The sequence below is a fragment of the Semicossyphus pulcher genome, unplaced genomic scaffold, assembly GCF_022749685.1.
Source record: "Semicossyphus pulcher isolate SPU_LCO1_2020_fin unplaced genomic scaffold, fSemPul1.0.p SCAF_16, whole genome shotgun sequence".
Lineage (NCBI taxonomy): Eukaryota > Metazoa > Chordata > Actinopteri > Labriformes > Labridae > Semicossyphus > Semicossyphus pulcher.
In genome coordinates, this window is record NW_027211670.1 from 8,596,072 (window position 1) to 8,732,968 (window position 136,897).

The 136,897-nt window shown below is 42.3% G+C and overlaps 4 protein-coding genes across 6 annotated transcripts; 3 read left to right on the plus strand and 1 right to left on the minus strand.

Moving 5' to 3' along the window:
- Positions 1–13,571: 13,571 nt before the first annotated feature.
- ercc4 (excision repair cross-complementation group 4) lies at positions 13,572–19,432 on the plus strand. Its single transcript, XM_069664887.1, has 10 exons — positions 13,572–13,748; positions 14,431–14,611; positions 14,847–15,042; positions 15,160–15,367; positions 15,639–15,819; positions 16,030–16,158; positions 16,295–16,399; positions 17,516–18,176; positions 18,270–18,382; positions 18,526–19,432. Exons 1-10 carry the CDS (start codon positions 13,572–13,574, stop codon positions 19,263–19,265), a joined length of 2,691 nt encoding a protein of 896 aa, XP_069520988.1. The 3' UTR covers positions 19,266–19,432.
- A 10,826-nt stretch (positions 19,433–30,258) lies between these two features.
- On the plus strand, positions 30,259–49,907 carry mrtfba (myocardin related transcription factor Ba). 3 transcript variants are annotated; one of them, XM_069664077.1, is made up of 15 exons: positions 30,259–30,340; positions 36,984–37,049; positions 37,211–37,266; positions 37,367–37,442; positions 37,696–37,857; positions 37,966–38,147; positions 38,242–38,382; positions 38,463–38,710; positions 38,856–39,015; positions 40,338–41,348; positions 42,434–42,556; positions 43,425–43,574; positions 43,711–43,845; positions 44,027–44,087; positions 45,248–49,907. In XM_069664077.1, exons 1-15 carry the CDS (start codon positions 30,280–30,282, stop codon positions 45,760–45,762), a joined length of 3,147 nt encoding a protein of 1,048 aa, XP_069520178.1. In that variant the 5' UTR covers positions 30,259–30,279; the 3' UTR covers positions 45,763–49,907. The 3 variants fall into 3 exon arrangements, with proteins under 3 accessions (XP_069520178.1, XP_069520179.1, XP_069520180.1); XM_069664078.1 differs by having other exon boundaries at positions 43,726–43,845; XM_069664079.1 differs by having other exon boundaries at positions 30,332–30,340; positions 37,966–38,162.
- Positions 49,908–69,918: 20,011 nt separating this feature from the next.
- On the minus strand, positions 69,919–94,378 carry ubald1a (UBA-like domain containing 1a). Its single transcript, XM_069665020.1, has 3 exons — positions 94,111–94,378; positions 93,482–93,541; positions 69,919–72,576 (listed from the first exon to the last, which is right to left on the minus strand). The coding sequence occupies exons 1-3, from the start codon at positions 94,216–94,218 to the stop codon at positions 72,253–72,255; spliced, it is 492 nt and encodes a 163-aa protein (XP_069521121.1). The 5' UTR covers positions 94,219–94,378; the 3' UTR covers positions 69,919–72,252.
- Positions 94,379–99,886: 5,508 nt separating this feature from the next.
- Positions 99,887–102,173, plus strand: foxj1b (forkhead box J1b). The gene is made up of 2 exons (XM_069665115.1): positions 99,887–100,474; positions 101,307–102,173. The coding sequence occupies exons 1-2, from the start codon at positions 99,887–99,889 to the stop codon at positions 102,171–102,173; spliced, it is 1,455 nt and encodes a 484-aa protein (XP_069521216.1).
- The last annotated feature ends 34,724 nt before the right edge of the window (positions 102,174–136,897 follow it).

A 136,897-nucleotide genomic window follows, 5' to 3' on the forward strand; every position in this document is an offset into this window, starting at 1 on the left:
CAAGTATAATGACGCAGTAGGATGACACATCAGGACAACAGGTATAATGACGCAGTAAGTTGACACATCAGGACAACAAGTATAATGAAGCAGTAAGATGACAGCCAGGACGACAGGTATAATGACGCAGAATGATGACACATCAGGAAAACAGGTATAATGATGCAGTAAGATGACAGCCAGGATGACAGGTATAATGACGCAGTAGGATGACAGATCAGGACGACAAGTATAATGACGCAGTAGGATGACACATCAGGACAACAGGTATAATGACGCAGTAAGTTGACACATCAGGACAACAAGTATAATGAATCAGTAAGATGACAGCCAGGACGACAGGTATAATGACACAGTAGGATGACACATCAGGACAAAAGGTTTAATGACGCAGTAATATGACAGCCAGGACTACAAGCATAATGACGCAATAGGATGACAGCCAGGACAACAGGTATAATGACGCAGTTAGATGACAGCCAGGACGACAGGTATAATGACGCAGTAGGATGACATATCAGGACAACAGGTATAATGACGCAGTAAGATGACAGCCAGGACGACAGGTATAATGACGCAGTAAGATGACACATCAGGACAAAAGGTATAATGACGCAGTAGGATGACACATCAGGACGACAGGTATAATAACGCAGGAAGTTGACACATCAGGACAAAGAGTATAATGACACAGTAAGATGACACATCTGGACAACAGGTATAATGACGCAGTAAGATGACAGCTAGGACGACAGGTATAATGACGCAGTAAGATGACAGCTAGGACGACAGGTATAATGACGCAGTAGGATGACATCCAGGACGACAGGTATAATGACGCAGTAAAATGACAGCCAGGACGACAGGTATAATGACGCAGTAGGATGACACTTTGGGACAACAGTTATAATGACGCAGTAAGATGACAGCCGGGACGACAGGTATAATGACGCAGTAGGATGACACATAAGGACAACAGGTATAATGACGCAGAAGGATGACACATCAGGACAACAGGTATAATGACGCAGTAAGATGACAGCCAAGACGACAGGTATAATGACGCAGTGAGTTGACACATCAGGACAACAGGCATGATGACACAGTAAGATGACAGCTAGGACGACAGGTATAATGACGCAGTAGGATGACACATCAGGACAACAGGTATAATGACGCAGTCACATGACAGCCAAGACGACAGGTATAATGACGCAGTAAGATGACAGCCAAGACGACAGGTATAATGACGCAGTAGGATGACAGCCAGGACAACAGGTATAATGACGCAGTAGGATGACACATCAGGACAACAGGTATAATGACGCAGTAAGTTGACACATCAGGACAACAGGTATAATGCCGCAGTAAGATGACATCCAAGACGACAGGTATAATGACGCAGAATGATGACAGCCAGGACGACAGGTATAATGACGCAGTAAAATGACAGCCAGGACGACAGGTATAATGACGCAGTAGGATGACACTTCGGGACAACAGGTATAATGATGCATTAAGTTGACACATCAGGACAACAGGTATAATGACGCACTAAGATGACAGCCAGGACAACAGGTATAATGACGCAGTAGGATGACACATCAGGACAACAGGTATAATGACGCAGTAAGTTGACAGCCAAGACGACAGGTATAATGACGCAGTAGGATGACACATCAGGACAACAGGTATAATGACGCAGTAAGATGACAACCAAGACGACAGGTATAATGACGCAGTAAGATGACAGCCAGGACGACAGGTATAATGACGCAGTCGGATGACATATCAGGACGATAGGTATAATGACACAGAATGATGACAGCCAGGACGACAGGTATGATGACGCAGTAAGTTGACACATCAGGACAACAGGTATAATGACGCAGTAAGATGACAGCCAGGACGACAGGTATAATGACGCAGTAGGATGACACATCAGGACAACAGGTATAATGACGCATTAAGATGACAGCCATGACGACAAGTATAATGACGCAGTAGGATGACAGCCAGGACAACAGGTATAATGACGCAGTAGGATGACACATCAGGACAACAGGTATAATGACGCAGTAAGTTGACACATCAGGACAACAGGTATAATGACACAGTAAGATGACATCCAGGACGACAGGTATAATGACGCAGTAGGATGACATCCAGGACGACAGGTATAATGACGCAGTAAAATGACAGCCAGGACGACAGGTATAATGACGCAATAGGATGACACTTTGGGACAACAGGTATAATGACGCAGTAAGATGACAGCCAGGACGACTGGTATAATGACGCAGTAAGTTGACACATTAGGACAACAGGTATAATGACGCAGTAGGATGACATATCAGTGCGACAGGTATAATGACGCAGTAGGATGACACATCAGGACAACAGGTATAATGACGCAGTAGGATGACACATCAGGACAAAAGGTATAATGACGCAGTAAGTTGACACATCAGGACAACAAGTATAATGAAGCAGTAAGATGACAGCCAGGACGACAGGTATAATGACACAGTAGGATGACACATCAGGACAAAAGGTATAATGACGCAGTAAGATGACAGCCAGGACGACAAGCATAATGACGCAATAGGATGACAGCCAGGACAACAGGTATAATGACGCAGTTAGATGACAGCCAGGACGACAGGTATAATGACGCAGTGAATTGACAGCCAGGACGACAGGTATAATGACGCAGGAAGTTGACACATCAGGACAACAGGTATAATGACACAGTAAGATGACAGCTAGGACGACAGGTATAATGACGCAGTAGGATGACACATCTGGACAACAGGTATAATGACGCAGTAAGATGACAGCTAGGACGACAGGTATAATGACGCAGTAGGATGACACATCTGGACAACAGGTATAATGACGCTGTAAGATGACAACCAAGACGACAGGTATAATGACGCAGTAGGATGACACATCAGGACAACAGGTATAATAACGCAGTAAGATGACAGCCAGGACGACAGGTATAATGACGCAGAATGATGACACATCAGGACAACAGGTATAATGATGCAGTAAGATGACAGCCAAGACGACAGGTATAATGACGCAGTGAATTGACAGCCAGGACGACAGGTATAATGACGCAGGAAGTTTACACATCAGGACAACGAGTATAATGACACAGTAAGATGACACATCTGGACAACAGGTATAATGACGCAGTAAGATGACAGCTAGGACGACAGGTATAATGACGCAGTAGGATGACACATCAGGACAACAGCTATAATGACACCTGTAAGATGACAGCTAGGACGACAGGTATAATGACGCAGTAAGTTGACACATCAGGAAAACAGGTATAATGACGCAGTAGGATGACACATCAGGACAACAGCTATAATGACACCTGTAAGATGACAGCTAGGACGACAGGTATAATGACGCAGTAAGTTGACACATCAGGAAAACAGGTATAATGACGCAGTAGGATGACACTTCGGGACAACAGGTATAATGACGCATTAAGTTGACACATCAGGACAACAAGTATAATGACGCACTAAGATGACAGCCAGGACAACAGGTATAATGACGCAGTAAGTTGACACATCAGGACAACACGTATAATGACGCAGTAGGATGACACATCTGGACAACGGGTATAATGACGCAGTAAGATGACAGCCAAGACGACAGGTATAATGACGCAGTAGGATGACACATCAGGGCAACAGGTATAATGACACAGTAAAATGACAGCTAGGACGACAGGTATAATGACGCAGAAGGATGACACATCAGGACAACAGGTATAATGACGCAGTAAGATGAAAGCCAAGACGACAGGTATAATGACGCAGTGAGTTGACACATCAGGAGAACAGGTATAATGACGCAGTAAGATGACACATCAGGACAACAGGTATAATGACGCAGTATGTTGACACATCAGGACAACAGGCATGATGACACAGTAAGATGACAGCTAGGACGACAGGTATAATGACGCAGTAGGATGACACATCAGGACAACAGGTATAATGACGCAGTAACATGACAGCCAAGACGACAGGTATAATGACGCAGTAAGATGACATCCAGGACGACAGGTATAATGACGCAGAATGATGACAGCCAGGACGACAGGTATAATGACGCAGTGAGTTGACACATCAGGAGAAAAGGTATAATGACGCAGTAAGATGACACATCAGGACAACAGGTATAATGACGCAGTATGTTGACACATCAGGACAACAGGCATGATGACACAGTAAGATGACAGCTAGGACGACAGGTATAATAACGCAGTAGTATGACATATCAGTATGACAGGTATAATGACGCAGTAGGATGACACATCTGGACAACAGGTATAATGACGCAGTAAGATGACAGCCAAGACGACAGGTATAATGACGCAGTAGGATGACACATCAGGGCAACAGGTATAATGACACAGTAAGATGACAGCTAGGACGACAGGTATAATGACGCAGAAGGATGACACATCAGGACAACAGGTATAATGACGCAGTAAGATGACAGCCAAGACGACAGGTATAATGACGCAGTGAGTTGACACATCAGGAGAACAGGTATAATGACGCAGTAAGATGACACATCAGGACAACAGGTATAATGACGCAGCATGTTGACACATCAGGACAACAGGCATGATGACACAGTAAGATGACAGCTAGGACGACAGGTATAATGACGCAGTAGGATGACACATCAGGACAACAGGTATAATGACGCAGTAACATGACAGCCAAGACGACAGGTATAATGACGCAGTAAGATGACAGCCAAGACGACAGGTATAATGACGCAGTAGGATGACAGCCAGGACAACAGGTATAATGACGCAGTAGGATGACACATCAGGACAACAGGTATAATGACGCAGTAAGTTGACACATCAGGACAACAGGTATAATGACGCAGTAAGATGACATCCAGGACGACAGGTATAATGACGCAGAATGATGACAGCCAGGACGACAGGTATAAAGACGCAATAAGATGACAGTCAGGACGACAGGTATAATGACGCAGAATGATGACACATCAGGACAACAGGTATAATGATGCAGTAAGATGACAGCCAGGACGACAGGTATAATGACGCAGTAAATTGACAGCCAGGACGACAGGTATAATGACGCACGAAGTTGACACATCAGGACAACAGGTATAATGACGCAGTAGGATGACACATCAGGACAACAGGTATAATGACGCAGTAACATGACAGCCAAGACAACAGGTATAATGACGCAGTAGGATGACACATCAGGACAACAGGTATAATGATGGAGTAAAATGACAGCCTAGACAACAGGTATAATGACGCAGTAAGATGAAAGCCAAGACGACAGGTATAATGACGCAGTAGGATGACACATAAGGGCAACAGGTTTAATGACACAGTAAGATGACAGCTAGGACGACAGGTATAATGACGCAGAAGGATGACACATCAGGACAACAGGTATAATGACGCAGTAAGATGACAGCCAAGACGACAGGTATAATGACGCAGTGAGTTGACACATCAGGAGAACAGGTATAATGACGCAGTAAGATGACACATCAGGACAACAGGTATAATGACGCAGTAAGTTGACTCATCAGGACAACAGGCATAATGACACAGTAAGATGACAGCTAGGACGACAGGTATAATGACGCAGTAAGTTGACACATCAGGACAACACGTATAATGACGCCGTAGGATGACACATCTGGACAACAGGTATAATGACGCAGTAAGATGACAGCCAAGACGACAGGTATAATGACGCAGTAAGATGACAGCCAAGACGACAGGTATAATGACGCAGTGAGTTGACACATCAGGAGAACAGGTATAATGACGCAGTAAGATGACACATCAGGACAACAGGTATGATGACGCAGTAAGATGACAGCCGGGACGACAGGAATAATGACGCAGTAAGTTGACACATCAGGACAACAGGTATAATGACGCAGTAAGATGACACATCAGGACAACAGGTATAATGACGCAATAGGATGACACATCAGGACAACAGGTTTAATGACGCAGTAAGATGACAGCCAGGACGACAGGTATAATGACGCAATAGGATGACACGTATGGACAACAGGTATAATGATGCAGTAAGATGACAGCCAAGACGACAGGTATAATGAAGCAGTAAGTTGACACATCAGGACAACACGTATAATGACACAGTAAGTTGACAGCCAGGACGACAGGTATAATGACGCTGCAAGTTGACACATCAGGACAACAAGTATAATGACACAGTAAGATGACACATCAGGACAGCAAGTATAATGAAGCAGTAAGATGACAGCCAGCACGACAGGTATAATGACACAGTAGGATGACACATCAGGACAAAAGGTATAATGACGCAGTAAGATGACAGCCAGGACGACAAGCATAATGACGCAATAGGATGACAGCCAGGACAGCAGGTATAATGACGCAGTTAGATGACAGCCAGGACGACAGGTATAATGACGCAGTAGGATGACATATCAGGACAACAGGTATAATGACGCAGTAAGCTGACACATCAGGACAAAAGGTATAATGACGCAGTAGTATGACACATCAGGACGACAGGTATAATAACGCAGTAAGATGACAGCCAGGACGACAGGTATAATGACGCAGAATGATGACACATCAGGACAACAGGTATAATGATGCAGTAAGATGACACATCAGGACAACAGCTATAATGACGCAGTAAGATGACAGCTAGGACGACAGGTATAATGACGCAGTAGGATGACACATCAGGACAACAGGTATGATGACGCAGTAAGATGACAGCCAAGACGACAGGTTTAATGACGCAGTAGGATGACACATCTGGACAACAGGTATAATGACGCAGTAAGATGACAGCCAAGACGACAGGTATAATGACGCAGTAGGATGACACATCAGGACAACAGCTATATTGAGACAGTAAGATGACAGCTAGGACGACAGGTATAATGACGCAGAATGATGACACATCAGGAAAACAGGAATAATGACGCAGTAAGATGACAGCCAGGACGACAGGTATAATGACGCAGTAGGATGACACATCAGGACGACAAGTATAATGACGCAGTAGGATGACACATCAGGACAACAGGTATAATGACGCAGTAGGATGACACATCAGGACAAAAGGTATAATGACGCAGTAAGTTGACACATCAGGACAACAAGTATAATGAAGCAGTAAGATGACAGCCAGGACGACAGGTATAATGACACAGTAGGATGACACATCAGGACAAAAGGTATTGTGACGCAGTAAGATGACAGCCAGGACAACAAGCATAATGACGCAATAGGATGACAGCCAGGACAACAGGTATAATGACGCAGTTAGATGACAGCCAGGACGACAGGTATAATGACGCAGTAGGATGACATATCAGGACAACAGGTATAATGACGCAGTAGGATGACACATCAGGACGACAAGTATAATGACGCAGTAGGATGACACATCAGGACAACAGGTATAATGACGCAGTAGGATGACACATCAGGACAAAAGGTATAATTACGCAGTAAGATGACAGCCAGGACGACAAGCATAATGACGCAATAGGATGACAGCCAGGACAACAGGTATAATGACGCAGTTAGATGACAGCCAGGACGACAGGTATAATGACGCAGTAGGATGACATATCAGGACAACAGGTATAATGACGCAGTAGGATGACACATCAGGACAAAAGGTATAATGACGCAGTAAGTTGACACATCAGGAAAACAAGTATAATGAAGCAGTAAGATGACAGCCAGGACGACAGGTATAATGACGGAGTGGGATGACACATCAGGACAAGAGGTATAATGACGCAGTAAGATGACAGCCAGGACGACAGGTATAATGACACAGGAAGATGACAGCCAGGACGACTGGTATAATGACGGAGTAGGATGACACATGAGGACAAGAGGAATAATGACGCAGTAAGATGACAGCCAGGACGACTGGTATAATGACGCAGTAAGTTGACACATTAGGACAACAGGTATAATGATGCAGTAGGATGACATATCAGGGCGACAGGTATAATGACGCAGTAGGATGACACATCAGGACAACAGGTATAATGACGCAGTAGGATGACAAATCAGGACAACAGGTATAATGACGCAGTAAGTTGACACATCAGGACAACAGGTATAATGACGCAGTAAGATGACAGCTAGGACGACAGGTATAATGATGCAGTAGGATGACACATCAGGACAACAGGTATAATGACGCAGTAAGTTGACACAACAGGACAACAGGTATAATGACGCAGTAGGATGACACATCAGGACAACAGGTATAATGATGAAGTAGGATGACGCATCAGGACAACAGGTATAATGATGCAGTAAGTTGACACATCAGGACAACAGGTATAATGATGAAGTAGGATGACGCATCAGGACGACCGGTATAATGACGCAGAATGATGACACATCAGAACAGGTATAACGACCCAGTAGGATGACAGCATTATACCTGTTGTCCTGATGTGTCATCCTACTGCGTCATTATACCTGTTGTCCTGATGTGTCATCCTACTGCGTCATTATACCTGTTGTCCTGATGTGTCATCCTACTGCGTCATTATACCTGTTGTCCTGATGTGTCATCCTGCTGCGTCATTATACCTGTTATCCTGATGTGTCGCCTTCCTGCGTCATTATAACTGTTGTCCTGATGTGTCATCCTACTTCGTCATTATATCTGTCATCCTAGCTGTCATCTTACTACATCATTATACCTGTTGTCCTGATGTGTCATCCTACTGCTTCATTATACCTGTCATCCTGATGTGTCTACTTACTGCGTCATTATACATGTCGTCCTGATGTGTCGTCTTACTGCGTCATTATACCTGTCATCCTGTTGTGTCGAATTACTATGTCATTATACCTGTCATCCTGATGTGTCATCTTACTGGGTCATTATATCTGTGGTCTTCCGTCCTGCCTTGACCTACAGCCAGATCATCCTGGGTCCTGTCTTGGTTTTTGACCGACAGCGGGCATCCACCTACATCAGCGACCTTCAGTCCATCTCCTATACCTCCACCCGTCAGGTCATCATCATGTCGGTCTTACCAAACATGTATCATTTACACTCTCTTACTGATAACACCAAAGGGGGAGACCATTGACAATCCAATACCACCCAAATATCAATTCATTCATTGTCAATAATTGCAATTTAGCTAAAGTACACAACACATAAATCAGCTGCCTGTTTTCAGTGCTAAAATTAGGACATATTGGAAATAAATAGCAAAAACTTGCCATCGTGTTCAAAGGAATAGTTTGACATTTTGGGAAATACACTTCTTTACACTCTTGCTGTGAGTTAGATGAGAATATTGATTTCACTTTGATGTCAGTACAGTAAATATGAAGGTACTCCCAGCGGCCAGTTGGCTTCGACTGCCAACAGGGGGTAACAGCAAGCCTGACTCTACCCACAGGTAACACAATCCAGCACCTCTACAGCTCTGAGCACATTAAAAAGTATCCCATTGTTTTTAATCCATAAAAAGTCTGAATCTAAAAACAACATGTTGTGGTTTTATGGTGAATAACCTGCAATGCTAACTTCTTGACTGGTTTACAAGTGTACAGACCAGCAATAAACTCCTTATAAAAATTAAACAGGTCAAGTTTACAAAGGTAAGTATTAAACTTTATAATTAACAGAGCCAGGCAAGCTGTTTCTTACTGCCTCCGGTCTGTGTACGCTCGGCTTACTAGCTGCTGGCTCTAGCTTCATATTAAACACACCAGCAGAGCGTTAATTAGTGAGCTTTACAGGTTTTGGTAGCTGATTTGTAACTTTTGGGCAGAGCCAGGCAAGATGTTTCCCCTTGTTTCCAGCCTTTTGCTAAGCTAACCGGCTGCTGGCTTGCTAGTTTAATATTTAACCTCAATCTTGTTCTCCAGTTTCACAAATGTTAATTAGTAAGCTTTGTAGGTTCTAGTAGCTGATTTGTTACGTTTAGGCAGAACCAGGCAGGATGTTTTCTCCTTGTTTCCAGTCTTTGTGCTAAATTAGCTAGCTGCTAGCTCAAGCGCCCTATTAAACATATAAACATGGAATTGACCTCAGCCTTTTTCTTTGAATTTTGGAAATGTTAATTAATGTGCTTTATAGGCTCTGGTATGTGGATTTGTTACCTTTGGGCAGAGCCAGGCAAACCGTTTCCCCTTGTTTAAAGGCTTTGTGCTAAGCTAACCGGCTGCTGGCTTGTTATCAGTCTCAGAGATATTAATTAGTGAGCTTTAAATTTTCTGATAGCTGATTTGTTACCTTTGGGCAGAGCATGGCAAGATGTTTCATCCTGCTTCCAGCCTTTTTATGCTAAGCTAACTAGCTGCTAGCTCCCTATTTAACACACAAACATGAGAGTGGCCTCAATCTTCTTATAAACTCAGCAGGAAAGCCAAAGAAGAGTGTTCCCCCAAACTGTCGAGCTAGTCCTTTAAAGAGTGTGTGAGTTAACCTCCAGAGGCGTCGAGTTTGGCCCTTAGAGCCTCGTTGGCTCTGAGGCTTAGCCCTCCATTTACAACAAAACCCTGGTGCTTCTCTCTCTTCCTAATGAGGGCTGGAGGGATGTATCGGGCCTTTAGCTATTTTCTCTTCTCTCTCTGTTTTTCTTTCTCTCTCTCTCTCTCTCTCTTTTCCCTCCTACACTGCAGTCAGGCAGGCAGTGTTAAATATCTCATCATATTTTATCCTCCAGCCTGCCATCAATTTCAAGCTGTTCTCCTCTCATTTACAATGGTGCATCACCATCCGTGATATCAGGATGCACATCGGCTGCCAAATGTACACTTTTACTCATCTCACTCAGTGCAATGAGGAGTGGATGAACAGTTTCCGCCCTCAGTGGTGACATGCTGCGTCCTCCCAGCATTTATGCATCATTCGATTCAATTTCATGAACCATAAAACTGTAATAATAGCAGAATCAATTATGAAGCTGCTTTTTTACCCTTTTCTTTCTCTCTTGTCGGTCTTAATGGTGTCGTGTTACAGCTCCATCCCAGCAGCCTGCTTCATGTTTTCATCCTGACATGAAGCTGCTGATTGTCTCCCAGAAGAGGCCGGATGAACAGGGACGCTCTCACACACCAGAGGTAGACTCACTAAAGGAAGATGTGTGGGAACAAAGCGCTCCACTGCTCTCTATAGGCTTGTCCGTGACAGTGCGTTACTTTAATCCTGCAGGAGTTATTTTTGGGTCTGTGCGCTGTGCTGTCCAACAGTTTGTTTGCTTTTCAGAGTGACACTGCAATGTGAAGCCTTTTCTTTTCACTTATGCGCATCTTTACATTCTGTTTATTCAGAGTTAAAAATAGACCTTTAAGTCAGAGAAGGCTTATTAAGGTTTAATTAAAAATCCAAATATTTAATGCCAAGGAAGGATCTTGTTTTTCTTTCTGTGCTTCGTTTCCTATCTCAAGCCTCCCTTCACTTCCAACAAGTTGTCAGCATCTGTTCCAGGCACCTGTAAACCACAGTAGCATTACACTTAGGCGAGGCAGTGTGGGCCTGACGCTGTGTCTCCTGCCACCTTCAGGGTCACCTTTTGATGTTGGCTGGAGTGTTGGATCACTTTTAAAAAATGTATGTTCATCTCTCTCACCGCATCTCTATGGTGTGCGAGCCGGCAGTTTGAAAGACTGCGGGACTACAGGCCCAGGAATGTTGTACTTTGACACCTGAACATTACAGCTATAAGTTATTACTGAACAGCTTATTCCAAGACTATTGGAACTACTGTAGTCAAGATTGTTAAAAAACATCCTTAACGTAGGTAAAAGTACTTGTGCAACAGTGTGAAAATGATACATTACAAGTAAAATCCTGCCTCAAAATCCTCTTTAAGAAAAAAAAGTAGTGTTATTTTATTATAATAACCTCTTGGGCCTTGTCCTCATCAGAAGCAAAGAGCTGAAGGAAATGCAGCCAAAGATATAAAAGTAAATGGACAGGAAAGTCCACATATTATAATCTGCTGTATAAGACTCACCATATTAGTCTTCCTTCACTTGTTGACAGCGTTAATGAAATTCATTAGTGATGGAAGAGTCACTGAAATATGAGTTTTAATTAATAAACTTAATTTTGGTAACAGTCCTTCACCCCTCATTTATTCAAATTCAGGATATTAAAGTGTGTGCGCACACACACACACTTTGATTTTCCAGTGTCACTTCAAGGGTAACTTGAACTAACTTTGCAGCATAGGACAGGGTGTGAAGAAAGAGAGAGAGCATACTGTCCAGATAATTCATGATAACGAGTCCCACTCAAGGGTCCATGTGTTGTTTTATAAAATCCGGCTCCACACAGAACACCACAGTAAATGAGTGGCAGATGTAAACATCAAAGTCTCCAAACTGATGAGTCATGTCCGTGCTTCAGTGTGACAAAACCCCTGTGACTTTGATTGTTTGTTTGTGTGTGTGTGGTGTGTTGTGTTCAGGGTTTTGGTGTTGGACTCAGCATCATCCCACAGACCTTTCGTGGTCCCCTCAGCCCCCCTCTCTCACGGTGTAGAAATGTGGGCTGACACAACAGAGTTTTACAAAGCCCAGCTGGCAGGCTTTGTTATGCAACATATTACAGCTTTGTTCCTGTCAGTGCGATACAGGAATAATCCACTCCAAAACACATTAAAACTGTCACTAATGAAGCTACTGGCACCGTAGTCTGCCTTTCTGTGCTCGTTTTATTGTTTGATGGTGAATTTCTTATTGCTGCAGTTTATTAAAGTGGTTTATTGTTTGAGTGGTGGGAGTTTTTTGCAGGTCTGTTACTGATATCATTACAGTAGTGCATCCAAAATCCAGATATTTTTACAGGCCACAAGTGTTTATTATAGTAATCAACTTTAAATGTGTTTTTTTTTTTCGCAAAAACATCACAAGATTACATTTTTCTTAAAGCAATTTAACCACATTTTTCATATTTTTTTAATTTTGTAGGGAATGAATGCCACTTAAATAGAAGTGCTTTTCAGCCAACTTGACAACATGACATGAGCATTTTTTCATTGTTATTCTGTTTGAATAACTTTGAAAGCAGAGGTATATTTTTACTATAAAAACTGATGAATTCACAAGAAAACAACAATGGATTTGGGATTGCTCTGCAGTCAGCTGTCAAATCTAAGGAACAATATCAAGAAATTCTCAAAAAGGTCATTACATTATTGCAAAAAATGTGTGTTTAACAACAGAACACAGTCCATAAAGAAATGCTTCATACTATGAATTTAAAATACCTGCTTAAAGCCTCCATGCCACTAGGTGGAGCTGTTGCTCTTAAATATAACTCTCGCCTGCACGCTCTTGTTTGTTTTGTAGTGTCATGTGACCGGAAGTGCAACTTCAAAACACTGAACAACAGATGTGTTCAGCCTGTCAGTGGCTGTCTAATGATGTTTTCTCTCGCTTTCAGCTAACGTTTATGGTCCGGAGTGAGATAGAATTAGTTTATTTTCGCAGTTGGAGGCCAGTGTTGTGGTCCAACATGGCGGGACCGCTGCTCGAGTTTGAGACTGAGATGTTTCTGAGTCTGTTCGGCTCTGACGGGCTGCTGGTGGCGGCGGAGGGGATGGGGATAGACCGCATCCTGCTGCAATTCATGCGGGTCTACTCGGAGCCTGGAAGCCTGGTCCTTCTGCTCAACACAACCACACCTGAACAGGTGAGGGGAAGATAGCCACAGGCTAGGTTGTATGTGTCTAGCGAGCGGTCCATACATTGCCTGTTGCTAAGAAACGCTGAGCTAGGTGGCGAATTGTGACTTTTTTGTTGCTTATCGATAAAACCACATAATCTGTGACTCAAAATGTAAAGGTCTGAGCTTTGTAGGTATATTTTATTTATTTATAATATGAAATACGTAACATAGGGGCTTTGCAAAGCTCAGGTATAATTACGAATATTAATGAAGGCTGCATTCCATTTAGGTTAGCCGTTTCCAGGGCTCTGGTATTGTACATGCTCACCTTCTATTTTTGCTTAATAGATAGGACGCTTAAAGGAATGGAGCCACCATATTTTCTTTGTCTTTCCTTTTTAATACAATTTTATTGGTATGTGTGTGCAATGAAAACAGCAACCTGTTATTCTGTCAAACATTCTAAGTATTCACTAACTACAGTACTTTGATACATCTCACTACTTTGGCTGAGGGAGCAGCCAATGACCCATTGTACTGCATAGTATCAACATATTTTCATATTAGTGTATGACTCCTTTTTCAAAAGGTTATACAGCTACCTTTGTCTCTGTGTTAAGTAGCCAATTTTGACAGCACTAGTGTTAAGGTACTTGGAGCAGGTAAAAAAAACAACAATGCTTTGTTTCTCATCCTCTCTTCTCAGGAGTATTTCACTGAGCAGTTGCGAGTGGAGGGTGTCACCCACCTGCCCAGAACTGTCACCAGCGACGTGCAGAGCACCGAGCGCTACAATGTTTACACTGAGGGAGGGGTGCTGTTTGTTACCAGCAGAATCCTGGTGGTCGACTTCCTCACTGACCGCATCCCCGCTCATCTTATATCAGGTGAAATGACTCATTGTATACAGCATCTGTAAACAATAGATTGGTTTAAATACACTTCAAAATAAGCATTTAATGTCTTGTTTTAAAGTATAAAATCACAAAAAGAGTTGTGGACATATTATTAATAACTCTTTAAGTGGTATATAGCATAATTTTTTCTGGTCAATAATTTAGTCTCAGTACTGAATAAAAACCTAGTCTAACGTGTACACTTTCTTTCTGTACCACCCCGCAGGTATCCTGGTGTATCGTGCTCATAAAATCATTGAGTCGTGTCAGGAAGCCTTCATCCTCCGTCTGTTCAGACAGAAGAACAAGACGGGCTTCATCAAAGCCTTCACCGACAAAGCTACATCCTTCTCCTTCGGCTTCTGCCAGGTGGAGCGTGTGATGAGGAGCCTCTTTGTCAAGAAGCTCTACCTCTGGCCCAGGTGTGATGGAAAGAAATAGACCCTCTTCACTTCACTTCATTAATAACATTCCCCAAGACTGCTTTCTTCCGTCATCCTTCTTAACCTTTTGCTCTCTTAACCTGCTACAATCAACAGGTTTCAAGCGTCTGTGAACACAGCACTGGACAGGCACAAGCCAGACGTGGTGGAGCTCCATGTGTCGTTGACGCCGTCTATGAGGGCCATCCAGAGCTCCATCCTGGATATCATGAGTGCCTGTCTGAAGGAGCTGAAACGCTACAACCCCACCCTGGAGGCTGAGGACTTGTCTTTGGAGAACACACTGGGCAACGCCTTTGAAAAGGTCTGTTGACTTTTGCAATCATTACAAATAACAAGACAAGGACATTAAAGTTTTAGACTTTAATTAAGTGTAGTCCATCTTCTATGTTGGAGATGGTGAACGCCTGCCATCTGAAAATTAATAATTTAGAGTCACAAAATTCTTTGCTATCGATATTACATAATAGCACAGCTTTTTTGTCTAAATACTGTAGCATGGTAGCCTTCTTTGTAACCCATTAGTGAGTTGAATTTGAAGTCTTACGGCTGTTTTTTGCCTTACTCCCATCCAGACCATCCGTCACTACCTGGACCCCCTGTGGCATCAGCTGGGAGCTAAGACCAAAGCCCTGGTCCAGGACCTAAAGGTGCTGAGGGTTCTCCTGCTCTACCTCACCCAGTACGACTGTGTCACCTTCCTCAATCTGCTCGAGTCTCTGCGATCCAGCCAAAAGATCTTTGGATCCAACTCAGGTAAACTGGCTGTACCCTAGCTGCTGGGAGTAGAAATAATGATAGTAAATATAATATATTCTATTTATAGAGGGGTTTTAAGGATACTCAAGGACATTTTACAAAGTGGAGATGGAAATAATCACATGTTAAAAATACTTTAATAACTTATTTTTTATTATTGACCTTTATCGATGTTTGATAGCATGTGTGTGTTGTTGTTACCATCAGGGTGGCTGTTCCTCGACTCCAGTACCTCCATGTTTGTGAATGCCAGAGGTCGAGTTTACCACATCCCAGAGAACAAGAAGAAACTCAAAGTGGGAGCAGAGGCAGAGAAACAAAAGTCCTCTACCTCTGGTAACCGACCGATGATCATCTCTTGAACAAAATGTTCTTCAGATTTCATATTGGCAACATCTACTTGTGCGTTAACTCATTTTGAAGTTGCTGCAGACTCAGTGTGTGTGTGTGTGTGTGTGTGTGTGTGTTCCAGAGGTGAAGCGGGAGCTGGTGCTGGAGAAGAGCCCAAAGTGGGCGGCTCTGACCGAGGTACTGCAGGAGATTGAGAGGGAGAACAAGAGCTCTCAGCATGAACCAGGTTAGAGCACAGTTCTGTTAAAGCGTTACAAGGGTTCATGTCAACAGTGTGTGTCGTCTCTATTGCACAGATTTGGATATTTGTGCTATATGATCACAATTTCATACAAACTACCTTTTATTTTCCAAAGGTGTTTTTTTTGTCCATTAATTGACAAGAAAAGTTTGCTCAATACATACAACTAACAAGGAAAAGGATAACAAGAAATAAAAAGAGAGATAAAGCAGAGGAAATCCCCAATTTAATGACATTATTTTAAATTATATTTAGAGGTAGCATTGAGGCGGGTGTAAACACAGCATCCTCTGCATGTGCTGCTGTATTGTGGTTTACGACCTTGTGATAAAGCCGCGTAAACTGCATCCTACACACGTTACAAACCCAACTGTACTTGTTGTATAAATTGTGAAGGTAAACTAGTCCCTCTGTATTTGGAGCAAATAATTAAAAAAAAAATAGTGTTCCTGCCTGTAGACATTTTAACATGATGTTGCAGGAAAAGCCGGAGTGTGACTAATAACTTTTAGTTTAAACACCAGCCGGACTCTTTCGCACATAAACCATGAGCACAGCAGTTTCATCCTGTTCCTTCCCACATATTTAATTGCCATTTTATAAAAAATGATATAATAAGTTGATGTCGCCTTTTTTATTATGAAAGCTTCTGTCGTGTTTTGAGTCAGGAGCTCCTCCGATAAGGGGGCATGAAGCATTAGACGCTTCTTTTTTGATAAACAGCAACAAACTGTTGGTATACATCCATTATTATACATTTACTGACCAAAGTTCATCATATCACTCTGTCGAAATATATGGAGGTGTTGATAAAGGGGATATGAGTTTATCTGGCAGGGCTGAACCCCCTGTATGACTCACAGAATCGCTGCAGTAAGCCATGCAAGTGAGCAAACATAACATCAGAGGCTGGACCTGGAGCATTAATGTTATGAGTAACACTGTGTTTGATGAGACTGATCAAACACCACTATCAACAACGTGTATTGCCATGTTTATTATATTTACTCACTGCTATTTGATAGGTGGAAGTACATACTCGCCTAACCCTGCTGTGCATGTGTATTTGTCTAACTGACTAACATTACATGTCACCCTCAGGTCGCGTGCTGATCTGTGCCAGTGACGACAGGACTTGTGCCCAGCTGCAGCAGTACATCAAGCACGGCTCAGACTGGCTGCTTAACCGACTGTACACCCGCACGGTCGGCAAACGGGACTCTGCTGCCGCCGCTGCCCTTGAGCTTGACTCGCACAAAAAGGAAAAAGGCTGGCCTAAAAGAGGAGGCAAGGGAAAGGAGCCTGCACAGAAAAAAAAGTCCGCAAAAAGTAAAACAAGGCCTTCACTGACTCTGACCCAGATGGTCGGCAAAGAGGAGACAGATGAAGCAGCAGCGATGGGCAGCAGCGGGGATGAGGATGAACTGATGGAGGAGGATGAAGGGGAGGAAGAACAGCTGAAGCTGGATCTGTCATCAGATGCCTACTATGGCCTCCTGAAGGAGCCGCTGACTGTCATCCACCCACTGAAAGGCCTCACTGACCCGCACAGCCTGACGCGGGTGCTGCACGAGGTGGAGCCCAACTTTGTGGTGCTGTACGACGCTGAGCTCAGTTTCGTACGCCAGCTGGAGATCTACAAAGCTAGCCGGCCTGGGAAGCATCTCAGGGTATATTTCCTCATCTATGGAGGCTCGACAGAGGAACAGAAGTACCTGACAACGCTGTCTAAGGAAAAAGGAGCCTTTGAACACCTCATCAGGTCAGAGATATTTCCCTCTCCTAGTGCAGGTTGATGAGTGTTTTATTGAGGCCCTGGCTTCTCATTGGCGTTTGTTTGTGTGTTTCTCTGCAGGGAAAAGGCCACTATGGTCATCCCAGAGGAGAGAGAGGGGCGAGAAGACACCAATCTGGACCTTGCTAGAAATTTAGAGCCTGCCAATGCCACCACCAACTCCCGCAAAGCAGGCATGTCTATTTTAGTCATTTTTGCTTCTTTTTTGGATATCTTTGAACTTGCTGGAAAGTCTCTTTTGTCTTCCCTTATAATACTCTCAAATTTTTTGACGTGTCAAATTATTTTGTATATCCGTTTCCTATCCATCTACCAGGAGGTCAGGATCAGCCCGAAGAGCCCTCTCGAGTCATCGTGGACATGCGTGAGTTCCGCAGTGAGCTGCCGTCTCTGCTGCACCGGCGGGGGCTGGACATCGAGCCCATCACCCTAGAAGTCGGCGACTACATCCTGACCCCAGATACATGTGTCGAGCGCAAGAGTGTCAGCGATCTGATTGGCTCGCTGCAGAGCGGCCGCCTCTACACCCAGTGTCTCTCCATGACCCGCTACTACAGGAAACCAGTGCTGCTCATTGAGTTTGACCCGGCGAAACCGTTCTCCTTAACGGCCCGATCAGATTTCCGTCATGAGATATCCGCTAATGATATTACTTCAAAACTCACCCTACTCACCCTGCACTTCCCCCGGCTCCGAATCCTCTGGTGCCCCTCGCCGCACGCCACAGCCGACCTCTTCCTGGAGCTAAAGCAAGGTTGCTCTGAACCCGACGCTGCAGCCGCTCAGGCAGTCACAGCTGAGTCAGACATGGTGGCTGAATCAGCAGAACTCTACAACCCTGGACCTTATGACTTCCTACTGAAGATGCCTGGGGTCAATACAAAAAACTTTAGAGCTATTATCAAACATGCAGACAGCCTGGCTGATTTAACCAAACTCAGCCAGGAAAAGCTGGCAGAGATACTCAGCAATGCTAACAACGCTAAGTTGCTATATGAGTTTCTGCATAATAACGCTGATGTGCCTGCTCCTGTGCAGAAGGCCAAACAGAAATGATTGACAGTTAAGTATCTGACTATTTATTGAATATGTTTTCATGGCATCAGGGATAGTTTTGTATTGTATATCTGTATCAATAGGATGTCAATGTTTAACAATGCAGTATGAGTCAACAAAAGTGAATTGTGTTATATTTTAATGTACAGAATGAACTGAATGAAATAATGCCGTTTTGTAAGACTAATACAAACATTAGATTTTTTAAAAATATTTGCAAAAAAATCCTAAAAAAAGAAAAAAAAACATTTTAATAATATTTTGTATTGCATTTGTTTCAAAATAAAGTTTTCTAAAAAGAAAACCTAAAGTGTACAGCACACTCTTACATTTAACGTCATTTATTTTGAAGGGACGCGCGATATTAGTGGCACGTTATCGATATCTCTGCCCTACAAAGGCTAACCGGAGTAACTACGAAGACACTGAAACTGAGAAAAATGGCTTCAAAGTTTTTCGAATGTCCAGCCAAATGTCTTCTTGTTAGAAAAGTAATGATGCATTTATTAGATAAGTATTCGTAGAGTACTTCTTATGCCTAAAAAACATGATCAATGATTTGATCTAAGACTCCAAAAATGCACAAAAATTGTACTTACTGCACTCTGCCTTTGTATTGCCTTAAATAGCTATATAGATAATGCAAGGCAAAGAGCAGTAACTATAATTTTAGTGTCATTTTTTAGTATGAGAAAAAATGTTTTAATTTCTTGAAATGGTCACTGCATCAGGTTTCAAAATAAAGATTACTTCATTAGCATCATCGTAATACCCATGTTCATCATTTCACACAATGAATGAATGAATGCCTGTGCACTGACTTGTATTAAGAAAGATTTTAAATTAAGACTGCATATTTGAAAGTCACATCAACTGCATCAAGAAAAACTGAATGATGAGGAAAGTGACACAAAATTTATAGAAATGTAGTTATATTTAGTTTTTAACAGGGTAATACTGTAGGATATTTTTCACAGTCCCTAGGTGGGGAAGACCTCAATTTTACTTCAAAGCAAAAAGAGGATGAACGAGGATAGCAGATTTTTCTCTCCTTATGGACGTCTATCATCTTCACTGTGGCTGTTATGTAAGAATGTCAGAGCACGTGTGAGAACAGAAGCCAAATGTGGTTTCTTAAAAGAAAAGGTGTTTTGAGAAATTTTGAGATGAGTGTGGTTTGTGATGTGGTACAGTAGAAACCCGGTCAAACTCATGGTTGGTTCATTGCCGAAATGCTGACCGGTGAAGAGGACGGCGCTCCCTGCCCTGCACCACGCCCCCCAACTGTTCCTGTCCAGCGTCATGACGTCACTCTGCATCCTAGACCAGTCGCAGCCATTTTACTCCGAGGAATAAACTTCAATCTCGCAGCTAGAGGAAAAAAACAACACAGAAGATAGCTCCGCTGACATTAATGGATATCTAGTTTTGAACCAGAGCGAGGACAGATTCAGCTTCCAAGTCTCTGCAATTCGGTAAGACCACAAAGCCGGGGCGGCGCTGTCTTGTTTTTAGCATGTTAGCCTGTGTAAGCTAAACCGAGCTAACAAGCGAAACTGTGAGGAGGTTGTTGTTGAGGTGCGTCTGTGATATGCGGACTGAGACAGCAGACGAGGCTCGGTAAGACTACAAAGCAAGGCATGCGCTTCGTGTTATAAACTGTAACGTATCTTGAGACATGTTTTTATGGACATTTAATATAATAATTGCCACGGAAGCGCTTCTTCGTCCTTAGTGGTTGGCACTGTCTGCACGCGCTCACCTGTCAGATTTAAAGTAACTAGCCGACGTTAGCTCATCCCACACCCACCCGCCTCCACCTCTGCGATAAAAGTAGCAGCCATGTCAGCGATTAATACTTCCCCAGGAAATGTATATTCTTGCTGTTTAAAGCACGTAGTTGTCAATTTTCTTTTTTTCCTCTTTATTTGATTCCTTTCCTCCTGAACCAGGATGTTCTCTGAATGCTGGTGAATGACATGCAGTGTCTTTGTAAGTTGGCAGCCCTGTTACTCAAGTAATGAAAGCCACGCACGCTTTGTAATCCGCTGTGTAATGAGGCCCCCTCTGGCTTACATAAACCCGATGATGTTATCTTATTGCCCTCCAATCGATGGAGGAAAGTGAGGTAGTGCTGCAGCAAATCCAAACAGGTTTCGGGTCTGTGTGAGTCATACAGGCGGACAGGATGCGGTCGGCCCTATTCAGTCAAAGTCTGTCACAAGAGTGTGACTTGTTAGAAGTAACAAACTAGAGATGCACGTTATCGGTATCTGCAGATTATGGCTAGACATATCTAAATGACACATCTTCATCGGCAGATATGTCATTTTCCTGCCGATATTTCCTGCCGATAAAACGCTTTAATTATGCCTTAATACTTGAAGGTTTCCTTAAAATAAGAAAAAATGTTACAAACAAATAAATATGGAATTTGTGCATGAGTTTAAGTAGTTTTCTGAATGTGTACACTTTAAAAACACTGTATTATGTTATTTCTGCATCTGCCAGTGGGAAACTACAATAATACCTCTTTCCCACCAAAATTAGCGCGTTGACAGGTTTTTCAGACCCGGGAAGACCTGCTAATAAATGCAGATCGTCTCTTTTCCCATTGCTAGTGAAGTATACTCCTTTCGGTCCCTTTTATGCTGTAACTTTGTAGCTGAGATGACAAGGAGTCGCAGAAGTTACTGATGGAGCATAGCATGACGCCGGAAATGGGGCGGAGGTTAGCGTGTCGATACGGCTTTTGAGTTTCCAACAATGGCGATCGGAGCCGAGGCGGTAATTACCCGGGTCTACTGCGAAGTTCCTACTAAGCAAAAAAGCTGGGTGTTAGCAGGTTTTTTGACCAGTGGGAAAAGGGCTTAAGAGTAGGCATGAAATTAATTCCATATCATATCGTGCCTAAAATATCGGTATCGAAATTGGCAATCGGCAAAAAGGGTTGGAAAATATCTGCAAAAAAAACCAGTATCATGCATCCCTATAACAAACACTTATGCAAGTGCCTGGATGGCAGAGTAATTATCCCAAAGCTGTGAGCCATATATCCCTGTGTGTTTTGCCTATTTCAACCTCCTAGTGCAGTATTAGCTTTCAGGAAGCCTGTCTGCTAACACCACTTCAGTGTAGGGTTTCCACGCCTCTCCCTGAGGTAAATGAAATGAAAATGTAACTGAATACAACCGTGTGCGCAGCTGTGTTTGCATTTAATAGGACTTGAGTTTTGTCCACATTTAGGGAAAGTTAAGAATATTTAATATTTGACTGGCAAAGCAGGCTCTACTGTGTTACAAGGGTTATCAGTACTGACATGCTAGACTCATCATATCACAGAGAAGAGTGCCACCCTGGCAGCTCATTCAGGTTTTATTGTCTGCGAAGCTTCTTTATATAACCAGCCTACATTACGCTTCATTGCAGGCGGCACTTTCTCATCTCCCCTGTTCTTTCACATTAAGGCTGTTGAAGTTAAGTTAAGTGGCTGCTGTAATCGTCTTTTCTTATGTGAGACAAAACCATAGTGTTTTTCTCCCAGCGGCGGAGACCTTCTGTTTCTGTCAACTCCTTTTGTGCAGTTCTTTAGAAGATCTTTTCAGCCTAAAGTCCACAAAGGCAGCCAGGAAGGAAACGACACCGCACGTGTGTCTGTGGGAACAGAGCAGAACAGAGACTCTGGTGAATGAGCCACGGCGATGACATCATTTCTGTCTTATCTCTGGATAAAAGAAGACATTTTTGTTGGACGAGACGTGCGCTATTTCGGGCCCAGAAAACTGCAGACTCAAAGTGTAGTTTGGCACCGTGTGGTTCTCATGCTGTGTGTTCCTGCATGTTTGTTAGGTCTACATTTTTTGGCATCTCTTACATTATGGCTTATATAGCATGGTGATATGAGCATGATATTAATTCCTTGCCTGAGAAGAGCCCCAATTACACAGGGCGTATGATATTTAGTTTTCAGACAAAGCTTGGCTAGATTGTTGATCTATTTCCTTACTTTACAGTTGTGCTATGTCAATGTGCTCCTATTTTATACAGTTGTCAGTGGTATGTTTATGTCCTGTAACAGAAGCCAGACCTCCTCGGCAGTTCATGGTTTAGTAGCTCTTAAACAAGGCGTCAGATTCCAGTTATCTCATGCTGTCAGTTGAGTGAATGTGTGTGCTTGTGTGTGTGTGTTTGTGAGTGCTTCATCACTGGAAGACTTCACAGCCAGTCCTATTTGTAGTAAAGTTGACCCCTGACCTCTTCTCGTCAGTATGCAGAAACTTTGAAGTGGTTGCTTCCCTGTGTTTGTTACTGTTGGCGGGTACGTTTCTCGGTGTTTGGTATTATTCATAATTCTTTGAAGGATTGCAAAAATGATGATTGTGAATCCTGATAGTTCTTTGAGCACACCGCGTCAGTGGAGGTTGTTTTTGTCGGCCTCAATCAGGAAGATGTTTTCAGAAGAACGTCATGAAGCCTCTCACCTGCACTGCACACATAAAGGCCTTTATAAGGCTGTGAGAGGAAAAACACCCTCAGGCGACAGACACACCCACATACAGCCATCATAATACCCTCGTACTGCCAAACTGTCGTCTCAAATGATAACCTAGTTAAACTCTGATCTTGTAGCGCTTTAGATATTAAAACCGGTGAAACCTCCAGCTAGTTTTTGCTTTCAGTTGATCATAAAATCTACCTGGTTATTTTAGCTTCAAACCAGCCTCAAACTGAAGTCTGTTAGGTAGTGATGTGTTAGCCTCCCATGAGTAAAATATCTCATTTAGAAGTCTCAAAACGAGGATGTATTTTTAGCTCTTCCAGTGACAGCACAGGGATCAGACGATTGCATTGTCAGTGAGTTTGTTGGCTGTTTTGCACGGGTGTCGTGCAGCTCTCTTCAACTTTTAAGGCCTTCAGAGGCCGTCCAGTTTTAAGTTTTAGTAACTGTCTAAATAAGCAAAACCTCAGGCTGGTCATGCCATGTTTTTCGTGGAATTTGCACAGACCCCCAAGAGCTCCATAATCCTTTCCCTGTGTTTCTCACTCGCTGCACAAATACTGATTACAAATTAACTTAAGTTGTCTCTGACAATCATTGTCTGTGTGGTCTCCTACCCGAAGCTGTTCAAAGAGTAATACTCTGCTAAATTAGGGCTGCTACTAATATTATTTTTGTTATCAATTACTGTGCTTAATATTTTTGTGATTAATTGAGAAACAATTACATTAAAAAATTGCTTCTTTAGTCTGACTATCTGTCCAAAATAACAAGACTACAAACTACAAGCAGCAATTCCTTACTTTAAGTAGGGCTGCAACTAACAACTATTTTGACAGTTGACTTGTCATCGATTATTGAAACGATTAATCGACTAGTCGGATAATTAATTGCACAGTAAATTAATGGCTCTTTTTTAGCTCTCAGCCTTTAAATTTGGTTGGCGGTTCTTTTAAGCATGTGTTTAATAACAATAAAGAGAGTAAATATGAGGTCTTCATTTAGAAATGTCTTTCAATAAACTTTTTGGCTGATTTGGCTCCTATTAAAACAAAAGATGAATAAAAGGAGGAAGAACAAGAGATGAGAAGGAGAAAAAATGTGCGTTCTACGAGATGGTTTTAAGGTGAGAGACTGAAAATGTATATGAGAGAACAATCACACCATGGCGTGGTTAAGTTGAATGTCACAGTTAATGATAAAAACGAATACAACTCTGTCTACAGATAGCTTACGTTAGCTAGTCGAAAAAGCTAATTATCTCATCTGTACGAGTCTGCATCATCCACAAGTCCAACCTGCCTTCTCTTCAAATGTCACTACCGACGTGCTCCCACGTGACTAAGGTCCGCTTTACAGATCTCACATGTGATCCTTTTCCTTGCAGCATTGAGGGTGAAAAACTCCCAGACTTTAAGAAGTTTTAGGACGCGATGGTGTGGCATCTGCTGCCGCTATGTTTTGTTTACCTGTCGCTTCCCGGTCGCTGTTATGCATGCGCAACTCTCAGCAGAGATAATAAGGATGCGAGATGGCTCACCCCCAAACTCAGCTCTGGAAAACAATGTTATGTCCACAAACAGGATGAAAAACACGTGTGATGACGTAACTGACTATTTTCGACAATTAAATTCATTGTTGCCAACAACATTGACAAATTGCTGCACCCCCACGTTTAAGTAGCGTGAGCCCGCAGATGTTTGACATTTTTGCTTGTAAACAGCAGAAATTGTTCATTGATTTGGTTTAAGTTGGCAATTTTATTTCTATTAACTAATCATTGCAGCTTAACTTAAGCAATAAAGGGTTGTAATGCTAAAGGTGTTCTCTTTGTTGATGAGCTTTCTCACTTGTTGTTGCAAACATGTTGAGCAAGTCTGCCGGTTGTGTGCTGACAGTGACGGGGTGGGAACAGTCCTTAAAATCACGATGATTGCACTGTACAATGTAAATGATTGACATAAGCATGAACCAGCTTTGAAATACTAAGCACAGCAGTGGTATAATCAGACAGCCCTGCCTGGCAGCAGGATAAAATCATACAGCTCCGACTGGTCATGTGACGTATCAGTGAACAAGTCTTACCTTTTTATATCTGCGACCAATCATTGTTGAAAAGTTATACATTTTACCCTCTACCGTCTATCCCACCTTTGTCTCTGTTGGTGTGTTTATGTGTGCACACAGTACGCCTGCATTGCCCTTTGATGAAACACATGGTCCTTGTGCCATTTAAAGACCAGTGCAGGGCAGAGCGACACGCAGCGCCTGCCATCTGGATCTGCTCTTTGATTCTGCCGGGGCAGCGGCGATGTTTATCCCACAACGCCTCGTCAGCCGTGACAGCCGTTTGTTCCTTCTTCTCCCACTCGCTTGTACGCCCAGCCGCGTTTCTGCCTTTCATTTTGCCCCCCAACTCATAAACAAACACAGCGTGTCGTGGTCCTTTTGCCATCGCCTCTGTTTTTCTCCTTTTCCTCTTTTAGTTTTCTACAATTCATGATATTTTTATGTGAGTTATGTGATTAGTTTTCTACTTCTGGGCCACAAACCTGCAAGGAATGAGCATTTACCTTCCCATCGGGGTTTATCACTGCCAAAAGAGCACGACTGATATATTTGAGACCGATACAGATGCCGAATTTATAAAGGTTAAAAAAGTACAGATTAAGGATACTGTAAATGACACAATTTCTACATCACCCTAAGCAATGTTTTTTTTAATTTATTTTATGTTTTGTATAACAGTAAATATCGGCAGATATTCAAAGATATGGACACAAATACCAATATATGCTGATATCAGACAGGCGGTTGTTGAAATTACTGTATAACTAGTTAATATGTTCTAAAACTGCTTCAGAAAATCAGTCAAATATCAGACCATTATCTGCCCATAGTGTCCGATAGATCAATCAAACCCTGATTGAGTTATCTAGTTTGTTACCACACACACATCCTGAAGAGTCCCCGAAGCCTCTGTGTGTGCCGTTAAAGGATCTTAATCCTGAGAGTCTCCCCCTCAGACTGCAGTGTGATGCTACATTAAAGCACTGCAGAGTTTCTATTGTCCCTGCATGGAGGATCCACGTCCATCGTCATAGAAACTGCTGCAGGTTTTCCTAGCAACCCGTGGACATTCATTCTCAGGCCTTGATGCAGCCTCGAGTGTCGTCTAGTTCCATTCAGGCCTCTTTAAGTGGCACTTGTCTCCTGTTTTTTATTCTACACTTCATTTCAGACAAGTCTATTTAAGAAGTGTCAGTGTTTGGTTCAGCTCTGGTTGGGTATCTGAAATTTTTTAATTTACAGTTTATTTAATGGATATTAATTTGTTTGGGTAAAAATATATTCATTTCATTCTTTTCCCTTTAAAATATAATAATTTTGTTGTGTTTTTGCTCTGATACTTTGTGAGAAAACGTCCAAGCTTAGGTGTTTTACTTTTTATTTTTTACTTTATTGCTTAGAAATCATCTCTTTCAATTTTTGTTCTTTTTCTTCTCCCCACAGGTTTGACTCCATGGCTTAGCGTGACTTTTGACAGCAACTTGCCCAGACATCTCTTTCCTCCTTCCCCTGCTGTCCTCTGCTACTACAGGTAGGCATGAACTCGGCATTATAAAATGCAATTCTCTTTTGGTTATTGTTGAAAACAATATTTACAAACTTACCTTTGAAGATCTGGAATTAGACTTTGGATCAGTTATCTTATCAAATGGAGATGCCCAAGACAATTTTGTAGATCTCCAAATCAAATCTCACAGATGTATTGCTGGAATTCACATCCGAGCTGTCGCTGTTTTTCCCGTCTTGATGGTCCAAGAAAATCAAACTTGTTTAATGTTATCTTGACTGGTGCAAATACGTACGTCCAATAATGTGAACAATGTTAACATTAAATGGGTGCACTTTATCCAGCGCAAACAGGGAGCAGAGAAAGTGGCAGATATTAAACACACAGAAGAATCTGGAGGTTTAAGCCACTGCACACAAAAGGGAGGACAGGACAGTTGGGCGCTCTCTTGCTGTGAAAATGCCGTGACAGTGTAATCTCTATTTACAGATTCTACATAGAAATTTAGAATCTGTAGGCAGAGGCGTCGATTTCAGGGATGGCAAGTGTTCTGGTTTCCATTTGTAGTGCGCTTGTAGTCCGAGTAATACTGACCAATCGTGTATAAGCAGGCTGAGGCGTATGCAGGGAAAGCAGTCCCTTTGGAGAGCAACAGCATAAGCATCATCTGACGATTTAGTTTCTTATTAATCTCTATGAACAGACATCTGCATGCTAACAGCTAACAATCTGCTCTGGATCTAAGATTCAACTTGAGAAATATTCCCTGACGCTGTGTCACGAAAGCCACTCAGCATTTAGATTTCCCAACTTCCCCGAATGCATCAGAAATGATCGATCCGACCTCCCGTTCAGCAAACGAGCATTTTAAAAGTTCTCCTCTTGAGGACAGACCTGATAAAGCTTCATTTTTGACTTTTGACTTTTTGCATCTTGATGTTTCTATTTCAGCAAACTTAAAGTAAAAGATTAAAGTTAATCACAACAAAACAGTTTCTCTTCCTGTAAACAATGCAGCACGCGGAAAAGGAAGTCTCGACTGGAAGTCATTAATGCTAACCGCTGGCTACACGCCCGGCATGTTCACCATTGTCCCCAGAGGCTATATCGTCATCAGACTATAGATGATGGGATCCAAGATTGGTTCCAGTGAAACTTTATAGTCAGTGGGAGGAAGAAAATGCCTCAATAGCAGAATGTTAGCTCATAAAGCTAACCCGGCTAATATTACAGCCTCAATCACAGCAGATAAATTAGATACACTGTACACACAAGGGCAGGTTTGACCTAAAGCTGCTCCTGTTTCTGCTCCATTGTTTGTTTATCTCATTGATAACTTCCCCATTGAGCTGAATGATAATAATCTCAACAGGAATGTAGTTGAAGTCTTGTAAATAGTGCCCCTGCAAGATACACAGTCTTTGTAAAATCTTAACGTCTGTGACTAAAAAGGAACAGATTGTGGGAGACGACTTTTAAACATCTTCTTCTGACCAGCTGATGTTAATTATCAATGCCAAATGACCTCCAACTCCCACTGAAAGACAACCTGAGAGAGATGAATTGCAATCGACCAGAGTTAATCAGTGTGCTTTTCCTTTGACAACTCAAAACAAAAGTCTTCACAGCAAACTCTGATTGTAATCTGCGGTACTTACATGCTTAACATAAACATTAAAGATGCCGTTACTTGAGATCTGTCACTGCAGATCTGTGGCATGAAAAAAACTTTGAGGTTAAGCTGTTAAACATCAAGCCCTGGCCAGCGTCTGTAGCTTGGTGTTTTAGTGGCACTACATCATCATTAAGGGCCCAGAAAGTGGCTGCAGGTCAGGAGCCAAGTTTTAGAGTGTGGGGTAATTTTGCAGTGGTCTCCAGATTCAACATGCACCAGTTCAGACTGCCAGTAAATGGCAAGTGAACAGAGACTGACTCCTTGGAGCTGAATGTTACACACATATAGCAGGTAGAAGTTACTGCATTGTACGTGCACATCAGGAAGTCTTGCAGACAGAAGCTAGACCAGGAGCAACCTAAACGTCATATCTAGCAGGAGAATGTTCTATATGAGACAGCGTTGGTATGTTCTCTTGCAGGCTGCAGCAACAGACTTTAGGGTCTTTTGTGATTGGATACGTGAATGGCGTCATCATTGAGACGTGTTGAAACCACATGAGTCTGAGTACATTTGGGTCCCACAGCCTCCCCGAGCCGTCTCATGCCTCTGGCTCTTTAGAGGCCCTTCAGGGAGAAATAAAAGCAGCCATAAGAACACGGAGCTTCTCAGCCAAAAGCAACACATCAGGACGGTTGGTATAGAGCGCGCAGGTCCTGGAATGGATAGATGTGTGGTGATGCTGGAGAGCGATAAATAGCACACATGTAGAGACCCAGCAGTCTGTCATCTGCTGGTTAAGAGGCTGCAGGGAAGCCATGGATACTAAACTGTTTGTTTTGCTCCCCGAGATGTTTCCGTTCCCTCCGTTTGAAACCGCCACAGCGACGTCATATTCCTGATCATGAAGCCTGTCTGAACAGAGGGAACATTCATGAACACGCTGTTTCTCATGAGCAGCGGTTTGAAGTGATTATTCAGTATAATGACCAGCCCGGCTCTTTAATGAATAATTTCAGCTGAGCTCTTCCAGATGGCTGAAATGAAATGCCACCCTAAGCATTTCACCAGTTGGGTAAAGCAGTCATACCAACAGGATGATGGTTAGAATGACTACTTTTCCCTCTAACTCATTCTCTCTTTGTGTTTCTTGTATCCACGCAGGTAGCAGCGAGGCGTAACAGAAGGGACGGCGATCCAAACCCCTGTCCCCTCCTGAGGCAGCATGGAGCCCCAGGCCTCTCAGGGGCCGTTCGGAGCAGAGGGGGATTTTGGGATGAGTTTTCTGTTGCCCAGTCCCCAAAGCGAGGCGGTGACCCACGAGATGGAGGAGCTGTCGCTGCAGCCAACACAGAATCTGCCTCCTCTCAATGAACGCAAAAACGGTGAGGACGTGCTGCTTAAGGCATGTGATGGCATGCTGGGACAGAGGGCTACTGAGATGAAAGAGTGACTACAAATGATTCACCTCTTCCTTCTGCTTAAAACCTGCATGATTGACACTTTAAACAGGCATACAAAATAGAACCCAAATATCATCCCCTTGTTACACATTGGCTCCTGTACCTGCTCAATGACAAACACCAATGAGTCAGCATGTTAAAAACAAATCACAGACACTGTCTTGTGGTTATTGCAAAATAGCTTCTTCTTCTCACGTCCTCTGACCTCACATCCTCTCGCTGTGCTTCTTACTCTGCTCCTGAATAATCTGAATGATCACTTGTTGGCACAAAATATATCTAATGTTTTTCAGAGTTACTGTCGTCAGAATCCCTCCGAACAAAGTGTCTCACCATTATGAAACTGTGATATAACTTCATATGAGAAAAAGATGTCATTTAAATTCAAGCCAAACCCGGAAACACACTTGCTGCTGCCTGCATACTGGTACAAAGGTTAAGAAAAGAAAGAAAAAAGACACAGCAGAATTTTCCACAGAAGAATATCAGAAAAGCAGTAGTAATATAAGTTTAGTGTTAAGAGAATTAAGCAATATCACATGAGAGGGAGTGATTATCTGTGGCCTACGACTGAATCACAGCCGTGCTGATATTCAGTATAACATCACGACCTCGAGTGTGATACTGCTTTTATACAACATTTTACACAAGCCACAAAAAGTAGTAAAGAGTAGTAATGAACAAAACATTATTTTTTGCTTCACCAACTCAACTAGTTCCACAACTTAACTGAAACTGGACTTTTGTTGCCAGGCAACCCAAACATTCTCCTGCACTCTTTAGCTGTGTCCCAATCCATGCGCCATTCAGCGCTTGTGTAGACCGATAAAGCCGGACTGAAATGAGACGGTCTGGTCTATGGAGGATTTTCGGTTTGCATCACCAGCTGTTCCCACCCTTACTCTTGGTCACAAAGCACCGCTCATGTCGCCTAGCAACAGGTAGCAAGCTGGCTAACTAGCTAACATAACTAACATCCAAAACTTAACCTCTTATTTAAAGATAATAAAAAGTTTAAAGGCCCCTTTCAGTTTGTTTTGTTTATTTGTATCGCTAACTATTCAATTGAGTTGAAATAAGAAACACATTTCACATTTAAAGTGTATTTTTCTGCCGCTTAAGAGTTCGCCATCTCATTATAATTGGGGCGCAATGAATCTCGGGATACGTTGGGCCACGAAGGATGCACCCGATGGGTCCTTCTTGGCCCTTGAAAAGGAGGACGCATTTGTCGGCCGCATCTGAAGCAATCGGTCTTTAAATACGTCCTTTGAAGGATGCAGCCCCTGAATTGGGACACAGCTAATGTCTCACCATCATGGAACTGTGACATATATATATATATGAGGAAAAGATGCAATTTAAAATCAAGCCAAACATGCATGCCGTTGAAGGACACTTTATGTCTTAATTTTCCAAAGAAGAACATCAGAAATTTGAAATGTAATTAAAAAGAAGAAAATAATTAAACAGTGATAAACTGGTCAAAGAAGACCAAAGAAAATTAATGAAATGTGTTAAAAATGTGAGACTATCTTCCTGAATACAATCACCAAAACTCCTCCAACATGGTAGCTTTAAAACCCTTCATGTACACATGCACACAGGCACGTACTCCCTGAATCTACTAATAATCTAAAAACAAACCATAATTGTGAGTTCTCAGCCCTGAAACTTCCATCAGCTGCTCAGCTGTGCAGCAGAGGAACCAGCCTGCACGTTAGCTTCTCCTCGCCCTCACGATGTCGGCGTTGTTTTGGCCGCCACATGAGACTGACTCAGACACTGATGGATGGGTACGCGATTATAAGGCTTTACGAGCGGGTTAGATTCACTGCTGCTGTTGCCAGTTCCTAATCACGGCTTAGATGGCGAAGAGAGATCAGTCCAGTGCAATCACTGCAATATTGATCACCATGCTTAGAGAAATCTAATTTGTCAGACACAGTCAACAATCACAGGGTGTTCAGCCAGAGCCGCTCCAGACTGGATTAAACGTGTTTTGGATGAATGTGGGATTTCGTGCTCTGCGGCTGCTGTCTGCAGGAGAGCGCAGTAAAACCTCTCGACGGTGGAACATTTTGTGGAATGTCAACAGTAGTAGCACCCACTCATCATGTCGGCTTGTGTCATTTCCCCTGCAGTGAGAACACAACACCTCATACTTTCCACCCTCTAAAGCCGTCCTCAGCACTTTGCCAGCCGCAGGATCTTCCTCTCTTATATTGGCTTTAACATGCAGGTGTTAATCTGACTACCATCCTGACAGGTCTCAGCGGTAAGACGGCTTCATCTGTGTGTAGTTTAGATTCAGAGAGGAGGAGAAGTGGATGGCTGCAAGACTCAGGCCAGTGAGTTTATTGTGACGTATCATTTGAAATCAATGAGGTGATTAATGACAGCAAAAATATGATAAAAGAGCACAGTTAGAACCACATCTAGTCAGATATAGTCAAGTTCTATTAATCAATTTGGTTAATGAATGCATAATTTAATGTCATTCACTTGTGATCACTATGTTCATATTAGGGATGCACGATATTATCGGCACATTATCGGTATCGGCCGATATCGGCTTAAAAATGATCGGATCGGATATAGGCCAACACGCTGATATCCGCCGACCTAATTAACCGATAAAATAATGGGCTGCTGCATACTTGATTAAATGCCAGACCTCGGCCCAATGTCCCCGGTGCGAAGAAGACCTGCGCGGCGCGGCGCGGCGCAGTGTGATGACGTCACGTGTGTCTACCTGCAGCATGAGAGGGTTAGAAGCCAAAATGTCCGTGGTGTGGAAGTTTTTCAAAGTGTCCGAAATAGATAGCAAAACTGCTATTTGCAATGACTGCTCAGCTTCGGTGATGCGAGGAGGAGCCAAGGCGAAGAGTATCACCATTATACTGTACGCTAATTCCAATACAGAGAGAGTTGATGATGTCTGCAATTAGGTGTGCAGGAAAAAAATATCGGTATCGGTATCGGTAATCGGCTAAATGAGTTGTAAAATATCGGCATATCTGCAAAAAATCTAATATCGTGCATCCCTAGTTCATATTGCTAACTTTTAGATTGAAATAGGACTTTTAAATGTAAATATGCTACATCCAAAAGTAGTGTACAAATAAACATTGCCAAAATGTTCGATACTTTTCCATACAACGTGTTTTAAAACGATACAATCGAAAGGTACCGAAGCTTTAAACAAACAAAGAACAGATCTACAGTCAGATTTCGAACCCAAAGCTGCCGCAAGCAAAAGAGAGTGAGCGGCGTTAATGTAAGTAAAGCAGTGAAACAGATAAATAAGACATTATATTCTGGTTGTTTCACAGCGGTTACGCTCTAAACAACAAATTAATACGCCTACACCTCCGTACAACCCCGCAAGAAGGTACAGGATGTAGTTTTTATAGGCCAAAGTCGACTGTGTGTGTCTGCTCCGCCTTCCGTCACGCTTGGAGCTCTTTACAGCAACAGAGCAGACTGTTCTCATTCACAGAACGGCAAATGAAGACGTTTTTGAAAGTCCCTTTCACGTCTCATAAAGATGCAAAAGTTATGATAGTGTCTGTTGCAGAGAGCAGAGCAGAGAGACAGCCATGTCACCTTGGCCCTACGTTTTCTTTAGTCCCAACCTGTTGACTGTTGGCTGAGCTTCAGACCGCTGCCCAGCAATGGACGTCCAGAAATGTCCCAAACACAGCAAATTAATAACAACAAATGAAAATGAACACGTCACGCAGCCGGCACGCACACGCCATGCTTCCAGTGTTGCCCACAAAAGCACACATTGACCTGATGCGGTCGGCCACATACTAGGTTTTGACCTAGTCTTGTTTTTTTTACCAGTATTGTCTAGAAGTTTAAAATTCTGGTATGTTGACAACCCAATATGTTGCATGTATTTAAATGTGGGGTATTACGCTTGTTTCAAGCTTCATATTTAACTCTGTGATACCTGGGAGTAGCTTAGCATAACTCACAGTTAAGAAAACTCATTTTTCTCACACTGGTGCTCTGTGCAGGCCTGCACCTATGTGCAGGACTTCCTGCACTCTCCGCTGGTTGCTTGGTTACCTGACAGGGGAAATTTTCACACTTTGGTTTTTGTACTGATTAAACAAAGAAGATATAAAGTGAAACATTTTGAGCTTAAGCAGGGCTTGTAGGCAGATTCTGTTTCCTTTAGTTTTCAGACTTTATGCTAAGCTAAGCTAACCAGCTTCATTTGAACAGACTGACAGGAGTGTGGTTTCAATCTTTTAATTCAACTCCCAACAAAAAATCAAACAAGGATATTGTCAAAAATGTAGCAACATTCCTGTATAAAGCTATGCTTTGTTTACCGTTTGAAAGCGGTATAGTTTAATGGAAGTCTGTGTTTTCTCCTTTGACATGCTGACTGGCTTTGTGTGTGCGTGCCTGTCTCTGCGTGAGTTAACAGCTCAGTCATGTCACCTCCTCTGTCCTCGGACTGCTCAGGTCACAGGTCAACATGTGTTTGTCAGGCTGCGCAGCATTTCCCGGAGGAATTTAGGACAATGCCACTGCCTGGAAGTCTATAAATATCACCTTAAACAAACACGTCCCCACTGAATATCTTTCTCCTGCGAGTCTCTGAAGTAGCTTTGAATCTCTCTGGGATGTATATAGGCCGTTTTTAAGCCATGCAAATATCTGCACGAACAAGAGCGAGGGTGGATTTTCCGTAAATGTTTCACAGCTGTAGTTTGATTTAAAGCAGCAGTATTCCCTTTTAAAGTTTGCAGAAGTTTAGTTTTGTGTAGCCACCAGTTTTTATTTGTCACCTCAGCCTGACTGTGACAATAAAGAATGGAACTAAAGAGATGAGAGAGAAAGAAAGAAAGGGTGAGGCCAGCTGTTTCCTGTGAGAGCAACAGTGTTTCACCGTAAGTCTTGATGCGTCCCTTCCTGTGAATAGAGAAGTGTGTTTACTCATAGTACTTAATTTGTGCAAATCTTCACCTCTTCCTGTTTAACATGACACTTGTGTTGTTGCCCCGAGCTCCTCTTCTCAGTTCGTCGGTGCTGACTCAGACTCTTCACTTTCCTTCAGCAGTATCAGGATCAGGATCCAGAGTCGTCCTCCACACGAGGCGATGTGGAGATCGCCTGCAGTCAGAAAATAATCAAACTGGCTGAGCGAGACAGGGAAGTGAGAGTAGAGGGGAGGAAACAAAAATAAGAGTGGGTGTAGAGAAATAAAGGGCAGGCTGGTTGTTGCCATACTGTAATTATTAAAGGGGTTGCAACACTGTGGATTCTTAGAAATCTGTTAATCTTGTAGCACTCTGACTGAGAGGATATGAGGATTAAAACAAATGTTCACACGTCGGGATCAAATGGCTTAATCCCTCAGCTGTAGTTTGGACAGCTCTGTTAGTTTAAAACAATGGCCTGTATGGAGGTGGAGACGGTGTGTGACTGCTGCACTGGGGTCACAGCAGGTGAGCACCCCTCTTTGTTGTTATGTCGTAGTAGGCAGACTGCTGTCACCAGCTAATCCTGGAGATGTGGAAGTCTTAAGAGTTATGAGACATCTCTTACAGAAAGGCCAACATTTTAACAGATGTAAATAAACAATGGAATAAATGATGTGTAGACATTTTTTGGCGGATATTTGGTGTCTTTGCCTCTTACGACTGCCTTTCCCGTGTTTTGTTTTTTGGTAGCACTTTATAAAAACATTAAACAGCAGGCTTATTGCACATAACAGCAGCCTGGGAAAGGTCAGACCCTGGTTAAGTTAGGCTTAAGGGGAAACAGGAAAAAAGTTCATCCCATTCTTTAACAGCTTCAAAGGACTGAAATTGTATCAACTAGCTCCAAGGAGGGAAGGAGTGAATTCATCCTCACTCTTTTAAGCTCTTCTGCAGGCTTTCAGAAACAGCCGGAGTTTCACCAACCTCACATTAAAGGTCTCATGTTTGAATCCAGAGCTTGGTCTACTGGTAGAATTACTTAAAGTTGTAATCTCAAAGATCTCAGTTTTGTTTTCCTTGGCGGCACCTTGTGGCGATAAACGGTAATTACGGGAGCACACTTCCCAGATATCCAGACAGTGTTGCATGTGTGACGTCCACGGTTGGCTCCGGTTGTAACTCATGATTTTCCTCGCTGACGGTCGCTTTCCTTTTTAGACTGTTTGCCTTCATCTGAGTGTCGAATTTGTTTCTTTTTCTTTGGATTTTCACTTATTGTTGAAGTTGTATCTGTAGTCATCGATCTTTTCTTTGTTTGTTCAGCCATAGTAGATTACTGTTTACTCGCAACACTTGCAGGGACCGGAAAAGCAGCCGCTTAGCTCCGCCTACCCTCTCTGGCAGACCAACCACTGCTGGGTGATTGAAAACGCGTCACTAACTGGGCACCACTTGTGATTCTTTCCGTGAATGTCGTCCCTCTTATTTCCCCTTTTTATATTGATGTACTAAGACCTCATCTGTTTTTTCCTCTTCTTGCTTTTATTCTCATATTTCATCCCTTCTTTTTATTTACTGCTTCTTACATTTAAAATCATTTTTATCTCCTTTGCTTTCAGTCCTGCAGCTGAGGCTTCAGCAAAGGCGAACCCGGGAGCAGCTGGTGGATCAGGGCATCATGCCACGTGAGTATCAGCACCACCAGGTGTCAATCACTCACACAAATGACTGTGCAGCATGGGCGGGAATATGACAACAAACTGAGATAATAAACATATTTGCTTTTATTTTTTAATCTCCTTATTCGTCTATACACTTGTGCTAATGAAAATGCTCTGTGTTGCAGCTCTGAAGAGCCCGGCGGCTTTCCATGGGCAGATTCGCAGCTTGGAGAGAGCCAGGGTAAGGCACCCAGTTTCCAATAATGTAATGAAAGTGTTAGATGTGGACTTGTGTAAGCAGCATGATTTACTGACTGTTTTATATTCTTCTTTCTCTTTAGACTGAGAATTTTCTGAAGCACAAGATCCGCAGTCGTCCGGAGAGAGCAGAGCTGGTCAGGATGCACATCCTGCAAGGTACTGGAGATCTCTGGTTCTCACTATGTGCATTTAGTGCATCATCTAGTGTTCCCTGTGGAGCTTTAAATACAGCTTTGGAGTATAAAGAGAAGATTTAGAGGCCATATCCCCCAGAAGATGTCTCACACATCTTAAACTTGATATTTGAATTGGCAACAGATGAGATGCTTTCAACATATATTAGCACCATAAACAAGAAATCTACCAGCTGGATTCATTCAGAATGATAAATACGCTTCATGTTCCTCAGAGACCGGAGCAGAGCCCTCACTCCAGGCCACCCAGATGAGACTGAAGCGCGCTCGGTTGGCCGACAACCTGAACGAGAAGATCGCTCAGAGACCCGGCCCCATGGAGCTGGTGGAGAAGAACATCCTGCCGGTGGATTCCAGCGTGAAACAGGCCATCATCGGTGAGAGTCAGTGATGAGAACATGGATAAATTCTGCCTTAATGGAACCTTTCAGAAAAGTCATGTTTTACTGGTAAAGATGGAAATAAAAACAGTGCTTTTCTCTCAGTTGGCCAGGTGAATTATCCCAAGGTGCTGGATGAAGACAGCAGCGAGGCTCTGTCCCCAGATCAGCCGGCCAGCCAGGAGTCTCAGAGCTCTGTGCCCTCTCCCGGGGACATCAAAGTGCCAGAGACGCCCTCTCCAGTCCTCCCACCACCTCCTCCACCGCTATCAAACACCATTCTGCAGGTCAGATCCCAAAAAGTAAGCACCTTCACAGACATGTTTTTGAAAAGTTACGCCTTTGATTTGCAGTTATAAATGTCTTTGTATTTTCCTTCAGGCATTCCCAATCGCTCCACCAGCAACAGACTTCATGAAAGTGATCTCCACCAACGAGCCGCCTGCCAGTCGCCCAGTTGTCACCCTTCCTCAGCCGGTCACCACAGCTGCTCTCTCAAAACCAGGCCCGACCCTGGTGAAAGTAAGAGCCTTTTCACCCATCTATAAATATAATATTCTGTCTCTGTGTTATATCTAAATGTTTGTTTCTTCCCACAACAGCAAAGCCAGCAGAAGACTCCCTCCGAGAAGAGCCGCAGTAAGAAGAACAAAGAGCCCAAATCGCGGGTGAAAAAGCTCAAGTACCACCAGTATGTTCCCCCGGACCAGAAGCAGGAGGCCAGTGAGGCACCCATGGACTCCTCTTATGCCCGACTACTGCAGCAACAGCAGCTGTTCCTCCAGCTGCAGATCCTCAGCCAGCAACAGCAGCACTACAACTACCAGACTATACTACCAGCACCACTCAAGTACGACCATCAGAGCTGATAAAAAAACATAGAAATGCTTGAAAGGAAGCCTCCTCTTCCCCTCCTTCTGTTTCTCATTCAGGTGTTGTTTAAATGATTTCCTGGAATAATGACCTCATCCTTTTGTGTCTCTTCCTCTCTGTAGACCCGAGGGGCAGAGCAGCAGCGCCAGCACCCTCCCCACCTCCATCGTGGTGTCTCTGCCCACTGCTCCTCCACCTCCCTCTGTGGCTCCCGCTCGTCCAAACAACTCGCTCTCCAACCGCAAGCCAGGTGTCCTTCCAGCCAACCTGGAAGAGATGAAGGTATTTTGCAAACCCAAATCTTCATCCCTGTAGCTTGAAACCAGCAGCTTAGAAATCAAAGGTTACAATTGTAGCCTAAAGGGAGAAATTACTGAGCTGAATCATAATATTACACAGCCAGTGAAATCTGACCGCTCCTCACAAGATCTAACTTGATCGAGGTTCCTTGTTGAGATTTTGAGCTCAGCTCAGTCCGTAGTGACTCGGCTTGGGAACCGGAGGGTGGCCGGTTCAAGTCCCAGTACGGACCACACATGGCAGTTGGAGCTAGTAGCTGGAGAGGTGCCAGTTCCTTTCCTGGGCGCTGTCGAGGTGTCCGAATCCCCCACTGCTCGGGGAGCGTGTCCATGTGCAGCCCCCTCGCTTTCTCCATTAATGCATGTCCATAGAGTCCTGTTTGTGCATGTGTGTGTATTTCGGGCTGTGTGTGGGTGTAGCATGTTTTAAAATCAGAGTGAAAATATTAAATTTCCCCTCGGGAATTAATAGTATCTCTTCTTCTTCTTCTCGTCTTCCCCCGTGCACGATATTATCAGCACGTTATCGGTATCTGCAGATGACGGCTTGAAATAGCATATGGGCATCGACAGATATGTCATTTCTCTGCCGATATTTTCCGCCAATAAAACAACGCTTTAATTCTGCCTAAATGTTCGATGATTCCCTAAAAAAGTTTGACGTAATGCTACGACATTAACTCAGCGCAAATGTGCACGTGCACTGCCTGTGCAAAGATATCAACAATATACAATTATAGAACTAAAAAAACATGTGCCTAATATATTGGCCGGCAAAAAGGGTTGGAAAACATCGGCATATCGGATATTGGCAAAAAATCCAATATCGTGCATCCCTAGTTTTAATCAGGGCCAAGTTGTCAGCAGCGGTTTCCTGCTCTCCTAAACAAAGGGACGTGTTTATTTAAAACAGAAAAAACAGTGAATAAAGCAGTTTCATCATAAAAATCAGTGTTTCTCCAATGCTCTTTGCAGGGCTTAATTCGGTTGAATTATAATAAAAGGTGCCATGACCTGAAACACTAAGAGGTCAGATGGAAATGTTGATTGTGCTGTTAAATTGTAGACAGATGTTTGGTAAAACATTAGACTTGTGTAGGCAGTTACAGGAGTTTGATATGGAACTAAAAGAAACTAATAGTCGAAGCTTCGTGTTGAACAGCCAAGTGTAATTGGTCTGACAAAATTCAGAGTGTGGCACAGGCCGACCCGCTCTCGACAGAAACAAAGCTATTCTTTGTAAAGAAGCTGCTCTCCTTCTCTCGCAGCAGTCTAAATTAATAATGTAATGTTATTTCTGTTTAGGTGGCTGAGCTGAAACTGGAGCTGAAGCTGCGTGGCCTCCCCGTGTCAGGAACAAAGACTGATCTGATAGAAAGACTGAAGCCTTTCCAAGACAACCTCAGCACCTCTGCTCCTGCCACCATCACTGCCACCACCACCCTCTCCTCCATCCCCATGGAGGTCAACACCAACACCACTCCTGCTATAGTCCTTCCAGTCCAGCAGGTAGCTCCAGAGAGCATTAAAACCACATCGCCACTCTCACCCATTCCCACGGATCCCTCCGCCCTGCAGCAAGATGTAGGCATGTCTGAGGCTCCTACTGAGGCGCCGATGAGCGCTGGCTGGGGGGATCCACGCTCCTCGCCTCACCTGTCTTTCCAAGTCCCTGAGAAGGACCAGAGGCTCCATGAGAAGGAGCGGCAGATTGAGGAGCTAATGAGGAAGCTGGAGCAGGAGCAGAGGCTAGTGGAGGAGCTGAAGATGCAGCTGGAGGTGGAGAAGAGGGCGGGCACCACAGACACTATCTCTTTATCTCCCAAACTCACCTCTGTACACACTATAAACCCCCTTTCTTCTATCCTGAACTCAAATGTAGTGAAAATGGAGGGAACAGTCCTGTCAAACTGTTCATCCACTGCAGCTACACTCCCTAACTCCCTCCTGGGCTCCCAGGCTCTCTCCCCCCTGCCAACAGTGGTCAAGCTGGAGGATGTGACTGTTTCCTCTGGCAAGCCGCTCAAGCTCCAGCCCCAAGCTCAGCTTATTGCCCAGATCCAGCCCCAAGCCCAGCCCACCAGCCCACAGATTCGCCAGCAGTCACAGAGAAGTCCCAAACCCCAGGCCCAGCCTGCAGCGCCCAGCCTGCAGCAGTTCTTCATCAGCCACACGGGCGGGGTATCCCAGGTGCTGGGTCAGCCTCAGACTCTGCTGACCACCAGGAACCAGGCTGGGACTCAGATCCTCCTCCCAGTGTCACTGCCCAACAACGCTACTACTATCCAGCTGCCGAGCACCACCGTTAGCCTGCAGGTGAGCAGTAAAGTACAGTGACAGAATGTGAAATGTGTTCACTTAGGGTTGCACGATATATTGTTTAACAAGGGCAATTGTGATGTGCGCATGTGCAGTATTCACATCGCAGGGCGTGCCATAGTGAAGCAAATTAAGGACAACACGTCAGGCTGCTACTTTTTTGTTGCTTGGTGGAAAACAATAACTCGTTAGTTTCTCATATACAGGAGAAGTCAAATCAAAGTCAAATCAAATTAGAGCAGCTCATCATGAGAGCACAGAGTGAACTGACCACAGATTGGCAGAGTCTGTGTGTCACCTGCATGTAAACTGTAAACAAGCACGCGACGCTGCTGCCGTCACAGATCATGTCAGTGGGATGATCAAGGCAGATGCTCCGTTGCGCCAGGTGGCTTATAAGTATATTACCCTATTCCCCGGCTTGTTAATACTGTGGCTGCATAAACAGACAGTTCACAGAGCAGACGCGCCGCTGAGTGTTTAATTTAAGCAGCTACACCTACAGTGCACACCTGACAGTGGTTGTGTGTGCCAACAGGCAAGTAGGAGTAGAAGTAGTGAGTTTGCATTCTCAAAAGTTACCGTCACCGAGCTGATCAAGCATACATTTGAACACTGTTATTAATGATATGACGTGGTATGATGACCATATAAATAACACAACTGCAGCCCACAAGTCTATACATTTATTTTATAAAGAAACATGTCGCTCTACCTGAACTATTTACTTTTTCATGCTGGTGTCAGAGTCCCTGAAGAAAGAGTGATAAAAGTAGGAGGGGTTTTGTTTTGTTAGAAGAAATCAGACCCAAAGTCCCAAATAATAACAAGTATGATTGCTAAGTGTTTATATGAACATGAAAACTGCATTTATCTGATATAGTTTCTTGTATTTTTTAAAATCGCGATAAATATCGCAGAATAAAAAGATATCACAATGTCAGTTTTTTATATCTTGCAGCCCTATGGTCACTGGCTTTACACACTCAGGGTAGTTTTAATGACGATTGTGTTATAAAACTGAATGTGTACACTTAAAGTTGTCATGTCAAACTTCTTACACTCTTTCCCTTTAATCTCAGCCCGTTCTTCAGGCCACCGTCTCAAATCCAGGCCTGGTGCAGGCCTCAGTCCCTCAGCGACAAACCACTAAGATGGAAACAGCACCAAACCAGCAGATGAACAACCACAACCCGCTGCTACAGGTCTGTCACACCACACTATTAGTTACAGTATATTACATTGTATTATTAATACTATGATCCATTTATCTATATTAACATTATATTTATTATATTTCCTTTGAAGTGTTTTTAGAAATAGTGGAAACTGTTTCATTTAGTTTTTAATGAAATATTTTCCAACCCTTTTTGCTTAAAAAATGATCAATTGTCGAAAGTACTGTTATCGTTTTCTACTCCCTTATACCTCTTTACCACCAAAATTAGCGCATTAATGCAGGTTTTCCAGACCCAAGTAGACCCGCTTATTAATGCCGATTGTCTGTTTTCCCATTGCAAGTGGAATATACTCCTTTCAGCCCTTCGTCTTCTGCAGAGTCATTTGAACCGGGTCTGAATGCCGATTGTAACCTTTCCCATGAAGTAAAAAAGCCTGTTGTTAGCAAGGTTTTTTGACCAGTGGGAAAGCGGCTTCATTTTTGTAGTATCAGGAGTCATTTTCACTATCAACAGCTTTTGCCCGAGTCATGGTCATATGTGTTTGTAAAAACTAATGTACCCTGACATTTAGCTGGTTTCACATTTGAAAAGAAATTTGAGTGTGTCAGCTGAGCCACGAGGTAATTAAGATAATGGTTCATAATTATTGAATCTCTTCTCCTCCCACTCCTGTAGCTCTGTGAGAGCTGCTGGAGCGTGCGTTTGTAAAAATCCCATTTGCATCAATTTCAGTTCCTTCTGTGGAACAAAGACTACATTTGTTTTTGTCTATGATTACTTCATTTATGACAAATTTTTGTGTATTTTAAAATCTGTCATGTTTTTGTGGTACTTTTATGATGATGTCAAGCTATGATTCATTATAGACTGATGTAACTCTGTGTCCTATCAGGCTCTGACTATGTGCAATAACACGGCTGGTTTGGAGAACCAGACTAGGCCTGAACTGAATCCCCAGTGTTTCCTGAGAAGTTCCCCAGATAACAGAGTCTCTCCTCGGGCCTCACCCAACCACCACATCTCCAACGGACCATTCAATAAGGTATCAGTGGAGAGCTGGGGTTAAGTTTGGCTCAGTCTAACCTTAAAGCATTAATCATTTAACTGAACAGGTATTTCTTCATACAGAGGACGTTAATTCTGCCTGTATTTTCTCCATGTCTCTCTTATTCGTCCAGTCTTCTTCTCCCCAGCCCACCTTCATCCTCCAGCCCACCTCTCTGGTTACTCAGCCACCCAAAACAAAAGAGCCTCCCCGCTATGAGGAGGCTGTCAAACAGAGCCGCAACATGCACATCAACAACGTTTCACAGGTTAGACACGCACCAGCCGCAGCTCAACACACACGAACACCACGCAGTGTGTTTCTCCAGCGGCTCTCTGCTGAAACACAAGAAAGCATGAAAGTCTATTTTCAGTTTCGTAGCCTTGAGGAATTGTTGCGTTTTGTTGAGCCGGTGTAAAGTCTCTTAACCCTTTTTGACTGTCTTTCAGGTTCCCACGGCAACCAGCCAGCAAATGGATGATTTGTTCGACATTCTCATCGAGAGCGGAGGTAAGGAGGTGAACGCTGGCAGCTCAAACCAAAACCACGCTGCAGAATGTGCTGTGTAGGCAGCACTACACTACATCTTCAACTGATTCTGACTAATATCAGCCTCTGAGATATTTAGGTTATTTTGGCCAATACAACAGCTCTGCAGTTGCCAAAGGGTATGTGGAAACACTGTAGTAGTAAAAGAAATAATGACTCGACCAAAAATTCAAATTCACTGAGTCTGCTGTGAGACGTGTTTCAAAAAGGAGTGTGTGAAAAATTACCAAGGGAGCAATCTCAGATCCCATCAGCGATAGTCATTTCTGATGCATTCGAGGAAGTCGGGAAATCTAAACGCTGAGCGGCTTTCGTGACACAGCGTCAAGGGAGTTTATCTCAAGTTGATTTTTAGATCTAGAACAGATTGTTAGCTGTTAGCATGCAGATTTCTGTTTATAGAGATTACTAAGAAGCTAAATCATCATCAGATACCGCTGATGGGAGCCGGGATGTCGTTACCGCGCATTACGCTACTTGCTTTTGCTTTTCATACGGACTGTTTTTCCTGCATACGCCGCAGCCTGCTGATACGTGATTGGTCAATATTACTCGGACTACAAGCTTACTACAAAGGGAAACCAGAACAATTGCCGTCACGGAAATCCACGTCCCTGCCTACAAATTCTACATTTCTATGTAGAAACTGTAAATAGAGATTACCAAGGGAGTAAAGATGTGGAAGCATTTATCTTCAGCTCAAAGTAATTGATAAACGGATAAATAGTGAGCTTAAGTAAGGATTAGTACTTGAAATAGTTTGCTTAATATATGGAAAAAGGGTTGCAATAATTCCTTAAATGTAATGGATACGTTATTAAAATACCGTGAAACAAATAATCTCAATTAGAAGCCCGTATGCATTTATTGTGGTTGTCTGAGTGAAGGTAAAAAAACTAAAAAAAAAACGCTTCACTGTTCAAACGCAACACGCCACATTAACTGGTTGCTATGGCGGCACGGAGAAAACAGAACCTGAATGCTGTAAATATCATGAAAACCAGCAGTTTATAAACCTCTCTATTCTATCATCACTTAGTTTCACTGTTAACAAACATTGTTCAGTAATAAAGTAACTCGAAACCTCAAAGTATTCATATTTTTATTCCCTGTCCTTCCAGAAATCACTCCATTCATCCAGCATGACCCTTCAGTGTCTCTCACCAAGACCCACCCAGTCACTGCAAACATCACCACCCTGCCTGTCAGCACCGCCATCTCCAGACCCCCTCCGCAGATCCAGGTGGCCCCTCCGCCCACCCTGAGCCCCATCATCGGCCACAACATGCCCACACTCTCCTCTCTGGCCACCGACAACCAGCTGGAGGCCTTTCTGGAGGGAACGCTGGCCAACAGTCCATCGGCTTCAGACCCGCGCACACAGGGCCTGATGCTGGAACTGCAGGCCCAGCTGATGGAGCAGCAGCCCTACTCGCCCATGGACACATCAGACCTGTCCTTCTGTGACTCCTCCTCCCCTCCCTCCTCGCTCAACATGGGCCTGTCCGACCCCGGCCTGGATAATATGGAGTGGCTGGACCTCACCATGCCACCGGGTCCCGCCGGGTCGCTCACGCCACTGGGGATACCCACTGACTTCCTGGATACACATGACCTGCAGCTGCACTGGGAATGACGGAGGGATGGATGAAAGAAAGATTGAGTTAAAGGAGCAGTAGAGCCAGGAGAGTGACGGATGGATGAAGAGAAGAAGAAAGATTAAAAGAAGGAGAAAACATGGCGTTGCTGTGCCATCTCACTCTCACCAGTACATCCAATCATCTGTAATATTCCCACTAAAGTGCAGGAAGAAGTGCTGTAAAGGACGTGCACTGAACGACATGCAGGAGTTTGCACAGCTTTAAAAAAAAAGGGCCAATGCTGGCCGAACAGCCTGACATCACTGAGGCGATTATAGTCACCTTAAAATAGGTGATAAAGGGATTTTAAACATGATTGAATCTGTTACAGAGACAAGGAGACAGAGCCAAATGAATACTGGTAGCATGGACTATTTGTAAATACCCCACACTAACACAACTGAACTGTCTCTCAGACAGAGAGCCTGAATAGTTTTGATGATTATTTCTGCTGGAGGTTTGGCTGGTTGGATTCCAGCGTGAACTTTGCTTCTGTTTTACTGTGTGAGCACAGTAGCTACATGTTAAAGGCGTCATAAATACCTACTGAGGCTGTCTGATGTGAAGGCCTTTGTTCCACTGAAGCACACTGTGCCATACTAGCTCATGAAAGCTGGTCCTGACAGCACAATAACTTGACTAACATCAGTTCAGGCCCATCTACTGACTCTGACACTGGAGCACGTCTGTGTTTCGTTAACCTGTCTTGGTGCTGGACTTTCAAACCTGTTGTTCCCTTTAAGACTCGCAGCCAGACGAGCTCAGGCCGCCACCGAGCCGAGCTTTAAAGGGATTCCCAGCTGAGAAGAGCCGAAGCCTCTCTTCACACTGGTCCAGTATACCACATACTGTAGATGTTTGCTGACTAATCTGATCCGTTGCATCAGATGCGACTGTTTTCTCCTGACCCGGCTGGTCAAGCTGACGAACCAATGACTAAAGAACAAACACTCGGCGACGAGAGGAGCAAGCTCCTCCATCCACGTGAGAGCTATGCACTAAAGAGGCGCCTCATTCGCCTCGCAAACAAGGAAATGTGAACTTTGCATATCCGAGGTGATCGTTAACATGAAGTGATCAATATAATTGTGATCGGCGTTAAAGATTGCGCGGCCAAATGCTCCAGAGACACTGCAGTTGATGTCCAAGAATCATATGTTGAATGTAACTTAGAAAAGATCGACAAAAAAAAAGGAATTAAAGTTGGCAGCTGTTTTTTCTTCTGACAGTAAACTGACAGAAAAACGTTAGAAAGGGAACAAATATCAGTTTTATGACACACATCAATACAGGTGTGACGTGTGTGTGTGCTGCAAGGAATCAAGATGTCTGTGGAGAAGATGAGCTTTATATCCAGCTGTCTGACAGTATCCCTGCACTTTGTCTGTGTGCGTGTGCAAGTCCATGTGTGTGTGTGTCAGGGTGGGAAATTACTGCAACACTAGCCAACGAACGTGCTAGCTAACAATAACCTGTTGCTAATGCTAATAACTCAATCTGCTTTAACAGTGACCAACCGTCATGTGGAGGAATCAGAATAATCCAGCATGATCGGTGAAACTTGCGATGCATCAACTGGACACCTGACACGCACGTGTGTGTGTGTGTGTGTGTGTGTGTGAAAGCATGTTGATGTGCGCGTGGATTCGTCTTCCCGTCTGTTGCATGTACCCCCCGTGTCTCTGTGTGCATGATTGTATTCACGTTTAATCTCGGGCTGCGTCACCTGCAAGTTGTCTGAAGAAATTTTGCTATGAGAACAAATCATTTGCTATCAAACGTAATCCAAAATCTACTAATCAAACGGCTTCTGATGACTGTTTACGGTTTTTATCTGTGTTGGCGTCCTACGGTCAAAAAACACGCACAGACACCTCTGAGGGGAGACGCACAGCGGGGCGTCAGTGGAGAGGGCTTTGATGTTTTTAAAGCCAATGCAAATCCTTTTTATTTTAAGTGATTGCATCATATCCTGCTCCCTGTTTCCTTTCACACCTTAATATTGAGTTACTGATTTAGTATCTCAGTCTAGATATCACATTGCGATTGACACAGTCCCTCTGTTTGGCACTTTGAAAGAAGCTTTTTAATTGTTTTTTAAAGATCACAATCACATTCAAACCACTTTATTCTGTCATTATGTCCACAGGCACTAGAGGGCGCTGCCGCACCTCTGTTGCAGCAAATGTTCCTTGGTCCTTCAGGCTCATTTTTAGCTGATAAAACAATTTAAAAGGGGCTCTTTTTTTGCATTTTAACTATATGTATTTTCTGCCTGTGTAACTCTGATTTAAAGCGCACAGCAGCAATAATGTGTTGACCTGAGCAAACTGATTTAGATCCCATAATGTCATAACATTTATGCTGCATAGATGTTTACATTTATCATCAGATGGATGTACCCTAACACAAAATGTGTGATCACGTGAAAGAGTAACGCCAAAAACTGCACACAGCTGCTTCTGGGCTTTGTTATAGTCAGATTTTTAACTGGTGAAAGCCCAGTGGCCTCGTTCTGCTGATCATCTCTGGTGTCTGCACCTTTGGTTCGGCTGCATGAGGAAGCTCGGACCCGTAGTTTAGTTGTACTTCTTTCTTTTGGGATCATTTAAAGTGGTAATCTCGAAGATCTGTTTCGTTCTCTTTTGCACCACCTATGGTGATACACGATAGGTCATTTCCAGATATCCAGACAGTGTTGCATGTGTGACGTCCACGGTTGGCTCTGGTTGTTACTCTTGATTTTCCTCGCTGACGGTCGCTTTCCTTTTCAGACTGTTTGCCTTCATCTGAGCGTCGAGTTTGTTTCTTTGTCTTTAGATTTTCACTTATTTTTGAAGTTGTATCTGTAGTCAAAGATCTTTTCTTAGTTTGTTCAGCCATAGTAGATTATAGTAGACCGGAAAAGCAGCCGCTTAGCTCCGCCTACCCTCTCTGGCAGACCAACCACTGCTGGGTGATGGAAACCGCGTCACTAGCTGGGCGCCGCTTGTGATTTTTTTGTGCAAAAGTCGCACCAGACACCCAGTCTGTAATACTGCATATGCAGGGGCTTCCATCAGTGGGCCATAGGCTCAATCACCATTGCGTTACCTCATACAGCAATGGATAGTGACTTAACAGACATTTATTTGAATGAAAATCTTCGAGATTATCACTTTAACTCTGCATAGGATGAACAGAATAGTCGATTAATATGTATCCAGGAACAGGTGATGAGTTATTGTGGGTTTTTTTAATTCTTCAGTCTCTCAGCTTTGAGAGAATTTGATATTTAATTGCCAAAAAAGGCAGATATCACATTTTATTAATTTCTCACATTTTTGTATTTATCACTTTTTTTAGTGTGAAAAGTAAAAGATATGTAATCTTGTTTTCTGCTCATGTAAAATCTGTAAAGGAAAATTTTATGTGTATATTTTTGGTTTGCAGTTTTTTTTTGCATTTTATTTGTCATATCAGACTTACACAAACCTCTGGGCTGCAAAAATCTACACACACTCTAACCGTCGGCAGTTGTGGTTGCTGACCGGTTAGACGGGGACAGCAAGAAGCAATAATGGCTGCTCTCCTTTGATGTACTGTACTGTATGTCAGATCCTGCCTTGATTTTATTATAGCGAGAACATTTACTACAGAGTAATAGTTTAAAAGTTTAAAGGCACTTATATGAGATTGGTTAAGTGGGGGTTATTTTAAAAACCCTTGTATGTTAGAGGTTTGTGGAAGCAGCGTCAGTCTGAAGAACCTGTCGGCTTCTTTACCGTCATCGTCAGAGTTAAAGGCTCAGGCTGTCACACATCTGCTCCTTCCCTGCTTGTCCTCACTCACCTGTTAATCATCATGTGAACGTATTCAGTAGAAATACACATATTTTGGAGACATTATCAGAAGCACACCCTCCACCCTAATCAGCTGATTTACACCCTTCGTCGTCTCCTCTATATCTCCACCCCCCACGCCATGCCTCTTGTCGTTTGTATGCCATATGTTTTGCACATTGTGTACATATTTATATAGATGTAATGCATATTTTTATACATGTGTAACATCCATGGGTTCTCTATTTTGTACATATTCAAAAAGATGTATATAAGTACTGTATGCCTTTATGTGTCAATAAAATTTGGTGTACTGTGAACGCCTATGCAGACGTTATTTACACATTTATATTGCACTGTTGTGCACTATATTTGACCTGTATTTTGGTTGACACTGTTCTTTGTTTTCTTGTTATGGGCCTGCATTTGCATTAGCCCGGTGATGCATTTCCATTTTCCGTCGATAACATTTCCTTAGCAGCTCACGCTGTCATCGGTTCGTTGACAGGAAAAACATCACAGCTGTTTGTATTTCTGGGATCAGAATGTTCTCAGTATCTGACACTTTGGCCTGAGCAGTGTTCCAATAACTCGAATAATAAAGTCCAAGTTATGCAGATATTCTGGGAGGCAAACAGCCTCACAAGATCAGGCAGTCCTAGTACCATGTGTTTGACTTTCTGTAGCTGAGCCTTAGTGCAGTTTGTAACAGCTCTGTAGTCGACTCCAGGCGCAGGTACAACCTTAGTTGAAGAGTCTGTGAGAAGTCAAAAGTTCCCATTGAGATAAACAGCAACATGTGAAAAGGGTGTTTCACAAATGTAGTGCTCAGGATAAAAACAGCCATGTCCCAAACACCTCCAACACCACAGGAAATGGTCACTCGCGTACTAAAGCCGTGGAATCATACTGTATGAATCGAACAGGGCTGTTGATAAAGTAGCGTCTGTATCAGAATAGCCTGTAGGTGTGTATATGTGCATGACAGCGGGGACACTGGTGCTGGACGTTCCTCAGGCGGTCCGTGAAGAAAGGGATCAAACAGCAGCCTGCGACACACCTGCGAAAGAAGGGAAGAGAGTGGGCATGTTACAGGGTGTAAGGTCAAAGTTCAATCTCCCTACAACGCCTAGTTTGTCTTTCATACTGACGGCTTATCACATTGGGTAAATAAATAAAATGTACTCGCTCGACAGAACCATAAATGTCAAATACACAAGCTAGCAAACATTAGCTTACTTATGCTAGCATTAGCTACTGGTCATACCTGGCTAAGTAAGGTTTTAGAAGCAAACTGAATGAGAGTGTTTCATTGTTTTTCAGTTTACCTTATTAAAACAAAGTTACATAGTTTAATATCTTTATTTTGCAGAAAGAAAAAAAAATCTTTATGCAGATGACACTGTTGTGTGTTGTATTGCTGATTCTGTACAATTAGCCATCAAGAACTTGCAACTTGCTATTAATGCTCTTCAAGAAGCTCTAATCAACTTCAAACTGCTACTTAATGTGAGTAAAACAAAGTTTGTGCTGTTTTCTAGAGCCAGAAATGTTGATTATGAAAGTGTGCATATATCTTCTGTTAATGGTTCTACTATTGAGAGTCACTGAGTATAATTATCTTGACATGTGGCTTGATGATGAATTTACATTTATATTCCATGTGAACACTGTAGTCTCCAAGTTGCGACAAAAAGTTCCTTTACAGAAACAAATCCGGTTGTCCTTTGTCTTGCAGGAAGAGAAATGTTGAAGCAGAGTTCCTGTCAGTTATGGATTACGGTGATGTAATCTATAGTCACACTGCAGTTTCATCTCTTAAACCCCTGGACTCTGTCTCTCACTCTGCCCAAGATTCATAACTGGTGATAGATACAGTATCGAACAGTATGGAAGGTTGTTTGGCCTTCTCTTGAAGAGAGGCGCAATAAACACTGGTATTGGTACAGTTTTAAGATATTGGTAAGCTATCTCCTTACATCACAAACTTGTTCAGTTGGAATTTTGGAACCTATGACTCGTTCTACTCATTGGCTAGTTCTTAAAGTCCCTCAAGTTTGCACTGAACTCTGAATTTTCCGTTGATGCCCCTCGCTCATGGAAAGTCCTTCAACACACTCTGAAGATTAAAGTTCTTCCCTCTCTTCTAAAGTTAAGGACTTTGATTTCTAGCCACTGTGTCAAATGTAACTGTTTTAATTGATATTTATTGATCTATGCTTTCTGTAGTTGATTAAATGTATTTGTTCTTTTTGCTCTTTTAATGAGTGTGTAATCTCGATGGCACCGGGAATGAGGGAAAACTTAATGTCCAGGTTTGAAATGAACTGTAATGGGAAAGTATGTCTGCCTATTAGCACAATGCTATGTGAGTTTTCAAATCAACATTAAGTAATTAAAAACCTTTAAAAGGGTCAAATAACCAGTGAACAACACTTTCTTTAACAAGAAACATTAACTATGTTGACTCTTCTCTTTAAAGAGAATTGAGGTTAGCTAACCTTTCAAATTTAATTCATTTAAATTAAGTTTGGCGTTTTTTAAAAATAATTATTTTTCTTTTTCAAAGAGGGGCTACATGAAAACATTACTATCTGTGTTTCTGTCCAAAGAGTCAAAGAAAGGCCTAATAACACCTTTCAAACTTACTAGTAGAGATGTCCTTAAGTCCACAGATTCAACATCAGTTTTTGAACAGACACATTTAAGAGATGTAACTTGTTCATTTCTGAACTTTAGATATGCCAGCAGGTAGATTCTAACATTTAGAACCAGGCGAGCCTCCCCCTTTGCTTCCAGTCGTTATGCAAAGCTAGGCTAACTGCCTCCAGCTGTAACATCATGTGTAGTGCTCAGACAGATTCTTAGCAAGAAACCGGATTAGTGTAGTTCACAAAATGTCGAACTTCTTCTTTACGTTTTAATAATGCAGTCGAGCAAAGTAAATATTATAACATCCAATCATGTTGAAGAAGACGTACCCAGTCATGAAGCACAAGCAGGAAACCAGCCACGTAGCCTCTCCCACTTTTTTACGGGTTTCTGTGAAGACGACCTCTTGACAGGACGGACACCGAGTGACGTCTGCCGTTTGACCCAGACTGTCCACTTGCCCAGAGACAAAGAACACTGTTACTAGCCTACTAGCTCAGATATCCACCTACTAGCTCAGATATCCACACATGCATGACTGAGGTGTTTGTACATGTGAACAGGGGCGGCTGTGGCTTAGTGGAAGAGTCGGTCGTCTTTCAATCGGAAGGTTGGAGGTTCGATCCCCAGCTCCCTCAGGCTACATGTCGAAGTGTCCTTGGGCAAGACACTGAACCCCAAATTGCTCCCGGTGGCATAGCCAACGGGTATGAATGTGATATCTGATTGACAGTTGGGCACTTTACGTAGCAGCCTCTGCCATCAGTGTGTGAATGGGTGAATGTGATATGTAGTGTAAAAGCAGCTTTGAGTGGTCGCAAAGACTAGAAAAGCGCTATATAAGTACAGTCCATTTACCATTTACCATTTACATGTGTGGGAGGTGTAACTTACCTGGAACGACTGGACCTGTTGGTCTTTCTACTACAGGCTTAGTTTTAACTTTGTGCTCCAGTGTAATATCCACCTGTGTCTGCTGGGGAGGTGGCAGCATGTAGATCCCTCCACATGGTATCTCCGCGTAATGACAGGTGGGGCGTGTCATCTTTTGACCTAATTTTAAAAAAACATGTATTCAGAGTAATTTTATGAATGCATTAAGCAATATATTTATGTAAAAAGGCTCTTTTAACAGAAAGCAGAGTTGCATTAAAAAAGAAGTGTTCATCCACATACAGAGTTTGGAGCTCCTTTCCTGTTTCTGCAACTCCTCCTTTTTGACCTGCAGCTCCTCCAGCTCCCTCTGGATGGCCTCCAGCTCACACAGTTTGTCGCTGTCATCACTGGTTACTGCTGACACCACCACACAGGGAGAGTAACATACAAAGCTGAAACAGATTTAGCCATCTATTCTTCAAAACTAAGAAAATGTAGAATTATGTTATCAGTTAAATATCTAAATGGAGTGTAAAAAGAAATAAAAAACTTTGAACTCTAATATTTTGAAATATTGAAATTATTTTATTATTCTCATTTTACTTCTGTACTATGCCATGTTGTACCCACACTACATTTTCCATTCCCCACTGTCATGAAAACATGAGATAGCAATACTAAAGACCAAAAGAAATACTAGCTAGTTCTGTTAGTTGTTATTGTTAAATCTCTGCCTAAAATACATTAGTAGTTAAAAGGTCAAATGAAGTAGCAAAAGATAAAGAAAAAAGTATAAAAAGTATAATAAATTTGGGCATTTCTTTATACACCTTGTTAGCTTGACAAAAAATATAAAATGTCGATGAATTTGAGACTCAATTTTTTTTTTTCTTGATCAACTATTTAATTTAATAATATGTATATGTAATATTTTTGGCCCTAAGACAACAAAAACTAACTGAATAGAGAAAATCTCTTGAAATAATAAATGTCGTGCCCCAGGGCTCAGTCTTGGGACCACTAATGTTCCCAACACAAATTTCCACCGCTATGTGTATAATACTGTTATTTACTGCTCCACTCCAACACAATGTCAGGTGCTCTGTCACCTACTAATGCTTTTGATACTGTACAAGACACTTTTCGTGAGTTAAAATTGATCTTGAGTCCCGATAAAACAAAACTCCTGATGTTTACAAACCACTGAACCTGTCATCTATTATTACTTGTCAGGGTGATTGAGTCTGTATCTTCTGTGTGACAGTGCGGCAGGGCTTTTATTTCATAAATATGTAAATATTTTTTTCTTTTGCTGCAAAAAAAGAAGACTTGTTGCTGCTACTTTTATGCCCCTGATCGACTATGGTGATGTTTTATAAATGCATGCACCTTCTCAATGCGTTCACGCTCTTGATACTGAGCATTGAGGTTCATTACAAATCTTAAGGCCCTAACTCACCTTTGCTTCATGTGTGCTCGAGTTGGCTGGCCTGCATTGTCCGACCATAGACTAAATCACCGGCACGTCCTTATCTATACGGCAATTCTTGGCAATTCAAAACTTGCTTCCCTCTTACTTATGTAATTGTATTCATCTGAAAAATGCTGTAAGCTACAGTCTTCGCGCTATGACCGACTTGCAAGACTATCTGTCCACAAAGACTTCTTTTAAAGAATCACAGGGCAAAATGTTTGGGGACCCCTGAATTAGGGGCACATTCAAGTAGACTTATTCATCATCAAATTAAGGGACTGACTCACTTTCCTCCGTGGACCCATCACCATCGTCCTTTGCCTTTTTTCTGAATTGTTGCATCTTGAGCAGAATGAAACGCCTGTTATGTAGCTGCTGCATGCGGACCTCGATGAGAGCCGACGATGGCGAGGTGGTCTCTGGATCCAGTGTCGTCTGAATGGATTCATTCTGCTGCTCCTGTTGGGGGTCCAAACTTACACCTGTGTTCATGCTCTGTATCCTTGTGAAAGATTTAAGTTGCACATTTTTATCCATCCTGCTGTTTATAAAGTATCCTTAACCATGTGAATAATCCTCAAAAAGAAGTGATATGAACCATGAACCACGGCCAGCTCAAAAAAACAGCACAAAACCAAAGTCTGAATCCAGGCTCAAGTCCTTCTGGAGCACGTTTAAGTTTTGAGGCTCAGCTTTTCATTTACAGCCGAGAGAAAAAAATGGTGCTCGCATGACTCAGAATGATAAGTCTTCTGTGAAAATCATCATTGGCTTTGTAAAATAGACTCCTCAATGACCATCCAGCCAGTTCCTGAAAATAGCTTACAGTTCCTTTTAAAAGATATCAACAGATTACATGTAAAACATGCAAATAGTCAGTCTCGAGCCTACGTAAGTCAATGGGCAATAGCTGAACGGACTGTGGTCATCACGTCATTTATGAAGTGTGGACGTGAGCTCAGCCTTGCTTTAATAACTTGACTCTTGTTTCTTGTATATAAGCAGGTATTATTCCATCTTCATGAGTTAAAAATACAAATCTCTTGTATTTCAGCCACTGTGAATCATGTTTTTTTAAACAAGCTGGTTGTTTCCACTGCTGTTAAAAATACAACACAATGCACAGCAGTGGAGGATAAGGGTCAAAGTCGAGCTTAGTTGAACACCAGACCATTTTATTGCATTTGTAATTATTTGATTAAATATCAGCATGGATTTATTCCCATTCAAAGTTTGCTTAGAGACTTACACCTCCCCTGATAGTGATACTTATCAGCTAACAGCAATTTAAGAGCTCTAAACATATATTGTCTCTATAAGCTTTTTAAGCTGAGTGATGTGGTCCAACATGACCCAAGTATTTTCAACAGTTTTAGTTACTTCACGTTTTGTGATGTTTTTGACAGTGCTCTTGTGTGCTCAGTTATACAAACATGTCGAGGATTTTCATTTAACTAAATGTCTGTATAGTCAATCTATCGCCGAATGAGGTAACACAATGGTGATTGAGCCTATGGCCCACTGATGAAAGCCTTTGCATTTGCAGTATTACGGACTGGGTGTCTGGTGCGACTTTCGGAGGAAAAAAATTACAAGTGGCACCCAGTTAGTGACACGTTTTTGGTCTGCCAGAGAGGGTAGGCAGAGCTAACGCATGTGTGTAAAGAGGCTGCTTTTCCAGTCTCTGTGAGTAAACAATAATCTGCTATGGCTGAACAAACAGAGAAAAGATCAATGACTACAGATACAACACACTGCAATGTCTCTCCAAAGTTGTAGAAAACATGGCTGCTGTGGGATCAGTTATACGGCCTTATAGGAGGTATCAGAACAGTAAGTTGAAATCTTGACAACGACTTGACCACTTAGACCGACGATTGTACATATAGATGGACGACGCGTCTCCATCTGCTCCCATTGTACAAAAGTGATGCCAAAAATACCTCCGTGATTGGCGCTGCAAGCCAGAGACTGCGCTGTAGAGATCGGCGGGTGGCGCCACCGTAGCCACTTCCACTAACCAAAACACACACTTAACTCACCGAAAAAACAGCAAGGATCTCGCTCGCCGGCGTGTTTAACAGCAGAACAGCTTCTTTGTGTTGGTCTGAGGTTAACGTTCACAGGTGTGGAAACTTCAATGACTGTAGTGATTGCTTTTGTTACGTCTCCTCTCGCCGTTCGTCCTCCACTCTGCTAATCCGGAACTGATCGTCTGCAGGAGCCGAATTTTTTACTTTTTTACAGCATCAAATAACTAATTAAAAATAAATTTGTCAGAAAAAATTAACACTGGCACCGGTTTGGCTCAGTGGTTGAATCAGCGACCATATTCAGAGGCTATAGTCCTCGATGCGGCGGTCCCAGGTTCAATTCCCGCCCTCGGCCCTTTGCCGCGTGTCAGCTCCACTCTATCCCCCATTTCCGCTACTATCCACTGTCCTCTCTCTCAAATGAAGGCATAAAAAGCCAAAAAAAAAAATAAAATAAAAAAAAATAAGAAAACACTTTGGCGTAAATCAGCGTGATAAAAACTAACTATAATGACAGAAACCATGTTTGAGAAACATTTATTTGACGTGTATTTTGATTTTATAGTTTGACTCATGTCCCATCTGTTAACATGGAGGAGGCGGGCTTTATGACCTATCCTGCAGCCAGTCAGCAGGGGGCGATAGAGATGTTTTGGCTTCCCTTTTAGGGAGCTTTTTGTTGTTATTGCTTTGTATAATTTAATGGGAGCTGACAAAAAATAATGAATGTTAAAAGGGTAGGTGTAATAAGCTAAGGCTTCAACCTACACCTTTTCGGTCCTGTGTTTTTGTTTATCATATGTTGTCAATGCTAGGAGCATCAACTCATTCAGTTTTTGTTTTGTCTATTAGTTATTTATCTACCAGTGCATTGTACTATTATAAGTCGGATAATGACTGGAATACACTAACCTAAACTAAATTAAACTAAACTACATTAAACTACAAGCTAGTGCAAGAAGGCGGCCTGAGGTGAATGACGCTGAATGACAATAGGTCGATTTCAGCAAAAGCAAGGTTCTAAACACCCAAACATGTGAAACCCATGCAAAATATGAGAATATCCATTCAAAGGATATGGCTCCTTTAAGAACTGATTGTTTTTTGACATTGTTTAACATTGTAATGATTTTCTGTCCAATTTATAAATATATTTCTGATATTCACTGTCCTTTTATCTCTTTTTTTGGTCTCCACCAGCTCCTGAGAAAACATATCTGGCCTGTTAGCTTCTCCACTTTGGTCTGTCATTTTGTACCAGCTGTCCAGGATGTGCAAAGTTGGTTTATCAGATGTATTTTCTTTATTTCTAAAAACAGTCCTGAGGCCAACACCATGTGGGTTCATCAGTACAAGTGACTCCTTTCACATTACGGTGTCACTTGATCCAGTGCTGGAATAAGAATAGTAATAAGTGCAGCTTTAAACCTTCGAGCTAAGTCTTAATGTGACACCAAAACATTTAAACAGTTTTTGCTTCATTTTCTTGTTGTTGCTTCATCAAAAAGCCTTGATAAGTATTTAAATATGCTGAATTCAAAGGTCATCGCCACACCGTGGTCTCAGTCGATTATTGGTCTAAAAATAACACAAACATGGCGTTATTCCATAGCACAGTGTACCTGCTTGTTCAACTGTGAAATGAGGCAGTTGGCCCCCACATGACGACAGCAAGCCACCGTAGCATCAATAAAGCCTGGAGCGAGTTTTAACATCAGCAGAGCAGATGATGTCTGACCTATATTCCACACAAGAAATCTCTCCTTATATACACACACTTAAAAATAATGGCCAAAAGACTGTAATAACATATGAGTACAGATAAGGAGAGTGTTTCATAACCCTTATCTGTGACCTCTTTTAATTTCCGTTGTGTCTTTATACAATGTTGCAGTTTGATCCTGTGCTGTCATCCATATGTGTTTCTTTGTGTTCCTTTGGCACTGTGAATGCTGTCTGAGCCACTGTGCTCAGGTCAACCAAACACAGGTGTAACACAAAAGGGGCGAACAAGAATGACAGGACTCAATCCTATATTTTTAAGTGATTTAAGTATTAATAGGAAGAGAAAAATCTTAAAAGCACGGTGTCTTGTTGGAGCAGTTGGCCACTTGATGTCAGTGTCTCACACAAAAGGAGCAGGTCAGACCTACAGAGGATTATGTCCTCACTTTACAGGGTTGACGTCACCCGTCCTGCAGTGGCAACCCTCCATCCATCTTTTCTTTCATTCATCTGAGTGCATGTAACAACCTGGATTATTTATCAGCTTTACACAACCCCCAGGTTTTTATTTCTCTTACTTCCTGTTTCAAGACTTAACCTCTACTCTTCTACCCCACACACTTTACACTCACATACACACAAAGCTTATTTGTCAGCTGCTTCCTTGTCGGTGTGTGTATGTGTGTGAGACACAGATCAAATTACAGTAAAGTATGCGTGTGCACCACCTGTCAGGGTATTAGACACCCAGAGAAGGATACGCACAGTCATTGAAGGTAATGAGCTTCATTATTCAGCAACAGGAAGTTCTCGCGTGTCTTTGGACAATAGCGTTACTTATACAGTAATTGTTAAACACTTGGACTGATGTTACCTCCTTGACCTAAAACAACCTAAAATAAGAATTTGTAGTACTATTTACAGGGCCGGCCAAAGAGCTTTTGGAGCCCTAGGGCAAAACTTGCACCCACCGTCAGCCACCCTCAGGGGCTTATTTTGTTTTTAAATATGTTTGTTCATTGTGCTACATGTGAATATTAATATAATATACACATTTTTGTGTGTTAAATTGCAAATTGAAATATAAAAAAGTACAATTTAAAGTTAAAAAAAAGAAAAATATGTAGGTGTGACTGTGTATAAAGACAACCCACAACAATATGGTTACGGGAAGACATAAGAAAAACTGTTTGCTGAGAGGGCAAATATATGGAAATATTCAATTGCATGATATAAAACATTTTCTAATCAATATTTTTATATTAATAATCTGTCAAATGCCAATATATAATGTGAAAGGGGTTGCTTATAGTGATGAATGCCACAGAGAATGGGCTCAACATAGCATTGTAGCATCTCATTAACCCACTAAACAGTTGAAAGTGTTAGCAACTAACTAGTCAACACAGTGTAAAATTTAGCAGCTAAAGTGCTTCTTTTAGGAATTGGTGGAGACCAAAATGGAGCTAAAAGTGGGTGAATATTATACATAAATTAGCCAGGTCTAATTAGCTAACTAATAATGAATGCTAATGTTACTCCATACTAGCTGGTACTGCTAAAAAACAACAATACATTTTTTTCAGGATGTTCAGGATGTTTCTGTATTCAAGCTCGGTGGCACGAGTCCTGACTAACATCCGTAAAACACTAAAATATACTTTTTTTCATTGCTAGCATAGACGTCTGGCCCAATTTTACTTACTCCAATATGCTAACCTAATCACTGTAGTATTTCAATAAATCAATCAAATTTTATTGCATAGCGCCAAATCATAACCAAAGTTATCTTAAGACACTTTACAAAAAGAGCAGGTCTAGACTGTACTCTTTGTTGTTCAGCTAGAACATGAATCACCATGAGTAGCATTTAGCACATTCGGCACATTGGCGAGGAAAAACTTCCTTTTAACAGGCAGAAACCTCCAGCAGAACCAGACTCATGTTGAACAGCCATGTGCCTCTGAATCAATTAGATTTAAGTGTATACCAGTCTGTCAATCATTCAGTGCCGATGCCAAGGCTAGGATATCTTATAGGCTAGCTTTGTCTCAGAACCAGTTGGCTAACAGTATGCTAACAGTTGGCTGTGATGCCCCTGGATAAGGATATTGAGCTCCAGCTGGATAAGGATAAAGAGCTCCAGCTCCATACATGTGTGTATTCATGAATGTTCACTCAAGTGTCCCGGTTTTGGGTGATGAAAACATGGTCGCCTTGCTTCAATACTTAACTCTAACATAAATTTTGACAAAAGAACAGCTAACTACTTCTTACAAATTAGCTTATGTACTAGCATGTTAGTTGAAGCAGCAGCAGTTTTGAAGGAGCTTGTAAACGGGGAACATTTAGCTCAAAATGCAGGTGTAGCCCTAATAATAAGTGAAATACCCAACACTGATGTTAGCAACATTACACTGAGACATACTGAAACACTTTACACAGCGCTGGAACAGCCCTCTGTAAATCCCAGCCACAACATGGGCTGTTACATAACGGATAACACCCAGCGGTGGTCTATCAAACGACTTAATCCTTAACTGTAACAGCACTGTCGTTCCTCCGTGCAGTGATGTGGGTCAGTCTGTGTTTACTGGCTCTACTTTCATTCATCTGTTTAAAGAGACGAATGATTTTAACACACTCTGCTGTCCAGTGTGTCCATTAAGCAGCATGTTGTAGTGGCTCGCTGCCTCCCAGAGGATGTCTCACTGATGATGACATACAGTTGCTCAGAGGGTTGCGTCATGCCGGGTTTAATGGGTGAGAGTGTGTGTGTTTGTGTATTTATACACTTATGAGGACCAAACTAGAAGTGTAAATCACAACTTTAAACATACTTTTACTAGAAAGTCAGTCAAATCTTTATGTTTTAATTATCTTCACGAGGAAACATTTGTCGTTGCAGTACAAGATTATTAGATCATAGGCCAGGAGTTCGGGGTCAAGATTAGCATCAGGTACAGATAAGGGTGCTCATAATAATGTCATCATTACGGGCAGTCACGAGTGTGGTATGACAGCGTGGGTGAGTGTCTGTGGATGTTCCTGTCTTCTTGTCTGAACAAAACCTTTGTAAGAACCACTTCCTGTGCAGCAGCTTGCAGCTGGACTCACACTGACTAATAGGAGGAGAATTTGAATACGCACACACTCCCAGCAGTTGGTTCCTCTCATGTTGGCTGAACATGAATGGCAGTAATGATGTCATCAAACCGGGACAGTTTTTCTTTTCTTGGGCAGACAGGCGAGATCCCTGCAGCTGATCTGAGGCAAGCAGAGGGAGGAGGGGAGAAGTGTGTTTGTGTAAGGGGACGAGGAAGTGAGAGAGACATAAGGAAAGGGGAGAGGAGGGGGGAGAAAACAGGACGAGAGAGCATGTCAGGCACGCTGCCAGCATGCAGGTCTAATATGAAAAACGATGTCTGCAGCCGCAGCGACAGGCGAGCGGGGATGGATCCAGTTCTGCATCAGAGACACTACATCACTTTCCCCGCAGACGCCGACTTATGTTCGCACACCCGTTGTTGCTGTAAATCATCTGTTGCAACAAGGATGTTATGTAATACAGCTTCCCTTTAAAATCTGCGTGCAGCGTAATACAGCTGTAAATTGAGAGATTAAAAACCACACGGCACCTCGTTGTTATGCCCCGTACGCGGTACAACAAAGATAAATCACAGTGACAAATCATAAGAGTTTCCTGGTGGGTTACCACAGCGCGTCTCCCCGCGGGGTGCATCCTCATTTTTTCTCAGTTGGATTGACTTGTCAACGCATCGGCACTCGCCTCTGATCACCTGCAGACACTGTAAAAGAAGATACATACAGCAATTTGACATGTGAGGGGACATCATTTCGAGATAAGCACATCTTCAGTGACAGCAAGGAAACAAGACTATTGCTGAGAAGACTCTTCCACTAGCTTACTAAGAGCTTTGTGCCCTAAATAGCAAGAGTTCAGTTCTTCCGGTGCAAATGTCAGTCTGAAGTCTAAAGGGATTATAGGGGCAATATTTCTTATTTTTAGCCATGCTGAAGCACCGCTCAAGGGATGACAATGTCTTTCTGTCAGTTGGTCGCCTCATTAAAATGTCCTTACATCTGGAAAACACATCCATCCATCCATTTTCTTTCGCTTATCTGGGGGGTCTGGTCGCAGGGGAAGCAGGCTAAGCAAGTCAGCCCAGACGTTCTTCACCCTAGCAACATTTGCCAGCTCCTTCTGGGGGATTCCGAGGCATTCCCAGGCCAGGTGGGATATGTAATCCCTCCAGAGAGCTCTGGGTCTACCCCTAGGTCTTCTCCCAGTTGGACAGGCCCATAAAACCTCCACAGGGAGGCATCCTAATCAGATATCCGAACCACCTCGACTGGCTCTTTTCGATGCGAAGGAGTAGCAGCTCTAACTCCTTACCCGATCTCTTCGGCTGAGCCCAGCCATCCTTCGGAGGGAACTCATTTTGGCTGCTTGCTTCTGCGACCTCATTCTTTTGGTCACTACCCAAAGCTCATGACCATAGGTGAGGATGGAACATAGATTGACTGGTAAATCGAGAGCTTCGCCTTACGGGTCAACTCCTTCTTCACCACGACGGTCCGGTACAATTCCCGCAATACTGCTGACACTGCACCAACCCGTCTGTCAATCTAACAAACCATTTTACCCTCAATCGTGAACAAGACCCTGAGATACTTGAACTCCTTTGCTTGAAACCACATTAGGCTTTAAAATTTGGATAGATTCATGGTTCTCAGATGATGCATCCTTTGGGGACTTTGGGGAACCAAGATTTTCCATCTAGTGTCACTGTGTGAGTCCAATGTCTCAACCACATATTGGATGGATTGCCATGAAATTTGGTACACACATTCACGGCCCCCTCAAGATGAACTGGTGACCTTTTAACATTTTTATCAAGCCACATCATGCAGTATAATGTGATATTTCCCAATAGTTAACCTACCTGACCAACTACCTGCAGACCTAATGACTTTCCACATGGTAAACATTTGACATGCTAACCATCAGCATGTTAGCACTGTCATCAAGAGCATAAAGTTAGCATTTAGTTTAGGCAATTTCATTCCTAATTACAGCCTCAAAATGCTGCTATCATGGCTGTAGACTTACTAAAAACCTTGGTGATATTTTAACATTTATCGAGTTAGTTCAATACTTCACCAACTACCTTCAAGCATTACCATCACTATCAGCTATCAGCAGCTACTTTGCGACTAATGCTATTCAGTAAATGCCAGCATGCTAACACATTAAAGTAAGATGGTGGACATGGTAAACTTAGCCACGTTAGCATTGTTTTCATTGTGAGCTAATTAGTTCCTTAGTACAGCCCCACAGAGTCACTGGCAAGGCTGTAGACTTTTAGTCTAGTTCATTCAGTTCAACAAATCCCATTAAAAGATCAAAGACAACAATTTTTTTCTTTATCCACATCTGAATTCTTTCCAACTTTCTCACACAGTTCTTGGCGCCCAGCTCATTTTGCCTATTAAGATTTTAATCTTTTGTAATCAGTCAAAAAAAAAAACTTTAGGAAGATTCCCATTAGATTAGGCTAAATTGAGATGTCTTGAGACAGATTTTTTTAGGAAACCCTGAACCAATCACATAAAGATTAGGATTAATTACCATAATCTCCTGCTGTGCATCAATATTGTGTTCGGACCCAGAGAGCTTTAATTTAAATTCCTACAGAATTTAGTTGTATAATATTTCCATGTATTGGACTGATGAATCTATTGAAGTCTTGGGTTTGAAAATTAGTGCAAAACAAGTGGCAACCTCCAATGTTGAAAAATAAAGCCAACAAGGAAGTGAAGAAAAACTCAGTTTTCCTCAAGTGTCCACTTGAGACTGGCTCCAAAAGCAAAAAAACACCCATTGGGGCCGATATTAAAATGCCCATTTTTATAGCAGACATAAACATGGGGATTTTATTTTAGTATAAATCACCCGTTTTAATTATATTAAGGCTAAAATTATAGCGGTGGGGTCATTTGGGCTTCTGTTGAATACTGGCATCAACACAGTCACTGAACTTTACTTCACCGGGTTTGTGTTGTTGGAGCCTTTTGGGGATTTTTTTCATGATAAAATCTGACAAATAATCTGGCTTTCTGCATGATTTATGGAACTTTCTGGCCGTGCAAAAAGTCTCAACTCCAACCTTTCGGTGAGTTAAATTCTAGTATAATTGTACTGATATTTAAGCCCAAAGTGGCAGGTACATGGGTATTGTGCTGACCATACCTGGCTTGTTAGCCTGTTCAGCGTTTATCATACATTTATTCATTCGTAGGAGTTGAGAAACCAATGGGTGACTTCACAGTGGCTATGTCCATTATTTATACAGTCTATGATGCAAACACACAGCATGAACTGCTGATGTGAAAATTAACATATTTTTCATGTAATAATTAATGACATATAACAAAGTCTTTCTAATCATGCTAATGTGTACACTGCCATGCATATATGTATAATGTAAGTGTTGGAATTGTTACCTACGTGTTTACATATGACTCTATGCAATCTTCTCATTTGCATCCTTTTTTCCTTTGATGTATACTGTCTGTGTTCACTTGCTGCTATGGCCTGATTCCCCACAGGGATCATTAATGTTTCATCTAATCTAATCGAACCCCTGCTGTCACCACACAGCCAAAGCACAGGCAAGACAACGGCGCAGAGCCGCAGAGCTGCAGAGCAGGATCATAGCAAAAAATCCTGTTTGATGTAAAGCAGACAGCAGTAAGCTTGTACTGTGTCATAAAAATGAAGCTTAATGTGAGGGAGGAGCATGGACACCTGACAGCTGATTAACTTTGCAGTGGGTGAATCCTGAATGGCATCTGCGGAGACACACAAAGGGTTAACTCCCACATTCACCGTTTCTGCGTGGACGTCTGCGGCTGTGACGCCCTGCAGTGTAACAACCTGCTAATTCACCTGTAAACGTGTTTTATGGCTCGTTTCTCCTGCGTGTGTCTTTTGAAAATGTCTTTATCCACATTCCAGGCTCTGAGTAAAGAGAGTGAGAGACAAGACAGGAAGTGAAAAAGAGAGAGAAAGTGTGCACAGAGAAGTCTAACAAAGATGGAGGAGGGTGATATTGAGAAGAAAGAAAGAGGGATGTGAAAAGAGGAATTCTTGCATGTTTTCGTAAGGCCTGTTTGACCTATTCAGGAAGTCAGGGGAAGAAATGAAGTTTAGTGGACGTGTGCATGGTGTCTACACACACACACACACAGGCCATAGAGCATGTTACTTATATGACATTCTTCCTAAAAGCACCACATAACAAGGGAACAGAAACAGAATGTGTCTGTCTGTCACTTCCCTCAGTGGTCGCTTTATGGTCACACACACACACACACACACTCACACATTGCACAATTTCCCGTATTCCCGTGTAAGTGTAATGTATTGTGTTAGCCATGGTGTATGTGTGTGTAAATGTGTGTGTGGCTGCTAAGTCCGGTGCTAATGTGTCAAGCCAGGCAGCACTGATACAACAGTGAGAGCAGAGATAAAGCCGGCTTTGTCTGCGACTAAAGATCTCGGCCACAGAGTGGCTGAAATGGCACACAGCCATTGTCACAGGTTCACTGCGGTCATGCACACACACACACTACTCACACACACAGATGGTGACACAAGCACTGCCTGAAACCACAGATATTAAAGAGCACTGTTTAAAATGAGTGAATCATTGCCATATTATTTTGAGTCATTGATATAATTACTGTAAACAGAGATCATCCATCCAGACTGACTGGCAGCCCCAATCGCTTCTTTTACATTGTGAGCCACTGGAGCAAATATAAAGGAAATGTGCAGGGCTGTAAGATAACGCTAAAAAAAGAGAGTGCTGTTCTTCCGACATCTTGATATAGAGAAACATGATAGTTCTTGTCACGTTACTTGCAAGTTTACTAACAGGAGTCCCATATATTCTTTCTTTTTAGCTCACTTTTGGTAGCTTCCAACTTCTGAGGTAAATGTCTTGATCTTTTTCTCCCAAAAGCACCAATTTTGGTCACAGCCTTGTGGCTAACTTCTGCTGTTTAATGCTGGTCAGACAAATTTGACAAGGAACAAAAATTGCATAACTGGGGGCGTAAAGCAAAACGGATTTGTAGAGCTAAGGAAAAATGCAAAGTTATAGGAGTGGTGGCTTAATTTCCTGCTCATATAAAAATGGCGACTAATTATTGCAACTATAATTATTTGCAGTGTTAGATAATTGAATGTCTATTTAATTGGTAACAATCTATCATGTTGTTGTGAGTGAAGGCCAAAGAAAGAAAGTGGGAGAAAAGAACTAGCAAGTTGAGTTTGTACCACATTTTAAGCTAGCTGCAGCTACATTAGCCTCAACAAGAAATTTTTCTCCAGATTTATTATTTTACTGAGATATTATGTAGACGAGTCGCTACGTGACTATCTCACGCTCTTGACAGTAAAATTCGATCAAAGGCAAAGCAATGGGCATTTTATTAGCATATAGATAGCCTCACGGAAGCTTACTTTACTCAGTGCTACAAATATTGAATTTTGCTAGCCAGAACCACGGAAGTTTCTGATTTAATTATTTAACTTTAACTAATTTATTTAACTGAGTCTTTCAAAAGAATAGCAAAGCTAGCAAAACAAGCTAACTGCTGGGTTAACTACAAAAAAACACCTAGCATAAATAAATGAACTTTTACCAGCGTCTTAATGAGTTAATTGTCCATGACACATTGTTGTAAGCTTCACAGCATTGTTTAAAATTATAGCTTTAAGCATTATGCTAGTTTGTTGCCTACATATTAGATATCTGCCACGGGTTACACTGAACAATTGTACTATATTATAAGCAACTTGTTTAGGCCAAGGAAAATAAAGTTAAAGTCTGATTCTACTGTAAATTACCTTAGCAATCATTTGTAACTGTTTAAAGGCGACTTCAAATTTTAAATTGTCCAAAAAATCCAAGAACAGAGAACTCTCTGAGATTATTTATTTGGCAAGTTAGGTTTTAATCCTACCTCTTCATTTGCATTATTCACTTTCAGTTATTGTAAATCACCTTTGAGGTATTGGCAGATGGATGTCAGGTTACTACATTCTTCCAGGAAATGAAACCTTGTTTCGGTTGACTTTTTACTGCACTCTCTGTCATTAAGTATTAACTATTCATTCCTAGCTTAACTTTTTCTCAGTATGACTCACACCCTCCCCCTCTCTCTTTCTCCAACTATTGTCTGCCAGTTACTTTGTGTATGTATGTACAGTATTTGTGTGTGTGTGTGTGTGTGTGTGTGTGTGTGTGTCACCTTTCTCCCACTTCCTGCTGCTAGCTGCAGCTTGTCTGGTGCAGACCCAGAGCCTCCACCTGTAGAGAGAACAGGGGAAGGTGAGGGTGCTGGGTTACAAACGCACCCAATGTCACTCTGCCTGTTCTGCTGCCCTGCCCCACACCACACAGTGCGCAGTGTCCTCTGACTCCCCCCCTGCCCTTACAGTATACCTGACAGGCACCCTGACTAAGCTAGTTTTGAACAGTGTACCTGCTAATCTAGTTCATACACATTTTGTTGCACCATGTTTGTAATACTTACTTGCAAGTCTGGATTTTTAATAGATGAAAATGATTGGAAAGTAAACAGTTCCATCCATTAGGTCTGGCAGGCTCTTAATAGCGACATATTAACAGGCAGCTTTTAAGCTAGCTCCTATTCCCTTTAGCTTCGGCTAAACAATATGTTTTGACTTCCTTCTCTCATCTGTCTAAAAAGCTGAATCATTATATTCTGTCCATATCTACTTCTGTACTAGACTAATTTTGAGCATCTCGTCATTTTAATAAAGATTAAATAATACTTCTGTTGTTAGCATTCACGATTACATACATTATCTCCCTAGCTAAAGAAGCCTCTTCTAAGCCAAGGATACACATACCAAACTCTCTTTGCACTTAGCTTCAGCATTAAAATGAGAAGATATCTTTGTTAAAGTAGAAAATTATTACCTTCTTTTCCCCTCAAAATTTCACTTGCTGTTGATTTAGCTTCAAACTAAGAAGCTAAATCAACAGCTAAGTTACTTTTACAAGCTGCACGGGGCCTGTATTTATGCTAACAGAGCAATAACTGAAAAAGTAAAAGAGTGTGAAACTTCTTCTTCACTGCTTTAGTTGGTGTATTGCTACATTTCTGGGTGCATTACTGCAAACAACAGTCCGCAGAGTAGCATCAATAGCATGAAAGGTTGTGAATAGTGCAGGAAAGCTTTAAGTGAAATACAAACCTTTTTGCAAATATTATTTGTGCCTAGCTAGCTAGTTAGCTCTCTAGTTTGGTAGTAAAATGAGAATTTAATGAATTTGAGAGGTCAAAAAATGGCCAGATGGAAATTGTCTTTGTTTACTGTTAAAATACTGTTTAAATACCAATTAAGGTCAGACAAATTTACCAGTAATAAACCCAAAGTGCCATAGAGAGGCTAGCTTATATAGCCATGTTTACACATGAAGTGAGACAGGTGTACTGGTGGTGGTGAACCATCTGTGAGGCTGAGTTGTGTCCACACCGTCCTGTGACCCAGAAAACAACGTACTGGTTTTATGTGAAGGATAGATAAACTGGACAAAGCAGTATCACTCTACATCAGTATGCAAACATGGGACAATTTGCACTTTTTATAGATAAATGCAGCATTTTATCTTTTAATACAAGAGTTTCTTTCAGTTTGAGCAATGGCGGCCTCAAGACCCCTTTCACCGCCTTCCTATTAGTCTGTACCATTGCTATTCCTGTTCCCACATTCTCAGATGCTCTGCAGCATCCGATGCCAAGTTCTCGGCATTCACCCGACCTTGCTGACACACTCTCAGCAGCTCAAAGATTTGGCAAAGTGGCACACACAATCAGCGAAGGAGATCGCTTTTATTTCCTGCAGAGGAGGAAGTAGTCGGGAGTTGAGCTGAGGACACGGAGAACTCTGTGACCCCCTCCTTTACCACCACCACCAATACACCACTGGCATGTGTGGCTGGTGTTTATGCACGGCAACGGCAAGCATGCGGACAGCTGCTGTTTGCTTGTGTTTACATCCAAAGAGCCGTGGATTCAGGGAGGCGCTGATAGCGATGGCCGCAGAGACGAACTCCCTCTTTTAAAAAGCTTTTCTCCTCCATTTTGGCTTTTATCTCTGGCTCCTTTCGCTCCGAAACATCAGACAGATTTCTTAGTTCGCACACACACACACACACACACACGGAGAGAGAGAGACACAGAGCAGAAAAAGACCGAGAGGTTTGTGACTTTGTAGTCTGGCTGGGCGACTGTATTAAATCCGCCAGGCTGAGAGGTAGCCAAGCGTGAGATTATGATGCATCCATTTTCCTTCTGTCATTATTTAACACACTGCTCTGGAATCTGTAGTTCACACACACACAAACATAACACATACGTCTTGATAAGGAGGCCAAATAGGCAGGCCCCTTCCTCTTAAAAACCTCATATTGGAACATCTTATTCACACAATGCAGTAAAAGCAGATTAGGTTGACATACAATATTTATTTAGGTTCACAAAAATGATAAGTTAATTATCAGGTAGTCCACAAATATTGTGGGAATGGTCTCATACAGTCATACAAGTGGGGAAACATACATGAGAAACCATTTAGGAACAGGCCCACCCAGACACGCTCTGATTTAACCAAATAAAGTATGAAGCATGGAAAAGGATGAACTCAAACATTAGTTTAGTCTAAATAATAAAAAAGGAACTTGCGTATTTATTCATCATTATATCCCCAATTATCTCTTTTAAAAAAAGACCCCCATCGGCTAGTCAAAATATCTCTTATCTTTCGCTCATGAAAAATAATCCAAACAGGAGAAACTAAAAAGGGGCCGACCCTGCTTTTTTAAATATTGCCGTGTACCAGGATCATCCCTGAACTGTCCTTCAGCAGGATCAATGCACCAGGGACCGGTCGGAGCCGGAGACCTCAATGACTTAAAAACCCCTCTGTGGTACAGAATCTGAGGCTCAATATATACTGTATATCTGACATTAGTCTGTAGTAGGGATGCACGATATTGGATTTTTTGCTGATATTTTCCAACCCTCTTTGCCGATTTAGATACCGATATATTAGGCACATGTTTATTTCCACCTAATTGCAGAGATCATCAAGTCTCCCCTGTAGTGGAATTGATAACATGTCTACTCTTGTAGTGGCCCACCGGCAGAAGCAGAAATAACAAAATACAGTGCTTTTTCAAATGTACACATTCACTGGGCAATATAAGAAAAGTACTTAAACTTAAGTTATGTACAAAATGGCATATTTATTTGTTGTAAGATTTTATATTTTAAGGGAATCATCGAGCATTTAGGCATAATTAAAGCGTTTTATCGGCAGAAAATATCGGTAGTTACCGATAACAAGCTGATAATATCGTGCATCCCTAGTCTGTAGTGTCCCCGAATAGCCTGTGGTGGGCTTCCCGAAGCTGCCCCCCGCCCTTTTCTTTTCTTTTAGTTATTTTTGCATTTACAGTGAGACAGTGCTGATTCGACGCCTTTGTAGAGAAACGCTCCTCTCTTGCATTTCCATTAGCTTTGGGAATGACGCCCACCACCCCGCCCTCATCTTTAACCCCACCCCCTTTTCTCCAGAAACGTCTCAACCTCATGTATGTTTGCTACAAAAGATGTTACACGTTATGAACACATCATGCAAAGTGGCAATTCTGTTTACAAAGATGGAGTAGTCGTGTTTGTTTTTATAATCTGTAGCCATTTTAGCTGCTTTTGATTCACTCTTTCAAAAGGAAAAAAATAATCAACCTGAAGTCCCGCCCATTTTCAAAGCCACCTCCCTTAACCTTCCAACAAAACCAGAACAATTAGCATTAAAAACGATATTATATTAAACCATGACTTCTCGTGTTTTTTCTTGTAATAACCCAAATGTCCAGAAAAGAAGTGTACAGAGGACCGCTGTAGTCTGAGTCCAGGTTTAAAACTGTCAGGAAAAGCCTTCGCAGCGACCCGAGCGGCTGCTGCCTTTAAGAAAAAACCTTTAAAAACATGTCCTGCGGCGGCAACGGTTGGTTTAACAAGAATCCCTGATTGGCTGAAAGAAGTCAGGTGACCACCAGGTGAGGTAAGAAAAGTCCCACCTTTGACGATGGGGATGACAGTATGGAGGCGTTTTTTTCCTCTAATGCGCGTGTATCTGTGTGTGTGTATGTGTGTGAATATATATATTTGTGTGTGTGTGTATACATTTTTGATTACAAACCGACCCCCCTCCCGCTCACATGCGCACACACTCACACTCAAGTGCGTGTTGATTTCTGAGTCAATCTCAAACACTGCATTGCAAGTCCCTCTCTCCTCATGCAGCACGGACAGAAACACAGAGCACCAGTGATGAAAAGACACCGGCCGAAACGATGGAAAAAAAATGAACTGAAAATTAAGTTTGCTGCCTTGAAAGTCCTTGAACATCACATAGAATCCTTGGGCGTGACACTTTTTTAAAAATTTCTGTTTTTTTAGTTCAATAATATTTCTCTTATCTATGCATTTACTTAGGAAAAACTAACAAAGATTTCAGTTGCTCTCTTATTACTATATGTGTGCGTATCTTTTTTTTTTTGTCTATTTTTCTGTTGATATTTTGCATTGGTTTTCTCCTCTTCTTAAATCGTCCACGTTGAGTTTTTCTTGGTTTGCGTAGATATCCATCCGTATTTTGGGAAAAAAACACCAAAACCAATTTTTCTACCCCATCACCACCTCCCACCCTCCTCCCTCCGGTTTCCCCTCCCTCCCCAGGGTGGAAGGAGGGCTTTTTCAGTCCCGTGCTGCCCTTCATCTCTCAGCCTCCATCGCTACGCTAGCCTTCTGCTCCGCGCCCGCGTGGGGGTTCACCCCCGTGGGCCAGGCGGGGCAGGGCTGCGTGGGGGGTTGCCCCTGAGTCCAGAGTCCCTGTGGAGGTTGCGGCACATTAGGTACGTTTGGTGAGACGCCCCAGCCGCCGACCTGGGGGGGCGGGGGCGAGGTGGCCATGGAGGCAGCCATGGGACTGCCACCGCTGCCGCTGTTGAAGCTCTCAGACGCCTTCAGCCTGGAGAACATGGTCAACGCGTCCGGGAAGTTTGGGGGCGTCGCTGGTGTGTTGGCTGGGGTGCACATCTGAGGATGAAGAGGAATGGAAAGGATTAATGTTTGTCCAAAATATGAACAAAGATAAACACAAACAAAAAACCAAAATAGAGAATTAGGACAGCCTCGATGAGACATCAGGAGGACATCAGTGTTTCACAATTTAAAGGAGCAATTTGCCCCTGTAAAAAGGCACTGTCAGTCAAAGCTGGTGTTCTCTGTGATCAAAGAAGCAACAATATTGGAAATTGGCGCCATAGCTGTGGAGAAAGTTGTACAAACAGCTCGTGGTTTCGCCCATTCTACATTCTGCGGTACAGAATCCGAAATATGAATATTCGAGAAATCTTCATGTCTGTAGCCTACATTTCAAACCTGACGATTCCGAAGGAGACATGACATCGGAGGCGGGCGTCTTAGATTGAGGAAGTGTAGTTTAGCGAGCTCCCTGGCCTCTGCTAGATGACACTTTTGACGTAGTATGGCGCAAGTTTTCCAGGGAAGCATATAGCGTCCTCCAAAGGCACAGAGCCAAATTGCATTTATTTTTTTTACCATAATAGCATTAGCTCCCCATAATAGCATGCTAGGACTGAGGATGAAAATTGGCAAACTGGCCCTTTAAGTGATTTACACAAGAGAAGAAGAAGATTTGGAAAAAGGTGATTGATGTAAAGTTAATTGGGAATAATAAGAAACTCTATGAACAGTTTGAGACAGAAAGGTGCAACATTAGCTTGTTTCAGTTCTCAGATGTATTTCTTGATATTTTTTCTGGCTTAAAAATCTTAATTGGACAAAATAAATACAAATAAATGAATAACCAGCAGATGAATCCATAATGTAAATAACTGTTGCTAGAGAATGACTATGACAGTCGGCATGTTGTGTGTTGGAGGTTAACAGAGCAAACTATAACCCGTCTGTCACCACATTGTGTTTCATTGAGACGACAATAAGCAGAAAATTGGCTCGTGTGATGGATTTCTTTCAGAGTGAATCTCGACTGTCACTGAAATAATGAGGTTAAAAAGAGATTTTTGCTTTTATATATCACAGCAATCAAACCCCAATACTGCTGTAGTGAAAAAATCCTGTTATGCTGTCGACTCTGGAAGGTTTTCCTCAAGAAAATTCACCACACCAACAAACATTATGACTTCAGCATTGTACGTTATGGGGTGCAGGAAAAAGGAAGTTTCAGCAGTGTTTAAAAGCGGATCTCTGTGTAGCTGTTTTGTATAACTGCAGGGGACTTTAGGGGAATCCCAGCCACTCTCTGCTTCCCCGGGGGCTCCTGATGGTTACATTACAGCCGTCTGTTTACATCCACTTCCTCTTTCAACTGTAATGTAGCGCCCAATTAGATGTAGCAGAGTAAATAAACTTGGTGGGACTGAGAATGATGGACAAACTTGCTTTCTTACACACACACATGCGCAGAGTCACCTCGGCCCCTGGGCTGTAACCTGCTCCGACCCTGCTTTGTGCCAGCGCTGCTATTGTTCTGCTGCCAGGATGAACACAATACATACGTGTGCCAAAAACAACAGTGAACCTATACCCCCTTGTGAACAACATGTTTGGCTGCTCAGAAATAGTAAGGCTTCATCGTTAACATCGCACAAGGCATCTAGGTTCGCTCCTTTGCGTCCCCCGGCCATTTGTGACCAGGAAAACAACAAGCTGCTGAATCCCACAGGGAGGTCGTGTTTAGCCAGGAGGCTGCTGTCTAAAAATAAGAACCCGAAAGAAATAGGCGTCAACAATGGAAGAAAACTGCTTGGTAACTCCCAGGATCATGCTTAGTTTGTGTGCACAAGTCGCCCAAGCTGTTTCTTTATCACCACTTGAACTGTGATGGCCTTAAATACACCCGATGATCATCTTTTCCTACAGTGCAACAATTTCCAGATAACATGTTTAAATAATCAGGCCAAGTGTTCAGTTGTTTGCTTAAAAGTGGGGGGATTTTCTGGAATTGGGAGTCATAGCCTCCGTGATTCAACAATAGGGAACAGCAGCTGCAGTCACACGAGTATTGGACAAAGACAGGCAGAAACAACATTCCCAGACCTCATGCTGGCCCGTGGTATCTAATCTACTCTTGGCTCCGTCACCCAGGATGCTCAGATTGTGACACACCGCCTGGACGCAGAAAAACACCAGCGTGACAGCGACACCGCTCCTCCCTCGGGGGGTGTAATTGGACCGCTTTGCCCCCTAAAAGTGCTGCAGCTTGCAGGTTAGCCCTGCGGACGTACAGTTTATGGGCCGAGGCGGGCCGGGCAGAGCTAGAGGTTCTGTAGAGGGGCACTCTGTTGTGAAAGGTGAGTGTGTCCACTGCGCGCTCTGACAGGAAGCGCTGGCTCATGTCTCCCAGCTTGTTTCCTGCAGTAAAGAGACACCCTGGAATGCAGAAGTGACCTCGATGATCCTTCCTGTTCTTGGCGATGGGAGCCATCGGTTAGATTCGCGAAACCTTGCGATCAGGCCGGGGTGTGCAGCTCAGGAAGGTGAGACCTACCGCCCCATTGCTCACTGCTAAGGAATGGAAAATAATTTTGAAATCAGCTGACCTTTCAAGCCGATTTTTCCTTTCTAATACCAACTGACCCTTCGCTTAAACTAAAAGATCCCACTTTTTCATTTTGTTTAAAGCGCGTCAGGATATTGCTCACATATCGTGGGCTTGATCCAAGAATCTTTGCTTAAAACAGACACCTAAAAGAAGCTAAGCTAATTGAGCGCCATCTTGGTCTACTGTGCCCAGAAAACTGCTTTATTCAGTGTAGCTCTGCCTATGTCGAATTCTCCGCTGTCAGTGAATGCTGCTTGTTATTATCACTTTATAAATGACTTGAAATCAGTTCTTCCTTGCCTCTCTAAAACAGTAGTAGGTGGTGGCAACCATAATGAATACATGGTGTTAGCACAGAGCAGTTTGCTTTGTTTCGGAGGAACAAAGAAGAACGTATTACAGATGAAATGTTCCAGGATCAGATCGTTGCACTGACCGGTGTTCTCCCCAAACCCTGTAATTTTAGGCTTCACTGGAGGCTTCTCTGATAGTATCACTATCGGGACAACTCTAGACTCTACATTTAAAGTGCACATATTTATTTTCTGACTTTTGCTTTATATTCGACAGCCGACTAAAACAGAAACCAACTTCAAACACCACTTTCAAGTCTCTCAGCTGCCCACCTCACACTCCTCCACTGGTAACACAACACAACTCTTTAGTTTCGGCCTGCCAGATTAGTGACTGCAGCGTCTTTGCAGGGGACCAAGGACAGAGTCAGACACGCAGACCGTATCAACCCACAGGGGAGGAAGATCTGGTCCAAACACTCAGCAGCTCTCTGCCAGGCTGAGTGTGGATCTCACTGCTTATCAGACACTTCAGTCACAGATTAAAGCTTCAGTAGAAACCAAAACGATCAGCACGTATTCATAAAGAAACATCAAATTACACACAAATGGGGACATAACTTACATCTGCAGTTTAAATCACATCGTAAATAGGCAGGACATGTGTTTTGTGTCCATTTTTTGGTGTTTCAAAATAAAAGCACCAGAGGTAAAGACTCCACACTGAGATTAAAGCCGTCGCTCTGGTGCTGCATACTGAGGAAGCAGGTTACTGTGTGTTTTCCCTTTGTGCGTATTAAGCAGCCTAGTAGCAGATTAACTCTCGCCGCACCGAGGTGAGGACAGAAAAATACTGCAAGAGCTGCTGAGACCGCTGCGAGCAGATCGAGGCCCAAATCCTATTGGCTGTCGGACAACTGACGGGCACGTGGGCTGCAGCAAGAGGGTTAATATTTCATCAGAGAAAAATCACTACCTGTGTGCACACAGATACACACAGGAGCTGATGAAAATAATGCCTTCAGAGGTTCTGTACACATGAAAGCAACATGGTTTAAAAATGGTGTGACGTTTAGATATTTATTTGGGACACACAAATAGCTTCGTGTTGGAAGACGTGTGCATTTTGTTCTGTGGGTTTGGTGTAGCTATTTTTATATTTAAAAGCCAAGACATCATACAGTAATTTAATACAGTCAGTTACATAAGGGATAATGCATAGTGAGCAGGTCGTTATAGCAGATTATTACACGGCTGTGTTAAATACTTGATTCTGATTGGTTAATTACGGCATTCCGAAGGTCTGTTATATCTCGATAACAGAGCGTTGCTATGAAGAACAGACCGTTACTAGGGATTCTTATCACAGAATCTGGAGGGCTAACTATAATCATATAAATAGCAACGGTTAACTCTGTAGCCGTCTTAAAAAGAGCTAAGCTAGCGGTTATTACACACATTATAAACAGACTGTAACTTCTATCGTTACAGTCTTCTTTCCGCGGCTTGATATGATTACAGCTAGTCCTCAGGATTGTGGGATTAGAGCCGCATCCCCTAGCAACAGTCTGTTCTTCATAGCAACAGTCTGTTATCGAGAAATAGCAGACCTCGGAATACTCTAATTAACCAATCAGTCAAGTATTTAACACAGCCATATAAGCTGAGTCAAGATGTTTAAATTAAAATTAATATATTATTTTCAATAAGAACAAAAACTTTCTGTCGTTACTTAACTATCACAAAGGTCAGTGTGATGTGTTTTTATTCCCCTGCTAGGTTTGATGTGTCTCCAGAGCATTTTATCTCGTAGCAGCATTATTGACATGTACCACATGTTTTGCCTGTTGACCCATCTTTTCCCCGAAATCCTGAATATTTCCACACTGCCAAGTTTATAGAGATGTAAATATTAGAGCCGATGTTATCAGGCTGTTTCTTGGCTGCTTGCCATTATTTACCTGGTACTTGGACGCAAACAGAGGCAGAGAAGAGCCAAAGGAATTTCAAAATAAAAGCAGTATGGAAAAGATAATGATATGGGTCAATGTTTTGATTTTATGTCAATGTATTGAATTGTGTAGCATTAAGTAGATGGATCGATTCACCCTTTTTTTAAAACACATAGAGGTTCATATAATGTTGGGACTGATATCTGAGGTGCATGTTAACTTTTTTTTGAAGCAGTGTCTCTTTAAATCCACGCAGAAGGGCCAAATAATCGGCATTAGATGCCAATAAAACCATAAAAATGTACAAGCATAATGTCTGGCTCCATTGTGGACAATCACTAGTGAGTTACCTGTGTGCAAACTGGGCGAGGAAGAAGATAAAAACTTGCTATATGTTACTACTGTATATTCTGTGGGTGCATTTAAGTTCAGTGAGGACAAAAGGCAGCGTGAGAGGTCTGCTGAGGTAAACTTGTTTTCAAATTAAGGTGACTGTGACACACTTAATTGTCCGTCTGGTCTGAAAAACACTATGAGTTGTAATTTGAGATGAGTCGACTCAGTTAACCCAAACAATCTGCTGTCTCCAGGCTTTGTTAGCTGGTAAACAATCGAGCAGGATCAGAAAGAATAACGAGAAAACAGAGCGGAAATTTACTGTCATGTTCCCGCTGAGAAGCTCAACCTGCATGTTTCAGCTGATAAAAGCTGCTGTTGTTTTAAGGTGACGGTTCAGAATGACAGACTGTGCGAGCGAGTGCATGTAGCCAGCAACAGACAGTGTGTTACAGCAGGGAGGTCTGGCCTTTTATTCAGACGTACTGAGACAGCAGGAGCCGGTTTGTGTTCAAAACAGAGCCAGCAGAGATGGGTGGCCATGGAGACCGTTGTTATGAGGAAAGCAGCAAAGATCTCCTGTTGTCGGGTCGGAGCTGAGGTACGACTGAGCTCTGTGGTCGCAGCGGCATGGCACTGTCCACTGGCTTTATAAGTGTGTTTGCTGAGCCCAGCATGAGGAACACACCGCTAACAGGCCACTCTTAACATGCCGGGCCCACGCCAAACCTTAAACACTCCTCCGTTTGTGTACATATACATGAATGTGTGTGTGCGTGCGTGTGTTTATCCACAAATACAGATGAGTTATTTCCAGTCTGACCGACCACATTCCTCAGAAATATCAAGTGTGTGTTTGTGCCAGGCTGAAAACAGGAGCTTTCTATCCTCCTTGCATACTTGTGCAGAGGGTCCGGTTACGTCTCGTGACCCCGACTGACCTCCCTGCTGGTGGCGTTTACCTCGGTGCTTCCACCCCACACACTCGGATTCGTCTCACTTCAATCTCTGTGGATGTTTCCGTCCAGCTGTCGCAGGAATTTTAAGCCAGATTTTGGTGCAACTAATGAAATGGGATCTGCTTTTTTTTTGCAATGCAAATAAACTGACTTCTTTATTAACCGGTAAATTCATGCTTCATTCAGGAAATGAAACAAAGGCACACAGCAGCATCTAAATATAAGAGAATAACAGGTTATAATGTATCAAATTTCATCATAATAAGCAGAACAACACTTAATCTGAAACCCAACTTCTCCATCTCCATCCTCTGCGGTGAACACTGGTGTGAACCTACGACGTGTCTGTTTTCTCTCCATCTTTCTCACTTCCCACTCCCCGTCTTCCTCCCTCTCCCTCCAGTCTGCGGCTTGTTGCCTACAGTTCACACACTGTGTGTCAGAGCTCGCAGCAAACTGTGCAGAGATATCTGTGAGACACGAAAAACTCTGTGCAGGATGCGCTCTGACATCTCCATCCACGGGCATCGCATTTTTACTAGAACTGTATTTTCTGGATGGATTATAACATCCAGCTTGCTGTGTAGTGTAAAGTGTGCATATAGTATCTGTCAGATGGATTTAGTTAGATCTGCTCTGCCTGAAGGGATGAGGCGCTCTGAATTGGTGCCCCATTTTAAAACCCTCCTCAAAACAAGCTCGTAGAAGCTAGCATAGCTGTTGTAATGCTTTATTTTTGCGTCAGTTTGGTTTTACTTCGGTTTGTTGGTTTGCTATATTTATTGTTTTGTTTTTTACATTAACATTTGAAATGCAAATATTGCACTGCTAACAGACACTTTGCCTCTTTTTTTTCATTGCTTTGCTCTTCTTAGAACAGTAGATAGAATAGTCTTCACTGTAAGGGTCTGTGTCCACTAACGGCGGTTTTTGTGCTGGCAGCATCTTCTTTCGACACAAAACCAATGCAGTTCAGCATTTTCAGTGCTCAGCGTCCTCAGCGCTAAAACGCCCTTCGTGTCAGCTGTTTTTGCTGAGTTGGGTCTTTAGCTTCTTCTTAAAGGTGAAAGGGACTCTGTGGACCGAATGGAGTTTGGTAACTCATTCCACCACCTGGGGACTACTGAGGAGAAGAGTCTAGTTAGCGACTTAGGGCCCTGTTGTGATGGTATTACCAGGCGCCTTTCATTGGCATTAACTTTGTCAACAACAATGGCGGAGGAGAAGCTAATCGTTTCATTTTTTCGAGTGTACATTCCTTGTCTAGAGCTGCTGCTAACGCCAGGACATGATTCCTTTCCATCGTTTTTATGTTTTCTTTGTAAAATTTTCTTGAATAAAAGCAAATATTAAGCATACAAAGCGATTCAAAACAGACCAAGGGAAGCGGAAGTGTTTGATAACCTACTTTGGTAACCTAGCAACAGCAGACGGCGAGAAGCGCTCTGAAATTGAGGTTGTGGGCACTTCCAGCGCAAAAAACGCTGTAAGTGGACACAGGCCCTAAACTGACTGCATGCAAAATGATTTTTACTTAAGACAATAACTGGTTTTCAGCAAATTTGTTGACTTCTTTCAAGACAAATATGAACTTTATCTTTAGTTTTAATTTGATCTCTGAATGTTTGGTTATTATTCAAAATAACAAACGTCGCAGCTGACTGGTCAGTGTGCCTGTCAGAAAGTGTTTCTTCACTCCAGCATGTGTCAGCTCGCAGCACATGGTGTACAAGTGCATCGACCAGACAGCTACAGCTGAGCAGACATGCACACTTCAAATCTGTGGTTATTTGTTAAACCTGAGGACAACCTACACCTACAGCTCAACCTAAACAGTGTTTATTTATTTAATCAAATCAGAGTTTTGTATCATTGTATGATAAAACAACTTTTTTCTTCTTATTGGAGCCAAATGTGTAGGAGTCCCAGCTGTGCACCGGGCAAAGTCAAAAAGGCAATGTAACCTCAATCCAGCTGTTCCACTGCCATACAGTGCACAGTAGAGCACTAACAAAGTGTAGCTGTACAAGACAGAAAAAGAACATGGAGTCTACTTCTGTAAATCGATTATTATCACGGGAAAAGAGTGCAGCAGGATGAGGACAGGAGATACAAACTGTGGCTGCACCTCTTTAAACTGCGTGGATGTGTGGGAGGATGCTTCGGTTCCACCAGCAGCAGGTCTCGACTAGTCTTCTCGTCTGTTTAAATGCATTCTGAAACATTGACTCCTTTTGTTTATTTTTCTTTGGGCATGTGAGAACAATGTCATACAAACCTGGCAACACCGACCCTGCAGCTCTGTGCCCACTTCAAAGAGTGCTGCAGTACAGTATAATGGAGCCAACTATGCAATCCGAGCATCTGACACGAAGCCCAAAGTGGACAAAGGAGGATGAAAGTTGACCAAGCAGAGATTTAAATAGATAAACAGAGGTCAAGTTGGCCTCCAGATGAAATAAAATGCCTCCGTAATTTATCACATCACTGGCAAGGAGCACAGAGAAGTCTGCCATGTTTAGCTCGGGTTACAGTTACTGCATTTGGATGTTTTGACAACATGCTTCCCAAATATGTGACCTCAACAGATGGCAGTTTACCGCTCAACTACGTCCAATAAACAAGCAACTCGTGGCTCCACGTGACATTCAATTAGGGATATTCAAAGTCAGATTTATTTGTAATCTGGCAGCGATAGCCTAAATAAACATCAAAACAAAGACGTTTTTCCATTTAAGGGTCGTACAAAAGACAAACGAATGCAATGCGAGCACTGTGAGAATAACGGCTAAACTGAGACGCGAGACGGATAAAAGAGTGAAAGAAATGAGTGAAACCAACAGAACGGGGGAGCGAGCGGCAAAATGGGAGCTGAAACAAAATGGAAAGAGAGAGAGAGAGGGAGGGAAAGATGAAGGGAGGAGAGAAGTCAGGCTGAACAGAACATCGCAGCATTAAGGGTGCATGATTGTGCCTGCCTGTTAAATGTTTAAACAGGGAGTGTTTTTATGGCGTGTTTGTAACCCAGCATTGCTTTTAGAGCTCTGCAGAGGGATCCAATGCAACCATGACTAACTAACATGTGTGCTAACAATAACAAGGCTAATGTGTTTGTTATTATTAATAGTTAGTTAGTGATGTTATGAAGATACTTGACATGCAGTATGATGTATTCACGGAAATGCCCTTGAAAAACTTTTCAAAATGTGGCACCAGCCTTCATTATATAATTAATTTAGCTTTATACTCCAGCTTTAAGAGGAAGGGAAAAGTATTTCAGTATTGTTGAACTTCTTTCTGCTGTTTTCATGTCTTCTCCGACTCTGGCAGTGACCTTGGTGTATGCAAAAGTGCAGCTGCAGGCAACAGGTGAGCGAAGCGGTGGCATTTTTCACATGTATCCAAACAGGCGGAGGCGGACAGGAAAAAAATAGACAATTGACCCTTCGCTAATTCCCTTCGTCCAATCCTATGTTAGCAACCGTAACTATGCGTAGGAGGCCTGTCAAGCTTTCAGAACAAGGAGAGATGCCGAAACATGGAGTCTGCACGTCCGACAGCAGATGTCCTCAAAGTTTAGAGGGGGGTGTTAAATTTGTCGGACATGGATTAAAAATTGTGGAAGACAACTGGTCTTCGCTTGCGATCCTGTCTGGCCTTCGCTGCCACCAATGATGATATCAGCACAGCCTTTATTTTACTACCCCTTGGTTTGTGCCGTTGTTCTGGCAAACTTGTAGGATTTTGTTGGGTTTTCCTGTTGTGACTTAAGGAGATCCAGTGTTTTGATCAAGCTCACGATAAGCGAGCAATATCCTGATGCGCTTTAAAACAAACTGAAAAAATTGGATAATTTAGTTTTGCCAGCAATGAGCTAAAACATATGCGATAATGAGAGTTATAGGGAGTCATAACTGAACATTAGATTAAAATCAAACAAAAGATTGACCAACCCTGCTGTGCAAGAACATTGTTGTAGTAGTCCTCAACATGAATTGTCAAGACGTGGGGTGCCTGAGGTAGCTTTCAAATGCGTGTTGTTGTCCTTGTCGACATAATTTGCTGACTGTTAAAAGGGGAGGAACTAAAAAGGACTTCCATCAATCATGTAAACATGTATCAGTATATAGTAGAGGTTTGGCATTACTTAATGTCACCTCATGGACAAACTGGCTTTATGTCTAAAGCAGACAAGCATCTCTTCATCTGTCTTTGTATTATCTCATCACACAGCTCACCAACAGAAGGTGACACCCTGGGTTTTATGGGACTGTCGGGATGTCAGAACTACATGTTTCTTTACCCGACTAAAAAAAGGACGTTAACAGGTGCTGCTGAACCTTCCAAGTGACTCCTCACCCTTGACCCCTTACCCCGACCTCACCCACCCTCCAGGAGCTGAGCCTGTGTAGGAGTAAATATTATGTACACACAAAACACGGCTGGGTTTGTGCTCACGAGGGACCCGGTTGATCATTAGCCAGGCTGTGCTCTGTTTTCATGTGTTGTGTGAAATACAGGAAGGAGAATGAGGGAGAGAAAAAAGAGCAGCGATGACAGAAAGAACAGAAAGAGAAAGAAAAAAGATCAATCTACAGAAAATGGGAGAACTGGTGATGAGTGGAGCGTGTGTTGTGTTGGACTGACTGCACACGCTGCACTGCTCACACAAAAGCTAGCATGCTAACAATGCGTGTTCAGTGGCACACTCGAATCTAGAAAAAGGAGTTTGGCCTGTTGACTGGTAACAGTCTGGCAGCAGAAACTACTGGGCCAGAGGTCATCAGGAGGGAAAACAAACCACGGCTCTGATCCAAACACTTGGTTCAGCTTGCTAAAAGATGTTTCTTCAGGCTATAAATACACAACATTTTAGCTTTGCTTTCAGCGCAAATGCAGCACATGCATCCAAACAGTGTCAGCTTCCAGTTTTAAAAGGAACTACTGAACGCCATCACGGGAATTTTATCGGAGAACTCGAAACTGCTGCAGGCTCTGACTCAAGCGTTGGCCCACATGACAACAAAGACAGACACAGGAGATGTCTCAGTTCGAACAGCTACACCGCCATAAATAAACTAGAATAATTGATTAAAGTATTGAAATGTTTTTTTCATTTGATTTTGATAAATAAACATACAAACATATTGATCCAAAACAGTGATCAAACAGGACTCTGCGATCAACAATTTCCAGTGGCCAGTTTACCCTCGCCTCATGCCGCGGTTGCTGCATGCGGTTACCGTGACAGCCCTAGTCATCAATAAATTTACAATGAAATGAAACGACAGACAGAAGCCTTGACTTTCTCCTGCAAAAAGAATGAAGGCTCTCGCTATCATACTTTTATTTTAGATCAGTTTGAAAAGGGTAGTGCAAAAAATAAAGATTTCCTGCGGCATCCTGCGGGGTGTATTTTCAAAGGTTAAATGTTTAAACCCCAAAAGCTATTGACTGAAAGTTGATCTAAAATTTTGCAACTTTAAATTGCAAAATTGTGTTATTTTGCAGTGTAAAGCTGCAAACTGCACTACATTTATAGATCTTATGTAGGGACTGTAGAGCAGTGCAACCAGGCTGCACTGCCACGGCTAACCTAACACCACAGGCCAAAGAGACTCAATATGACTACACTCACTTTATGTAACAGACAAGGCTCAGCCATAGGTCCAGTCCATGTGTGTGTGTGTGTGTGTGCGCGTGTATGAGTGCGCGCAAGTGTACACAGCCACACCAGGAATCAGTGTGAAACCCAATCCTAAACTCCGCTGCTCATAAACACATCTGGTCCCTGCAGCCGTCCCACATGGATTCCCATTCCCAGAGTCCCCTGAGCCAAAGTTCCTGTGTGTGTCCGTCTGTGTGTGTCTGCGCACAAGCCTTTGAGTGTGTGTGTGTGTGGTTAGGGTTCTGGGAAGCCGTGCTCCTGGAAACATGCAGGGCAACACGCTGGAACATGCATAGCGCAGGCCAAACCTCTTCAGTTGTGGCTAACTGCTTGGCTTGGCTGTACGACACGCGGCTACAGACAACCACACATGCACGCGCGCACACACACGAAGAGGAACAGTTTCATGCACATCCATTAACAACATTAACGGATCTAGACATGATTAACTCTGAAATCTGAGACACAGTACTGAGAGGATTACAGTGTGCACGTACAAACTTAGACACAAACAATGGGAGAAATAAATAGGGACGCACTGATCTGATACTGATATCAGATATCGTGCCGATACTGACTCAAATATCTGTATTGGGTGTCTGTGACAATAGAGCTAATCCTAAGGGTATAATCTATTGAAACCTACATATATGTTTCTGTGCACTCAGACAGCCTATATGCTTTCAGAAGAAGGTGGGGAACTGCACTGCATGCTACTTTTGCGGGCCAGCTGTTTGGAGGTGTTTCACACTTGCTATGCTAACAAGTTTGATATCTGTAAAGTTTCAAATCTGTAGGTAAAAGTATGTCGGAGTAATTCCCAGGCTTCTCAGCTCAGTCTGCTGTGAACGCCAGGTTTCACGCAGTTTTTTCTACACGCTGCACTTTATGACGTCACAAAGCTTCGGATAGCTGGCCAATCATAAGAAATGGGCTTGTAGGAGCGGGGTTTCTTAAAGGGACAGAGCTGAGTGAGTCGTTTCAGGCAGAGGCTGTGAGGGCCTGCACAGAGCAGCAGTGTGAGAAATATTATTAGTTTTTTATTAACTCTAAATTATGCTAAGCTACACCACAGGTATCACAGAGGGAAATACAGAATGCAGCCTGAAATTAGCATAATAATTTTTTAACAGTTGTAATTATTACCCATATTAATAATCATGATAGTACATACTAAATATCCTAGCATGTAAATCTTGCTATCTTATCAGAGAAAGCATTCTGGCAAAAGGCCTGCTGAAGCTGAGCGCGCCAAATAGTACGCAGCCAGTTCTTATTTATTGCTCAGCGTGTCGGTGGTGCAGCCGTTGCCTCACTTGGGCGTAAAGCTAACGTTAGCAGGTGAGTCGTCTTTGTTAAGTAAGACAGCTGCTTTGTACAAAGTCAAAAACACGTTAGTTACTTTGCCGTCTATGATGAACAACTCAAAATACTTGAACACGCTGCTTTTCAGATGCGTTGGTGTCGCTACTTTCGGCATGCAACGCTTGTCTCCTCAATTTTCACGGCAAAAAACATAACATTAGTTAGCCAATAGGTCACTGGGGCACCTTAGAGGTAAAGCCGATTGTGAATTCTTACGGTGCCTTTTGCTGCATCACAAGGCAAAGGTCTTCAAATGGTCTGTTGCGCTTACAGACTTTGAATTTGAACGGGTCATTCCAGTTTGAAAATAAACATCTCCCCCCGCATATAATTTAATTTGAATTAAAAGTGGCCGCCCTGTTACTAACCGACTTAGTATCTGTTGAATCACATAGTCCAGGTATCGGTAACAATATTGGTAACAGTATCCGTCTCAGTATCAGTCATTCTGCATTCAATAAACGTCAGTAGTTGAGAGAGAACAGCTTGTTTCTTCTGTGGCAGAGACACAAATCAGCAGCCTTGTGTTTCTGCATCTTCCACACAAATACCTGGCACTGCCTTGCTATTTGCAGATTTCACCTGAGGCACTAACAAAACACTCTTCCTCACTTGTTTTTATTGATTCCGCACAGTTAGTTAATAAACAATCCAAGTAACCTCAATATACACCTCTCTTAGCCTCCCTCCATCTCCTGCGGTGTGAGAACAACGCATAAAGGCTGACACAGAGGGAGAAATAGCAGCAGACAGTCGTCCATGTTGTCAGCTGGTGATTTATGAAGGTAATTATAGCTCTGCTCTTCTGCATGGGCACACCACACACTTCAAATCCCAATGAGTGATCTTACACGGATGAGAAAAGTTAGGATTTCGAAAAACTCCTCTTTTTAAAGCCACACCCGGACGCCAAAACCAAAATGTTTGTAGTTACCAGAAACAACCCCTCAAACACACACACACAGGCACGCCAAACCCTCCTCCTGGGTGTTTATATTGCCAGGAAACGGCCTTTAAACAACTTCACGCCCACTTTTATCGCTACCCTGCGGTGCCCAATACCATTCTCCTACGTCACCGAGCACGGTCAATTGGCAGTGAACGTTGCCCTTTGTATAATCCAAGTTTATTTAGTTAGCTTGTGCGTGATGATGATGAAATACAGTTACAGCACTGTAAAAAAGAAGGTGATTATTAACACTATGGAGCTGTTTGTTTATGACTCTAAGCTGGATTGTGGTTGAGAGGGAAACAGTACAAGTTCTTTAAATGGATACAGTTGAAGATTACTTACTGCCTTATACTTTACTAAAATGCTCATTTAAATAAGGGCTGTGTATTGACAAGAATCCGGCGTTACCATTCAATATATTGCGATATACTGGGATACTGTAAGCAAGGCAATATATTGTGATTTTTACAAAATCTAACTTAAGAAAATTTTGTATATCTGAAGTTAAAACTCCTATGAGGAACTTTCGGTTTGTGTTGATTTTGGCGCCCCCTATAGACAGAGCCGTACCTCGCACCTTCACACGTTGTTCCAGATTTGATGTCAATGCTTATTTATTAATGTCAAAGTTATTGTGGAGGAAGACGAGCTGGTCAACATGCCCAGCTTTCAGGACACTTCCCTGTGCAGTTACGATGTCTCCTGCGGTGGAGAAAAACCTAGCACAAGCAACTCTGCACAGGACACAGAACAGCTAACAGCTAACGGTAAACGAGTCGTGTACCGTTAGCCGTTTGCTGTACTGTTAGCTGTGTCATCAGAAAATGCACTCTCAGATTCCTTGTGTCCGAGTATTTGACTGTGGCACGGCGCATTTTGCAAACGGCATGGCTCTTGTCTAACTCCTTAGTGCCTTCTTTGTTGTGGGAGCCAAAATGAGCCAACACTTCAGCTCTGTACGCCGCGGGAGCCGGTCTAATTCATTCGGATTCAGCCATCAGTGGTAATGTAAACACGCTGTCTTATTTTGAAATGACCGGATGCTCTATGCTGTTTTCCTGTCTTACTTCCTGTTTGGAACGATCTGCTCTGTTCAGCTTGACGCGTGCTTGAAGCCGCCTCCGTCAAAAATAGACTTGACGCGTATTTTTCTGGGACACGTCAGAGACGGAACACGGCGCGTGCTGTGGAAACACGAGGATTGACTAGAGTGGGCGCGATCAACTCAGGAGGTCGCGGCAGATACAGATCCTGTAGGGTATGCAAGTCAAATGGTTGAACTGCCATGTAGCAGTCGGGAATTGAAACAGAACCAGCACAAACCGCTGCATGTTAACTATGAATTAAAAATGGATACAGCGTTTTTAAGAATCGATACAGTATCACAAAACATAATATTAGGAAATTTAAGTATATCGCTATTTCTTACACCCCTAACTTAAATCTAAAGACAGGATGATCCACATGACCTGGACTATTTTTTAAAGTGTAAAAGGACTTTGCAAGAGATTTATCAGGAAGGAAAAAGGCACAGGAGCTTAAACTGGAATTAGAAGTGTTTCTTAGTTTTTACATCAACGTACGGTCGAGAGTAGAAGGTAGATCTCCTGTAAGATTTGCAGATATGATTCAAGACGAACAGAAGAAGTAAATTATTTTCATGACCCTGACCCACTAAAGCCAGAATACTTCTGAACACAACAGTCCTGACTTTCCTGCGGGCCTGTTACATGACGACCTCACCGTTTTCCGTTTAATAGCCATGACTGTGGCACAAATTACACACATGTGAAGCAGCCCTTTGTGGCTTACTCAGTTCATTTCCAGACTGAGTCACATGATGGGGGTCACATGTTCCCAGACATCATCCAGCTGGGGCAACTTCCTCCCGCTGTGGTCACATGAGGATTCATTCACTTTATTGTGGCTGTGCGACGTGCCCCAGATGTTGAGATATTCGTCATGGAAACGCTGATATTGGTGTTGAGATATTGTTAAAGTGTCCATGTTTTTCTTTCCTAATCCAGAGAGACGGGCTGTTGTAACACTGTCTAGACCAGATCACTGAAAACCATGATGACTGGACCAAATAGTTCCCGAATTTGATCATGTGTGAAAGAAAATCTAGTTTAAGGAAATCTTTTCTTGCACACATGATGATGCTTAAAAATGACCCATAGTTTCCAGTCTATTATTACCATGCAGTGATATAACTAGGTGTATGTGAAAGAGCGTTTTTGACAGCTCATTTGTGTAACAAGAATCAGAAATAGGTCACACATATGCATGACACCAAAAAAGGCAGGGGTACAAGAGTATGTGCATAATGTTTGATGAGGCAAATTAGCATGAAACAGCCGGAGGCAGCATAAATACAACTCCGACATCATGCATTTCAAGTACAGGAAAACACACAGATATGTTTTGGGAAGGGAAACGAGAAGATGAAAGGGGGATGATTCTATAAAGAGACAGAGCTGGTGAGGGAGGCCAGAGGAGGAAGGATCAGGGTGCTGTGTTTTTAGTCATACCGGCCCCCTCTGCTGTGAAAGGGTCCATTTTGGGTCGGCGTTAGCGCTGCATCCTACAGGAATGTGTTGCGGTTGCAGTGTTTGTAAAGGCAGGGCGTGTGTAGAGGAGCAAACTGGGAGTCGGCAGGGAGGGGTGGGACTGAGCTTAAGGCCTGGGTGTCCCTCGTGGAATATAGATGTTAAGCTTTGACGGCTTTATTTAAAGCACACAGAGACTGTTCAAGACCCATCATGTGGATGTACACACTCTCCCTGTAAAGACAGACTTTGTACACACACAACAACAAACGGTGTTACATGCGTGCCTGCGCAGAGATTGTAGCTCTTTCACATCGTGTGCCAACGCAGCGGCACTCCCCTGGGTCAGGGATTGTTGGTAAAAGGAAATAATAATGACAGGGGCTTTGGCTAAATCCTCCACAGTTTACCATTACACAAGACTGTCATGGTGAGTAGGCCAACCCAGGTCACTGCTGGATATGTGATACAGGGTGTAAACTAGAGATGTCCCAATACCAAGAACAGATCTGATACAACAGCCACAAAGAAAATACATACTATTTTTAAGAGCTGCATGGATTTGACATGATTGCTCTCGTTGCTGTAAAGCTTTGCTCAAGTTAAACCCTTTGTAAAAACATAAACATATACAGAGAATGAATGCTACAGAACTTTATTTTAGTATCTCGTTTAGGGGGCTCATTATTTATGTGATGGGATCGTTGCATAAATGCACATGCTTGTCGATTCCTGAGCCCACAATTTAGGCTGTACGGGAACAAGTGACTGTATATATAGATAGACAATGTGTCTCCATCTCCTCTCGTTGTACAAAATTGAAGCCAAAATACCCCCATGATAGGCGTTGCCATCTTGCGATGATGACATCATTTGGAGCCAGAGCTGGAACCAAAATACACACACTTAAATTACTGGAAAAAAACAGCAAAGATCCCACAGCTGGCGTATTGAACGGCAGAACAGCTTCTTGTGTTGGTCTGAGGCAGACGTTCACAGATATGGAAACTTCAATGACTGTAGTGATTGTTTTATTTACGTTTCCTCTCGCTGTTCCTCCTCTACTCTGCTAATCGAGAACAGCTCGGCTGCAGGAGCCGTATTCGTCAGAAGAGCTGTCAATCATCCTTTTTACAGCATCAAAAAACTCATTTAAACTAAACTTGTCCGAAAAATTTACACTTGGACGCAAGAACTAACTATAATGACAGAAACCATGTTTGAGAAACATTTATTTGACGTGTATTTTGATTTTATAGTTTGACTCATGTCCCATCTGTTAACATGGAGGAGGCGGGCTTTATGACCTATCCTGCAGCCAGTCAGCAGGGGGCGATAGAGATGTTTTGGCTTCACTTTTAAGGAGCTGTCATGTCATCCATCTTTTTATACAGTCTATGGTCCAGGTTAACAAAATCAGACTTGACATGGCTTGATTGCTATCCCGTCGACTGCTACAAACACTCATCAGACAAGCTTTGTTTAGAGATAACATGCATTTCTCACACAACAGCGCTTTGTATCCTAAATCGTCTCTCTCCCATGAAGCCAAATTTAGTAGGGAAAGCGATTTGTCTCATACATTGTTTTTGGGGCCTCAGAAACAATAGCGAAATCCAGCTCAGTGAGCAGCATCTATAAACTAACTGACCTACATGACGTCCCAACCTGCCACGCTGCCAAACACTGCATGTCTGCAGGCGATCTGTGAGGGGGCCATCTGGTTTGGGGTGAGGCTTCCAGCCAAAATAGCGATCTCAAGGATGAGTTCAGTTTGTGTTGTAACACAAAACACTGACGCAACAGCATCAACGAACGATACTTTTTTCTGTGTTTACTCGAAACCATAAGGGGGGAAAGAGTTAAGAGCGAGAGTGAGAGCAAAGTGGATTAGATTTGTACACTAACGAACGCTGAGGTCTGATAAGCTGCAGGAAGGTTGGATGCTGCCCTACTGTAGCGACTCACACACAAACACCATACAAATGCATGCACCTAAAGTACGCATGCACATATGCAACAACGGGAACGTGAACGTGTGATTATGCAAAAACAGGTCTATAACAATAACACCGCGAGCACACGTAGGTACTGTGCATTGTGACTTTCATTATCCAGTGTCTGCAGGCATCGAGCTCAGCCCTATTTGGCAGACGGAGCAGAACAGCTCTTGGCAGATTGTTTACTCTCTAGATTAAAGTGAGACATTTCATGAGCTAAATAGGGGACTGAGATTGTCTTATTTACTGATCAGATGATAATGGAAGTCTGGCTTTGTGCCTTATAATAAGGCTGTGAGAAATATGATTCAGCTCTGTGTGCTGACTGGCAATACTGCGCTGTAAATCTGTGCGCACTCACACACTATGCAATAAAAAACAATCCTCTTTTATCCCAATCTCTGTATTTCTGCTAGAAATGCAAAGCTATAATGTTCCGCAGTTTGATGCCGTCAATAAAAAACTGAAAGTGAGCTAAAATAAGAGTCAAAATCGCCCTACATCCATGTCGCGCTCTGTTCTAGAGGGCTGCTGTTGCTGGATGCTGCCATGCATGCAGCTGCAAACAAAGACTTGTGTGCAGCCAAAGTGGGCTGCTGCTAAAAGCCCAAATACTGCTAGTGTTTCATAATTTTCAACCCCTGTGTGTGTGTGTGTGTGTGTGTGTGCAGAGTCTCCCACAGTTCTAATGCCTTCCAAGTTACTCTGCTTCGATTTCTCTGCCCTTAAAAGTCCCCAATTACAGAGTAGCGTCAGGCCAGCAGAAACCCAAACAGAGATAACCAGTAGAAATACACCGATGCAAATGCAACTGCTCGAGGGTCTGTTTGTGAGAGGCAGCTGTCCTGTTCCTGGAAAGACTTTTTTATGTCGTCTTACCCTAAAAACAGGGGGGCCCTTCCTTTTGTTATGTCAGCTGATACAATGAAAATGAGGAATTTCATGTATCTAAACTAAGGACCAAGATAGGCACATTGAAAATGACATGTCAGCATTGGCAGATATGTCATTCTTCTGCCGATATTTTCCGCCGACACTTCAATTATACCTAAATGCTCAATGATTCCCTAAAAAGGCTTGACGAAAATTTGTTTTAGTTGAAAGAAAATGTTGCATACATACGGCCCTTTGTACGTAACTTAAGTTTAAATAGTTTTCTTACATTGCCCAGTGAATGTGTACATTTTAACAAGCACTGTATTATGTTATTTCTGCCTCTGCCAGTGGGCCACTATAATAAAGCCGCTTTCCCACTGGTCAAAAAACCCACTAACACCCGGCTTTTTTGCTAAATGGGAAAGGCTACAATCGGCATTCAGACCCGGGTAATTATCGCCTCGGCTCTGATCAGCATTGATGGGAACACAAAACTTGTGTCAACACGCTAATCTCCACCCCCTTTCCGGCGCGACGCTATGCTCCGTCGCTAATTTCCGAGACTCCTCGTCATCTCAGCTACAAACTCCGCCCATCTCCGTCCAAGCAGCGGTCGAACACTGTTCCAAATTTGTCGTCGCCAAGAATGATAAATAGACTGAATGAGTGATAGATACAATAAAGACCTAACCACCAAAACATCTTCACTGTTTACTAACCCTGCTTCGTGCGTGTTTGTGACGTCAAATGGTGATGCAGCAGAAAAGAGACTGAAAGGCGTATACTCTACTGACAATGGGAAAAGAGACAATCGGCATTTATAAGCGGGTCTGCCTGGGTCTGAAAAAAACGGGTCAAGACACTAATTTCGTTCGGAAAGGGGTATAAGAGCAGGCATGACATCAATTCCAATATCAGGGCAGACTTCATGTTCTTTGCAATTAGGTGGAAAAAAAACGTGCATAATATATTGGTATCGAATTCTGCAATCTGCAAAAAGGGTTGGAAAATATTTTCCAAAAAATCCAATATCGTGCATCCCTAATCTATCTTTTATGCCCCCTCCTTCTCCCATACATACACACACTCTCTCTCTCTCTCTCTCTCTCTCTCTCTCTCTCTCTCTCTCTCTCTCTCTGCCTCTGTCAGTGTGGCTGCTGCGGCTGCATGCCTGCCTCTGTGTTTATTTCTGGAAGCTCACAACATGGCCGACATGTGCTTTGTTATTGTTAGTACAACATCATCCCTCTCGGCCTATAAGGGCTGCTCATCCCACTCAAAACAGAATAGTAGCCTTAAAGAAACAATAGCTTCGATTAGATTAGTTAATATTTAATATATAGAACAATAATAGCATAAAAAGGTGTATTATGTACAACCCCCCCTTCCTCTTTTTGCACTCACCATTTGATGATGATGGCCGTATGGAATATTTGTTTCTTGAAAAAAGGCACTGAGGGCAGTCTATAATAAAACACAGAAAAGGACATTAGGAACAATTTTTAATGACACTATAAATAGCTGGGGGCAAAGACATCCTTCCACAGATCGCTTATTTTGCTGTTGCTATAAAGAAAACATGAATAGAACAAGCTTGCGGAAAGGGAAAATATAGATTTATATTTGTAATATATTCGGTTCACCGCAGACTAAACAATCTCTCTTCAGTAGGCTAGTCGATACAACACGGCGGTCATCTTCATTGCGTAATAGCACTCGCTGGCCTCGCCTGTACACTGCTGTCATGTGTCGGATTATAGTATTTAATCTAGAGTAAAGTCTAATTGGATATGCAAGCTTCGCGCTACTGTGCAACCGTGTATCCCCTGCAGGTTTACTCAGGCTAAAGCACATAAATGCATACTTCAAATACAGCAAAAGTTCTGCTTTGAAAGTGGGCCGAATGTCTGCCACATAAAGCGGAGATGTATCTTTTATCTTTTGTGTGGAAATTCAAGAGGTTACAAAGTAGCGAGAGGCAGACAGGCGAGAGTTGCCACTAAAGCCTTTCTCAGTTTCTAGTTTCCTTTTACCTCGAACTGCCAATGTGCCGCTTGCAAAAGCTGCTTCGCCTGGTCTGCCGCACAACCCGCCGTCAGGACGAACTGGTTAATCATGACTTGATGTTTGAGTTCATCCATTTTCGACGAGGTCCGTGTCCTACTCGCGGCGACTGGCACTGAAACAGACTTTCGACCGTTTTCCTCTCTCTCTTTCTTTCTTCTCTCTAGTTGTATTCCGTTCCCCTGCCTCAGTCGTCCACCATTACAGCCGGTTGAGCAAACACAAATATTTACTGTAGGAGCGGTAGTGGAAGGAGCGTTGCGTGATTGACAAGAGGGCGCAGCCAATCAGAGGAGAGCATCGCCGGTGGGATTTGTATGCTGCGAGCGGAGGGGTCTCGCTTCACCGTGTCTTTAGCCGGCTGGTGCGGGTTTATTTTGATACTAAAAGATAAGTTAAACAAATGTAATTCATCACATTAAGTGCTTCTGAGATTTTAGTTAATATGTGGCATTGCAAATACCCCAGAGAAGGTAAATCACCACTCGACTAATCGCAGAAAGGGTTTGTTTGGACTACAACTCCCGTGAGCACGCGCTTTGTTTGTAAAGCTCCAGAAGGCAGACTTTTGTGAATGACGGCCGCTCTCGTCCAATTCCCAGGCGCGCTGTGTCACTATCTTGCCAAATATGGTAAACAAATACACCACCGCCAATTAAATCGCTCGGAGTTAAATTAGGGACAGCCGACAGCCATGGGTGCATTTTCTGAAGCGTCGTGTCTGCCCTGCGCTGCGCTATTCTCCTCATAATAAACTACTTATTCCCTGTATGTAACCCATTGGTGCCGCAGTTCATCCGCACACATTAGTGAGTACTGCAGCGGTACAGCATTTCTCCTTTGTTGTAATGTCATTGTAAGCATTTTCATCGATTAGTTTCAAGGCAAATTTAGTCTTGCTCAAGGACACTACAGCAGCTTAGATGTGAGGTGAGACTGGGTTTTGAACACGGCTAATAAAGAAAATGAATGCTAGCTCTAAACATCCAGATGGCCACAAAGACGCACATTAACGACTTAATTACCCTGTAACTATAAATTACCAAAATTAATGAGCATATAATAATGAACCATTAAACAAAACAGGGCCATTTATTCTTTTTGATGGCAGTCACTAGTCAATAATGTAATAAAAAGGAGAGGGGACTGCAGGCATTTGTGGTCAATAAACAAAGTTGGTACCTAAAAGACAATGAATGGACAAAGGAATATAATAAAACAGAATTAAACTGAATTTATGTAACTTAAAATTCTCCACCCTTCAATTCAAGCAATAGCCACCCCCTGCTTTTATTTACAAGTACGGATGTAGCCGAATAAAGGTCAGTGAAGGAACTACAGACGTCTAAAGCAGCAGTTATAGTGCAGACTGTGTGTAAAACGAGCCATCGGATATCAACACACAGCTAAGAATTGTGGGTAACTGTATACTGTAAACAGTCTTTTATCAATGGCATGTTTGTAGCAGCTGTGGGAGAATAGGATGTTGGAAATATTGGAAACAGTGACACCTGCTGGTGAAGGGGAGGACATGAAAAAAGAGCAATAAATGTAACACTGGGGGAATTTGAGGTCATGGTAATAAAACCGTGTTTTAATTGCACAAATATTTAGAGAAATACTCAATAGCCAACACATTTGTATTCCAATGTCCTTTGATGTGCTAAATCTGGCTAATAGTCTACAGTTCAATGTTACTTACAGCTCATTTGATGCCATTACTAAACTTAAACAAGGAAAAATATAGCATCTAACTAAATGTTTTTCAACCATAAAAGTTGCTGAAAACATTAATTAGCAGTATATCGCTTTACTGTCAGATAAAAATATAAATCTTAACCCAAGAGCAGAGAGAGTAACCACAAACTGGAAATCAAAAGAGGAAGACACAAAATTTATGGCAACCAAAAGAAAACAGTTTGTGTGGTCAATGTTTGACAAGTGAGGTGCTGGTAGAACACACTTCCTCCTACAGTGTAAAACATTCAATAAAAAAAAAGTGAACATTAACTCTGTGTTTCAGGTTTCAAAGAGCTTAATGGCCTAAAAATTTAAAACACTCCAAGGAAAGAGATGTTGTGTATATTGCTACTCAAATATGCTACTTAACATATCCCAACCTGAGGGACATTGAGTTATACTTAAACACAGATGGTTTAAACGTTGATATATTGCCAATTTTTTATATCGTCCTAAAATTTGATCTTTTTGTACTTAAATGCTTTGCCAAAACCCTGGGTATTGAAACATTGAACTAAATTAATGAAAAGAATTACATCACTCATATGCGTAGTTAAGAATCAGGCTATTGTCAGTAGCTGGCTAGCTTAGCCTAACACAAACAGTGGCTAACGTGGAATTAGCTAGCCTGGCTTGGTCAAAAGATAACAAAATTCATCCTACAAACAAATAAGAAACATTTTAAATGTGTGACTGTTAGAGATGCTGGTATTTGGATTTTATAACATTCTGGAAATGCTTGCTTCAACTTCCCCACTTCCTCTTTCAAGCTAACCTAGCTAGCCTGCTAGTGGTAGCCTCATTGTAACACACAGACATGAGTGGGCTAACTCTCAAGGAAACATTTATAAGGAGATAGTTCTCAGTTTAAGACTCTCAGAACCGCAAACTCTTCCTAAACAGGGTTGAAATCAAGCCTCCTCTTCATCATGTGTGTTTATGCTAAATTTGAGTGCTATATCAACAGCAAAGCTCAAACAAGATGTGGCAACAGGTAACATTTTGTGTTCAGGACCTCTGATATCTGCACAAGCTGGTTTGGTCACCACCTTTTCCCCTAAAAAATGTTTTTGCAGCCAAATAAGTTAAATTTAGTTCATTAATAGATTTTTTTTCCTGAATTAAAACACCTGCTAAGGTTAAAAGTGCTATTAACAAGAAATACATACTGGTATAATAGTCCTCCACGGCACCCCAATTCCTCTCATCAGATCTACTGTATCTACGTATATTGTATGTGGGCTTAGTTCCTTCTGAAGGAGAACCTGGCAACAATTAGGACAGCTGTCCAAACATTTGCCCGTCTCAGCAGCAAACCCTGTGTCAAGAACCTGAACAAACCTGAAGACATTTTTTAAATCAGGCCTCCTTGACGGGACGCAGCAGCTGGCCTGACGTATCCGGGTCCTTAAAGTGTTTCAGTATAGATTTTGCCGCTCATCCATCCTCCGCGCCTTACAGTGAATGCCAGCTCTTGTAGGCCTCTCTCACACTTCAAATCTTTAAGCTGAGCAGATGTGTTTAAAATCTGTTTAAAAGAGGAAGAAGGAAATTCTCAGGCTTTATAGGAGCAAGAGCAAATACATGAAAAGCCACGAGGAAAATCTAGGAACACGATGAGCAAGGTTGACAAAAGTTTTACCAAGGTAGACAAAGATAAACTGGCATTGAAGGGAAGGAGACAAAATACACACGGGGTAATCAGACACAGGTGGGACTAACGAGACACAGGGGAACACAATCACAAAGGCAGGAAGTGAGCATTACAAAAGGTAATAAATTACAAAATAAAACAGGAAATGATTACTGAGCAACAAAATACAAATGAAATACACACCTAAAGAAGACTCTTGACAATAAAGGCCCGATTATATATGCACCCAAGGAAGGAAACTTTTTCATCATGTTAGTATATAGCCTGGTTCAGGATATATAGCCTTCTATTATCAAGAAAAGTGCAGTGTAAGTACAAACCCTTGCATTTTATATGCCCATTCATTTCATGTCATGTGTATTAATTAACTGTATGTCTTCTTCTTATACTGTATAATAAACAATCCAGGGCTACACAGAATACTACACGTTGATTGCAATGGTAGCTTTTTGATAAGACTTGTCAAGCTGTCTTATTTATGACGTGTGCAGTGAAAACATGCATTGCCCACATCTCTGTAAGGGTCATGCATGGTGCATCCCCTGTATGAAAAGAAATACAGTGAAAATCTACAATGAACACTGGGGCTTATTTAAAATGCAGTCTTATTTACTTGAGTGCCCCCGTACATGTAACAATCAGTGTTCTCTCACCTGCAGGGCCTCCATGCTGCCTGTGGCACCAGTAGATCTCTGCCATTATTTGTGGCTTTGCACTCAGGTGTAGCTGCAATGCATTGTTTGTCCACTGAGTGGCAGTGTTTCCTCATGATTTACACTGACTCCAACGTTCACTTCTGCAGACACAGGATTCATGTTGTCCAGCAATCTGTTTTCGGTGCACCTGTTCGGATGGTGACACTGAGAGCGACTAATTAGAATGATTATTTTTAGTATAATAAACATAAATCGTAAATGACAACATTTAGTTATTATTTCTATATTTAAAATATTTTACTCTTTTTTTATGGTGTTTTAGTTAAAGAATATCAATCTGGAAAAACATGACATAATCAGAAATAAATGGTCAACTAAGGGTCCGCATATCTGGGCTTGAATAAAAGTGGAATGGGGATCCACACACTTTGTTCTTACGTTACAAACATGTCTCTATATGGAGGCGTAACTACACTATATTTTATACAATATCACTCATCAATTGGATTACAAAGTTCCATTTTTCCTACAGGTGTTTTATGTGTCTGGGCTGAAAGGTCCATTCATGTATTCAAGTTTACATTAAGCACACAATCAAGCGTTTGGTGTTTTTTGCAGTATCTTTTTCTGGTGTAAATCCACAGAAGGGCACAATTTAAATGTAATTAACTGTAACTCAAAATCAGCATTTAATTGTGCACAACAGCTGGAATTCAATCAGCGCTTGTCTTTTCACATTTGAAAAGCATCATTGTCGCCCACAGTTAAAAGACAAGGTAAATACAGGCCTATCAGTTTAAGTTGGCTGCTTTCTTTGCAAGTGTGCTACAAGCGGGACCTGTGGCGCGTGCTTTCAGCGGCAGGGAGGAGGGGAGGGGTGACGTGCCGCGCGCCGCAGAGGTCACATTTCAGCCTGTTTCCGGGATGAAGACAAAGATTAAAGACAAAGAAACGACAAAGTGACTGTCCTGGTGTAAACTTGTTGCGCACTCACTCTATCGACATTTCTGTGGATGCTCCTCCTTTTGTGTGTGTGAGTGAGTTTGTGACTGATGGAGAGAGAGTGTGTGTGTGTGTCTATGTGTGTGTATATGCTGAAGTGAAACCTGGAGAAGCAAGGATAGCCAGCCAATCAGAAATCCCCTCGGGCGTTTAAAGGGATGGTGGGCAGTCTCTCGGGCTTTATGAGCGACTTATTTTGCATCCGCCACACATTCTCACGTCTTGACCTCCCATGGACACTCGCGCAGAGCTGAGCGTTTGAATGAGCAACATCCTTATTTTGCCCAGTCGGCATGGATCTGTCCTGAGTGGCGTTTTTCGCTCTTCTTTTTTCCCTGTATGAGCTCTTACTGGATGCTACTTGCCCTCCCCCCGCTGCACTTGTTGCGCAGAGACTGGATGCGCCGCTGAGACCTTGGAGAGGAGAGGAGGGGACGGACTGCAACAGGTGCACACTGAGAATCTCCTCCGAAAAGGCTGCACCGGAGGTAGGAGCATTACGCATCAATTTTGCAATTTGAGGGATCGGGCTAATATCGGAATTCTTGGATCAAACAATAGTTATTTTGTGGTGATTTATTTTGCATTTGGGTGATTTTTGTTTTCTTTGACTTTTTCCCTCAAGATCAAACAAAACTTTAAATGCCGATCTGAGGATCTTTCTTCACCCCTCACCTCGCGCACAAACCCAGGATGCCGGTTCTCACGAGCCCCGACATCGCCAACAAGTTTAAGCAGAAATGGCTGGCGGTTTACCCGGATGACCCAGTCACCGGCTCCGACTCTGCCCCCCTGGACGACAGCCTCACCAGCCTCCACTGGCTCCAGAATTTCTCCATCCTCAGCGCGGACCCGGAGCGACCGAACGGAGCCGGACCGGGCTGCCCGTCCACCCAGCAGCACCTCTATCTAAAGCGGCTCGGCTTCCCCAGAGGAGGCACCGACTCTCCGTCCAGCCCGCCGGCCGGAGACACAGCCTCCACCGGGATGCCTTTGTACCTGGGCAGCCCTGTTACCTCCGGCAGCGATTCCACTGCTGCACCGCGGTTCGCCAATTGCGCACATCCGGGTACCAGCTTCCCACAGATCCCCATCCAGGCTAGTCCACCTGTAGAGATCGACTACAAGACAAACCCCAAAGTGAAACCGCCTTATTCCTACGCTTCTCTCATCTGCATGGCGATGCAAGCTAGCAAGCAGCCCAAAGTGACTCTGTCCACCATCTATAACTGGATCACGGAGAATTTCTGCTACTACAGACACGCGGAGCCCAGCTGGCAGGTAACCGAGACTCTAACTCTTCTTCTATTATTGATGAGTCAGATAAATGGCGAGGTGAGGGAGAGGAGGGTGAGCAATTGATCTCATTGTCACCATCAGACACCACATTTTTATACTGTAGACAAAAAATACTTCAAAATAAAAGACAGAAAGTCTTTTGGCTTTTATTTTGGAGGAACTTTTTAATCATTACCTTCATTCCCTGTGTTTTCTCGTCTAAATTTCTTGTCTTGCAAAATTTGGATCTATTTTTTGCTCTTATTTTCCTCCGTTTGCTCCTATATGAAGAACTTCGGGCTGCACGTTTGTATGAAAATTGCTGTATAAATAGAGTTCAGTTTTATCATTGTAGGGAGATGCAGGCCTGCAGGATTAGAGTCTAATTTCAGCCTTTCATGATTTCCATGACAAGTGTTTGTTAATGCAAGAGTCTCAGAAATTTCCATCTTCCCAGAGAGTGCTCATACAGGTTTTTTTTTGCCTGATGGGAATCATGATGGGGCGAAGAAAGCACTCTAATTTGTGTGTGTGTGTCTGTGTGTGAGAGAGTGTTAATGAGGGCTCCTGAGAGAGATGGCAGCTAAGCACAGCTGATCATGTTTGAAATGCACAGAGCTGCCTGTTACTAGAAAGCCTCATTAGGTACATTTGCTTTCCTATACAAACAACAACAATACTCCCCCTCCCCCCCTCCTCCTCCTCCTACTCCTCGTCGGCTCCCTTACAAAAAGACAATCTGGCACGTTCTTTTTTTTGCATGACTAACTCAAATTCTGCTCAAAGCCAGTGGGATCCTGCTAATTACCCCTGTTTTTTTCTGTCTTTGTTGCAGAACTCGATTCGTCACAACCTGTCCCTCAACAAGTGTTTCAAGAAGGTCCCCCGGCAGAAAGATGAGCCGGGGAAGGGGGGCTTCTGGCAGATTGATCCGCAGTACGCCGACATGTTTGTCAACGGCATCTTCAAACGCAGGAGGATGTCTGCCAACCACTACAACGGCAGCAGCGGTGGCCCTCACAGACAGAGCAAACTGCTTCAGGGTTATCACAGCGCCCAAAATGGCTGCCCTTACACAGCGGTGGGCGGCAAACAGAAGCACATTTCCTCTAAAAGCAGCAAGACGACGAGGGGGGCGGAGTCTCCTCTTCTGGCGACAGACGCCCACAAAGTGGACATCCTGAGGGGGGACTTTGACCTGGCGTCCGTGTTCGATGACGTCCTAAGTGGGAACTGTAGCACCTTCGAGGATTTGGACATCAACACCGCGTTGAGCTCCCTGGGGTGCGACATGGAGGTCACCCTGCAGGGGAGGCAGCAGCACCCAGCGGGGCTGGGGAGGTGGCTCGGAGGAGGGGACGTCATGAGTCAGAACCAGCACCTGAACCATCATCAGCCCTACGCTTACATGGAGCTCAACCCTCCTAACATGGATTGCACAGGCAGTGTGGGACAGGTTCACCTCCTGCCGCAGCAGCTGGACCAGGATCAGCTGCTCCACAGCCAGCACCACCTGCAGCAGCAGTTCGACGAGCCCGCCGCGCTGTTCCCGGAGCAGCCAGAGGAGGCGGTGCTGCAGCCGTGGGAGGAGATCAAAGAAGAGGCGCAGGCGATTCCTCTGACTCTGGATCAGGGCTTCGGCCTGTGCGAGGGCTTCTTCACAGAGATGCAGCCATGGGAGCGAGTGGAGGCCTATCTGTGACCTTTGACCTCGAACCCCACTGACATTGATTATTAACTCACAATCGCCTGAACATCTCTGATAATTGTCCAAACTCTTTATCCCTCTGGCGACCTCAAATCATTCCTCAATTCGCAGCATTTGTGATTTATTTTTGCAACACTTACTTGTATTTTTGTTAAATACAAACAAACTTCTTTCCTGCAGTAGAACTGTGAAACTGGCAAAAAACAATGCCCTTAAAAAATGCATTCATCAGACTACAATGATGATGTTGGGCAACATGATTTAGGAATATTTCCTGCCATAGACTCCTATTTCTTCCTCAGGGAGTCGTTTGATTGGCAGGAAGTAGTGCATAATATGACAAAACGCTATCAAGCACGAGGAAAGACATTAAAACATCTTTTGTAAACCAAATTAAATTTTCATGTGGAATGCAAAGGATTATCGAGTGAAAGCATTTTTTTTCCTTCTGGAAGAGGAAAAGCCGATGCAAAAAACAGGACATGCTTATCTTGTATTTTGTTGAACAGCTCAGATATCAGGCAGCCGGTTGTAAGAGAATTAATCAAATGAGTGCTGAACTGCAGCTTTGTTATTTTTTGATGATGAAATGATGACAAAGCAAAGAAAACCCGACCACCCTCTTTCAAAGCACTCTCCACAACAAGCACTGTCGGACTGAGAGGACACGTAGGAGTCTATTTTGCTACATGAGCATTCAACCTTTTTGTACTAACATGCAGTAAAATCCGCCATTCATCTCAGATGTCTTTGTCATGTGATGATGGAAGTTATCAAAGCAGGATTGAGAAGAGAAAACTTTAAATCATAGTCTGAGAGTAGTCACTTATGACTTTGTTATATAGTCAATTTAATATATATTCACTAAAGTATATAGCATGAAGCTAGGCAGGAACATTTGCCATTTGTCTACAGTTATGTATTGCAAAGCAAAGCAGAGAGAAGGCCTGAAATCGAACATTATGCACTTTGTTAGGCAGCAGTTTTAAGAAGGCGGGACTTTTTTTTATCATATGAAAACAATGTTTTAAAGGGGGGTATTATGCTAATTTTAAGCTTCATATTTCACTCTGTGATACCTGTGGAGTAGCTTAGCATAATTTACAGTTAAAAAAACTCATCATTTTTCTCACACTGGTGCTCTGTGCGGGCCCTCATGCAGCCTCTGCCTGAAACGACTGAGCTCTGTCCATTTAAGAAGCCACACCCCTACAAGCCCATTTTCTTCTTATTGGCCAATTCTGGCTGCACTTTGTGACGTCACAAAGTGCAGCGTGTAGAAAAAACTGTGTGAAACCTAGCGTTCACAGCAGCCGGCAGACTGAGCTGAGAAGCCTGGGGATTACTCCAAAATACTTTTACCTACAGATTTTTCACCCATGTTTAGTCTGGACATCCAACATTGTCTTAAAATGTGAAACAGCATTATACCCCCTCTTTAAAGATTAACTGACCATAATGACAGTGATGCATATGTGGGTTTTGACTATGTAATTTTTTAACAATGAGCTCAACACTGCAATAAGGTTTTTTTTTTGCTTAAATATTGTTTTTCTTTCTCAATATACACAAAATTGGGCATTTGTTGATCATATTTCGCCAAATTTGTTGATAAAGAATATGCATTCATTGGTGTTTCTTTGTTGATTTAGATAAAAAAGAGTTCTGTTTTCTGTCACTGGGTGATGGATTTTCTTTTTTCCTCATTGATTCCATTTGTCCTTTTTTTATTTGTATAGTTTGTTTTCACAGATCAATATTAAAAACATGTTTGAGGAGATAATAACTTTGTTGGTTTGAGGGGATAAATAATGAGCTGGTTCATATAAATTCAACTCTTAAAGGATTTTCTTATTGTATCATATTGATCAAGTTTGATACGGACTCTTTAATCTTACCATGTTGTTTTCATTTGTACTTTTTTAAGCTGTTCAAAAATGCAATCATGCCTTGATGCAATAAATGGTGTCAATTAAAGAAAGAACAATAACAAAAATCTATGTCATTCACTTTGTTATTGTGGAATACCAGAGATTTAACACAGATAGCTTTATTGTCAGGATAGCAGTTTGAGTTAGGGCTCTGTGTGTAAGCAATCAAGAGATAATGGCGTCTATCAGGGTTTATCATTAGTCAGCACAGACAGGTCCGGACATGCTTGGTATTTGAACCATACAGGGGGTAGATAGATGATAGCATAAACAGCTGTACATATAAATACTACCTAATATCAAAAAGCAAATACTACCTTTAGAAAAATCTCATTGTTGAAACAGTTTAGACTGTTCAACTCTATGAGGATTTTAAGAAAGAAAATACACATTCTTTTACTAAACTAACTTCGAGTGTATCAGGGACCTTGATATGTCGACCAAACAGCCTGAAATTGCCTCTGGTAATCAGAAAGGCTCAGAACAAGACCAAGTGGCTGGAAGAAACGGGGGAAGATGCTAGCATGCTAACTACCCCCGTCCTAGCTTTAGAACCCACCGCCATAGGAAGACTATTTTAGATGGTTTGTGAGAGTGAAGCAGGTAACATTTAAGTCGTAAAGGTTTCAAAATAAGATTAAATAACCAATCAAAAGGCTAAATATGACATATGAGCGTTTTTCTCTTCAAATATCTTGCTACAAAAAGCACCAACACTACAAGAGTCTTCAGCCATGCTAGCAGCTAGGCACAGTGGTGCTCTGAGCAAATGCTAACATGCTCACAATGACACTTGGCTGAAGTAATCTTTACCATGATCACCAATAGTTGTCTTAGGCTTTATGCTAGTATTAGAGCACAAAAGTAACATGAATAGCTAAATATGGCTATGCTAGTAGCTTTAAGAAGTTACGCTGAGGCCCAGCCATGCTTTAGGCTACATACTAATGTCACAAAGCTAACATACTCACAATGAGAGACTCGAGCTGAAATAGATATTTTTGATTGAAAGAGGATACGCAGGAAATAAATTTGGAGGTGGTGGGGGGGTCCACGTGTCCTAACTAACGAGGTAGGTATGAACCTAACAGTGTACCAAATGGGAGAGCAGTATCAGTCAGGTACAGAGAGTTTTTTGGTGGCAAGCTACAGAGGACATGCCAATGTAGCATGTTGTAGCTAGCTAACTAAACGAATCAGCTCTGTGCAGCTAAAAGTTGAAGATTAATAGAATTTTTTTTTTTAACTGGTTGGTTAAAGGTTACGTAATCACTGTTTTCAAGAACATAACATGATTACATTGCGATATAGGCGAAGCATAAAAAATAAGTTTGCTTTTTTTTCCGTAATTTTGTGGAAAGATTACAAAATAGATGTACAATATGACTGGAGATGTTATCTTAAAGGGTTAAAACAGCATTTCTTTTATTTCAGCCCAACTTTAAACATGCCTACGTGTAGCAGGTAGCCTATGTCACTCTTGTTCACCAACTTAGATTAGGTTCTTAAGCTAATTTGCAATACATCTGAAGTATAGCTGAGGGTGATGGCATCAGCCTCAATAATTGAGGCTATCAAAAATAATCGTTTTATCTCTCCTCATTTTCTTGCCTTTTCGTTTGTGTCTGGTTTAACATCTGTCTTCAGTAATGTAATGTAATTTTCTGTTGACATATTTTAAGTAGCCTACCTGTGCTTATTTTCTGCTTACGTTGATTAGTATTGGGAGGTTATAGAAGTCCTACTTTGCATGATGCTGCCCTACTCCTACAAGCTTCTCATGGTGTTTCACTGCTTCTAATTTTACGTGTGTTTTGTTGTTACTTTAAAACACTATTACACACAAACACAATAATAACTTTTTTAATATTCAGCCAAGAGATAACAGTTGAAAATTTGCCCTAGGCCACAGCGGCACATCAACAGTCATATAAATCAATAAAAAACAAGGGATCAAAGTGATAACAAGTCATCCTGAATTTCATTGCCAAGTGTTACGGCAATACCTTCAAACAACGAGGTATTAGCAATGAAAATTTGCAACACATTTTTAGGGATAAAAGACAAAGAATGAATAAATATCAAACTAGATAAAACTTAGAGCCAAAGATCATAAAGGCCCAGTGTTAAAGTGCATTCAAGAGGTGATATTAATGATTGTCCTCTGGCTGGATGTGGACACTGTGGAGCCCTTTTCCAAAAACAGATCTTGAGGTTCATGAGTGGCAAGAAGTTTAAAAAGATAACTTAGAGCCAGGTCACGCAAAGCACAAAGACTTGGTCCAACTTTGAAGTAATTTCATGTTTTTTTGCAGCTGATCAAAAGTTCTGGTTGTGTGCTTCAGGGTGAAATCAGTCAACAAGAGGATAAACAGCTCTCTAATCAACACGTCTGGCAACTCCAATTTACTGCTGGGGAAAATAAAAACTGTACTGTACTTTGAGAAAACCTTTATTCGTGTAAAGATAACTCGACTCGTGCCATGTGTGTTTGGATCCAGATGGAATATGCATAAAGATGGGGGTCTATGTTTGAGTTGTAAAAATGTCCCATTAATATTAAACTGGCTAGTTTAGTACAAACATTCACCTGGGCCGCCCACGCCACATGCTAACCTTGCATCTATACGAGCATGCGAGTCTCATAACTGTTAGAAAATACCCTTAAAACGTATTACTACCACATATTTTCTCACCCCTTTCCAGGATTTTGTTTGCACACCCTGTATGAAAATGTGCTTTTCCACCTTAAATCTCTTTTTAATTGAAATTGTTGAAGTAAAATTGGAGAAATGCGGCTTATCCCCGTCCCTCTGGCTCACTGCTCCCAGCGGCGACAGGTCATGTGTGGAGATCTCCAGGAATGGATGAAATAACTCAGATTCCTAAAATCAGCGGGGACTACAGCCTGATCCGAGGCCGAGGCGTGTGACCACTGGCCACCCTGTGTGGAGAAAATCTCTCCAGCTGATGCAGAGCGGATCCTGTGTCAGCTTCAGGTCATTTTTTTTACTAGTTATAGGCCTAGAGGTCAGGTAATTCTGCCCTATATGTTGTGTCATGTGATTTTGTTTTGTTTTAAAAATGAAAATTGATTGGAGGGAAATGTGGGGAACAAAAAGGTCAGTGTCAATGTCACGCTCAAGTTGAAGGGCATCAATTGTACCCAAACGTGCGTGTGAACTTCCCCATTTGTCTCTGTGTGTCTGGACCGTGTGCACATGTGCTTGTGTCAATTACATTATAACCATGTAATGTTTGTGTTGGTCCACAGTTCCTTTGTCTAGCCTCACGTTGATGTGTGCGCTGCCCGCTGAGTGTGTGTATACACGGCTGCGATCGGGGCCCCGTGGCGGCCCAGATAACACTATCTCTATGGAGCCAGAGCCCCGCGGTTCTATTCAGCGCGGTGGATGAGAGGCTGGGACTGCCCAGCACGCGGACCTGCTCAAAGGAGGAGGAACAAGCTGGGCTGTCACTGTAGGCTAACCTAGCTTATAATGGTTTATAGCCTCCGTTCTTGGTGCCCCTCTGGGGGGGCTCTGTATCATGTTTGTGTTCGTGCTTGGGAGGGTTACACAGAAGAGGGCAGAGACAAGAAGAAGGTGTATTGGGTGTTTTATTGCCGTCATGGCACCCTCTGGACTGCTCCTGATTAGAGCTGGGCATACACAGGGTCAACCGGCTTTGCTAAAGAAGCGCCCCTCCCAGCAGGACATAGACAGAGGGTTCAACTCCCCATTTATTGGGGAAAGCCACAGAGCTATTCTTCTAATAGAAGATACATGATGGGGGTCCCTCACTAATTAGATCCTTCTTTGTGGCACAAAGAAAAAAGTGGCAGCGGGGAAAACGCCCTAAGACCGTTTTATGGCCCCTGAGGAACCCCTGAGCGTGAGTGATTACATGTACAAATAGGAGTAAGATTGCACTGATATAGGCAATTTCCTCATTGGTGCGTGATTATACATCACAAAGAACCTCCAGTAAGTGTAACCTTCACCTCTCTGACATGGCGAGAAATTATCGGTCATCTCCGGTTTCCAAACCCTCATCACATATTGATGAGGGAAAAAAGACTGGGATGATATTCCACAGCCTGACCGTCTGCCTCTCCAGACTGGCCCGACACGAGAGGAGGGACGTAAGCAGGAAATACACCTTGACGCTCCCATAAGGCTGTTGTTTATGTATGAAATGCTAATGAGGTTTCCATTGAGATCGCCTGTTCCATTTTGACAGGATTTGCGGATGGTAAATTAGAATAAAAGGACTGAGCTGTATTATGGCGAGGGGGGGTTTTCTTTCATTTACGGAGATAAGGGTTTTACCTACTCGCATAATTGGTCACAGTGTGCACATGGCCGTGTTTACATACTAGGATAGGATCATCACTTTAAGAACCGAACGTTTACGAGCATTATCCTCCAACACAAGAATCATTGGTGTCCAGAGGAGCCTTTATACTTGTGAATCTGCTGATGACTAATGAAGACTGGATCTCCAATTTGCCAACGCCACATGTACCCACATAGAAACACTCTACGTTTCAGTTTTGATGTGCTAATTTTATTTATTCGGGGCAGACAAAGGCAGATGTGCAAATTAGTGCCAACACAACCGTACACACACAGATGGAATAATGAATACGTATAGAGGTTATTGTAGGCTAAAAAGGCTTTATCCACCCTTGTAGGAGCGTTCAGGGCTTATGTGTCACGGTCTGTTTTTGCACTGGTTTCTTCCTGCTGTGTTTCTGTAATGATTTCCTCCAAAGAAGCAGAACTTGTGGAACATGCACTCAGGATTAGACATTCGCTGCAGGGTGCTGCAACATCATGAACCATTTCCTTTACATATGCTATACTACTTAGCACTCAAGAGTGCCTTTCCCATGTGGGCCCTGACCTTTAAATTTTCCCTGAACTGCACAGAGCTGACTTTTAATGACTGCCTCTCAGTGGCTGTGCTGCTGCTAGTTAGGATACTGAACTCAAGCGGGGCCAGCTCGAAGCTACACTGCACATTATCTCTGTTGGCAATTATTTAGTCAGTCAGTCAGTCAGTCATAGGGATCATTTCACCGTGAACACTGGCCACTCCTGTGTGCCACTGCTTTGTGCTGCTGTCAAGAACTGAATCTCTAATGGTAAGATGATGAGTGTCATATGTCCTGTAGTTTGCCATGAGTTCTTAACTGTATAAGATTTTCCTGTATACAAATTGATTATATTATATGACATTACGTTTTTGATAAATCGTATAAAATATTAAAACAGAATATATATACACAGTATGTGTCTGTGTCTGTTTGTTTGATAAAACAGGGCAAGGAACACAAGCAGTCACCTTAAATGACGGTTTGTTGTTGTCACATCAGAAGTGGCAAAGTGAAGTTTATCTGCCTGGGAAATAGTCTGTTCTAGAGGTTTGGTATCATTGGTAATACTTGCTAGGCTAGTTTGTGACCTACAGTAGCTGGCTAGCTAACGGATAATTACACCAATAATGAATTTGCTTGTGTAGTCAGTCATGCTAGCCCTCAAAGTGTCTTTCTGAATTTCCCAATTAAAAACACAAATGTACACAATACTTGTATTGACAAATAAAAGAAAAAAAGTAGGCTAAGATTGTGTTGTCAATAGTTAAAAAACCTGTGTGTGACAGCGTATAAGCCTATATGTAAATGTCATACATAGTTAGCAAATTCTTTTGACATTTGGAGATGCAGAATCATGTCACATAAAATGTCACATGAAATAATAGGACATATATTCAAGTTAAATAAATATATAAAGTTATTGGAGACAGTTTTAAAAAGTGTCAAAGTGAAGACTTTCTACACCTCCGAACAAAATAATATAATAATAAAAGCTTTTAGAGGCTGGGTGACATCGTGACTACTAGGACTAGGTTGTGAACTACGTTAGCTAGCTAGCTAACGGATAACCAAGCAAATTAGGAACATGAGATATAATCTCAAAGATTTTCATTTAAATATAATATTTAAACATCTATCGCCGAATGAGGTAACACAATAGTGATTGAGCCTATGGCCCACTGGTGAAAGCCTTTGCATTTACAGTACATGGTATTATTACAGACTGGGTGTCTTTCGCGGAAAAAATCACAAGCGGTACCAGTTAGTGACGTGTTTTCCATCACCCAGCAGCGGTTGGTCCGCCAGCGAGGGTAGGCGGAGCTAAGCGGCTGCTTTTTTGGTATCTGCAAGTGTTGCAGAAAACAGTAATCTACTATGGCTGAACAAACAAAGAAAAAATCGATGACTACAGATACAATTTCAAAAATAAGTGAAAATCCAAAGAAAAAGAAACAAATGGACAAAGGAAAGCGACCGCCAGTGAGGAAAACAACCGGAGCCAACTGTGGACGTCTGGTTATGTGGGAAGTGTACTCCCGCAATCACCGTTTATCGCCATAAGGTGCAGCCAAATAGAACCAAACTGAAATCTTTGAGATTATATCTTTAATTTAGCTTTGTGTTTCTCCATTTTCTCTGTAATTTGCTGTTAACTACCCCATTCTTTTTAATCTCGTCCTTTATACATATTTTTAAGTTGCGAGTCGAGAAAAAAAGCTCCATGAGCGAGCTAGCTTGTTAGCTGTTCAAAAAAATATTCGCCTTTGTAAAGTAGTTTAAACTCTGACAGAAAAGGGTACAATACAAGTGGATGCTGCTAATTTTTTTATTTATTGGACTGTAAATCCTTCTACCAGGTCAGCTCTCTCAAGTGGTGCTAATTCACAAATCAACGTATACATTTTCCGTCAAGTAAAATTTAACTTTCCCATAAAGAACAAAAAACATACATATGCTTGTTTTGATTAATAAAAAATGTAAATTATAACATTTTATGATATAAAATAAAGCAACCTGTGTCAGCATATATGTGTGCTCATTTGCCTTGTGTGTGCGTATACCAGTATGTGTGCATCTTGGCATCCACTGCTTGGTCAGTGAAAGACATTCTTGCCCCGTGCCTTCGGTCTCTGTGGTCGCAGCGAGCGGCTGATTGTCCAACAGGCAGACAGGAGGAGGGCACACAGCTGCCACACATACACACAAGACACACATAGCATAGAGACAATTACACACACACACAGACTCAAGCCAGTCACAGATTACTCAGGCGCACAGATACAACTCCATGAACCCTCACACGTCAAATGCTCGCACACACTCATGCCCACATACAGGGCTAGCCAGAGGGCAGCGTGTCAGGAGGGTGAGCGTGGACGAGAGCGTAGAAAGGGAGCCAGGGCAGCACTGGAGCTCTGCCACTCACACAGCGTCAATATCTGTGCCAAGCAGCAGAGCAGAAAACAAGTCTGGACCAACCCCCTGAATCTGGCCTGCTGCTCTGTCTGATTATCAGCCAGGAAAGTCCTGGTTGGATCGATGTGAAGCTCCAGAATTCATGGTAACAAAGAATCTGGCAGGTTCAAGTTATGGTGTGCAACTGATTGTCCTTCGGGAGCTGAATTTAAGTTACTTAGTTGGATCCTGTCTAAAATCCAAAGGTAATGCTCCAGAACACGTAGGTAAAGTGATCTTTATCAAATTCTTCTTCTGTCTACATCCAATCAGAAGAACTCAAGTACCCCTGCATCAACACAAACAGTTATAACTGTTAGATAACGATTCCATCTGCTTATCCATAACTGTTAGCTTATTATTTTAGACATTTCTCCATATTTGTAAGCTTGCTATTTTAGCTATTTCTCCATAACTGTTAGCTTACTATTTTAGCCATTTCATCATAACCTGCTAGCTTACTATTTTAGCCATTTCATCATAACCTGTTAGCTTACTATTTTAGCAATTTCTTCATAACTGTTAGCTTACTATTTTAGCCATTTCTCCATAACTGTTAGCTTACTATTTTAGCCACATATTCAACGACTTATTCCTAACTTTTACCTAAAAGCTTTAACCATCTATCCATAACTTTTAGCTTTTTATTTTAACTTTTAAGTTTAACTTCCAACTATTCATTACCGTTGACTAAGTATTTCAACATTTTATAACATTTTTTTTTTCCTCAGCTCATTGACAACTTTAAGCTAATTATTTCAAGAATGCATAGTTTTAACTAGCCTATCAACTAACCTTTAGCTTGCTATTTAAATGACTTGTATATTACTTTAAGCTAACCATTTAACATTTTATCCATTCCTATTTTTTTTATGTTTATTCTTGATACTAAATTGCTAAACTATTTGATCTATTATTCAATTCATTTTGGGTGATTATGCCAAATATATCTCCCTTACTTTAAGCTATCAAACAATTCCCTTACTTTTAGCCATTCATTTTAACTCCTCACACTGGATACCGAGAGTTTTACGCAATCTCGGAGGCAAAATAGGACTTTATTTGTTAGAGGACACACCAATACTCGATATACAGTATTTTTCCTAATCCACTCATACTTGAATGTGTTTAAAATTAGTTGAACTATTCCCAAACCTCACTTAAGAAAGCCTGGGAAAGCAAAGGAGAGTTACTGTAAAGCTGAGAAAACGAGATGAGATGAAAGATGGTTGATGTTCCCACTTGTCTGCTTCATTTATGCATATGTGTTTATTTGTTACATGCATATGTGCATCCATCAATGCTTGTGTCTTAGCCAGCAGTACAAGGTGCAGGTGTGTGTGTGTGTCTGTCCTTCCACCTACTATCCAAGACCTCTTGAAGCCACTAGACTGCCTCCACCACCTCCTCGTCCAGACACACACACACACACACACACACACACACACACACACACGCACACACACTCTGTTCTCCCATTCTTCTCCCCATGTCTGAGCGCTGCTGAGGGCTCTTATTTGATTAGCTGCGATTTGCTTTGTGAAGCGGTGGAGCATTTGGCTCACCGGGGGAGCTGCACACAGCACACACACACTTTCACGGACGAATGCGGGGGTTCTCTGACAAAACACGCACTAAGGCACTTACAGGAAACATGCATGTAGGTCCATTTCAAACCAGCTTTTTAACCCAACCTTGTCTCCTTTTTCTAACCATGCAACACGTGTTCATCCGCAAACATGTTTGTATAGTTCGTATACCAACAGCTTCTTGACAGTGACTCACTAATGTCTGTTTACTGGCTGTGACCTCATCCTGGCCTTCTCAGGAAATCACCTCTGATTACATAAGGATGACTGCGCGACACCCAATCTGCCAGGCCTTAGTTGCACTAACCACCGACCCTTCAATAATGTATGTGAGGTCAATGTGTTGGTGAGTGTGCGTGTCTTTGAGGGGCGTGAAAAAGACAAACACTGCCTGTCATTGTGTCAGTCTTTTTATGCCTGAGTGTTGTCGTCATGCATTGGAGAAGATGCACGAAGATGACAAATTAAAGGAAACCATTATTTGTGTTTTGGTGTGGTGTCGATTGGGTCGAGATTTGCCACTGCAGTAGCCCGTTTTACCCTTTGTGCAATGCAACAACGTACACAGGAGGCAAGAAACGAGAGGAGGATTAAGGGGCCGAATTGCAGTCGAAGGATTTTTTATTTTTTTATTTGCATGGGTTTTTAGATTTCCTCGCCGTCATTTTACAGTCGGATTACATTTGATTCATTAAAAGTATTGAAGTAAATCATATGAGCTGCTTCTACTATGCATGCAAGTGTGTCGAAACAAGACAACTCCCTGATTTTAGACTACAAACTCTGTTAACAGGTCTTCTGAAGCACTACTGCTTACAAGAAATGATGTAACTGGAATCAAATCAATTGGGGCAAAAATAATCCAAATGAAACATGATAAAAATTTGGGGTGTTGAGTTTGAAAGTTCGCCCTTAGCCTCTGCTTGAGGCTACATTACTTTGCTACAACCATCACACATCTTTATCTTGCACTGTTGGAATTGTAGGGGCAAGCATACACACAGCTATGTAATAATGTTTATACACAGGCATTATACATTTAAAAGTAATCAATAACTTATATTATTAATATTAAATAAATATATATTTTTTGCTTGTGCCTTTGCAGCTAATGCAGAAAAAATTTACAGATGAAAAATGTAATGAATGGTAATAAATATACATGGAGTGCATTTAAATTTAAGTGGTTAAAGACCAGCTCCAGTCATGTTTAAACACATATAAAATGCTCTGCTTGAAATAATAAATTCTGTCTGATATGTTTCGCTAACTTCTGTGACTCCTTGTCATCTCGGCTACTAATTCTGCCCGTCTCCGTCTGAGCAGCGCTCGAACATTGTTCCAAATTTGTCGGGGCCAAGTTTGATAAACAGACTGAATGGGTAATAGATACAATAAAGACCTAACCACCGTAACATCTTCACTGTTTACTAACCCTGTTTCAGGCGCGTTTGTGATGTGATGTGATGTGATGTGTTTGTGATGTCAGACGGTGACGCAGCAGAAAAGAGACCGAAAGGAGTATACTTCATTGGCAATGGGAAAAGAGATCGTCATCTATAAGTGGGTCTTCCCGGGTCTACAAAACCTGCGTCAACGCGCTAATTTCAGTGGGAAAAGGGTATGATGAAAAATTCCTGAATCTGCATAGTCCCCGCCCACTATGCACATTTCCAACCGCCCCCTCCGTCACAAAAACAAAACACGCCACTGCCATCGTTTAGTGGCAACTTGTCGAAACTTAGCTAACTTGAAATGTTGTAATTAGTAGTAGTAACGTTAACGTTAGAAGTCAGTAGTGAGTTAAAATTACGATGGCGGTTACAGCTGGCTCGCGCATCGCGGAAGTGGTTGCCATAGGTTGCACATAATGATATACATAGCGTCACCCCGTCCATTAACAGGATTGGCTCCTTGTGACGTCTCAAACCTGCCGTTCTGAAAACGTGTCGTTCAGCCTGTCCTTGGTACACTGCAGTTTAAAAGCAGACAGGCCCAACCGTGGTGATGACTGCAAACAGTCAAAATTTATTTTAGATTAAAAAAGCTGATTCAGAAAATCCGATAAAATGTTATTCGCATGCTAAAGCATCCAACCAAGCATACATCTTTTATTGGCTGAATCTAGTTGACCCTCATCTCTATCCTTTAGCTCTTAATTACTGTTCGAAACAAGATTAATATTGCTCAAAACATGATGTTGTTTTTTGCTTTTTTCTCAGTTAATTGCCTGCTCTCACCCTCGTCTCTTGCAATGACTAGCCGAAATTTCCCATTTGGGTTTCTGGTTCTTTGCTCCTCTCTCGCTCTCCTACACCCCTCCCCCATCCACCCCCCAACCACAAGGGGTTAATTAAAACTGATTGGGTCCTCGGAGGCCACACCTGCCTCTGACAGGTAAGGTATCGGGCTCATGTGAGCCGTGTGTACTTGTGTGCGTGTGTGTGACTCTGTGCGGATATGTGCTTAGCACATCAGTCTGTTAGCACATCATGTGCTCTGCTGCTCTGGGTTAAAGCAGTCCCATTAGAACACCATAAAAGCTATCAGTGTGTGTGTGTGTGTCTGTTGGCTTTTATATTGGTGTGGGGTCTTCAGTATTTAACTCTGCATTTGCATGTGATCTGTCTGTAAATACGTATGCATTTCATTCGTGTGTGTCCCATCGTTTCAGAGCCACTTAAGGCGCTCACGCTTGATGTGCTGATTAGACTCTGCCCACTGGAACCAATCGCTGCTCCGCTATAACTTCACGCCTGCCCGCCTGTCTGTCATGTCGAGAGCCGCTCAAGGAGGAGACGTATATACAGTTTAACCCTCAGATCATCATCTTCACCATCACTGGGATAACACACACGATGTAAAGTATCATAGCAGCAGCTCACATGAATGCTGATGGAGCGAAAGCCTGCACACGTACATGTTTGAAAACATGATGCCACACATTATGGCTGTCATTTTATGTGTGTGCGTGCATATTTGCTGGCAAGTGAGGTGTTTGTGTGTAGCGGCAAGAACTAGTGTTGTATAACAGCTGCTGGCAGGGGAGAACAGCAACACACACACACACACACACACACACACAGAGAAAGAGCTCCCGCTGCTAGGTTGGCAAGTAGAACAGTCAAATTAGCCACTGGAGAACAAACCGATCCAAGAACTCTGCTGGGAAAAGGTGAAGGAGAAAAAAACGCGGAGAGAAAGAGACGGAGATGGAGGGAGAGACGAAGAAAGAACAGCGCCGACTTGACAGAGAGGAGGAAGATGAGAGGCAGCGCCGTGGGGCGAAGACACGACAGAGAGTTGTAAATGAGTCGGAGAAAATAAGAGCGGGGGGAAATGAAAGAGGTTGAAGAGGTAATTGAGAGAAGGGATGAGATCAATGCTGGAAGGAAAATGAGTCGGTATAAGAGAGGGAACGGGGGTAGAGGTGGTGAAACAAGGGGAGATGACATTATGATAGAAAACGTGACAAAAAAGACACAAATTTAACAATGTATGTAATTAAATTAAGGAACTTTAATGAGACAAACCGTCTATTAAAAAGAATAGACGACACACATCGCGCTAATATACTTGAATACACTAAAGGAATTAATTGTGTATGTTAAAGATTTTAGAGAATGTCCATAGTCATCAGCATAAATGCCACATTAATGAGTGACAAAACAAGGTGAGAGTAAACATGTTGTCCCCAATGGTGCCGTGTGCCCTTCATGGCCAATTAGTGGCCTAACCAAATGTTACATTTGCGTGACCTGAAATTGTCGTGCACCCTTGGGTCAGTCCTTCTACTTTTGTACATGCAAGATTTAATTGTATTACTCATCAAAATGCAGTCCAAGTTTCGAGTGACAAATGTGTGAAGAGATCAACAGTTGCAAAAATGATCAGAATACTTGCAAATGTAGCAATCAGAATTTTGAAGTATCAAGATCAAGGTTTGTTCTGATAAAGCTCACTTTTTACCCTTCCCGTTCCTGTTTCTTTTTCAGGTTCATACCCCAGAGCAAAGCCTCTGTGTAACTTACTATTTAAAATGAAACTGAGACTCACCAGAAACAGATGAACGGGCGCTCCTCAGGGGGATTAATGAACCATGAAATGACGGCATTCATTTTGCAGACATATCTGGAGGGGCAAAATTCACTTCACTTTTGATCTGAACGCACAGTCGCTTCTCAAGTTGCTAACTGGACTGTAAACAATGTAGCTCACGGAAAAGGAAGCCGTTTATCGCTGACCGGACAGGCCAGTTATGTTCACCGCAGTCCCCAGAGGCAATATCGTCATCGGACAATAGTCGATGGGTTCCAAGATTGCTTTAAACCTCTTCTCTGTTTTTGTACGAGAGTTTCAAAATCACACCAGTGTAGTGGGATATGAACTTCAAGGGCCCTATCGTCCACCCAGCGCAAAGCACCAAAGCATGCGCAACAATGGAACATGGAATATAACCAAGCACCTGATAAAGCAACATTGCGAACACAAAGCCGGTATCGAAAGACCCCTGAAACCAGAGTGACGCTCAAGCTGAATGTATTCCGACCCCAACCAAGCAGCCAAGGCTTGCTTTTTCCACAACAGCTAACAAACACAGAGATTAACAGGCTGGTAGCATCGTATTTAGTAGAGGAAATGTTGCCTGTTTCAACAGCAGAATCACTGTCTTTCAGAAACATACTCGGCAAAATACAACTCCTTATTAGGACAGAGATATATGCTGATACGTGGGCATATATATAAGTTGTGTCATTTATGTTCACTCCCTTATATTCCTCCAATCATATATTGTGGCTCAAATAAATATGACTTTAAAATGTATCCTCGTCCATAACATCCTCTGCAATGACATTATTGGATACCATTTTGGTGTGGTTCTAAGCGTAGTTCTTGGTCGAATTGAACGTCATAACCAATATTGAAATGCTTATCTGCTTTTCTTGACTTCACACTTTCATTGTTATTAAAGGTATGTGTGAAGTGGTGGCACTGCACACCCAGCGCTTTGAACAGAAGGCAAAGCATACGTTTTCTGTCTCTCAGCCGTGGTCTCGCCAACATAGTGAATTTGAAAGCGACATGCCGACGGTCAGGGGTGAGCGCTTGTGAATGAAGAGAGAGACAGGTTCTAATTGTGCTGGACCTGCCTCCTTTACATGACACAGAAGTCATACAAGGTCCAACGCCAAGAAAAAGACAAAGTGGTTGTTTCTCAGTCTGGATCAAAGCCCAACATGTGTGGTTAGACTCTTTGTTCAAGTCCAAGAGTTACGGATTACAAAAAACAATTGTTTCTTTTTTTCTCTTGGTGACATTCTGACATTCACCTTGGTTGTTGGCTATTACAAAGATGACAGGAAACAAGTCCATAGAGCAAAGGTGTTAAGGAATGATCAAAAAAATAAAAGCTACAGGTAATTCATTCAAATACAAAGAACATTTTTGACACATTGGACCAACAGCTTGGTAATACCATTCTTATTTGAAGATTTTACTAGATTAAGTTATATTTAAATCTGAAAAAGGAGCATCAGAGCCAGCTCCAATAAACGGTGAGTGTCCTGAGACAACCTGTAGCTTCCATGAAATAATGTCGTTAGCTGAATGTAAGTTGCTTGGTTACTACCAAAGATATTAAGCTAGTTAGCTAGTTATGCTAAACTTTTCAGCATACACATTGTTAAATATATTCCTATAACGTGAAAAAAGCACCGCCCTCCAAACTGTCTAAAGTACCTAATTATAGGCCAACAATTTTCATGAAGCTACATAAGTCTTAGTCTAGTCTTTGCTGGCTACTTGAAGTCTATTTCCAACCTGTCTCAAAAATATATATTTTGTTGAGTTGTGATGAGCTAAGCTGCAAGATTTCTTTTGCCCCTTCTACAATGCCAGTTCAAGGCACTGTTGCGCCTGCTACACACTGGGCAGCTCTACACCGGTGTCGATTGGTTATAGTCATAACATAAACCTAAAACTGGATTGGAGGTTAGACACTTCCCAGTGAGCATTTTTCCGTTGAAAAAACGTTTAAATTTGACTATAGCCCCCATTGAAAAAGAGTTCAAAACTGGTTAAAAAGTGGAAGAATGTCTTTTAATAATAAAACGTGTTGACACATGTCGTAACCATATTTGAGCCAGTTGAAAAATGCTTGAAATTATGTCTTCGATGTTCAGACCTGATTTCACACTGTAAATGAAATCACACTGAAATCCCAGGTTGGTACTCACAATCAAGTTGATCCTTCTTATTCTCATTTCTTTCAGTGGCCTTGCAAAAGTCTGCAAAGAGTTATTTTAACAACTGAATGTGAACACAGCTACTGATTTGAACATTTCTGTGTTGGCATGGTCTCTCCAAAATGTGTGCTTTCCTTCAAATATGTGTCCTAAGGACAAAAATCTGAAACATGTTAATCTCTGTTTTGGTGTGAACATAGCATTGTCTGTCTGTCTCTGTCTTTGATCTCAGACAAAACTGTTCAAAAAAAGTCTTTCAGCATTTCAATCCCTGCGCTCACCCCGTATAGAGTGAGAGTAAAGAGAGGCAGAGGCAGGATAGACAGGCGAATTCTCCGTAATGAGCCAGGCTGAACCGAAGCCAGACCTGGACCAGACCTGCAGCAGCTCCGTCCAGCTAATTATGCAAGGCTGCAGACAGCTCTGGCAGACGGAGGGGGACGGGGAAATAAGGGAGGAGAATGTGAAATGATAAAAAGAGATACAAAGCGGGAAGATGCAGATGAAGCAAAAGACACTTTTAGAGCCAGTAGATGAAAGACAGGGATAATCAAGAGATAAGAAACATAGCAGTGAGGGGGAAATGGACAAAGAGAGGATGTGATTGGGGGGAGGGACGCAGCAGAAGGGCTGAGGTTTGTCCTTTGGCCGATGGTCAATTAGTGGTGGGGAGAGTAGCAGGACACGGTAAGCTGTGGGTTCGGCTGCTGAGAGCTCTCAGCTTGTTTACTCTTCTAGTGAAGGAGACAGCTGGGGCACCTTCAACACTGAGGCCACACAGCATCATTAGAGGAAATATTAATGAAGTTAAAGTGAGATGAAATGTTTCCTGGATTGTAGTGGAGGAAACAAAGAATGTTGGTCTATAATAAGCTTCTTAAGAAAAAAGATTTCAGAGTTATGCCTGAATGATAACTGCTTCATTCTGGGGTTTGAGTTATCTGTTTATTATAACAATAATAATACGTTTCTGGATGGTTTCTTATTTTAGTAGTTAGTATGTAGTTAGAGTAGGGAGTAGTATATAGGGGCAGGGATAGTACAAAGGCAATACTGTGCTTGGGGATGATTCCTAACCAGGATTACTCAAACTGTATGGGATATCTCTGCAGTTTTAAAGTGATACGTGGAAAATTATAGCTCATAATAAAAAGAAATTTAGATTAAGAAAAGAGCACATGTTGAGTCAGTTGAAACACCTAAACACTAGATGTTGTGATCAAGACTAAATGAAAACGTATTAAGAGAGCAGATGAATATTAACAGTTAGCTAAAAGTAACAGTTAAAGTGTGAAATTGAGGCAGTAGCTAATAGTATTTTAAGAACAGTAGAAAGCTTAAAGTCAAAGGAAAGGTTAAATTAGAAGAAAGTAGCATGTTTAAAGATACAAGATTAAAATTGTTGTGTTCTTGAGCGCCTCCAGCCACCGCTAATCGGTAATTATGAGAGCACTCTTCCTCGCTTTCGTCTGTAGACTGTTTGACTTAATCTGAGCGTAGAATCTTTTTCTTTGGATTTTCACTTATTTTTGAAGTTGTATCTGTAGTCATCGATCTTTTCCTTGTTTGTACAGCCATGGTAGATTACCGTTTCCTCGCAATGCTTACAGAAACCGGAAGTGCAGACACTTACCCTCCGCCTACCTTCTCTGGCAGACCAACCACTGCTGGGTGATGGAAAATGCATTACTAACTGGGCGCCACTTGTGATTTTTTTCCGTGAAAGACACCCAGTCCATAAAAATACGATTTACTGCAAATGCTTTCTTCAGTGGGCCATAGCTCAATCACCATTGTGTTAACTCATTCGGTGATAGATAGTGACTTAACAGACATTTATTTAAATGACGAAGTTTGAGATTGTTACTTTAATGTCTGAAACAGTTGGCTAAAAGTGATTAAAAAATGTTAGTATGCTATGCTAATGCTAATGGTGAGTTAGCTAAGTAGTAGATAAATGGTAGAAATAGCTAAAATGATTAAAAAAATAAATAAATCAATAAATGGCTGAAGGTTCCTAAAGGCTAAAGGTAACTGTTATTGTTAAGTAAGCTAAAATAGCGGTTAAATATAGCACAGCTGTAAAAAGAAAAAATGCATTAAAAATTCATAAACTGTTGAAATAAGCTAGTTAGCTAAAAGTACCAATAAATGTAAGCTATAGGCCAACGAAATATAACTTTAAGTGATGGGAAAATGTTAATTAAGCTAAACAGTAAGTGAAACATGATGGATAAAAAGTTTAAAGTAGCTAGATTAGTAGGTTGAAATTGATCAAATTAATGCTATTGGCCACATTAGACATAAATTTGAGCTCAATCCAGTATTCAGTAGCTTACATTGATTAAATTCTTCCAGGGGTCAAGAAACGTAACCCTATTTTACCGTCACACTAAATACCCGTAAAATTTAAATGTGATGTAAGTAAATGTCAAAGCTTTGGCTAAGTGTCAGACACTTGTTCACGTTCCAGCATTTTCTCTTTCAAACTTAAGAGTCACACAATGAAAGAGAAGAAGAAGAGAAGGCCCATTTAACTGTTTTTACTCCTGCAGAGCCAGTTTACGCGTCCCTGGCCAATCTCTATTGAGGGCTGGCTGATGTGGGCAGACGTACGGTTAGCACCATCCACTCCCCAGCATTCCTCTGTTTGTCTGCACCTCCAATAAGGACATGTAGTCTGGCCATTATGTGTTTGTGTGTCTGGCTGGCTAGCTGGCTGGCATGGGCTGGGCAAAAGAGATGTGTGTGCTGAATGCTAACTTGATTTGATTGTTCGGTAGTATTAAAGCGTTTAAAGGTGGGGTATGTGTGTGTGGAAGACTGTAGCCATTTTTGAGGACACCAAGGTCAAGATTATAATGATATTTTTAATATATTTAAATGGTTGCAAAGTTGTTGCAACTTTCTACAATTTGGAAAGCGCACATTTTGTCTCAGTAGGCTTGCCTTACTCTGGTTTTTCTGAAAGCCCCTCGTCGTCGTTTAACGGATAAAAGAAGCAAACACAAATGAGGCAATGGCAAATAAACCTTCTCAAGCTTTTTGGGAAGAGATGAAAAGATGATGTCAGTAGGCTTTACGAGAAAAACCCAAAGAGAAAGGCAGACAAACATGTGATGGAGGACGAATGGGTGAAGAGAGACACGTTAAGGGGACAAAGTGATTTGTATGGAAAATGGGACGCATTTGTTCTGGCGTCTTATCAAAGTTTAAATAAAACTGCTTCTAATGTCCCGTGTTCTCGGAAATGTGGGCTTTTACAGCTCGACTCTACATTTAATTTTGACATACTAAATGGAGTTTAGTACTTAAATTTCCCAAGAAATCAACAATGAAAAATAAATTGTTTGTTGGTGTTCTTAATGATATTTTAGAGTTTGTCATTTCCTGGAAAAACATTTTTAAAAAATAGATAACTCATCCTTCACTCTGGCGGGTTATTTACTCAGCAGCCAATAAAAAGCTTTCATGAATTTATTTGTCCCTCCCTCAGGATTTGAAACACTAACAGCTACCCTCCAAAGTGCTAGAGCTACAAGCTAGCTAACGGATTAGCATCCCGTGTTTGCTAACCCTTCGATGTACTTGCTCCTCTCCCTGCTCTTCTCCTGGAGTTTCAATTCTTACAAGTTATCCCCCCACCATGACAAAAGATCAGATTTAGCCCATGAACTATATTTATCAGACACAGTATCCCCATGATTGTCGTGTCCGAACAGAGAGCGAGAGAGAGAAGCACACGCTCAAAACTGAAGCCAACAACAGCTCTGTTTTAACTCTTTCCCCACTCAAACTCACACACGAACCTCTATGATCAGCATGTTAGAGATTTCTATTCAGCGGTACAGTACATTCACTTGTTGAAACACAGCACAGTTCATTTTCTCGATTTCCTGTCAGCGAGCAAAGGGGAACCTCTTTTGTTGAAGCTCCAATTCCTCCGGTACGCCCCTTCTGTGCTTCCCTGTGATTAGGTTCAAAGCACGTCATGGGGGTGAGGGGCGTGAAATCATTTGTGGCTGTAATTATGGGCTCCCCTCTCCAGAGTAATCATGAGCTATTAAAAACCACCCTCAGCTCAGCCCCCCAACAATGCTTGTTAACATCTATGTTCCTCTGGGAGGCGGCGGGGAAGAGGCCAACTACCCGCAAACTGCAGTGGGCACGGAGCTTTAAATGTGTCTGTAATGTACATGTGTAGCAATCACATGCTTTTGACTTTAGGCATGACAAGTAATACATAAACTCTGTACTGGCAAATATTTAACACACCTCAAAACAAAAGACAAATATTACACTGGAGTGTGAACAGGTGGTTATTGTAAAAGTGTGTTCAGACTGAAGGTAAAACCTGCCACGCTAAATTGGACCTCTTCTGAGTTTTTGAAACATGTGTAACAGTCACTAGTAACATAGTTCACTAGAGAGTTCTGACTTTGAAGTGCTGACTTATTATTGAGAAACATTATATACTATTGTGAAAGTAACCTTGCGCTGCATGAGTTCTCGTTTTGCAGCTAAGCTCAAAAGTCCTCTATAGAACCTCTGTTAGCTAGCCTTAGCTAGCAACCTACACATTGTGTGACCACTCTGTTAGCTTGTATAAGTTACAAGCAGTTACGGTTAGTACTCAGAAATATCCAAACAAACCTGCAACTTAAACTTTTCACATTTTTGGTGTGACTGACATGTTTGCAAATCGCAAAGACACTGTCTAGCATAACTAGCAAGCATAGCTTCGAGGGCCCTAGTTGCTTACAACTATAAGCTACGTCTACCTCACACTGAAGCTTCTATTTTGTTTAAGAGAAAAGCAAATCCTTTTATTGATGTTATCTTTGAAGCCTCAACCTGCTTTGTAATTTAATATGTAACTAATTTATTGTTTAAATTCTTCTGTTTTTGAAGATGATGTACAATGAAAAGAAGTAAAATCACCCTCCATGCACTCTCTAACTCTCTGATTGCTGATGCCTCATATCAGCTTCGGTTGAATTATTCTAGAAAGATCACCATTCAATCTATCTAATATGGAAAGGAAGAATGATAACAGCGACTATAAAGTCTCTCAAAGTGCACAGGGCCGCCCAAAAAGGGGGGAAAAAAGGGGAAGCTTTATGGTGCCCAGCTGCCAGAGGGGCCCATGGAGGACAGCAATACCCTTATTCGTCCTAAATATAAGCAATGATAACATTTTAATTCGAACATAAATACTCACCATTTATTTCAAGATAAAAGATGTATTTTATTTTTGCTTGAATAATATTTTGCCTATTTCAAAACTTAGGCTGAACCCCCTTTCCTTGAAATGGCAGGAGTTATCTCTTATTCATTGAAAGTAATGTCAAAACCTCCCGACTGTAGAGGGGCAACACATGACCTTAACTGCCAGGCTAGCTATGCTGGAGTAAACACTCCACACCAGGACCAGTGCATAAATCAGGGTTGGCAAAGAAGAATAAGAGGAAGGTGGCAAGGGCTTTTGACCCAAACAAGAATCTGGTGGTCACATTTTTTTACTTTTACTACAGCTTGAAACCGAGCCAGACTGAAAAGACTAGTGACCGCCAAGAGTCTAACGTTACAGGTAACTAACCAATAGATAGCTAGCGCCTGTGAAGGCACCACCACTTTCACTGCACACCCATGAGAAGAAGGATCATGGATAAAAGACTTTCTTAATTTAACCCTGCACTGGGATGGCCCATTCACTAGAATCTTTCAGGGGCCTAGCTACTTCTGTGCTATAGGGCATCTATAAACTTCTTGTTTTTTGAATTCTTTTAAACTGCTTCTTTAAAATGTATTATTAAGTGAGAAAAAAGGGCCGATGTCTCTCTTTCTACCCTTCACTCCCTCCCTCTCTCCGACAGTTTTATAGGCGATGCGCCACCCCTCGTAGCACCCTGGTTCAATGAACACAATCTCATTATCAGTGACAGTCAATTAAACATCTAAATGCCAAATTCTGAATGCTTGATGCCGCGACACAGAGGGCAATTGAAGATCGTTGGCCAGAGACTGATTGGCCCGTCCATGTTAGGGAGGGGTAAATTATAGTGATGACAATGTTTAGTGTGGAATATTTAAGTCCTGCAATACAGTGTTAATTTTGGCAGCTATTTTAGATTTAGTCTGAGTCTTCAGACAGATTAGATGCGCATTGGATCTTGAATGTCCGACAGTCCACCACTGACATTATAGTCCCTTCTTGTCTCGTTCACAAAAACAAAACATACAGAGTTTTTAATATCAAAGATCTATTTTTAGCTAGTCAACGTCTCATCTTGGTCATGGAAAAAAGATTGTCGACGAACATTTTTCATCCTAATTTTCGTTAACGAATTTAACACTGCTGTAATATCTGCAAAAACAGTCAAAAAGGTGTTGGGTCCTTTTGTAGCCACGTGAAAGTATTCAAATGTGATGTGTAGAAAAGTGTTTTCCCAAAGATTGGATTTTCATGTCCAAACCACAGCTTGAAAGCAGCATTTTCTGAAAATTGCACCTGTTATGAAGGATGGAAAATGCTGGTGTAGCTGTTGTCAGTACGGTCGTAGAAACAGAGAATGTTGCGTCTCACGAGGTGGTCTAACTACCTACAAAGACTACAGCAAACAATACAAGGAGAGAGGGCGAGAACAAGAAGAAGGCCAGACAGCAAAAAGGGCATATCAGCTGTGTGTGTGTTTGCTTTATTGAGAGGGAACTCTAGTGAAAATCTGTCACATTGTATTGACACAGCAGGCAGTGAGAGGGAAGAAAAAGAGCGAAATCAACGAAAGGAAAAGAGTGAGAGGAGGAGGTTTATTCTTTTTCTTCCCTCCTCTGCTCAGTCTTTTCCCTCCCTTTTTGTCCATTCAGTGGTGTATGCGCTTGTGTGAGTGTGTGTGTATGTACACTCTCTGGCACACTTGAATCTTTTACTGATTACCTCACACACGTCACGTCTTTCTGGAGGGCTTTTAACGGCGGAGGATTATCAGGCAGCCGGAGCCTTTTAACCCTTTCTCTGCCCTTTGTGCTCCGCCAGGCAGCTGACAAACGCTCCTATTATGTCCCCAATCAAAAGGTGAAACATGCAGCTTTTTTAAATTAAATAAATAAATACAACACTACCATGTGACCTAATGACCCCTCTGCAGCTTCACTCCGAAAACCTGCATATGCATTGCATGCAGCTGAGTTTCACTCTGGTTGTGCCGGTCTCTGTTGCGTGTCCACTGCAGTTTTTCATTGTTCGCTTGAAGCATCTGAGAAACAGAGCATCTGAAAGCCATACATCTTTGATGATAGAGTTCCTCTGCTTACATTATTGGCTTCCACAGGAATATTGAAAAGTCCTTTTAATGACCGTAAACACCACACCTTTTACCTCCTTATTTTTAATAAGACATAGGGTTTCAGTGAAAAAAATGTATGTCTTTTGTGTCTTAAAAAAGCTGCATAAAATGTCATAGATTTCCTCGAATGGTGTCCCTTGAGTAAGCTTTGGTTGTGGCAAAAGACAACATATTTTTTAATTAATAAAACTGGAGTGGTAGACTCTGTTTGAGGCTAGTGGTAGAGGTAACATTAGCTGCTTCTAGCATAACACACCAAAGCCAGTTGGTCAGGGCAAATGGCTGTCTTGAGTCTGGTTCTGCTCCAGGTTTTTGCCAGTTTCATTTTTAAGTAGAGGAAATGATATTGAAGATGAAGACCTGCTCTTTATGTTAAAGTTGTAATCTCAAAGATCTCAGTTTCGTTCTCCTTGGCGGCGCCTTGTGGCGATAAACAGTAATTGCAGGAGCACACTTCCCAGATATCCACACAGTATTGCATGTGTGACATCCACGGTTGGCTCCGGTTGTAACTCTTTATTTTCCTCGCTGGCGGTCGCTTTCCTTTTTAGACTGTTTGCCTTCATCTGAGCGTCGAATTTGTTTCTTTTTCTTTGGATTTTCACTTATTGTTGAAGTTGTATCTGTAGTCATCCATCTTTTCTTTGTTTGTTCAGCCATAGTAGATTACTGTTTACTTGCAACACTTGCAGAGAGCGGAAAAGCAGCCGCTTAGCTCCGCCTACCCTCTCCTTCAGACCAACCACTGCTGGGTGATGAAAAACGCGTCACTAACTGGGCGTCGCTTGTGATTTTTTCTGTGAAAGTTGGCACAGACAGCCAGTCTGTAATACTGCAAATGCAAATGCTTTCATGAGTGGGCCATAGGCTCAATCACCAGTGTGTTACCTCATTCGGCGTTAGATAGTGACTTAGCAGACATTTATTTCAGTGAAAATTGTTGAGATTTTTTCTTTAAGTGTCATGAGAAAACATATGATTTTGCGCAAACAAAAAAAAAAAAGCTTTGTTTGTGCTTCATTTTTTTTGTTCCATTTTCTTTGAAGACGTCAAAGAGCGGCACATAGGATGAATAAAAACATCGGAGGTTGAAGGAGAAGGATCATTTACAAGGCAGCAATAGCAATGATGTTTGCAAATTGGAGAGATGAAGACGTTCGGGCTGGTGAGGGCCAATGCCTAAATTGTTTGCAGCGTACTTTTTACGCCACGAGACCCCCCTCTGTCCGACAGGGAAAATGTCCCACTGTGAGGGGCAACTCTGGAAAATTACAGGGGCTGACTGTCTTAAATTTTCTGGAAATTGTCAGTCAATGTTTGTAGTGTGACTTTATGGAGGTTTGGTGAGGGTGTGTGTAATGCACGCCTGCACTGAAGTCCCTCATAAATGTCGACGAAGAAGGCCTCCTTCAGCTTACATTCGTACCATCTCTGAGGTGGTCGAGTGTTTGTCTCTTCCCTCCCTCCCCTTCTCATGTTTTCCTCTGTTTTATGTGTGTGTCCTGCCCGTCCTCTTCCATTCAACTAACAGTTTACCATGACAATAGCTGCCTGCTGAGACTCTCTCCCATGTATAGCCCGACCACCGCTGGCTGCTGGCAGGGGCCCATTCACTGCTGCAACCCACCCCGGATCATAAAGAGCCTGGCAGGAGCAGCTCGGCCCCCCTGTAAACAGCCGACACCACACTTGTTGTGTCTGTGGGCTATACTATCAGGGACGGAGGCAGGATGGTGGAGCTGTAGGGTTTATGTACTTGGTTTTGTCAGGGGGAGAAGAGGAGGGGTTTGGTTTTATGTACCCAACAGGATAGACCTGCAGTTTGAATGGACAGGAAAACTGTTAAGGACAAATTGTTCGGCATTTAACCTGAGAGGAAGAATAAAGGAAATGGATGATGACCAGACTGTTTCAAGACCAGACATGGTAATTGCAGGCTGATTGATATGTATGAGCATGGTCTGTCTGTAGGTTTACTTTCTTGGTCCAAGTTTGGAACTATACCTCCTTTTTTACATTATATATTTTGTATAAAACTGAGCTGAAAATAAGTTTTTGCTATTAAATTCTTTTCCAGTCTGATAGTTAGGCCAACAAGTTTTAGTTTGGACTTGAATTTGATCGTGCCAACATCTGCGAAGAAGGGCACTGGAAAAATACTGTTATATCACCGACAGCCACTCAGGTTGTAGGTTCACCAGCTTGGGAACAACGCTAGTAGCTTTTAGCTGCTTAGCACCATGACTCAACACTTTATCATTCAATGTTGTGAGTCAAATCAAGAGGTAACATAGTGCTGAGGTTACAGGACGACCATAAAAGAGAGACAGCTAATGATAGCTAGAGCCAGCTCTTTCTCTATAAAATAAGGTGAACCCAAAACTGAGATGACTGAGCAGGTGTTGAAATAAAATAGAAAATACATTACACCCATCAGGAAACACGGTAAACTTAGCAAACTATGCTAACTAGCTTCAAATCTCCATATGGAAGTTAGCATAGCCTTTTTGCTAGCTTCAACTTTTGAGGTTGGATATAGAAGCTGAGATGACTCAGCAGGTGTTGAAAAAAACGCCTCTCAGGAGATACTGCAAACTTTATCAAGCTAAGCTAACTAGCTTCAATTGTCCATGTGGAAGACGGTTAGCCTATCTTGCTAGCTTCCAGTTTTGAGGTGGGATACAGCAGCTGAGATCAGAAGGTGTTGAAATATCATGGACCTGAGCAAGCTAACTTGCTTTGTCTCTCCGAGTGGAAGCTGATTAGCTTAGCTTGCTAGCTGCCATTTTCAGAATGGAACACAAACTTTTCAGAACAACAGGTCCTTTCATATGTTTAATCTATTAAATAACAAGCGGCTAGTCGCTAACAGTACACAATATCGCTGTGTGAGCTTGTTGGAAAATGGACACCTAGCCACATGCCACTAGGCCACAAATTAAAGAGGTAAAGCTGTAAGCTGTAAAGTGCATAATTATTATAGTTAAAAAATTAAAACTGAACTCAACTTAAACATAATGCATTTCATAACTTGATCACAATAGTCATCCCACATATTCTTGAGATAATTCTGATTGCCAATTTATAAAAAGATGCCACAAAGTATTAGCCCATGTCCTTCACTATGGCTGGAGGTCAGCCGGGTTAGCGGGTGACTGTAGCCACTTTAGCAGATACCACATATGATTGGCCTCATCTGAAGAGCTGCATTCTCGGCCAAATCAGCAATTTAGTTGTGGGGCATTCACAAGGTCTCCATTTGATTGGATGAGGGGTTGTGTTTGTGTGTATGAATCTGTGTGTTTGTGTGTATGAATCTGTGTGTGTGTGTGTGTGTGTGTGTGTGTGTGTGTGCATGCCTCAGACCTTGGGAGGCCTGGCTGTGCAAGCCCAAGCTTGCCCCGGCCGTGCCACAAAGCCTGTCAGAAATGAAAGATGACGGCAGCACAGAGCCAAGACGCAAAGGAAGAAATTCAACCAGTGATTCTTATGAGGACAAATAAAACAGCCGTCACACAAACGCTGTGATATATGATATATATATAATGTTACGAAATCTGTTTTAATGGCTCTATTGCACATAAAGAGGGAGGAGGAAACAAAGAGAGAGGCGCTTATCTTGAGGAAGAGCTGCGTCCAATTGTTATTGACGCAGGTGACCCACGGCAAACAGGTTGGAGAGTTTAAGATAAAACAGCTGACAAGAAGAGGTTGTGTGTGTAGAGTGTGTGTGTTCTTTACCTCACACAGGCTGAACTGATATGAACAGACACGATAAAACCACATCAAATGAATAAATAAAGTGGAGTTCACAGATGTCGCCTGATAAGCTGTTGATTTAACCTTAATCCTTTTAAACGTATTGACAGAAGCTGCTGCAGAGGTAGTGATCTATTAGAGGTGAAGGGGGTGCTTGTGGAATTTTCCACTGGTTTCCCCCAGTAAACAAAGACTTCTCCTCTCATACAAAACTTCTCCTCTTGACTTTTCTTTACACACTTGAGACAGATTCCTCTCGGTTATCAGGGGGCGATTAGCTGATTGCTGGAGTAAGTTCAAGATCAATCTAAAACTCCCGGTGAAATAGCTTTTTCACGACGACAACAAGACCAATCAATACTGTAGCCCATCGCTATCAGTGTTTTCAAGTTTCAGAAATGGAAAGTCAAGGAGAAAATTGCACTTTGTATGAAGTTTAGAAGATAATAGCGATAACGCTGATGATGGTGTTCAGTCTCGGCTCGTCTTATGGCGCACGGTGCCTTCCAAAAATATTCATGAGACATTGATTTGGTTGTCAAATTGTATCTGGGACAGGGGAGGCTCTGATTTGTTGCCCGGGAGGGATAATGGAGGAAGATTCAGAAGGAGGGAGATGTTGAGACATTTGGAGACTGAAATCGATTGATTTGCATTGTCATCCGCTGAAAAACGAAAGATAAATGCTTTCTCTTTGCATAAATGTGTTATATATTAATGAAAGCAAGCACCCAGTATCTGATTTTAGGAGGTTTCATAAATCTGATCCTATTTCACGCTTGTCTTGTTACGGAAATTGCTGATGATTGACCAACAAAAATGTCCATCAGCCATGCTCGGGGAAGTGGAACGGTATGTCCTGCAGCGAGACGTGAAGGTCTATGAAACATGTAGTTAATATTGTAGAGAGGGGGATTCGTATGAATGTGTGTGTTTGCATGTTTGTGTTTGTTAATGTGTGAAAGAGTTAGGTCATGCTGCATTTACACTAACCTAATGTAAGTGTTCAATTGTTATAAGAGAACAGATATTGACATGTGGCAGGTAAGGGAACACTTGGTGGTATAATGATCAACAAGCTTCAAAATTAAGCAACGGTGACCACAGTCTTCCTCTTCCCTGCCTTTGCAGGCACATTGCTATGCTTTTTTACATTACCACTATCAGTTGAAAATCAGCTTGAAACTGGCGATGGGATGTGATGCATGCATGTTTATCCTTTCACCATTTGCACTATACTCACGAAACAGGGACCAACATGAATAACAACAAGACTTAATTCTAAAAATCTCTCTTTTTGTTCATGCCACTGTAGCGCTTCTAGTGATCGAAAACTCCACATGGTACCGTTGAACATTTAATTTTACTTCCCATCACCTCTATGTCATTGTGATTGCTAATTATTTACACCAATAGTACAGTGGGTCTGATTACGGAAGCCCTAAGCTGACATACATCAATATATTTTATTTGCTCCGTTTCCCCTTGATAATGAGTCATTTCTAGTCGTTTTCTCTCGACTTATCTACTTGGTTATCTCGAGATTACAACACTGCACCACTGTAACATCAGATGAACAAAACCCATATCCTCCGAGTTCCAAAAGCACAAAACAAATATAGAAACGGGCTTAACTTACCTCATTAGTATGGGCGATGGCAGCCTGCTATTTTGCTTTCCAGATTGGCTGAAAATTATCCCGTTAATGAATCTGTTATAAAGGGATAACCAGCTCTGTTAGTCCAAGATAACGAAAATAAAAAGTCATCATCTCAAGAAAACAACCGGAAATTACTCGTTATATACGGGGAAATAGAGTTAATAAAATGTATGGATGCATGTCGGCTTAGGGCTTCCGTACCTGAGAGTTCCATGCTTTACTTGCTTGTGTTTTCTGTTTTATATTGTGTGTTCTGACTTTGCAGTGGATTTTATTTTTTCTTGAAAAGCTGAGCAAATGGTCAAAACATTTTCTCCATTTCTTTGTCTTTTCTCTCTGAATTTGTGAATGAAGTGATCTCAGCATTCAAGGCCACTGCAAACAGCTAATCTTTATGGTTTTGATAAAAGATTGCTGCACTGAAGGAGGCATAATGGAGGGTTAAACTGCTAAAATTAAGTATCTGATAAGGTCTGGCAAAAACAGTTAATTCATAAGGGAAGTAAAAGTAATATATACTATTAGATTAATATAGCTGGCAGATTAATTTGTGAGAACCGTTTTGTTGTTGTAGTTTCTCGAGGCAGAGCTGTAACACGGCATGACAGGGCGAGAAACCTGTAAATTACTTGCATTTTTTTGAAGATTTAACTTAATCAAACAGGAAATGCAGCTGCAAAGTAAAAAAAAAAAAAGAGGCCACCAACTGTGCAGTTACTGAGATTTCACCTTCACAGTGTTCTTGTCCTTCACTTCCACCTATGCTGAGTCATGATGGCCCATCACACCTCCTCGCCTGTTTGGTAACCGCCAGCCGCCGCTCTGCTGTCCAGGCAGGCCCAAACTTGCCTTGTACAAAGATTAGTCCTGCTTGTCTTACACCGGACACAATGGCCCCCTCCTCGCAGCTATGCATCGCTATTGACCCATCGCTAACTGTTTGGAACAGATTAAAACGAAGAGGGCGAACCAGACCGTTTCATGAAGAACAATGAGATAAACGCAATGTGGGAGAGCCACATTCCACTGATGACTGTAATGAATATGTACGGTACTAGAAATGTGATGGATTCTGCTCATTCACTTTCACTACAATTTTTTAAAATGCGTTTTTAAGAATTAAATGTTAGATTTTTTTAAAGAAGACAGAATAAGTATGATTTCTCCAGAGAGAATGAGGGAGAAAGTAAATCATATGGAGGGTTTTCTGTCCACACGGAGACGGAGGCGACTTCGTTTTGAAAAAGTTTTCCGTAAACACGGCGCCGTCTCAGGAAATGTTTGCATCCCCACGAAACCGCTGAAACGCTGTAATATAATACAACCGGCCTGTGGGTGGCGCTGTAACGCAGCCACACAAATACAACAAACTAGAGAAGAAGAAATAGAGCATGCGTATAAGTGTAACAACAAAGAAGAAACACAAGTAGTTGTTGTTGGTGGTGGTGGGGTTAGCGCATGCGCGACGTACGGAGGCGGCGCGATACAAGAAAGATCCGTATAGGCTGTACACACGGAAACGCCAGGGTGGCGTTTAACGATTTATCCAAAAATTAGCGTAAACGGGCTCCTGCAACGCCGGTTCCGTGTGGACGAAACGACCATACGACAAAAAAACGTCTCCGTGTGGACATGGCCTGAGGTAAAGCTGATCGCCTGCCACAAAGTGCCTTGTTAACGTTCATATGGTGGGAAGCCAGTGAGGGATCACATCCTTGTTGCTGTTATATATAAGTTATGATTAATGTAATGTGTACGGAATAAGATATCAAATGTACCATTTGATTGTATTGTTAAGCTAATTTCGACTCTCTTGATGGATCCAATTAAAGCAAACACATACAAAACATGTTGTCTATCGTATGTTCTATTATCACACTTTCTCTCTCTCTCTATTTGTCTTTCTCTCTCTTAACCCAACCAGTCAAGGTAGGTTGCCATCCACCTTGAGTCTGGTTCTGCTTAATTTTTCTGCCTGTTTAAAAGAAGTTGTACCTTGTTACTGTTGGGGGGGGTCATGCACACGTACATGAACAGAGTGAGAGAGCGAAATAGGGAATTACTAACCATCACAGAGATCCTCAAAGGGCATTCAGGGGAAAGAGTATTGTTTGACTGATTACTAATGAGATGTGTGCGTGTATAGGTGCCCCTTTGTGTGTGTGTGTGTGTGTGTGTGTGTGTGTGTGTGTGTGTGTGTGTGTGTGAGAGCCAATGACTGGAGGAGGTCTTCAGCATGGCTGGGGGACACATGGCAAGTAAGAGGAGGATTAGCCTCTGAAGATGTGCGTGTGTGTGTGTGTGTGTGTGTGTGTGTGAGTGTGGGGGGGAATCTGTCATATACTATATAAAATCTTTATGTTCCCTCTTGTTTTTCCCCTGTCGACGCGCAATCTCCAAAGAGTTCAGCGCAACTGGATGTTGGTGTTGCTTAACAGCTACTTCATGGCAAACAAAGTGAGTCCAAGCGTCTAATATAAGTCTAATGGGACACTCATTGACATAAGATGTTGGCAAATGCAAATAATGATCTACAACTCTGATGGGAAAACAACAAGAAAGGAAAACATGCAAGAGTCAAACAACAGATCCACAGTGAAGAGTACGCATTCAGCCCCCTTCAGAATAACTAATAATTTGCAAATATCAAACATGGAAACAATGCAGGTTTTTTGGCCTCATTGGTAAATGCAAAATTAATCGGTTGATATTAAATTTGTTAAGCATCCCCTAACAGTTCAATGAACTTATAATAGAAAGAAGCTTGGCTCTTACCAACCCTGGGCTGTAGTTAAAGAGAGACTGAAGCCCACCTCCTCCATGTTAACAGATGGGACATGGGTCAAACTATAAAATCAAAATACACGCCAAATACATTTTTCTTAAACATGTTTTCTGTCATTATATCAACTTATTATTATGCTGATTTATGGCCAAGTGTTCATTTTTCTGACAAGTTTATTTTTAAGTTAGAGACGCATCGTCCATCTATATATACAGTCATTGGACTGGATAGGTATCAGAGGATCTGAAATCTTTGCAATGACAGTTGTTAGTGAACTCTTAATATGCAATATTTGGTTAAATACTTTACCTGAGAACATTAAAATGACATAATTAGGCTTAAACACTACAATGAAACACACACACACACACACACACACACACACACACACCAGATGAAGGAGGTTTATCAGTGTCAGTCCAGGTGGTGTATAGGACCATGTGGTTTCAGGGGGGCCTATAACATTACTCTCCATTAACTCTGCCATAGGTGGGATCATCAGACAGGTGCGTGCTAGGCCGGCCTTACCTCCTCCCCCCTCACTGTCACACACACAAACACACCCCTCCCCCCCTTTTGGTTGGCCTCCTTCACCTGATGGCCTGGGTGCTGAGTCTGAGGAGTGTGTGTGTGTCCATGTGTGTGTGTGTCTTGGTTTGATCCAGGCACAATGAAGAGAGAGGGTCTGTCAGTGGCCACCTGTTGGCCAGCTGTCAGGGTCCCATTTCAGGGTCGCCTTTCCATGCAGACACAACAGCAGCTCTATCTATCTATCTATCTATCTATCTATCTATACATACAGCTATCAAGCTTGCTAAATACTTATCTATCTACCTATCTATGTAGCTACCTAGCTGTCTAACTATCTTTTTAGCTATCTGTCTAGCTATCCATGTAGCTACCTATCTATCCATCTAGCTAACTATCTTGCTATCTATTTAGCTATCTAGCTATCCATGCAGCTACCTACATAGCTATCTAGCTAGCTATCATGTAGCTACCTACCTAGCTGTCATGTCGCTACCTACCTAGCTATATATCTAGCTATCTATCCTGCTGTCTATGTCGCTATTTAGCTATCGGTCTAGATAACTAGCTATCTATCTAATTAACAGTGACATTGACCAGTGGGAAAGGGGCTAATGTACCTAGCTGTCTATCAACCTATCTATATATCTATCTATGCTTTCAAAAGTTCAATTTTCCTCAAAAACTACCATCCATTTAAAGATTTAAGAGGCGAGGAGGAATAGAAGGGAGAGGTGTGGGAAGCATCTACAAGGTACCTAAGTGTGTCTCATCTGCTGCTGATCAATGGATCAAGAATACCATCCTCTTCATGTCACATTACCATCTCTATAGGAACCGTGATGGAGAGTTGGGGGTGCGGAGTGGGGGGGATTGGAAAAACCAAGTGATGAATGAGTGATGGAAATTGGGAGGCGTGAAATGGACAGGAGGAGGAGGACGTGACAGGATGGAGTTGGATTGGAGAAGGGATGAAGTATGTGTGTGAGGGGGTGGGAGAAGGGAGAGATAATTTCCTTTGAGGAGTCTGCAGGGGATGGGGGTGGCATTGAGAGGGGGAAGGGGATCTAATGGGTGTGGGTGCAGCCTCTATTAGGCAAAGCACCCACTAGATGACAGAATAAGACGAGTCTGTAGATGATTTTTCAGGACCTGTATGTTGGCAGGGTCATTAATTTGTCACTATTAGCTGCTCCACAAGATTTTATAGGAGGGGGGCATAGAATATTAGATCACGAGATGTCACGTGTAATCTGTGACATTTATTTCTCCCTTTAAGCAGTTATAAGCGATTGTTTTATAACAATGTATGAAATGTCCTGGTTGAAGACAATGCTAGCATAATGTGTTTTAGCGGGAGAGGGAAGCTTTTCTCAACAAAAACCTCTACAAAAACACTCAGTCCAGCACTGAACGGCAGACAGACACGTATAGGAGATGGAGGAGACCAAAAACAGAGCCAAAAATTGTAGTTACATTTCCAGAAAGACAACTTGCTTAACTTGTATCAACCTGTAATGTTAGGAAGAGCTAATGTAT

What these genes read in the sequence shown, in the direction of transcription:
- foxj1b (XM_069665115.1), top strand. Translation starts at nt 99,887, where the DNA reads ATGCCGGTTCTCACGAGCCCCGACATCGCCAACAAGTTTAAGCAGAAA. An exon ending in ACGCGGAGCCCAGCTGGCAG is followed by an intron (nt 100,475 to 101,306) that starts GTAACCGAGACT and finishes TCTTTGTTGCAG; the next exon opens with AACTCGATTCGTCACAACCT.
- ercc4 (XM_069664887.1), top strand. Translation starts at nt 13,572, where the DNA reads ATGGCGGGACCGCTGCTCGAGTTTGAGACTGAGATGTTTCTGAGTCTG. An exon ending in ACACAACCACACCTGAACAG is followed by an intron (nt 13,749 to 14,430) that starts GTGAGGGGAAGA and finishes CTCTCTTCTCAG; the next exon opens with GAGTATTTCACTGAGCAGTT. An exon ending in GATCTTTGGATCCAACTCAG is followed by an intron (nt 15,820 to 16,029) that starts GTAAACTGGCTG and finishes TGTTACCATCAG; the next exon opens with GGTGGCTGTTCCTCGACTCC.
- mrtfba (XM_069664077.1), top strand. Translation starts at nt 30,280, where the DNA reads ATGGAGGAGCTGTCGCTGCAGCCAACACAGAATCTGCCTCCTCTCAAT. An exon ending in TCTCAATGAACGCAAAAACG is followed by an intron (nt 30,341 to 36,983) that starts GTGAGGACGTGC and finishes CTTTGCTTTCAG; the next exon opens with TCCTGCAGCTGAGGCTTCAG. An exon ending in GCAGCTTGGAGAGAGCCAGG is followed by an intron (nt 37,267 to 37,366) that starts GTAAGGCACCCA and finishes CTTTCTCTTTAG; the next exon opens with ACTGAGAATTTTCTGAAGCA.
- ubald1a (XM_069665020.1), bottom strand. Translation starts at nt 94,218, where the DNA reads ATGGATGAACTCAAACATCAAGTCATGATTAACCAGTTCGTCCTGACG. An exon ending in CGGCACATTGGCAGTTCGAG is followed by an intron (nt 93,542 to 94,110) that starts GTAAAAGGAAAC and finishes GTTTTATTATAG; the next exon opens with ACTGCCCTCAGTGCCTTTTT. An exon ending in ACGGCCATCATCATCAAATG is followed by an intron (nt 72,577 to 93,481) that starts GTGAGTGCAAAA and finishes CTTCATCCTCAG; the next exon opens with ATGTGCACCCCAGCCAACAC.